The sequence below is a fragment of the Heloderma suspectum genome, chromosome 2, assembly GCF_057233095.1.
Source record: "Heloderma suspectum isolate Gila_16-S chromosome 2, 16-S_ref, whole genome shotgun sequence".
Lineage (NCBI taxonomy): Eukaryota > Metazoa > Chordata > Lepidosauria > Squamata > Helodermatidae > Heloderma > Heloderma suspectum.
In genome coordinates, this window is record NC_139459.1 from 74,920,204 (window position 1) to 75,056,380 (window position 136,177).

At 43.2% G+C, this 136,177-nt stretch overlaps 3 protein-coding genes across 6 annotated transcripts; 1 reads left to right on the forward strand and 2 right to left on the reverse strand.

Annotated features, from left to right (window-relative positions):
- Positions 1-28,770: 28,770 nt before the first annotated feature.
- CDO1 (cysteine dioxygenase type 1) lies at positions 28,771-52,538 on the reverse strand. The gene is made up of 5 exons (XM_084833908.1): positions 52,262-52,538; positions 44,423-44,500; positions 39,338-39,495; positions 34,134-34,303; positions 28,771-30,400 (listed from the first exon to the last, which is right to left on the reverse strand). The coding sequence occupies exons 1-5, from the start codon at positions 52,438-52,440 to the stop codon at positions 30,371-30,373; spliced, it is 615 nt and encodes a 204-aa protein (XP_084690034.1). The 5' UTR covers positions 52,441-52,538; the 3' UTR covers positions 28,771-30,370.
- A 636-nt stretch (positions 52,539-53,174) lies between these two features.
- Positions 53,175-64,327, reverse strand: ATG12 (autophagy related 12). 2 transcript variants are annotated; one of them, XM_084833914.1, is made up of 4 exons: positions 64,118-64,327; positions 59,763-59,899; positions 57,828-57,890; positions 53,175-56,218 (listed from the first exon to the last, which is right to left on the reverse strand). In XM_084833914.1, exons 1-4 carry the CDS (start codon positions 64,308-64,310, stop codon positions 56,168-56,170), a joined length of 444 nt encoding a protein of 147 aa, XP_084690040.1. In that variant the 5' UTR covers positions 64,311-64,327; the 3' UTR covers positions 53,175-56,167. The 2 variants fall into 2 exon arrangements, with proteins under 2 accessions (XP_084690040.1, XP_084690039.1); XM_084833913.1 differs by having other exon boundaries at positions 54,382-57,509.
- Positions 64,328-64,465: 138 nt separating this feature from the next.
- On the forward strand, positions 64,466-103,009 carry AP3S1 (adaptor related protein complex 3 subunit sigma 1). Of its 3 annotated transcripts, none has more exons than XM_084833909.1 (6): positions 64,466-64,704; positions 69,670-69,761; positions 71,485-71,596; positions 85,425-85,496; positions 87,462-87,569; positions 102,445-103,009. In XM_084833909.1, the coding sequence occupies exons 1-6, from the start codon at positions 64,636-64,638 to the stop codon at positions 102,571-102,573; spliced, it is 582 nt and encodes a 193-aa protein (XP_084690035.1). In that variant the 5' UTR covers positions 64,466-64,635; the 3' UTR covers positions 102,574-103,009. The 3 variants fall into 3 exon arrangements, with proteins under 3 accessions (XP_084690035.1, XP_084690038.1, XP_084690037.1); XM_084833912.1 differs by lacking the exon at positions 102,445-103,009 and adding an exon at positions 90,135-90,268; XM_084833911.1 differs by lacking the exon at positions 85,425-85,496.
- The last annotated feature ends 33,168 nt before the right edge of the window (positions 103,010-136,177 follow it).

A 136,177-nucleotide genomic window follows, 5' to 3' on the forward strand; every position in this document is an offset into this window, starting at 1 on the left:
CAAACTGGTTTAGCCAATATTCTCTCCCCTTCAAGAGTTGCGATAAATTAGGTCAGTTAACACCATGTTTGATATTTTGTTTCATTCATTGCTTGTTGTCATTAATACCAAACTGCAATTACCTGCAATTAGTAAGTCAAGGGATAGGCGACTCATAAGCTTCCAGTAATAAGCTGCCGTAGCCTATGCTCCTTTGTGTTCTACCCCAGCTCTTGCCTTCTCTTCTCTTGTCCTGTCTTGTCTGACAACTAGTTCTGCAGATAACGGACCAAACACAGCTCTTGAAGATCTACTTGGTTTCTTGATCTTCTAGTCTTTTGAATTTGCCTATGTGTTCAGAGCCATTTTCATGAGGACAAATTAAACATAAACTACCCACACTTTGGGGGGGAAATGTTAATTTTTCGAGCACTTTTGGGCTTGAGATAACCCAGATCCCAGAACCTGTACCTTAAGCACAATTAGAAGCTGCATTTCATCAGAAAGAATTTGTATGTCAATTATTTAAGCTAGGAATGGTTATTCAAGAATTTCGGCTTTGTTTTCCCTCTCTCTGTCAAAAGATGTTTTGTTTCTGCTCTGTACGCTTTCAAAGGCACACACAAGGGAAGCATTCACAAAAGCTTCATTCATGCCAGTGTTTATTTAGCAATGTCCCCAGTTTCCATGTAGCTGATGAAGCTTGCAGCAATAGAACACTGACCTTGAGAAACTGAAGCCACATTTCTTCTATCTGTCACAGCATCTCTCACTTCCAAATAGTAGGACACACGTCTGATCAAATGTTATCTGGCTTGCTAGCTGCTGCTGAAACAGAAATCTGCTTGTTCTTTCCTCTTACTACTAGAGGGCTCAACACAGTCCAAATTTGACAGATCTCAGTTGGTTTACTAATCCACCAATTGTGATGAAAAGGGTGTGTGGGGGGAATAAACAAGGATCAGTATTTGCCCCATATGCTTTTTAGGATTATAGTATCCTTATGGGCAATGGGGGATAAATCTGTAAGTCCCTAAACAGTTTACTCCACTTATATTGCTAATGCTGGTGTTGGTTTATGGGAGCTGTAAACACCAGCTTATTTTATGACAACTATGGTGAAGGAATACACTTTATAGCCAATGAGAGTTGTTATTGTTTTTGATATTAGAGATTACTGTAAGCTTTGCCACAGCTTGTTGTTGTTTATTCGGTCAGTCACTTCCGACTCTTCGTGACTTCATGGACCAGCTCACGCCAGAGCTTCCTGTCAGCCGTCACCACCCCCAGCTCCCCCAAGGTTGAGTCCATCACCTCCAGAATATCATCCATCCACCTTGCCCTTGGTTGGCCCCTCTTCCTTTTGCCTTCCACTTTCCCTAGCATCAGCATCTTCTCCAGGGTATCCTGTCTTCTCATTATGTGGCCAAAGTACTTCAGTTTTGCCTTTAATATCCTTCCCTCAAGTGAGCAGTGTGGCTTTATTTCCTGGAGTATGGACTGGTTTGATCTTCTTGCAGTCCAAGGCACTCTCAGAATTTTCCTCCAGCACCACAGTTCAAAATCTTTCTTCACTCAGCCTTCCTTATGGTCCAGCTCTTGCAGCCATAGGTTACTACGGGGAATACCATTGCTTTAACTATGCGGACCTTTGTTGTCAGTGTGATGTCTCTGCTCTTCACTATTTTATCAAGATTTGTCATTGCTGTCCTCCCAAGAAGTAAATGTCTTCTGATTTCCTGGCTGCAGTCAGCATCTGCAGTAATCTTTGCGCCTAGAAAGACAAAGTCTGTCACTGCCTCCATGTTTTCTCCCTCTATTTGCCAATTCTCAATCAAGCTGGTTGCCATAATCTTGGTTTTTTTGAGGTTTAACTGCAACCCAGCTTTGCACTTTCTTCTTGCACCTTCGTCATGAGGTTCCTCAGCTCCTCCTCACTTTCAGCCATCAAAGTGGTATCATCTGCATATCTGAGATTGTTAATGTTTCTTCCAGTGATTTTAACTCCAGCCTTGGCTTCATCAAGCTCAGCACGTCGCATGATGTGTTCTGCATACAGGTTGAATAGGTAGGGTGAGAGTATACAACCCTGCCGTACTCCTTTCCCAATCTTAAACCAGTCCGTTGTTCCATGGTCTGTTCTTACCATTGCTACTTGGTCGTTATACAGATTCCTCAGGAGGCAGACAAGATGACTTGGTATCCCCATACCACCAAGAACTTGCCACAATTTGTGATGATCTACACAGTCAAAGGCTTTAGAATAGTTAATAAAACAGAAATAGATGTTTTTCTGAAACTCCCTGGCTTTCTCCATTATCTAGCGGATATTGGCAATTTGGTCTCTAGTTCCTCTGCCTTTTCGAAACCCAGCTTGTACATCTGGCAATTCTCGTTCCATGAATTGTTGGAGTCTACCTTGCAAGATCTTGAGCATTATCTTACTGGCATGTGAAATAAGTACCACTGTTGGATAGTTTGAACATTCTTTGGTGCTTCCCTTTTTTGGTATGGGGATAGAAGTTGATTTTTTCCAATTTGTTGGCCATTCTTGTGTTTTCCAAATTTGCTGGCATATGGCATGCATCACCTTGACAGCATCATCTTGCAAGATTTTAAACAGTTCAGCTGGGATACCGTCATCTCCTGCTGCCTTGTTATTAGCAATGCTTCTTAAGGCCCATTCCACCTCACTCTTCAGGATGTCTGGCTCTAGCTCACTGACCACACCATCAAATCTATCCCCAATATTATTATCCTTCCTATACAGATCTTCCGTATATTCTTGCCACCTTTTCTTGATCTCTTCTGCTTCTGTTAGGTCCTTGCCATCTTTGTTTTTGATCGTACCCATTTTTGCCTGGAATTTACCTCCGATGTTTCTAATTTTCTGGAAGAGGTCTCTTGTCCTTCCTATTCTATTATCTTCTTCCACTTCCGCGCATTGCTTGTTTAAAAATAATTCCTTATCTCTTCTGGCTAACCTCTGGAATTTTGCATTTAATTGGGCATATCTCCCCCGATCACTGTTGCCTTTTGCTTTCCTTCTTTCTTGGGCTGCTTCCAGTGTCTCAGCAGACAGCCATCTTGCCTTCTTGGTTTTCTTTTTCTTTGGGATATTTTTTGTTGCCACCTCCTGAACGATGTTGCGAACTTCTGTCCATAGTTCTTCCGGGACCCTATCTACTAAATCTAGTCCCTTAAATCTATTATTCACCTCCACTGCATATTCATGAGGAATATTCGTGAGCTCATATCTAACTGATCTGTGGGTCTTCCCTATTCTCTTTAGACTTATTCTAAATTGTGCAACAAGAAGTTCATGATCTGAACTACAATCAGCTCCAGGTCTTGTTTTTACCAACTGCATAGATGTCCACCACCTTTGGCTACAAAGGATGTAGTCAATCTGATTTCGGTGTCGACCGTCTGGTGAAGTCCATGTATAAAGTCGTCTCTTAGGTTGTTGGAAGAGAGTGTTTGTTATGCAGAGTGAGTTGTCTTGGCAAAATTCTATCAGCCTATGTCCTGCTTCATTTTGTTCTCCCAGACCATGCTTACCTGTAATTCCAGGTGTTGTTTGACTACCCACCTTAGCATTCCAGTCTCCTGTAATGAAAATAACATCTTTTTTTGTCGTACTATCCAGTAGGTGCTGCAGATCCTCATAGAACTGATCTACTTCTTCTTCAGCATCTGTGGTTGGGGCGTATATTTGGATCACTGTGATGTTAAATGGCTTACCCTGAATTCGAATTGAGATCATTCTGTCATTTTTTGGATTGTATCCAAGCACTGCTTTAGCCACTTTATTATTAATTATGAAGGCTACTCCATTTCTTCTGTGGTCCTCTTGTCCACAGTAGTAGATCTGGTGGTCTTCTGATGTGAAGTGGCCCATTCCAGTCCATTTCAGTTCACTGACACCTAAAATGTCTATATTTAATCTTGACATCTCCCCAATAACCACATCCAATTTGCCCTGGCTCGTAGAGCTTACATTCCAGGTTCCTATGGTGTGTTGATCTTTAGAACATCGGATTCGTCATTCACCACCAGCACCATCGGCTGCTAGTCGTCCTTTCGGCTTTGAGCTAGCTGTGTCATCACATCTGGGGCTAGTTGAACTTATCCTCTGTTCCTCCCCAGTAGCATTTTGACCATCTTCCGACCTGGGAGTCCCATCTTCCAATGGTATACCGACATATCTCTGTGTTAGGCCAATGCTGAAAATTTGGAGTTCATGCAGTACAGTTGCAAGGGAACTAGGGGAGGCAAACGCACTATCAGGCCTATTCATGAGTTGAGAAGGCAAGTAGGAAGAATGTGATATGGAAAAAATCTGAAGGCTGCACATTTTAATGTCTAAATTAGTCATTTATTGCTTTAGAGCTTTTCTACATGAGGCTGTTAATCTGCTGTATCTACTTTCAGTTTCGTCATGGAATTGAGATCCAAGCGCTACGTGGGGAGTGTTTCCTTTCCTGCTTTTCTGCTATGTAACCTGTAGGTGGCACTGTGGTATAGCAGAATAGCACACACACACAAGAGGAAATCACACTTCCTTTCGTTCTCACAATCAAATGCTGCATTTCCCCTGCACTAAAAAAAAAAAAAAATAGCTGAAAGTGCTGGTTAGACACAGAAGTGAAACTGCAGGGTCACATCATCATCTAAAGAACATGTAAACAACTATGAGTAGGGAATGACAAGTGCAAGATAAACTTTTTTTGTGTAGAAAAGCCCTTAGACTCTGAGGACGCAATCCTAACTAGATAGACAGCCGCCTCTGAACTCGGAGGTGACCACCTATCCAAAGCAAGGCAGGAGAGGCACAGGGGGGATCATTCATTCCGTGCCTCTCCTGCCCTGCTATTTTCTGCTAGACAGCCATTTTTGGCTGTCTAGCCACACAGGGCTGACCAGGAGAGGAGGCTGTGTGTACGACACACACTCCCCACCCTGGAATGCCCCCAGCCCTGCCCCTTTTCAGTTGCTCCCCGCTCCTCTTGTAGAACGGAGGATGTGAGGGGAGGTTGGTTTTCCAGGAACCGACCTCAGAGTGAAGGCTCCGACGTCAGTTCCCGGAAAAGAGCATATCCTATGGTCCTCTAGACAGTGTCTAGTGGCCATAGGATTGCTCCCTGAGAGTTTTAAATGATAGAACTGAAGCTGGGGTATACACAACTTTGTTCTTTAACAGCTTTGGTGTGTTGCTGTTACAGTGAAGACAACAGCAAATATATTATTTTAACAATGAGTGGAAGCTTTTGTTAAATTATAAACGATCAAATGTCTGTCAGCATTATTGAAGACACCTATATGGAGGCTTTGGGAATAGGCAGATTTATTCATGTAAATGTAATCAACAAAAAGCCAGATTGATCAACAAAAACCCCTTTGCAAATATGCATTTTCCATCCACCCAGGGAAAAGCAAACCAAAAATAGATTAGGGCCACAATTCAACAGAGTTAAATTTAGTTAAAACTGTTGATTTCAGTGGGTTTAAGCATTAAGGCTATAATCCTATAGATCAGTCTTCTCCAATGTAGTGTCCTTTAGATATTTTGAACTACAGCTCTCAGCATACCTGACCATTGGCCATGCTGACAGGAGTTGATGGGAGTTGAAGTCCATCACATCTGGAGGGCACCAGGTTGGGGAAGGCTGCTATAGATACTTGCCCAGGACTAAGCCTCATTGAACTCAGTGGGATTACTTCTGAGTAGACATGAATGGAATTGCATTGTAAATGTGGTTAACCTTGTATTGGACTGTGGGCTAGGTAAGGAACCGGTTTGGTTTAGTCCCAAAAAGTGTTTCATAGACAAATATGTAAAAACCAGTCCAGATTTAAAGTACAGCATAATAAAAGCTAGATATCTTTTCCACACGTTGCCTCATTTAAAGAAACTCAGAGTGAAAAATGACACAGAGCTTGTAGTTGTGTAACTGACAGACAGAGCCACAATTCCCCATAGCGCAATCATCCTGTGTCAACTGTGGGTTATGATCTGCCTGATTCTTGTGGCACAAAAGCAGTTAGGGTGTTGACTGTTGTGCTGCTGGGAAAGCTGTTGCTTAGCATTGTGTGTGATTGTTCAACTTTCTACAATGCGAGTATTATGCATATGTTACATTTTGGGGACATTAACCCCAGGAGATTTGTCTAACTGCTGGCCTGACGCAAAGCTTACATTTGTATAATAGGCAAACAGGAGATGACTCCCCAAAGCCAAATCCTGTGCCAGTCAGGGTAGATATTTCTCTTAAAAGTAACTTAAAAAAAAAAAGTCATTAAACAAAAAAAACGCAGTTCTATTAACTGCCCCCAGGATAACCTGGTTTAAAATTATAGCTGATGTAAAACAAAGTCTGCCCTCTTAATGAGCACACTGAGTTAAAGCCAGCTTTTCTCTGTAAAAGAAATAATACTCTATCCAACATCTAGAGAGACATACCTGGATGTACCCCTGGTTTCTCCTCCATAGCAGCAGCAGCATCTGGGTTGAGGACAGAGAGCATCTCTACACCAGCCTACAATCCCGCATTTAAAACGGGGCTGTCTGCTTCCATTTTAAATGCAGGATCACAACGGACTCCCTTTACACGTGCTTCCTTCCTCCCACCCCACCTTTCCCCTTCCTTCTCCGCCTTATCTGAGACTTCCATATGTTTCATTGATCTAGCTCCTCTTCTGGCAGCTTTTCCTTTTCCTTGAGGGAACGCAAGAGGAACACAAGCGGGGTAATTTGAGACTTCATTATCTCCAATCTATTTTTAAACGGAATAAAGGTCATTTCGTGCAGGAGGCACCCTGGAGGTTCATGACATCATCTAAAGGGCCCGCAAACTTCTGTGTGTGAGCAATCTCAATAGCAAGATAAAAGCTCAGTGTGAAGAAGCCCAGAGACCCAGGAGAAACAACTCAAAGGACTGTACTTGAGAAACATGAGCAGGAAACAACAGAGCAGGAGCAACAGCAAGTCCCTGGGCCTGTCTACATGGGAGATTTCCTCTGATGCTGCTGTTACTTAAAGTCGTTAGAGACACATGACATCATGGCCACTCTGCAGCCACCTCTTAATCCTCACCCAGATGTCTGAAGAGACTCCTTACCATCAGAAAAGTTTGAACTAATAAGATTTGGGTACCCCAGTGACCTAACTGGTAAACCTGTTTGTGCCCAACCTTTTCAGCCCTGAGGACCACACTGGGTGACTACCAAGGGCCAGTGTGGTGTAGTGGCTAGTGTGTTGGACTGGGAGTTGGGAGATCCAGGTTCTAGTCCCCACTCAGCCATGGAAGCTCACTGGGTGACTTTGGGCCAGTCACAGACTGTCAGCCCAACCCACCTCACAGGGTTGTTGTTGTGAGGATAAAATGGAGAGAAGGAGGAGGATTATGTACACCGCCTTGGGTTCCTTACAGAGGAAAAAAGGTGGGATATAAATGTAATAAATAATAAATAAGGGGCCAGGGGCTGCACATGTACACACACACACACACACATTCACACTCTCAAACATGCACATATATGCACAATCATTCACCTCTGCCCACACACACACTCATTCACATTCCCATGCACACACATACGCACACACATACATACACACACACACACACACACACACACTCTTCCCTCTCCCCAGACACACACTCCCTCACCCTCAGCAAGGCTTTCCCTCGCTGGCACTAGCTGAGGAAACAGTTTCCTTAAGATCTCTCAGGAGAGACTGGAGATCAGGGATTTCCCTTGCTAGCCCTAGCTTTCCCTTGCTAGTGCTAACTAGGAAAACCCTGTGCAGAGTTCCCACGGGTCCACAGGCCGCACTAGAAGCAGCCAAGGGCCCCTTGTGACCCACAAGTTGCGCACCCCTGGCCTATTGCTTTCTGGTCCCTATGGAGGAAGGTGGATTTGGCATCTCTCTAATCAATAACAAATAGTCTTGTGGCACGTTAAAGGCTAACAAATTGATGAGGACATAGGCGTTTGTGGACTAAAGTCTGTTTCATCAGATCTTGCATCCGATGAAACGGATTCTAATCAATGAGAGTTTATGTCATCATACATTTATTTAGTTTTTAAGATGCTGCAAGACCCTTAGTTGTTTTTACTGCAGCAGACTCACACAGCTATCCATCTGGAAGTTGTAACTGTATATCATGGATGGGCAACTTGTGGTCCTCCAGATGTCTGGGCCTACAGTTCCCATCAGTCCTGGCCAACATAGCCGATGGTGAGGGATGATGGGAGCTGCAGGCCAAAAATCTGGAGAGCCACTAGTTGTCAGCTCTGTTGTATATGGTCATACAACTTGATCTGAAACAGTCTCATTATAGTCAGTGACCTGGTTCGCATGACACAGCAGCCTACCATGGCTTAATTTACTGGCAGAGGCTGTTGTGTTGTGGCAGGCACCCATGGGTGCCATTTTTGCATGTCACCTGCAGGAAACTGGCTAGCCATGGCTTGTTGTGCGAACCCAGGTGGCAGGGGTTGTTTGAGGGTTACACAAAGCTCAAATAACCCATGGCTTGTTTTAGGGTTATTTGAGGGTTGCTTAACCTTCAAACAGCTGCTGCCCTGCCACCTCGGTTCAGATGACACAAATCATGGCAAGCCCCCACCAGGTGATGAATATTCAAAATGGCCACCTGCATGTGGCTTAAATGAGCCATGGTAAGCTGCAGTGATCATGTGACCTGGCCCAGTGTAAGATCACAGTATAATATTAGGAAAACATTTTAAATATGCATTAATTAAGCAGAAGGAAAAGCAGCAAGATCTAACGTTTCATCAATGATTGAGCCTTGCTTGGCTCTTGTAATCAGAGGAAACTACACATCAGTATAGCCAAGAGCAATATTTGAAAGAAATTGCCAGATTTGACCTCAGCTGCACCTGTGCACTCAGTTAAATCAATAATAGCTAAGTTGTCAAAGGCAGCATTTTAACCTGAAGTGACCTATGAAGTTCAGTCAATTTTGACTGAAATTCAAAGGCAAATCCTAGTTATAGATTTGAAAAATATCTTTAGCACTATTTCATTTCTGAGTGGTTTGTTGTTGTTGTTTTTAAAAAGGTAAAGCTGGAGTGGGCAACTTGTGGCCCTCCAGATGTTGTTGAACTGCAGCTCCCATTATCCTTCACCATTGGCTGTGCTGGTGACAGCTGATGGGAGGTGCAGTCCAATTACTTCAGGAGGGCCATAAATTGCCCACCCCTGATGTAGAGAAACCCCTGAAAAATTATGTAACTTTTAAAATGTGTTTAGGTGGGTAATCTCCCTTAGGTTCCACGGTCGTGGGTCCAAAAAGCCATAGCTGTACTTGGGAATGTTACCAATAGTTCATCAAACAAGAGCTTTTTGACATGGGGTGTGCAAGCATACATGCTCAGGCAAGCACACAGCATCTACTTTAGAACCTATTTGACCACAAACTGACAGTGCTATCCTGTGCATACCTACTAGGAAGTTAGTCCCATGGAGTTCAATGGGACTTATGCCTAGGTAAGTGTGTATAGGATTGCAGCCTAAAGAACTAGAAAAGCAACTTAGAAGGGGTGTATGCTAAGTGGCAGCTGCTTAGAACACTTCTGCCTCAAGAGCAGCCTTCCCCAACCTGGTGGTCCCCAAGTGCTTTGGACTACAACTCTCACCAGCCCCAGCCAGCATGGCCAATGGTTGGGGATGATGGGAGTTGTAGTTCAAAACATCTGGAGACCACCAGCTTGGGGAAGGCTGCTCAAGAGTAGATAGCCCTGGTGCTTCAGCCTCTGCACTGGCTTCCTATTTTTTTTCCAGACAGAATTCAAAGAGTTTGACTTCTAAAGCCCTAAATGGCCAGGGTCAAACATATCCAAGAGGTTGCTTCCTCTTTCTTTACATCCCATTGTGACCCTCATGATCAATTGAGGGCCTGTAGTAAACCCATGCCTGGACTGTACCATCTTAATTTCTTAATACAGGAGGGAAATTATGACTTGATAGGTATAACTGAGACTTGGTGGGATGACTCTCATGACTGGAATACAGCAATTGAAGGATATAACTTGTTCAAAAAGAACAGGAGGAACAGAAAGGGAGGTGGGGTTGCACTGTATGTGAAAAATACATATCTCTGCACAGAAGCACAGGAGGATGAGCTTGGTAGCCCCATCGAGAGCATCTGGATCAAAATAAATGGAGCAAAGAATAAAAGGAACCTGGTGGTCGGAGTCTACTACCGGCCACCCAACCAAGGAGAAGACGAGGATGAAACTTTTGAAAAGCAAATAGCCAATGTTTTAAGGAAGCATGATGTAGTAGTAATGGGGGACTTCAATTTCCCCGATATTTGTTGGGAGACAAATTCTGCAAAACATGGCCCCTCCAGGAAATGCCTGACTTATGTGGCGGATAACTTCCTTCTACAGAAAGTAGAGGAAGGAACTAGAGGACCGGCTATCCTTGACTTGATCCTAACCAACAGAGATGACTTAGTGGATAAAGTAGCAGTTACAGGAACTCTGGGGGAAAGCGACCATGTTGCACTTGAGTTCTTGGTTCTAAGGGAAGCAAAAGCCGAGTGTAGTCAAACACGTACCCCGGATTTTAGGAAAGCTGATTTTAATGAACTCAGAACAATGATCAGTAAGGTCCCATGGCAATTGACGCTAACGAGAAAAGGAGTCCAAGATGGGTGGGAGCTTTTAAAAAAGGAAATTCTCAAGGCACAATCACAAACAATTCCAACCGGAAGAAAAGGTGGAAGACAACAGAAGAAGCCAATGTGGCTTCACAAAAAGCTTAGGGATGACCTGAAAACAAAAAAGGACACATATAGGAAGTGGAAAGAAGTCCAAGTAACAAAGGAAGAGACAGGCAGGTAGCACAGAATTTCAGGGATGGCGTCAGGAAGGCTAAAGCTGAGAACGAGCTGAGGTTAGCGAGGGATGTTAAAAACAACAAGAAGGCTTTCTTCAGCTACGTGCATAGTAAAATGCAGAGGAAAGAAATGGTTGTTCAGCTATTAAAAAAGGATGGCAAGATGATAACAGATGACAAAGAAAAGGCAGAGGTGCTCAATTCCTACTTTGGCTCAGTCTTCTCCCGAAAGAGGGTCTATGACCCCCTTGGCAAAGGTGAAGTACAGGCTGAAGGGGCAGGATTGCAGCTTGAGATCGATAGGCATATGGTCAAGGAACACCCAATTACTTTGAATGAGTTCAAATCTCCAGGGCCAGATGAACTGCATTCTAGAGTAATAAAGGAACTGGCAGAAGAATTCTCAGAACCGCTGTCTATTCTCTTTGAGAAATCATGGAGGACGGGTGAAGTGCCAGATGACTGGAGGAGGGCTAATGTTGTCCTTATCTTCAAAAAGGGTAAAAAGGAGGAACCTGGGAACTACAGACCAGTCAGTCTGACATCAATCCCTGGGAAAATTCTGGAGCAGATGATAAAGCAATCCATCTGGAAGCACCTTGAAAACAATGCAGTGATTGCTCGAAGCCAACATGGATTTGTCAAAAACAAGTCCTGCCAGACAAATCTAATCTCATTTTTTGATCAAGTAACCTCCCTTGTAGACCGTGGAAATGCTGTAGACATCATATACCTCAACTTCAGCAAAGCTTTCGACAAAGTGCCCCATGATATCCTGATGAGCAAACTAGCTCAAAGTGGGCTAAATGAAACAACAATCCGGTGGATCCACAGTTGGCTACAGAATTGGACTCAAAGAGTGCTTATCAATGGGAACTTCTCAAACTGGGGAGAGGTAACGAGTGGGGTACCGCAGGGCTCAGTCCTGGGCCCAGTGCTCTTCAACATTTTTATTAACGACTTGGAGGAGGAGGTGCAGGGTATGCTGATCAGATTTGCAGATGACACAAAATTGGGCGGGATAGCTAATACTTTGGAAGACAGAAACAAAATTCAAAGTGATCTGGATAGACTGGAGCGCTGGGCAGAAAACAACAGAATGACATTTAATAGGGATAAATGCCAAGTTCTGCACCTAGGAAAAAGAAACCAAATGCACAGTTACAAGATGGGGGATACATGGGTCATCTACACTACAAGCGAGAAGGATCTTGGAATTGTTGTCGATCACAAGCTGAATATGAGCCAACAATGTGATGTGGCTGCAAAAAAGGCAAATGCTCTTTTGGGCTGCATTCATAGAAGCATAGCTTCCAAATTCTGGGAAGTACTAGTTCCCCTCTACTCAGCACTGGTTAGGCCTCATCTGGGGTACTGTGTCCAGTTCTGGGCACCACACTTTAAGAAGGATGCAGACAAACTGGAGAGGGTTCAGAGGAGGGCAACAAAGATGATCAGGGGACTGGAAACAAAGCCCTATGAAGAGAGACTGAAAGAACTGGGCATGTTTAGCCTTGAGAAGAGAAGACTGAGGGGAGATATGGTAGCACTCTTCAAGTACTTGAAAGGTTTTCACAGAGAAGAAGGCCAGGATCTCTTCTTGATCATCCCAGAGTGCAGGACATGGAATAATGGGCTCAAGTTACAGGAAGCCAGATTCCGGCTGAACATCAGGAAAAACTTCCTGACTGTTAGAGCAATATGACAATGGAACCAATTACCTCGGGAGGTGGTGGGCTCTCCCACACTGGAGGCATTCAAGACGAGGCTGGACAGCCATCTGTCAGGGATGCTCTGACTTGGATTCCTGCATTGAGCAGGGGGTTGGACTCGATGGCCTTGTAGGCCCCTTCCAACCCAACTGTTCTATGATTCTATGATCTCTGATTACAGGTAGGGGTTCACATACAAAACCACTCCCATACAAAACCATTCCCTGCATATAGGAAATTAGCATATCAGGAAGAAGGGAACTAACCTACCCTTTTCCCTAACATGCTGGTTTTCTAGGTGTAGGATTGTTTCCCCCATTCACCCTCATGGGAGAGTATTCCATCATGTGTGCCCACATTTGCAATCTGAAGTGGTACAGTCCAAACCCAGATTTGCACTTCTGTCTGAGAGAGGTGGGCATTACTAGTATTTACAACATCACATACAGAAAGACACTCTCAGTGGCTGCCTTACAGTTGTGGAATTTCATTTCTTTGGACATGCACCAAAGCTCAACCCTGGATGTGCTCCAGATGTACAACACACACTTTTGTTTCCAACATCTGGTGATCAGAACACAATTACCTCTGAAATGAAGGTTCTAGTAGTCATGTTTATAATTGCTATCAAGAGACTTCTTCTCCATACATTTGGCTAAACCAGCCTTCCTCAATCTGGTATGCTCCAGATATGCTGGACTACAACTCCCATAATGCTGGGAGTCCACGGTATCGGGAGGGCACCAGGCTGGGGAAGGCCGGTCTAAACCCATGCAAAAACGGCTGACTGCTAAACTTGCTTTTCTCAAGAGATCATAGCTGGGATCCAAAAAAGAAAAAGATGTCATGGGAGAAATCCTGCTTGCAGCTAAAGCTTTTCTTGTAGTTTTCTTCAAGACCATTCAAAAGCCATTTGCAGTGCCAGAAAAACAAGCTGCTTTTAAAATGGTTATGTAGCTTTCTTCTTGCAGAGCGGGAACTGGAGTGAAGAAACAGATATCAAAGCCCCAGATGCACACATGGTTCTCTGGCAAATACAGACGTCCATTTGGATCTGGGCCCATAAATTAAAAAAATTCTGGGTTGTTGAAATAGATTCTGAATGAGTGAATAAAAGGGTTCCACTTTCTGTGCCTTAAAGCCCACAGAAAGCATTTTCTTCAATAGTATTTGGCTACTAGCTTAATCTCTTAATCTTATAATTAAAGAGAATTAGGCATAACATTCCTTTGCTGTGTAATAGAAAATGAAGGCTGCAATTCAATAATGATGCCTTGAAAAAGAGTGACATGATCTTCTGCACCTTTAAGAAGACACCCATGGAAAGGCTGCTCCCACAGGTGCTGCTGTAACATGTAAAGGTCACCTTCCTTGGAAGCCAAACACTCTGAACAATGGCGTTTTCTTCTGAGCAAACACAATTTAGGCAGCGATTGAGGTCTTCCTGCGTGTAGGTGGTATTAAGCACAATTTGTACAACAGCCACAGACTTGCCGCAGAACTGACTGTTAGCTTTCTTGTTTGTTTAATAAAGCACTTCGGTGACCTTTCCCCAGTGAAGAGGCATCTCACCGTCATGTGAACTTGGACCTTGTGGAAAGAAAGACACAATCACCAGCATTCTTAACACAGAAAGGCCTATCCACTTGACAGCAGCAAAACTGCTAATCTCTGATGCTCCTGCATGAAAAAAAAATATATATTGTGAATTGGATCTAAGCTTGCTTCATGCCCTTCCAGAGGCAGAAAAATCAAGTGGAGACAGCTGGTCAGGATTTTAACAGGTGTGTCTCCTAATTAGCACACAGTATGCTAGAAAGAAACACAGGCCTGGAAGATAAAGGGAAAACTGGCTTTTGCTGGATACAGTGCAGCATTCTGCAGTAGCAATATTATTTGCATGCATGCAAGTCATATCTCCAACTTATTATTGCTGGTATATTTAATGACATACAGATTAAAATTGGCTTGGCTCAAGATATGTCAGGTCTGTGAGTGGAAGATTACTCTTGAGAGAGCTATAATTAATAACAGAAGCTGTCAAATTAACATTCCTTGAAGATAAGAGGCTAGTTACATAATGTAAATTATGACCATAAATTACATCCCTTTAAACTCTTATTTTTGACTTCTGTTTGGAGCCAATGTTGCTCTGGCAGCATTCTATGGAGTCTCTGTGGGACGCTATCTCAAACAGGTTTTTAAAAGGTTGAAAAACTTTTTCATCTCTCCCTGGGAATTTAAAGGGGAGGCAAGGCAGCATCTGGATGAAGCCTTGGAAGAATAGTCCTCTCGGCCAAGCAGCAGGGGGCCTGGATTCCAAGACCACCCTCCCAGAGCTTAATCATCGCCAAAAGTTGTTTTGAAACTCCTATCTAATTAGGAGAAATCAGGGCTGACGTGCTCCGTTGTAATTTATGGATTAAGAAATACTAACAATATCTGAGGAATGGTTTAAGAAATATTAACAATATTTGAGGCTATTTGAGGACCTGCAAGATCTGTTTGAAGAGAAACATGGCTACAGCAAGGAAAAAAAAAGGAAATGCATCTCCGTCTACCTCCCCCCCCCCCGTACCTCCTTTAGCAAAGGTGCTGAGAACTGAAGATATAGGGGAGTTATTTACTCTGATAAAAACTTTATCTTTGCAATTTGCTGAACAGGCTAAGAGGTTGGATACAATTCAGAATTCCATCACTGGCCTGCAAGGGGCTGTGAATTTAATTAACACTTCTTGGCAAAAAAGGGAGGTGAAGGTTAACGAGCTGCAAGATAGGGTGGCAGCGAATGAAACTGCGTCACAAGTTTTCTTCAACAATTTTTCTGTCAGAATTTCCCAACTGGAGGCTTTCACGCACAGGGCAAATGTACATATTAAGGATCTTCCTAGTGATGTAAATTTGTCTACTTTTGTAGATAAGCTTTTGCATGAGATACTCCCTGTGCCATCTGATTATTTATTTGATATCGAGCAGGCATTCCGTGTGCCAAATGCCAAAGGAACTGGTTATACGATTATAGTCCAATTTGCAAGAATCTCCACAAAAAATTATATCCTGCGTTTGGCAAGAGGGGGTGGAAATCTTTTTTGGAAACAAAATAACATAAGTTATGTTATTTCCTGATTACACCAAAGAAGTTGCTGATAAAAGAAGGCAATTCATCAAGGCGAAAAATCTGGCAAAACAAATTAACTTAGAATATCACTTAAAATATCCTGCTATATTTTGCATTGTTTCTGAAGGTCAGTTGAAGAAGTTCCTAAATCACGAAATGGCGGAGGTGTGGCTAAACGCAAAAACACGTGAAATTTCTGTTCCAGCCCCATGAACTGGAATCTACAAACATGTTTTGTTAACTGGCTATGTTTAGTCTGAATGATTCAAGCTAGGCCAGAGATAATTGCTTATATATATATCTGTCTGCTTTCTTTAATTTCTCTCTCTCTTTTTTAAAATCCTTTATCTTTAAAATGGATATGATATATTTTACTTAAATATACTGTTTAAGGGTGTATAGAAATGTGCACACTTATTTATATATCTAGTACAAAATATATTACTGATTGTTGTAAGGTTGTTTTTAAGCTTTATTATTATATAACATAAAATTTATTAGTGATTTGTTATATTATTTATCCTTTTTAATCTCCCTTTTTATTATTATCATCATTATTATGAGACTGGTTAGTAAGATTTTTGGCTGGTTAAACTGTGAAGCTTTACTATTATTTGTTAACTGAAGGGCAATATATGGTTACTGGAAATGAATTCTATGCCTGCTTCCTTGCAATAAGACTGATGACATAATATGATTATCTATGCTGTATTGAATTGTAATATTGCCAATGTTATAGGCATAATTTTTAAGTAGAATAGGATTTGAAGCCTGTGTGAATTGGAGTTTAAATGTAACCCTTTTAAATATTTTTTTTTTCTTTTCTTCTCCTTTTTGCTATTGCTGTGTCCTCCTAAGAATGCTGTATTGTCGGGAAACTGTAGCTACCAGTTAGGTTGCTGGTACTGTTTATTTCATTTATAAAGACAAAAATAAAATAAAGTATTTTCCACACAAAAAAACCCTCTTATTTTCATAATGCCACACAGAACGTCATAGAGGATTTTGACAGAATAACCTCTGAGGGCTCAGAAGAAACCAGTCAGACCACCTATACTGGTTCTATTCAGTGCTGACCTTCAGGGCACTACTATTTCTGGGGTTTTTACTGCCCTAGATAAGAGAGGAAAGCTATGGTCCTTCCAGTTCAATAACATTTTGCCTCTGTGGAAAATTATGGGATTCCTTGGTAGAACAGTCACTATAGCATCCTTTCCCAACCTGGTGCCTTGCTGTCTGGGGATTATGGGATTTGTAATCCAACACATTTGGAGGGCACCAGGTTGGGGAAGGCTGCTCTATAGCATCTCACAAGCACCATGGATTTTAGCGCCCCTTGCAGTTAGCAACCACCAACAGCCCTAGACAGTGCGGGTGAGAGCATGACATCTTAAGATGCTCTCCCCAGTCATTTTCATCAAGAAATAACACCAGCATTCTGCTCAGTCCCTAACAGCTACCAGTTCTCTCCCAAAGGAGGGCAACTGTGCTGCCCAATTTGTTTTGTTGGGCTGCACTTCTGGAATGGAAGCCCTTATAATTTGGCAGGAACATCATAGAGTCCAGCCTGGTGGCAGAAGCAGCCAGGGTGACAGTGAGCAAAGTGGTGTACTAACATCTAAAATATTATTAGTTCTACTACTACTGTAAGCATTGCTTCCCACCACAAAAAGCAGTCTTGACGTGATTTACACACAAACACAGAAATTCATAATTAATACAACAGAGAAAACAAAATCAATATAAATCATAATCCCTGGAACGTCGAGGGGAGGGGCTATAGCTAAGTGGCAGAGCACCTACTTGGCATGCTGAAGTCCCAGGTTCAATCCCCAGCATCTCCAGATAAGGCAAGGAAATAATCTGCCTGAAACTTGCCTAAAACGTGCCTAAAAGATGGCATTGGGGGGGAATCCTCAATCTCTTTGTACTCCGCAACACTGAAAGGTAAGAGACCTCTGGAAGTAATATAGAGTGACCCCAAACACATAACACCATGTCCCTATTCCTAATAACTGAACAGATGTGATTTAGTGTTCCACCAGCCCCTCCCAGGCACTTTCCTCAATCTAGCACCCTCCAGATGTTTTTAGAGTTCAACTCCCATCAGCACCAGCCAGCATGGTGACTGCTAGGGAATGCTGAGGGTTGTAGTTCAAAACATCTGGAGGGCACCAAATTGGGGAAGGCTGCTGTAGTGTTTGGTGAAACTTCTTTCAACATAGGATGAAGGTGGGGGCAGGAAGGTGGGGCTCTCCATCTTTCTGCAGTCATTAGAATTCTGATTGTTATCTCATGAAGGCTCTACAATTGGGTTTTACTTTAAAATATACAGAAGAAACAAACCAGCCGAGCAGGTTATGGCAAACACAACACAAATGCAAGAACACATAACATGAGGATAGAATTGTGAGCTACAGCCATCCTGCCACTGTGCCTCTCCTTGCCATGCACCCTTCCCATGTATCCCTAGCTGTGACACGGTTAAAAGCCAGCACAACGCCACTGTAGGAGCCAATCCTCTTGGCTGAATAGGGGGTGTACAAATAGAAAAACTACCTTACTCTCACTGCAAGTAACCTATCTGACTAGGGATTAATTTAGAATGATACAGAACATGCTTGCCATATTTGGCCACAGAGAACCAGTGTTCAATTCAAATGACAAAGCAGCCTCTTTTTCCAAGCCAACTGGTCTTAGGGCACAATCCTATGCCTGTTCAGACAGAAAAAGCCCTACAACTCCCAGCATTCCCCAGCCAGCCTTTTCTGTGTAAACATGCATAGGATTTGGCCCCTAGTAAAATAAAATGAAGGCTTTCATATTTTCCAAGGATTTTGCTGGATCCGTTTTGGACAGCATCTTAGGTAGCTCCTTTAGAGTTCTGACTGGTTCTGACTGAAACCTAGAGCAGATTCACAGCCCCACTGATATCAGAGCCACCCACCTCCACTGGGTCCCCATTGTCACAGATGTATGTGTCATAAAATTAGTTAGGTTTCCTGTAGTCCAGCGGTGCAGAATCTCCAGCCTGAGGGCCTGCGGAGGCACCGCATCCAGCTTATGGAAGCTTGTGCCCCCTCCTGATGTCATACAATCTGTGGCAGGCTGGGTGGGGCATCCTCTGGCCTCCCACTGGATTTCGATTCTGCACCCTTGCTGTGGTCCCTTTTCCACCACGTGTGTTGTAGCAGCAGCGCTTCATCAGCCTTGGCCCAGGTAGGTCTTCAGCTGACACTCACATCGCACTTCTGTCGCCGTAAAATGGTACTTCAAAATTCATACCTCACAATGTAACCCCACAATGCACACCATGCCTCTCAGACTCAAAGAGGCCACCAGCCAATGTGAGATATCATAATCTAACATTAGCATAAATCCAGTTTTATCATGCTAGAAGATGTATTGGTATCAGGCGAGGGTCCTTTCTGAGCTTCCACTCCCAATTGTGTATCATGTGATTACCACATTATACGCAGCCTTCCCCAATGTGGTGCCCTCCAGATGTTTTGGACTACAACTCCCAGGATTCCTGACCATTGGCCATGCTGGCTGGGGCTGATAGGAGTTGAAGTCCACAACATCTGGATGGCACCAATTTGGGGGAGGCTGTACTATAGGAACTAGGAGTTCTAGCTCACTGATTCGACAGAGGTCATGTTACTCCTACTTTGGCAGCCATGGAGTCCAGGGTCCAAGGCAAGTTGTCAACTCACCTCCCAAGGCTTCAGTGGCACCTCACACCGTCGCTACTTATTTGCTGTTCCCTTTTGCCATACCTATTGCAACATGGTTTGTATCGTGTAGCAAACAGAGTCAAACCAACTAAACACACAGAGGTAATTACCGTCTGAAACATAGTCAGGAAGTTATATAAACAGAGGGGGTTTAAACATTATTCCCCAGCCTTGGCTGCAGCTCAGATGAATTAGCTAACCAGTGATGCGTTCATTTGTTCATCTGCTATTTGATATTTAAATATAGTGTATTAAATATTCTTATGACCTATCCTTGAGAGGCTTTTTAATAAAGGATGAGATACAAATTTTGAACTTGAGTAGTATTTTACATTTATTCAGAAATATGAAATCATAACAGAGTAAACAACATGTAGGATTATTATCCTGATATTTTGCATAGCAATGCATAAAAAGACAGGCATTAACTTATTTAACTCTGTGGCTGTCTCCATGACAACCGAAGGAGAAGCATAGGGAGGTTTACCCAGATTTGTTCAAGGCATCGGCTTTGGTGTGCTGTGGTCTGTGCAGGGCTTTATGAGCAAGTGCACCACTCCAGTATAAGCCACTTCACAGAAGATACTTCCAGGTGAGGTGGGGGGATTGGAGTAAATGTAATCAGACTGGCAGGAGCTGCTCAACCAATAAGAAAGCCTCCCCCCACCATCCAGCCTCTCCGTTTTCCCTTCTGTAAAGCGATGGATGGAAGCTTAGCCTCATTGACCACAGTGGGAGTTACTTCTGAGGATACCCCTTCCCCATGCTATGCCCAATTCCAGCAATTGATTTTTATTTCTTCCCCCTCTAAAACCACTATCTCAATTTGTCACTAATATGCAATAGTGACATACTGAGAAATATGGGACATGGCTATTGCTGGACAAATGTGTGATAGTGACTTAGCGACATTGAAAACCCCTTTGTAGTGTGCTTTTTTTTAACTTCTTCCTTTCTGGATGAGAGATTTCTTTCATGCCACTATACCTCTATCACACATTTGCTCTATCCATTTGCGCAATTGTGAAATAGCGCAAATGTGTGATAGAGCAAATGTGTGATAGAGACGTGAAAGAAATCTCCCAAAGGTGCCATGGTGCCCACGGGGTGCCCAGTTCTTAAATATATATATATATATATATATATATATATATATATATATATATTAATAAAAAGACTTGAAAAAGGTTAGGGCACCAGGTTCTCCATACTGTTCCTGAACCTGCCACTGATCAGCTGTTCAGCAGGCAGGAAGAGAAGGAAAGAGTTGCTTCCTGGTCCCACCCAATCTTCTTTCATAACCTTTCCCCTTTGATCTCTCTCTGTCTCTCCACACCCAGCCTCTAGCTTTGCTATTTCTCTCCACCCAACCCCTTTCCTCACTATTTCTCTCCCTTCCCTGCCCCCAGCCTTCTTCTTTCTCTCCCTTCCTACCCTTGCTCTTTCCCTCCCACTCATTGATGTTTCTCTGCACTCCCAGGAGCTATCCTAGCAATTTCTCTCCCCCACCTGGCTGTTTCTTCCTGCTCCTAGCCTCTAGCCCTCCACCCCTTTGCCTTGCTATTTCCCCCTCTCTCCCAGCCTCTACCCTCACTATTTCTCCCCACCACCACCACCTCTTTTGACTAGCCAGGCCTCCACAGCTGCCACTATGTGACTAGCCACATCCTCCATGGGACCATTTTGTGGTGGCACTCAGAGCAGTTTCTCAAATTCCCAAATGTGCCCACAGGTCCAAAAAGGTTGGGGATCCTTGTCCTAAGCTAAGTCAATGTAGTGGACAGAATACTGTGTTCTTCTTTTACTATGTGCTTGAATGTGTGTTGTTTTCCTAAATAAATCTTACTGCTGCTGCATAGCTCTTTGTCTTGCCCTGGATGATCAGAAGTTCTTGCTTAATTATACAAAAGGTCTTAGCCACTTCAAAACATTTTAGTTTTGATATAATATAGAGGGAAGAAAAACTGCATGACTGAAGAGCTACTTAGTGAAGTAAGACAGACGTGACCTGATTTATATTGATTTTATGCCTGATCATTGGACCCGAGAATCTCCATTCTTCCTAGACGCCAGCATAAAATGTTGCTTGTCTACTCTTACTAGTGGTAAAGATCAACCCCAAGTAATTCTGAAAGCGGCAAGTATGAGAGTCACAAAAAGCAATTTCTTGAACACTGACAATACCATGTCTACTGCACCTCTAGCTCTGTCTCAAGGGAGAAGTGTGCAAAAATTTACTGGGGCTGACAGTGATAAGAATAAGGTGTTTTCAAGGTAAGCAGAGAATTTCCTCTGCCACTAAAAACAAGTCAAATCTTGCTGCATTGTCACTGCTCAGGCTTCAGATTCATCACATTGCTGTTCAGATTTTTCTCTCAAATGCCAAAGCGGTGTGTAATAGGAGGAAACATGCCAACAAGTGAGATCTGGTGTTCTCTCTTAGGCAGTGAGCAAACCTAGCATACGGATACAAAACACATATTTGCTGTTGAATACTGCACTCAAATAAATGTTCCTGCAGCTAAGCACATTGCTTTGCCATTAGCCAAGTTACAAAACTCTTTTGTAAATACTTATGATCAATACATAGACCCTGAAAGCATAGAAAACCAATGAAAAATGCTGGCCCTATTCCTATCAAACTAAGCATGAGAACATTTTTTGTTTCTTTGGATTTTTCACCTATCCACTCTCAAAAGCCATATGCAAAAATAAATATAAGCAAGCTGGTTAAATTAGGTAAGACCACAGGTGGGCAACTTGTGGCCTTCCAGATGTTTTGGCTTACAACTTGCATCAGCCCTAGCCAGTATAGGCAATGGTCAAGGCTGATCAGAGTTATAGGACAAAACATCTGGAGGGCCACATGTTGTCCACCCATGAGGTAAACAAGCATTAAAATTCCATCAATCTCCTACTAGATTGCTCCTAATTACAACATACTAATTTTTGCAGATTCGCATAATGAATCTGCAAAAAATTAAAAATCCATTTAGCCACCTCCTGAATAGTGCAATTACATTTTTCTTGTTTTCTGATCAATTTGAGATGCAGAATTGTTGATCAAATTATTATTTGGTCACATGGCCACATGCCACACCCACTAAACTCACTGTGCACTCAAGATCTGTTTTGTGTCATATGACTTGCCTAAAGCCAATAGGAGATATATCCTGTTCTGGTGCCACAATGGGCCAAAATGAGTGCAAGTGCTCACTCTGTAAACAGGTCTTCTCCGGATGTGTTGCATGGCCATAGGCTGGGAATGATGGGAGTTGCAGTCCAACACATCTGGAGGGTACCAGGTTGGGGGAGGCTGCTATAAACTAATTGACATTGATGTAAGTCAGTTCAGTCTCATAGATTTCCACAGGACTATTCCATCTTAAGTCCAAGAGCTGTATCTTAACTGGTTTAAAAGCCAGTATAATTATCTTAATACTTATCTATATGCATATGCACTCAGTGTAGGTTGTTTCAAATTCCAAACCAACTGCTTAAAATAAAATATCCCTGATAGGTGTTTTACAGTACGTTATTTTCCAAAATATTTCCTTGTTAATCTGTTCATGCTTTTGTTCTTTACTTAAAACCTGTGCCTTCACTAAGTGTGGAAAGATGGTCCTTTTAAAACTATAACTCATGGACCAGTATAAATTTAGGGCATTCAAGAACGACTTTATATTCAGAACCATGTGTTTCACAGTAAATAGTGGAAGGATCCCCCCCCCCATAACATTTTTGCACTATTTTCTAAAACGTCCAGTCCATTTAAATGGTATGCACACTACTGTACTGTGTGGAATGAGGGTGTACTGGCTGAAGAGATAGGTTCAGAGGGTGGTAACAGGGAAGAGAGCCTTCTTGGTGGTGGCCCCACAATTGTGGAATGCTCTCCTCAGAGGTCTGCCTGGCACCAACATTGTCATCCTTTCAGCACCAGGTTAAGACTTTCCTCTACTTCCAGGCATTTGACAACATATGATAAGGTTTTTAACTGGTCCTGGAATTTTTATTGCTGAGTGTTTTACATTGTTTTGTATGTAAGTATTTTTATATTATGTTTTATATTGTGCTTTAAAGGTCTTAATCTTTTGTAAAATGCCCAGAGTGTTTTGGCTATTGGGAGGTATAGAAATGTTACTACTACTGCTGCTACTAATACTACTACTCCGTAAGGTATCACCTTTATGAAGCCACTAAGCCACTGGCTGCAATCCAAGGCTTCAAGAATCCCCGGGAGGTGACAACAGTGCTTGTGAGATCTGGGGTGAAAAAAACATTACACAATCACAGTGAAAATTATCTTTGAAGACACTCAAAAGTAAGTTGTATGGAACTTTTAGGAAACACAAATATTGGCAAGGAGGGTATCATTCCTCTTATTTGCAAAGTTCAGAGGTAGGTATGGATCGTTATGTAGTCAAACTGCACATCCATGCGCAAGAGGGAGGTATGAAGAGGCTTGAGGGAACGCCAAGGTTTCCAGAAGTACAAAAAAAGTTAGGAAAAAATCCTAAAGTTGGATGAGGGAGCCCTCAAAACAGCCTAATGAATGCTGGGCTCATTGGGCATGGAATACTGACTGACTGTGGGGGAAAAAAAAAAGGAACAGGGTGGAAGGGGGAACAGAATGGAACAGGAGTATCCTGGAGGAGGGTTTGGCTGACCGACTTGAACGCCGAACAATAGCACTCTATACTGTGGGTGGGTGGTGTGAGAGAGATTGAGTGTGTGTGTGTGTGTGTGTGTGTGTGTAAATGTGAGGGGTGCATGTCAGCAGTGGCTCTATCCACATTGGGTGGCAGCCCTAATCACTGCTTGCATGTAGCCACTGACATCATAGCCCAGGACCAATTTGGGCCTCAGGCCAAAAATGGTTCCCTAGCACTGCTGTACTCATTTGTACTTTATATATCTGGGGTTTCCAACATGGTGTCTGTGGGAACCAATGTGTCCACGGATACTTCACTTGGTGCCTGCCAGGCTCCCTGCCCCTCCTGATTTTTGTCTTATTTCTTTAGACGTTTAATTAATTTTTTTTAACTGAGAGGCTGGCATGCTACAAAGCAAAGGGCTGCCCTCCAGCATCAATTTTATTTGGATGGTTTTATGTTTTAAAGTTCAGAACCCACCTCTACGTTGTACTTCAGTTCTTGGGCAAATTACTTTTAGTTTAGTCTCACCATTCGCCTTCTGTGAAATTAGTGGTTTGTGACCAGCCATACTCACCATGGCAGCCATTTCATGCAGGGGAAAGCCTGCATCATGGCAACTATTTTATGAGAGCATCCACCACATCCTTTCAAAATTCCAAGTGTGCCCCCTGACCCAAGAAGTTTGGGGACCCCTGTTATACATGGTCTGGTTTTCCATGTGAAGTTTCCCATGTGAACATTTGAGAAAATGTTAGCATGTTTAGAAACTGACTACAAATTATCTGCTTTGAGGTGTTTCAGACAGCTTATATCTGCACAGGAAAAGTAGTTCAACTGCATTCTCTTGTAATTCACTGATGTACTTCCAGGTCAACAAGATGTTTATAGTTTTTGCACAGATTGATGGTGTAGACTCCTTACACACTGACAGGTTTACCCCACATTTCCCCTCATCTCTTTAGGAAAAAACCTATTTGTTGGAGGCAACCTTTTTCTAGGCCATCTCCATACATACAAAGGGTTACACCCTACCCGAATCTTTTCAGAATGCCTTTTGATACCAGGGATGTACACACACAAACACACAAAATTCCAGAGAGTAATCACAAGCAGATTGCACATTTTAACCTTGGAAAGGTTACACCCTGGCAGAACAAACAACTTTCTCCCAGGCTTGGGAGAGGCACAAAAACAAGTTAAAAGAATGAGCAAGTGAACAGTGCGTACATCATGTATCCTTGCTCTTTTGGATGAGGCTTTTAGTTTAAGGGGGAGAAAAATACACATTATTAGGCTCTAGGCAACGCAGTCCTGTTTCCCTGACCCAACACTAAGGATGAAAGAGATAAGCAGAGGTGAGGAATTAGTGGTTGCTGTTAAGTGTGCCTTCTCATGCATTTGGTTATCTGCTGACTAAGGGCATGCATTCATCTCCACCTGCATACATGCCATTTATTTAGGAAATGGAAACAGGTTAGAGAAAATCAAACAAGCACCAGTCAAACAGCTCACAGGTTAGTGAAATCTCTGTTTGTCCAAACTCCACTGGCTGGCCCTGGTAGAAAGTGAGTGTTAAATGTAAGTAGGCGATATTTTTTTCCATGCAAAAATTGACAGCTGTATTGGCAGCATTGATCCATCAAAAGTAATGACAGTTTTTTTCCCCTAGTCCTGGGAATGTCACTGCTATGAAAAAATGTGATACAGCATGGCTAGGACGAATACATATACAGTGTTTGACAGCTGGGAAGATCAGTCAAGAAGCCAGACGTCTCATTCCTAGCCCTTCAGCATGTTCCTGAGAGAAGTGTCACAGCATTTCTAGGATTTGTTGTTCAGCAATACTCAATCACCATTGGCAAAGGACTACTTTCCACAGGGCATGCGCTCCATGCTCCTTCTGCAGCAGTCCCCCTTTCACAGAAATTGCATGTTTCTTGAAGCAGATCTAGCTCCTGTTTCTCACAGCCTACTCAATCTGCTTTGTATTGTAATCATGGAGCTTTGATTGCATCTGATGCATATGGAAACTTCCCTTTTTTAGATACAAAGACACATCCAGTTCAAGAAGTTAGAAGGGATGTTGCTCCAGAGGGTGCTCCATTAGCGCACACATACATGGAAAAAAATAGGAGAGAAAATAGGAATATATCATCAATCCCAAGAATGATGTCACACATTTTTTTCATTGGAGCGATGCATCTACAACTAGCAGAAAGCAGAATACAGCAGATGACAGCTCTGACTTCTGTTGCTTGCACTTTTTGCTGAAGTGACCAAAAAATGCTCTTTGTTACTTCACATATCTACCAAAATCCCTGCCCTTTTCAGAGAATATGGCAAACTGGAGAGTTTGAGGGTGGAGAGCTTTTTCACCTGTAGGGAAGAAAAATGGGGTAATAATAATAAAAATGAGATCATAAGCAGGTATAGAGAGAAGGAAATAGAGGCTGCTAACTCAAGTCCCCTCACTTACATCCAATGCTTGGAGGGGGCTGCAGAACTGTGCCTTCTGGCCCAGTCCCTAACACTGCATACCCAACAAGTGACTGGTCATTCAACCATAGTGTGAAGGGGGCCTAAACCAGGGGGGCAGAACCTCAGGCCTGGGGGCCAAATTCATCCGGGGTTCCCCAGATGGCCACATACCCTTTCCCTGACTACCAAATGTTTGGTGGTTTCCCGGCTTTTATGCTGTTTCTTTCCCATTCTAAAAGGTCAACATGCCTCTTCTAAGGCTTTCTTACAGATAGTAAGAACTTTAAGGTAAGATATACTGGTATTCCCCCCCTCCACACACACACACACACACACACACACACACACACACACACACACTTTTGCCTTCAGCCCCACTCTCCACTTGAATGTTGCCCAGTGGAATTTGGCCCTCGGGCTGAAAGAGGTTCAACATCTGGCCTAAATGCAGCTTCTGGGGACATAAAGGGGTTTGTTTCAAACCCTCCTCCCCCCTCCCCACCCCAGGAGACCAACCATCAGCCATAAATATGAACTTAACTATTCATAACTGAATTCACTGTTTTTTTATAGGACATAAAATTTAATCGCCTGGTAGTTATTCCGCATTTACATGTCTATGTCTGAGAGAGGCATGTCACACTTCCAGACTGGTCAATAAAGATTACAAATGTAATATTGACGAGTCACTAATTTGTAGATTGCTCGACCACTTAAAAAAAATAGGAGTGATATGCCTGGGGCAGAGTGGATGTGTCTTAACCTTTTGAACAATCAGTACTGATGTCACAGTTGTCAAAAGTTTTGTATGGAAACAAAGGTATAGATGACTTACTAGTGTGGCACTCAGGGCTACATCCAGCACTGTGCAAATAGATTTCCACTCACGCAACAAGACTTTCCCTTCCCTTCCTGCCCCCTGCAGCCCCCACCCCAAGTTCTGCTCCGGATGGACCCCCCAACCCTCGAAAGCAGATTTGAAGAGAGGTGTGTGGGGGGGACTGCAGCTGTAGGGAGGGGGAAGTGGATGACATTCTGCTGATGGACAGACACAGTTTGATACAACTTTTAAATGTCTCATAATTGGCCAAATATTTTAAAACTGTGTCAATGCAAATAATTACCTCTTCTTGCCCAAGATCAACTGCCTTTTCTTCTGAAATATGTGAAAAGGTGAATATACAAAATGAAGCGCAAAGTTTCCACTACTGTGTAGGGTTCAAAGGCATTTAAGTTCAACGTGCTGCATTTGAGTCAATTAACTAACAGCGCAAACAGAGATGAAGCATGTCACGTAATCCTCTGCAAAGGTGCTACAAAGGTCTGAGTTGCAAAAATACTATCAAGGTCTAAGGTTCCTGTAACAGTTGATTCACTAAGGTAACAGATAATTAATCTATTTGCGGTAATAACAGATAAATTATGACCTATAAATAGCGAACTATGCTATGCTTTCCATTGTCAAGAGAAAACACATCCACAGAGTAAAATCAGAACCATCTGACCTGCAGTGTGCCTCCAAATACCAGCCGTTGGGAAGCAGCTATTGGCCTCATGTCCTGTTTGTAGGCTCCCTTGATGCAACCGATTGACCACAAGGAATCACAATCTAGGACTAGACGGACATTTTGTGTGATCCCGCAGGGCTTGTATATTCTTACATTCCAAAGAAATATGGCATGTCCCTTCTCCTAACTAAGCATTTAGAATCTATAATGCTGTGAAAATCAGTATTTTTAACACACACTCCTACTCATATCTAACTGTATCCAGCAAAATCCATTTTGTATCACAGATAGGAAGAGTCAATTAAACTACACAGCTATAGCTACAGGTGTGTTACTGTAGCACCACCTTTCATGAAGATGTTAAATACAATACTTGGCTAAGAACACATCCACATCCTCCTCACACTATTACCAAAAATCTTCTACCTAGGGCATCACAGTAGTGATGGGGTTATTGTTTAGTAGCATCCGATATGGATAGCCTTCAGGCCAACTGAGATAACAACATCACACAACTCAAATAATGAATTCCCACTTAACAGGGCAGTGAGGGGGTCTTGGTTTCAGGTATCAAAGATACCTTTCTGGAAGGAGAAGATTTAATGACAGATGTCTTATTGCTTGAAAGCAATGTCTGAAAATAAATGAAGGCCTATTGTACTTCCTGAAGAAAGAACACCAGTAAACATCAGAGGCACTCAGTTCACCAAGGAGGTGCCACCTTGTTTTAATTTCATCAGTAAGTTTCCTTGCACTTCTAAGGCTACTTCCATGACAGTCAACACAGTTACGATAATGAGATGGTGAAACAGGACTCCTTCCAAGATCTGGTGGGACTGTCCTTTGACCTTATCAGGGAAAGAAAAAGATGGCAATGATGAAATGAAAATAGCCTTGGGAGAAAACATGCTCCTCTGTGACCTTTAGGGAATGTCAGTGCAACCCTATACATGTTTACTTTTGAGTAAACATGCATAAACCCCAAGTAAATAGATCTAGAAATGCAGCCAATACACTGACCTTTGTTCTGTAAAAATGGATACCCAGTGTTAACCAGCAGGTCCATATTAAAAAAAAAAAAAAACAACAACCACAGAAACAGCCAGAGCAAAACCAAATGGATGTCAACTATCGCTGTTTAAGAAACCTTTGATACTAGGATCTCCTGCCATTTTTTCCCAACTTATTCAGTACTCAGTTTAGTAACTGTTCATGAGACTGAATATGTGGTTTAAAGATCTATAGATATAATACTAAATACATATACTAGAATAAACAGGCTTCTAAATAAACCAGCTGTAAATGATTTTTTGAAAAGAAAGAAAGAGTCTATGCTAGATCTTGACTTATTAGGTGATGCCCACTGGAATTTGGGTAGAAATGTTGCTAGTTTTATTTAAAGTCAAAATCCACTGTTCTTATTTCTCTGCCCCTTGTATTGGCCTAGTCATAGAATCATAGAATAGTAGCCTACAAGACCACTGAGTCCAATCCCCTGCTCAATGCAGGTATCCAAGTCAAGTCCTAGTAGAAGAATTAACAAGACACTTACTATTGACAGAATTCATCAGCTATACTGGTGGCAGTATAGGCAGTCAGAAAAAGAATAGCAAATGTTGAAAATTGTCTCCCAAATTCAGTTTTATTTAGGTTGTTATGCAGGTCCTAACAATACAACCCACTGTAAAAGCTAGAAGCTGATCCCATTCAACATCATAAACAACTTTTACAGACTTTTTCTCCAGAACAGAAACAATGTACAAGACATTCATTATTGCTACTATGTTTAAAAACAAACAGACACATGAGATTTTAAAATGTACAAACAATTTAAAAGTTCCAGCAGATCATTAAATGCTGGATAAAATGAGGCTATTAACAGTATACAGTACATACTGTGGATTACTCCAAGTTAATGTTGACCAGAGGCTAACAAGTTACATTACTAGTTAAACTGGCATACATTCATACAGGTAGGGCTGCTAAGAGTCAAGTCATACTTCAAAACCCAAATGCTGAACTCATGTGTACACAAGTCTCCAAAGCGGAATTAATAAGAGGCAAACATCCAACGAAAGGATTCCGGTTTTATGGCAGAATACAAGAGTCATCTGAATTCTGAAGCAGTCCATGGCACTATTCCCTTTATCATTAAAAAAGAAAAGAGGGATCACTCATAAGTGCATAACCAAGAAACTGTCCTACTGTAGTCCAAACGAAAAGATTATTGAGAAACAGCTTGGTACTGGCATCAGCCACAGAATCCTTCTCCAGCTAAATAAAAATCAGCAGGCCTTGTGCTTCTCAGTTGTTCTCTTGTGAAACTGATGCTGCCTAGAGAGAAGAGAGAAATTATAATTTTATTGTCAAAACTTCAATTATTTCAAAGACCACTGAAGTCTCTGCAGTACAAAAGCTAGGACTGTATGGGTGAGAAAAAATAAGCAAATACTGCCCTCATGGCTCTCACATAACAATTCTCTGGTGGTTGGCCATGTGCTCAAGCCCTTTTAATTCCTGGAGGGGTGCAAGTAAAAATTTTTTATACCATTTAAATATCTCACTTCTTGGTCCAAACACTTCCAAGAAGCTTACAAAAGCTGTAAAATAAGGAATATCAATAAAACTATTTAAAGGAAGCAGAACAGCAAGGGATCTCAACAGAGCAGAGTAAAAGGATATAAATCCAAAGGGCCTAAAAGGGCTGGGCAAATTAAAGCCCCTATCCCAATTCACCCCCCACTCACTTCAAAAGGCTGGGAGAGATGGAGCAGGCTTGTTCTCTGTTGCTCCAGAGGGCAGGACTAGAACCAATGGGTGGAAATTGCAGGGAAGTAGATTTCAACTAAACACTAGGAGAAACTTCCTAATGGCAAGAGCTGAGACAGTGGAACCAGACTGCCTCAGGAAATGATGGGGTTCTCTCCTTCACTGGAGATAATTAAGCACAGGCTGGATGGCCGCCTCAGGGATGCAGTAGCTGGATTCTATGCCGCAGATCCTGGACTGAGCAGGGGGTTGGATTCAATGACCTCCAAGGTCCCTGTCATTCTATGATGATCTTAACATCTAAGCAGGCTCATGAAGGCGCTGATATAGAATCCACCACTACTATGAGTGTCTTCATTACAAGCTGTTCTAAAATGCCCCAAATTGATCTTTTGTTCTCATTTTATTGCACCGTTTAATACACTAGATATACTACGTCAGCCTTCCCCAGCCTGGTGCCCTTCAGATGTGTCATCTGCAACTATCATCATTTCCAGCCAGCATGCTAGTCACCAGGTTTTGGGAGGCTGCACTGCAAGTTCATAAAATAAAGGGCAGTGCAGGCCTTTCAAAACTGAAGGCCGAAAATGGCACATATTCCATTTTTTCCTGCCCATGGAGAGCTACAATATCAAGGACATGGATTCTAGCATAGGGCGGTATCCAATACTGCTGCTGCACCTCCGCTCATTCTGTTGCCCCCACAGGATCACCTGCTGATGCAACAGGAAACTAGTGCTTCCTAAAGCAACCCCAGCAACCCTCCGCGAGCTCCGCTGACTTGCCCTGTTCTGGAAACAAGTGTTTCAGCTAGCTTCCGGTTGCTTTAGGAACCACTAGATTCCTGTTGTTAGTGGTAGTTCCTGTGGGCAGTGTTGGATACTGCCCCTAGACTTTTTAATGACATGCTAGTTTGTCGTGTTCATACATTTTGTATTCGTCTTTCTTTTTAAATAATGACCTTTAGTCATTTTGATCCCTTAAGCAAATATAAAAAAATACCCTATTCCTAATATCCTAGAGCTCCTAGCCCTGCAACTTTTCCTTCCTTGTTTGCCCGGCTCTGTGGTTTATCAAGATCCAAATTGGGGTTGTTGGTGTGTGTGTGTTTGGGGGGGGGGGTTGCTGCTTCTCTTTCCCTTCCAAACAGCATGCCAGTCCACCGGCCCCTGCCATGGTCCCTGCTCATGAGAAGATTGACAACAAAAAAGGACACATATAGGAAGTGGAAAGAAGTCCAAGTAAGAAAGGAAGAGTACAGGCAGGTAGCACAGAATTGCAGGGATGGCGTCAGAAAGGCTAAAGCTGAGAACGAGCTGAGGTTAGCGAGGGATGCTAAAAACAACAAAAAGGCTTTCTTCAGCTACATGCATAGTAAAAGACTGAGGAAAGAAATGGTGGTTCAACTATTAAATAAGGATGGCAAAATGATAACAGATGACAAAGGAAAGGCAAGTGCTCAATTCCTACTTTGGCTCAGTCTTCTCCCGAAAGAGGGTCTATGACCCCACCCACTGGCAAAATCAAAGTACAGGCTGAAGGGGCAGGATTGCAGCTTGAGATTGAGAGGCATGTGGTCAAGGAACACCCAATTACTTTGAATGAGTTCAAATCTCCAGGGCCAGATGAACTGCATCCTACAGTAATAAAGGAACTGGCAGAAGAACTCTCAGAACCACTGTCTATTCTCTTTGAGAAATCATGGAGGACCGGGGAAGTGCCAGATGACTGGAGGAGGGCTAATGTTGTCCCTATCTTCAAAAAGGGTAAAAAGGAGGAATCTGGGAACTACAGACCAGTCAGTCTGACATCAATCCCTGGGAAAATTCTGGAGCAGATGATAAAGCAATCCATCTGTAAGCACCTTGAAAACAATGCAGTGATTGCTCGAAGCCAACATGGATTTGTCAAGAACAAATCCTGCCAGACAAATCCGATCTCGTTTTTTGATCAAATAACCTCCCTTGTGGATCGTGGGAATGCTGTAGACATCATATACCTCGACTTCAGCAAAGCTTTCGACAAATGCCCCATGATATCCTGATGAGCAAACTAACTCAAAGTGGGCTAGATGAAACAACGATCCGGTGGATCCACAGTTGGCTACAGAATCAGACTCAAAGATTCTCGGTGGGACTTTCTCAACCTGGGGAGAGGTAACGAGAGGGGTACCGCAGGGCTCAGTCCTGGGTCCAGTGCTTTTCAACATTTTTATGACTGACTTGGAGGAGGAGGTGCAGGGTATGCTGATCAAATTTGCAGATGACACAAAATTGGGCGGGATAGCTAATACTTTGGAAGACAGAAACAAAATTCAGAGTGATCTGGATAGACTGGAGCGCTGGGCAGAAAACAACAGAATGACATTTAATAGGGATAAATGCCAAGTTCTGCACCTAGGAAAAAGAAACCAAATGCACAGTTACAAGATGGGGGATACGTGGCTCAACAACACTACAAGCGAGAAGGATCTTGGAATTGTTGTCGATCACAAGCTGAATATGAGCCAACAATGTGATGGGGCTGCAAAAAAGGCAAATGCTATTTTGGGCTGCATTCATAGAAGCATCGCTTCCAAATCCCGGGAAGTACTAGTTCCCCTCTACTCAGCACTGGTTAGGCCTCATCTGGAGTACTGTGTCCAGTTCTGGGCACCACACTTTAAGAAGGATGCAGACAAACTGGAGAGGGTTCAGAGGAGGGCAACAAAGATGATCAGGGGACTGGAAACAAAGCCCTATGAAGAGAGACTGAAAGAACTGGGCATGTTTAGTCTTGAGAAGAGAAGACTGAGGGGAGATATGATAGCACTGTTCAAGTACTTGAAAGGTTGTCACAGAGAGGAAGGCTAGGATCTCTTCTCAATCATCCCAGAGTGCAGGACATGGAATAATGGGCTCAAGTTACAGGAAGCCAGATTCCGGCTGAACATCAGGAGAAACTTCCTGACTGTTAGAGCAATATGACAATGGAACCAGTTACTTAGGGAGGTCAGTGGGCTCTCCCACACTGCAGGCCTTCAAGACGAGGCTGGACAGCCATCTGTCAGGGATGCTCTGACTTGGATTCCTGCATTGAGCAGGGGGTTGGACTCGATGGCCTTGTAGGCCCCTTCCAATCCTACTATTCTATGATTCTATGAACGCTTCAGAAACCTAAACAATGTAGGGGACCTCTCTCACATGGTTCACTTGTTATAGTGATGTATGAGTGTGAGCCAAGAGCCAAATTCTTGCCTTAGAAAGGTTGCATAGTTAGAGCTAAAGGTTAGAGGCACAGTACAAATCTTTATACTTACATATGGAGTCCTTTCTCCAAACTGACTATAGAACGTCATTTTAACCCTTTGCTTGTGTCCAGTTCTTTGGTCAAAGGTATGGCAGGCTTCAAAAGGCGGACTGTACAAATGGAGACTAACAGCCGTTTCTGTATGACTTGGGTTCTCCACACGATGCAAACCAATGGAGTCTGCACATCGCAAGATACAAGAGCACAGGTTATGTACAAAACTTGCATAAACGAGCTATGTTCTGACACAATTCTACCCAAGATTTAGGATGTATTTTAACGTTTAAATTCCATTAAAAATCCAGGTGGACTATTTCATATTTATCTCCGTTCTTTCCAGCCATGCCAACCAACTACCGTCAATAGAATCTCCAGCTTATATCCTCTCTTTCTGTGTGGCAGCTTCCTGTATTATCGTGCGAAGAAGTTGATTTATTTAACTTTATTTGTACAGCTGCCCAACAACATAGGTTCTCTGAGTGACTTAAAGAATAAACGACAATACTGAAATATAATACCAAAACAGTAAAAAGCAGCGTAAGAACTGTTCCTTCCAGAAGCAAAACAATAACATAGATAACAATAAAAATACAAATCACAAATTAAGAAGCCCTGATTGTAAAAAAACAACAAAAAAAGTTATTTTTTAAAGTTTGGGTGAATAAAGAGGTCTTCACTTGGCACCGAAAAGACCATAAAGACGGCGCCAGGGGAACTTCTCTGGGAAGCTGTTCTACAGCTAGGGTGCCACTCTCAAGAGAGCTCTCTTGCTAGCAGCCACTTGCCTTACTTCATTTGGTGGGGGCACTCAGAGCAGGGTCTCCGAAGGATTGGGTAGGCATATGCAGGATAAGGCAATCTTTCAGGTAATCTGGTTCCAAGGTGTGAAGAGCTTTGAAGGTTAAAGCCAGCATTTAAATCGGGCCTGGAAGTAGAGTGGGAGCCAGCCAGTGCAGTCATAAAGCACTGGCATAATATGGTTGAAATGCCCGGTCCCAGTTAATAATCTTGCAGCTCTATCGTGGGCCAACTGCAGTTTCCAGACTGTTTTTAAAGGCAGCCCCATGTGCAACGCATCACAGTAGTCCAAATGGGAGATTACCAGAGCAGAGATAACTGCGGCCAAGATGTTCTGATAAAGAGATAAATGTCTTTGGGCAATAACATTTCAATTCATTTATGTGCATGTGTTTATTTTCGATTCCTCTCCAAACTGAGATGCCTGAGCCTGAAAACATGGCAGAGGTTCTAGTTCCTGGTGAGAGCTATATGCCAAGTATCAAACTCTCAATTCTTTCCCCAGGGAAATACAGAGATGATATTTTTCTCACCTGGCACACAACTCAAAATAACCAAGCAAGTTCAACTAAGGACAATTTTGCATGTGCAATTTTGACTTATTATACAGGCAGAGCAAGACTGTGAAGTTAAGGTGGAGGAAAAATAGTGCTCTTCCATTAGAAAGCTTGAACATCAGCTTTCCCTAACCTGATGCCTTCTAGATGTTTTGGGACTACAACTCCCAGGATTCTTGACTACTGACCATGCTGGCTAGGGCTGATGAGAGTAAAAGCCCAAAACATCTGGAGGGCACCAGGTTGCGTGAAGGTACCAGCCACCAGAAATTTAGTATGGAAAATCTAGGTATTGCTGCTATAAGTTGGACAATTTAAAATCAAATTTGATCAGAATTGGCTGAGCTATAGCAGTTTAAAGATTTTGCCTTGGAGTGTACTCTTCTCTTGTTTTTGTGACCACATAACTTATCTTCACTTTCTTATTTTGCCTGTTTGGATAATGCCAAACAATTCCAGGATATTATAAGGGTATCCCTCTCCACAGCCTGGTGAAAACCCATCATATATTTTTGTAAGTTACGAGGTGTTGAGGTCCCCATTTTAATCCATGGTGAGTGAAATACAGTCAAGTAGTGCACAGTCATCTGATTGTTCAGAAGCAGGTATGGATCCCAGCAACTGTTGCTGGAAGGTACACCAGTGGCAACCCTATACCAGCCTGAAATCCTGCATTTAAAACTGGGCCTTCTGCTTCTGTTTTAAATGCAGGATCACGACGACTCCCTTTTTCACCCACTTCCTTCTCCTCCTCCCCTTTCCCCCTCCTTCTCCCTGTATCTGAGTCTTCCATTAACTTTCATTGATCTCGCTCCTCTACTTGCCACTTTTCAAGGAGGGAACTCAAGCGGAACACAACAGGGTAATTTAATAGCTCATTATCTGCAATCTATTTAAAAGTGGAATAAAGGGCATTTAGTGCAGGAGAGGCCTTGGAGGTTCACGGTGTCATGTTAAGAGCCCGTGAACTTCCATGAAGGAGCAAACTCAGTCGCAAGATAAAAGTTCCGTGTGACGAAAGCCCAGGAAATGGTTCCTGCATTTAAAAAATGGCTGCAGTACAGCTAGAAAGATGTGGGGAGGAAAATGAGGGTGCTTCCAGATGAGCCTTTTATCCTCCAATCGACCTGACTCATTCATGGAATTTTATGGGTGGCCCTGATGTTGTCATCTTCCATCATTACCCTCCCACCATTTCTTCCATCTTTTTCCCTTTTTTTTTGCCTTGGAGTGTACTCTTCTCTTGTTTTTGTGACCACATAACTTATCTTCACTTTCTTATTTTGCCTGTTTGGATAATGCCAAACAATTCCAGGATATTATAAGGGTATCCCTCTCCACAGCCTGGTGAAAACCCATCATATATTTTTGTAAGTTACGAGGTGTTGAGGTCCCCATTTTAATCCATGGTGAGTGAAATACAGTCAAGTAGTGCACAGTCATCTGATTGTTCAGAAGCAGGTATGGATCCCAGCAACTGTTGCTGGAAGGTACACCAGTGGCAACCCTATACCAGCCTGAAATCCTGCATTTAAAACTGGGCCTTCTGCTTCTGTTTTAAATGCAGGATCACGACGACTCCCTTTTTCACCCACTTCCTTCTCCTCCTCCCCTTTCCCCCTCCTTCTCCCTGTATCTGAGTCTTCCATTAACTTTCATTGATCTCGCTCCTCTACTTGCCACTTTTCAAGGAGGGAACTCAAGCGGAACACAACAGGGTAATTTAATAGCTCATTATCTGCAATCTATTTAAAAGTGGAATAAAGGGCATTTAGTGCAGGAGAGGCCTTGGAGGTTCACGGTGTCATGTTAAGAGCCCGTGAACTTCCATGAAGGAGCAAACTCAGTCGCAAGATAAAAGTTCCGTGTGACGAAAGCCCAGGAAATGGTTCCTGCATTTAAAAAATGGCTGCAGTACAGCTAGAAAGATGTGGGGAGGAAAATGAGGGTGCTTCCAGATGAGCCTTTTATCCTCCAATCGACCTGACTCATTCATGGAATTTTATGGGTGGCCCTGATGTTGTCATCTTCCATCATTACCCTCCCACCATTTCTTCCATCTTTTTCCCTCCACAAAAAGTCCATTAAGGTGGAAACAACAGAATATCTGCACAATGTCTTTTGACTGGCAGCACCAGAATCCCTTTGTGAGTACTTTAAAGAAAGTAAGGCTGCAGTCAGGAAATCTCTTTATTTCAGGGGCGGGGCAGGAATGCACAAAGAGTGGGTTGTCCCAAGAATCCTTATTGGGGATTTGGTGTCCCCTGCACCCTGCAATCAGCAGCTCCTTTTGGCTCCCATTCAGTCCAATGGAGAAAAATTGCTCCCCATTAGTTTCAATATAGGGGACTAGTGAGGCTGTTGGTTTTCTGCCCAAATAATTACTTGTAGGTGGAATTCTGGGAAAGCTCCCCAGCCCTGTCTGGATAGATCAGGCAAAAATTAATTAGCTGGGTCTTACAAGTGTTTCAAAAAGCTGCACCTCTCGAATTTCTGTCTGGATGTACCCCCTGAACCCAGCATCAAGATGAAAAGGCAAAGTGTGGTTGCATGGAGCTTATTTCTAAACAAGCTTTTGTGAAACTGTACAGTTGTTATTGTTTATACAGAATAGGAAAGGTCTGAGTGGATTTATATTTTTAGTGGTAGGCTGAACTCTGTCTCCTACTTTCAAGAAATTATTTCCTTCCTGCAAAAGACGCTTCATTTTTTCTGCGTTTTTCACACAGAAAAGAAGAATTTTGACAAAATTAATCATTGGGGAGGGTGGAGAGGGCTCATTTACCTTTGAAATGTAGGAGGCGGCAGAGGGGTCTTCTGTCTGGGTTTTCCTTATGCTGTTTATGTTTAAAAAGGTCCACGTGCTGTTGCAGCACCATGGGGCTCCGAGCAGAGAAGCTTTTAGCTGGCAACCCTTCCTGGAGTGCCCAGAAGACCACGTGATGTCACAGTCTTTGGAGCATTCAAGAACTGCTGCTGGGCTGAAAGCTTCTAGGCAAAGAGCCCTGCGCTGCTTTAAGTGAGAACAAGGCTTTTATGATGTTACGGGAAATGGACTGGAGTAGCATCATCAGGGCCGGTGCCAGACTTTAATGGGCCCTCAGCATGGTGATGCTCCTGCCCAGCAGCAACCTGGTCCCTGGTGGTGGTGGTGATGCTGCTGCTGCTTCGCCCATCGGAGCCCCTGCTTGCTGATGTGGCACCAGTCACTCATCTCACCCCTTTCTCCCTGCCAATGTCTTTTAGCCAGTGGTGGCCGGCAGCAGTGCTGATTACAGGAGCCAAGCGACTGCATGGTCCTATTTTGTGGCAGGCAGCCGTCATGTTAGATCTGAAGACACAATGCCCAATGTCCGGCACTGCACCTTGGGTAATCTAATATGGTGGCCACCCACTGCGGAGTGGAGCCATGTACCATCTTGGCTCCCACAACCTCCAGGGAGGAGGGGTGATGTGAATGACTGGGGGCGGGGGCAGCAAAAAGCAGCAGGTTTGGTGACAGCTGCATGGTCACCCCCTGGGTGGGGGGTCTTTCTGGCAACAAGGGCTGCAACAGGCCACTTTGAACCCCAGGGCCTTTGGCAGATGCCTGACCATGCCAACCTCTTGCACTGGCCCGGCTTGCAGTTAATACTCCTAATCATAAGGAGGAAGCGACATGGGCTATTAGGGAAACAGGAAAGGTACATAGGACTAAATCTACAACTTACAGAAACATCCCCCTGTGCCCTGGTTGCTGTTTTTTTTTCAACTAACACACCTCAAGAACTTTCACTGTTTAATTGCAATGGGGCTAAAAATGTTAAACGCGCCAGGTAAAGACGGTTTATCTATGAGGTACAAAATGAAAATGGTTTACCATTAATATAGGCACACTGATTTTCCTTCAAAACCCTTTCCGATTTCTTCAGCATCTCACCAGCCCCCTTTTTGCCAGGCCATTCAAAGAGCGTTTCCTTTAGATTTCCTTGAAGGATCTTCATTAAGCAGTGTGAATCTGTGTGATCATGGATGCTGCTATATATACACACACAAAACACATAAAGTCAGCAGGATAGATGCCTCTATAGTACATGTAGTACAAACATAACGTGCCATAACATGACTATTACAATCTATTATAAGAGAAATATTACTACATGCACCATTCTATAGTGCCCTAAGCAAGTGGGATAAAGCTTAACTCAAACTGAAAATGTTTTCTGGTTTAAAGGAAAAGGGAAGGGTAGTGGCAGAAGAGTTTAGCAAATACGCTACAATGCCACCGATGAATAATGCTATCTATTATTTGGCATGGCAAGTTGTGCCTTAGGTAGTTCAATTAACCCAGGGGTAGGTAACCCAGTTGCCTCCACATGTTTTGGAAAGCAACTCCCATAATCCCCGACCAGTGGCCATGCTGGCTAGGGTTGATGGAGGTTGTACTCCAATATATCTGCAAGCCACCAGGTTGCCTATCCTTGAATTAAACATTAGCACAATGTCCCAAAGGCATTTACCTAGAAGGCAGACTTGGTCTGTATCAAAAGAGCCATTTTGACCAGCAAATGTACTACTGCATTAGAAGCTGCAAACAGGAAAAATAGCAAAACAGTGCTGCAAATAAAAGGTACCAATAAGTATTGGGTGGGTGGGGTGGGGGGCTTGAACAAAGATGCTGCTGGCTAGTACTGTGCCACTAGTCCACAGCAATCACCAGGAGAATTGACACTGTCCCTGGGTTGCTTGTGAGTCTCAGGATTGTTGAGTCAGCCTGCCTGATACTTATAAACCACCTCTCAGCCTGGAAGCTCCCTTACAGACTGAATCTGAACTTAATTCTGTTCAAGGTCATAACTGATGAGATCTATCTAGCTATCTATCTGAAAATGTGTTTGGCTTTGGGATCCAAGTCTATAACAAAAAAAAACACGCTCCTTCCAGACACAAGTTTCTTATTTAATTTTTAAAAAAACAGTGATCAGAGAATGTGTGCAGACGATAGTTAGCCCTTGAAAATACATGTCACGGTGTTCTGTTTGTCTGCCTGTTACCAGCTAAGTTTTGGAGTAGGAAAGAAATGCCACGTTGCCACTCCCATTTCAGATGGAGCGTAATCCTTGGCTATCCTGTCCTGCTTGTGAGACAAATGAAAACAAGCTGTGGTCTTTTATTTTTAAAGCAGCTATTTGTCACAAACCACCATACACTAGGGAGAAGCTACAAGAGCCAATGGCCAGGTTTTGACTCGATGGCGCTATGGGAATGAGAACTGGGCCAACCTTGCACCGTCAATTCTCCTCCTCTGGCATAGCCACAAGGAGGAGATTGGAAGCATCCATCTCCTGGTTTAAACTAATCAGAGGTTCTCCTTATGATCAGACCAGGGGCTTCATCACACGGAGCTTTTATCGTGTGATGGAGATTGCTCCTTCGCGGAAGTTTGCGGGCTCTTTACATGACGCCGCGAACCTCCAAGGCATCTCCTGCACTGAACGCCCTTTGTTCCGTTTTTAAAGAGATCGCAGATAATGAGCTATCAGATTACCCCGTCGTGTGCCGCTTGAGTTCCCTCCGTGAAAAGAGTTAAAGCGGCAAGAAGAGGAGCGAGATAAACAAAAGATAATGGAAGACTCAGATACGGGGAGAAGGGAAGGGGGGAAGGGGGTGCGTGTAAAGGGAGTCTGTGGTGATCCTGCATTTAAAACCGAAGCAGAAAGCCCCGTTTTAAATGCAGGATTTCAGGCTGGTGCAGAAATGCCCTGGGAACCCTGGTTATCTTAAAACAGGGATGGGCAAATTTGGAGGGGTGGGAGGCAATACTGGAGCCTTGGAGTCCTCCAGAGGCTGCACCCCTACCCTGCTGCAGCCACAACCAGAAGTGGCAGTGGTGCATGGGGAGCACATACTTTGTTTCCCAGGAGATACGTGGCCCCCAAACAGAGTCACAAGGAATCTGGTGACACAGCAGCAGTGGGAGCCATGCCGCAGTGGCAGCCATGCCGCAGTGGCAGAGGACCCAGTGGGGACAGCAAAACTCCTGCAGGGGGGCGTATGTGGCTTGTAGGACACATATTGCCCACCTCCGATTTAAACCATGGTTTGCTGCAACAAGCCAGAATCATAAGCCATGGGTTGATGCTGGCTTGTTTCAATAAATCATAATTTAATGGTAATTTATCATTGTCAGACATAACAAACTCTCTAAACAAAATGGAGGGGGTGCTGCCAGTCTCCTTGCTGCTGTGCCAGAAGAGGAGGGCGGATTCAGTGGTGTAGGTAGAGCTGAAACTTGCAACCAAAGTCCAGGGGCCCCTTAGCCCAGGGCCCCCAAAATGACCACCCAGAGAGTGAAAAGTGCAGAAGCAAACGCCGTTTTATTTCTGAAGTCATGAAGTTGCTATGATTTAAGTGAATTTAAAGTGCAAAACTGCACAGGCGTGGAGGTGTGGTGTTTTTTTTTAATTTGAGTTGGCAAAACTTCTAATATACAAGGAATGTAGAAGTAGTTGTAAAGCATGGAATGGTGGCAGGGGTAGAGGTGGGAAAGAGAAAAGTTAGTTGTGCAGTTCCCAACTAAAGTAATACACATGGGCTGAATCTACACATAGCAGTTATACCGTTATCATACTATTTTCAAAACTATTGGTGCCCACTGGTGTCATGTGTACCAGTAGTTATGATAATGGTATGATAACGGTATAACTGCTATGTGTAGATTCACCCATGGCTATCTAAAGGGGGTGGGTGGGATAAGATAATTAAGTCCAGGGTCTAAAATGACCTCGCTGCACCACTGGGGGAACACATGAACCTGAGCCTCATATAGGCTTATTCCTGTAGTGCTAAACTATGGCCCAGCACTATGTTCAAACTGAGTCACTGTCTTGCTGTGTTGGAATAAGTGGTGATCTTATGCCAGGCCCACCAAGTCAAATGCAATCCCACAGTCCCATACTGTGGCCTGCAACAGATCCCTCCTTTTGTTTTTGTTTTGCAGTTCCAAACAGGCAAATAATCTCCCTAAAATTAAAAGGCTAACATACATTAGAAACATTCTATCCCAGCCAAGTTCCTGTTGTGCTAATTTTCTACATGCAAGGAGTTGTTTTTATGAGGGGAAGCATTCACAACTGTGCTTCCTCTGCTTGTCTGACGTCGCAGAGTCTGCTCTACTACCTCATTCTGCTGTATCTGTAGACCAAGCCATAATTGTAGCTCTTTGGACACATGTTTATGAATCTCACACTGTAAACAGGGGTCGCAGGCAATTATGCCAGTCTTAAAAGTGACTTAGGAGTTCAAGGCTGGTAACAGAACTGTTATTAGAAGACACTGTTTTTGTTTTCCTGAGGGCCCAAAGCTTAAATCAGACATTAGCTACACTTCAGAGAGCTAGCACATGTCTGGGAACCACAGCTGGAGGAAAAAGCAGCTGGGGGGACGGAAGGGTTAAGAAAGCCCCCACCTACAACTTTTCTCTCACAAATCAATTCTCCCCTACAGCTTTGCAGAATGCAGCAGAGAAGCAATGGCCTCAGTTTCCCAGACCCCTGTCTGCCACTGAACATGTAGTAAGCGCTTATCCCAAATGAAGGGGCAGTTTTATTCACTCCTCATCCGCTGGGCGCTGAAAAAAGAAAAGGAACTTTTCTCTCTCTTACAATCCTCAGAGCCGCTGAGCATCACATCACAAGATATGACAGCAACATGTGTACTTGCATTGGCTGAGCTGTTGCTAGAGGCAGTTCAGGGCACCTTTTTGCCTAAAGGGCAACAGTTGTTTCAGGATTCAACCCCACCTCTGTAGGTGCAGAGAGGCTACTAAACACAAAATAATTGCTATATTAGACCAGTTCATTTGATCACCGTGGCTTGTTTAAGTTGTGGCACATGCCAGGTGCCCTTTGCCTAATTACCCAGCGAGTTGGAGCTTGTTCTGTTGTCCAAACCCAGGCAGCATGGCTTGCTGGAGGGGGAAACAGCTCACAAATAACCCATTGGCTGTTGTTGGGTTATTTAAGGGTTGTTCCCCCTCAAACAAACCATCCCACCTGGGTTCAGACAGGATGACAAGCCATGGCTGGGTGAGTAATTAGGCTAATGGTAATCGATATGTGCCACAGCTCAAACAAGCCACTGTGGCTTGTTTAAGCCAAGGTGATCGTGTGACCCAGGTCATGATGTTCTCCAGAGTTGCCAAGGGTATTTGGGACAATTATTGATGGTCTCAGGTCACTAGATTTCATAAAAATGGGGTGAAGAGGAACTCTCTATCACTTCATAGGCAGACCTAGCACAATGCTCCTTCAGTCAAACACTGAGACTATCATACATAGAGCGCCTGGAGCAACAAAAAACCTACCACCATTGTAAGAAAGCACAAAGAAGGACATCACCAAGTGGCTCTACAGCAGCTTGTTCTGACAAAGAGGATTTACATTCCTCAAACTCTGCAGTGTCTCTTTTGCAGAGGCCAGAAATAAAACGACATATAGATTTTATACCCCTGACCATTGGCCATGCTGGCTAGGGCTTATGGGAGTTGTAGTCCAAAACATCCAGGGAGCACCAGGTTGCCTACCCTTCTAGCATATAACAAGAAATAGCCCCCCAAAGCTATCTAACTCCATAAATGTAGTGGGGGGGGGAACCACACGCGTGCGCGCGCATGTTTTGATTTGGTAGCTGGCAGGAGAAATGCATCAGTGACCACAGTCATAGGCTGTATGTCTATGAATGGGTCTGTTTTTACTTCAGCAACTGTGCTGTGCCCCCTCCCGCCACCTCCCATGCTGTCTAGGGCTGATGGGAGTTGCAGGCCAAAACATCTAGAGGGCCACAGGTTTCCCACCCCTGCCATAGGGCATTCAGTCAAATTGGTACAGATGCAACGTATTGTACAGTTTTATTCATATCCTTCAAAGAAGTAAATCTATATGTCTATCTATCTTAAACCACTAACCTGCCATGACCTTCTCCCCAGCATAAGATCATCAGGTTGAACTTTCCATTTCCTTTATCCACAAGATTTCTTGTGTATCTGAAACAATAAGAAGCAAGGTTCTCTTTTTAGGATCTATAATTAAAAAGCAGAAACAGATGTCAACAGCACAACTCTCGAGCAGTATATTCTACAAAAAAAAAAAAAGTAACAGCAACAACCATTTTTAGTCTTCTATCCTCCTCCCCACCATTCCCTAGTGAGCCTTATCACGGCACTACTCAATGGACTTGCATTCTTTTGAACCATGAACACCTATTGTCTACATGTATCTTGATATCAATGCATCTGAGTATTATTAATGTATGTGAAGTGCTCTGAACACTCTGGGTTGCATCCAGAGAGAAACATGCATAACCGGGCTAGTGGAAGCCAACTTCCCCATCCCCTCATCCCTCGGCAACCCTCTGAACAGGCTTCCCCAAGGGGGGACACTGCTGAATGGAGTGCACCTGCTCCTGGAAAGTGCCTCCACCTGATTTTTGGGGATCCCCCCTCTCCCCCCAGCCCCCATGCCACAGTCAATCTCATTCAGGAGGGCCCCCCACCCCTGAGGCTCTGGGAAGTTTGGGGGGGCTGCTAGGGAGGAAGAGGAGTCAGGATTCCGTCCTCTATATTTTATCTTTTAATAGATACTTTGATCTTTTCCAGGAACTCTTTCATATATAAGGAGGGATCCAACAGGATCAAACCAAAGGTCAATAGGAACTGACTTTTATATAGAGCTGTATAGCACTATACAAGGCTGCAATGTAGCTGACAGTTCAATCCCATTGCTTGCAGACTTTGCTTTAGGTTATACAACACGCCCAAACATTATACATACATATTGACTGAACTGCAAAGAGCCATGCAACACGTTGTGTGTGCCCAAGGCATGTATTTCTCAAAGAGCAGCCCTTAGAGCCTCATGGAAAATCATTTGTCCCCATAAGTTTAAAATTCCAAAGCTGATTGTGATATAGCATAGTGGTCTACCATTCAGAGGGAAAGGGTCAAAATCCCACCAGCCATTATTCTGAAGTATCTATTTCTATTGCTATAGTTTCAAGAATTGTGAAATAGTTCAAATGGATAGAACTGACTTTGGGGATAGGATGGATGATGTTTAAAATTTGCAGAGATGGAAAGCAAAGAGAATATTTGAAAAATTTCCAGCTACTCTGCAAATGAAATTCAGCAGCAAGGCCTAGATATATAGACTATAAATGGAAAGGCACAATGCAACCCAAATACTTGTTGGATGAGGTAATTTCTGCAATGAAACCACAACTGCAGAATCTCACTAACAAGGAAGTTAGCGAATATATTCTTATACGATTTTCTGATTATCTTAAAAACCACTGTTCTGCGTGAGATAAATATAGGCTGAGGGATAGAATGTGTGTTTGTGTGCGAGAAAGACAGAGATGGAAGTAACTCCCTGATAAAAAGCCAACTTCATAGGGAATTCTGCCAAACAAGATAAGAACAAACTAGAGTACCAAGGGCAAGTGTTGCACAAGAATCCAAGAATAGGAATTCTTTGGATAAAAAAATGACAGATAAAAGGATTACTGCACACAGAAATTTTATAAAAAACCCAACCTGAACAGAAACACCTGTAGTACATTTAAACCAAAGCCTGCCTCTTAAATTGGTATGGGTAAACACACCCTGCTAAAATATTTTCAACAGACAGTGGTATGTCTCTTTTAAATATTAGCAGGTGTATGCATACAGATTTGGACCAGTGCACAATGCAAACATGACGGCAATTTTGCAAACTAGAATTGTTATCAGAGGATTACAAGGAGATCTTTCCAAATAACAAACAGAAGACTGAAACTCCAGAAAGCCACTGACGTGCAACAATGCCTTTCCCAAGACATTGCAACTGAGTCTATGTTTGTTAGAGAACACCATAGCTTGAAACACCTAGAAAAATAAAGACTGGCTTTTATTTCTTGGCCATTTGTTTGTGTTATCTAACATTATGCAGCACAAGCTCACACTTGGGGGAATGCGTATGGGGGCCTTTAAAGTCGATTCCCTCTTCTAGCTGATGGAGGCAGCCTGCCCCTTGCGCGTCACAGTGGTGGGTTTCGAGCCTGTCATTCGCCCAGCCAGCGACTGGGGGCTTTAAAGGGCTCCTCCGGTTTCAGCAAGGCTCTCTGCGGGGCAGTCTATGAACCAGAGGGGTGGGCAGGCGTTAGGTTTGCACGGTCTACTTTGCAGAACCCCAAGATCCACCAACCGGAGCCAGGCGCAAAAGAGCGGCTCAGCAGGAAGGGGGCACACAGAAATGAGGAACAAGGAAACTGCGAGCCACCAGCCTCCGCTGCTCCGAGCACGTACTCGCCCTCGGAATTTATTTCCAGTACCAGACCTGGAGCTCACACACAAACCCTGTTGCACTCTCGTCCACTCCTGTTTCCTCCCCTACCCCAGCTTTCTTGTTTTCAGCAGCCTAGTGTCGGGGTAGAGGGAAAGGGGCTTTTCACTGTTGCTTTTGCTCAGCCTTTGAGAGTTGAAGCCCTTGCTGATCTCCTGCAAATCACCTGGAGCTCTACCCGCAGAACCTGAACCACCTTTCGCCTGTCCTTGAGCTAGACATCGCCCTGCCAACGCCCCTCTATCAACGATTATAGAAACACAGAAACAAGTTCCAGCCCGCGGCTCGGGCAATGGTTTATCTCGATCCAGCTCTCATTGGCTCGAGACTTCGGGGGTGTTGCTAAAAGGCAGCCGTGATTGGCTGTCAGGTCCCTGCCCTCTTACTACGTCTAAACCTCCTTCATTGCGTGGCATTTCAGAGAAGCCCGGAGATATGGGGGAGGGGGGGGAGGGACACTGGGCAAGGAAAGTGCCCGTAGGATGTGCTGCTCTTGGGATCTGGCAGGGCTACTATCTATTTCCAAGAGAATGGAAGCACACGGGGAGGCGCGGGGAGGAAACATCTGACCGCTTTATTTGCTACAGCCAACACCGTGTAAACCAGGGCTAGGCAACAGAGTGCTCTGCAGATGTTTTGGACTAGAACTCCCACAAACTATTTTGCTGGTTTGGTTATCAGCCTCTTAATGAATTGCCTATTTGCATGCCTTTGTGTTGCTGTATGCCCTCTCCTCCAAAGTAATGCTACTAATATACTAGTAGTGTATTTGTTACTAGTACAAAGTAACACACTAATAATTTAGAGGCCACAAAAAAGGTATGCCAAAGCAGCAGGGGAAAGGGACGAGCCCTGACATGGGATGGGAAAATAGCTACTTTAGCTTCCACTAAAAAGAAATTCGAAGACACTAGCAATGGATTATTAAACAGGAACATATCGTGGGATAAGGTACAAGTTGTGCCACCAACAATTATCAGATCGTACAACGCAAATGTTGATCTGGATGAAACTTTAGAACCCACTCTTTTACCTTTCTTTAACCGCTATGAATAAAAGGATGCTTTAAATGTTAAGGGATAATGGACAGCTGATTAACTCAGACAAGCAGCTGAGTGTGCAGCCATTTCAGTAAGGCAGCTCTCCAGGCTGCTTTGGTGATTTTCACCACATCATTACAGACTGGGGGAGACAGATCTGCATGAAATGTCCATACCCATATACTGCAGGGGCATATACACCCAAGATTGTTTGATGAGGGTTATTTATCCCCTAACTAACACTGTTCAGCTACTCAGAATGAATACAAGGTTCCTGTAGCCACAGTTGCATGCAAGCAATGTCTTGCCAAGTTAAGGTAAGATAATATGTGGAGTGCCCTGAGACAGGGGTGGACAGAAGGTTGGTCTCCAGATGCTTTCAATTTCAACTCCCAGAATCCTCTGCCAGCATGGCCAATAGTCAGGAATGTTGTGAGTTGAAGTCCAAAACATCTGGAGATCTACTTTCTCCCCACCTCTACCCCAAGATAATACATGGAGTGCTTTCAGTACTCTAAGGGCGCAATCCTATCCAGATTGGCGGCTGCCTCCAAACTTGGAGGCAACTGCCTATCCAAAGCAGGGCAGGAGAAGCATGGAGGGGATCCTTCCCTCTGTGCTTCTCCTGCCCTGCAGTTTTGGCTAGACAGCTGATTGCGGCTGTCTAGCTGCGGGAGGACGGAGTGGGGGAGGAAGCTGCTGACACATTGGATGTGTCGTACAGGCATTTCTGCCCTCCCCACCCCAGAACACCCCCAGCCACACTCCTTTTCACCCGCTCCGCACTCCTCTTGCGAGCACAGAGGACAGGGCTATTCCGCACTGCCTCCAAGGCAGCGTGGAATTGGGCGGAGGTTGGTTCCTGGATAACACATTATCCTATGGCGATCTAGCCGCTGTCTAGAGGCCATAGGATTGCTCCCTAAATCTCTATATAAATGCAACATAATATTTCTTTCCACTTACCAGGTTGTTACAGATCAACAAGTACGTAGAGCCATGAAATTATACATTTCCACTTGGTCAGGATGATAAAAGAGCAGTTTAATGAGCCTGTGCAGTGTATTTATTATTTATCTGAGCTCATCCTTCCTCATATTCATTGAGGATGATAAAAGAGCAGTTTAATGAGCCTGTGCAGTGTATTTATTATTTATCTGAGCTCATCCTTCCTCATATTCATTGAGGATGATGAAAGAGCATCCAGTGATAGATTAATTTATTTATAACCTGCCTTCCTTTTTTAAAGAGAAAAACTTAGAAAAAACAAAGGGAATTTTTATCCACATTTCCAAAAGCATGCTCCTGAGTAAGAACCAGTTAAAATGCCTGATCAGCTCAATGGGTGCTGATGAAAAAAAAAAAAAGTAATTGCTGCATGGTTTGGGACTCATGCTGCCGAACTAGGGTTGGATCCAAGATCTGTCTTCTGCAAGAGAAAGGGCTCTGCTAATGGAAAGTCCCTCCACTCCCCTCTACACCACAGACCCTGTTCAGCAGGGTCTCCTGACTCTGTGTAGCATTTTCAGGGGGCTGGAGGCAGTACTGTAGTGGCAAATTCAGAAGTGCAGGGTCCCTTCATGACAGTCACAGTCACACCCCCTCGCAGCCATTCCCCCTTCTAAAATTATACAACCTTGTAAAATTAAACAATACAAATGAGCTTTCAGACACTTTGTTTGGAGTATCTGGTCACCCTAATTCAGAATTATTGTCCATTTGAAAAGAAAACACACACACACAAAAGTCATGTCCAGCAACTTGCTAGAAAATATTATTTGGTTGATCACAGAATCATAGAATAGTAGGTCTGGAAGGAGCCTATAAGACTATCGAGTCCAACCCCCTGCTCAATGCAGGAATCCAAGTCAAAGCATCCCTGAGAGATGGCTGTCCAGCTTCAACTTGAATGCCTCCAGCATGGACTAAAAAGGTTAGTCCTTTTGAATTCAAGAAACATGTAGTAATAATAATAATATAGTATATGTATTATTATTAAGAGCCATTGCAACCAGGTGTGAAGCAATGCCCCATTAAAATAAAAAGAACTTAGTCCGCAGTGACGCACAACTCCTTTAAGGCTGCAACCCTATACACACTTATTTGGGAGTAAATTCCATTGAACCTAATGGTACTTAATTCTAAATAGACACGTAGGATTGCCCTACAAGGCTACAAGCATAGAAGTCCGAATCAGCCCCTTGTCAGTAGCCACGGATGTAGGCAAAATACACTTGAGTGGTGGGCTAGGAACAGAGTTTTACTGCAGATATAAGAAACTTACATCTCAAGGTAAGCTGGCTGAGGTCAGCATCACTTGCAGGAGGAGGAAGATAGGAAAGTAGAGGGAGGAGACAAGGAAAAGGCAGAAGGACCTCTCAGAGATCCCCTCCCACCTTACTCATATTAACCCTTCAAGTTCAGGTTAAGTGACTCATGGCCCTAATCCCTCCAACGTGTACTCCACTGAACACATTGGGACTTACTTCTGAGTAAACAAGCCAAGGATCCTACTGTCAACCAGAGGGGTGGGATCCAACCCCAGGCCCCCTCCTGCACCTTGAAGGACTAACTTGATGTGCAAACAGACAGCAGGTGAAAACTTTTCACTGCGTGGTACTAAAACATGATCCCCTGCTAACGTTTGCACATCAAGCCCCCTAGGATCCTCTCCCACACACAGCGAGCCCCTCGCACAAGCAGGAGCAGCCGGCAATGGCGGCAGCAGCGCCCCCCTCCCCCCCGCTCCTGCCGTGGCCCGCAGCAGCGGCCCGGAATGGGTGGCCGGTGCTGCAGGATGACGAGGGCAGCGCCAGGCGCGTAGGCAAGGAGCGGGGTCGGGCAGCAGGGTGGGGGAAAGGTCAGGAAGCCGAGCGGCTGGCTGGGGACGGTCGAGTTGCGAGGCATGGTGGCTGCTCAGGCGGGGAAGGCGGGGAAGCCGAGGGCCGAGGAGGAGAATAGGGGGGGCCGAGAGGGGGCTGCAGAGCTCCCTCTCTCACCCCCTTTGTCTGGCTGGCTCTGCGTGGTGGGCGACAGCCGCCAGCCGTCCGCGCTCCCTTCCCCTGCTCCTTCCTCCTCCCGCGGCGTCTGCCCCTGGGGCAGCAGCAGGGCTGGGAGCCAGCTGGGAGCCAGAGCCAAGAAAAGTGCAGCAGCAAAGCCCCAATGCCCCCCCCCCCGCACTACACCGCCTGCTGGAGGGGTTGCAGCGGGAAGGAGGTGGCCAGGGAAGTACACGTCCATCACCACCGTCGATCCAGCATAAGTCTGGATCCAACCCGTCATGTAGATTGGTCTGCTGGATTGTGTGGAGCGCCCACTGCCAGGTCTGAGAGGGGTGCGCGCCGATTCCTTCCCATGCAGTCCAGCAGACCCCCATGGAAAGGGAAATCAGACCTTCTTGCATTGATGTAGATCCTCAACTACATAGCAGGTCCCACTGACTGAACATTTGAACCGGGCTCTGTTCAACAGCATGGATTATTAATCAGGCCTCTGTTATTCTTCATTGTTCTTCAGTTATTTGGTGATTAACGGAAAATGCAAGGTGGTAGTCCTGTGTTATGTGGCGTAAGATTTAGAACTGCACTCAGCAGCCACATTAATTCCTCCCCCACTCCCAAATGGGGAAATTCATGCTTTAACATACTGTTTTAGGCTGTCTCCAGATTTCTCCAATAGGCATTTTGGTTCCATCTCAAACCACGGGCTATTTTTGTGTGTGTGCGTGCGGACAAACTCTTGGCAAAACACCCGAGTTGCAAGATAAACGAGGCGATCAACGTTTAACAGATTTAACACCTAGTAAACTGGATGCAGAAACAGGGCGAGGAGGTTAGAGCACGAGCAATGGGAATCCACAGTATGCCAGCGACAAAAGCGGGACAAAACTAGCAAGAGCTGCTAGGGCACAAAAGCCAGACATTCGAGCTCCGAGTTCGAGCCTCGGCACGGGCGCCTTGAACTCGACTTGCGGGCATCCCTGGTGGTATAGCGAAAGGGCTGCCAATGCTGCGCGCGGAAGTCGCTGCTGCTGCTGCTTCCAGACGCGGCTTTTATCCTGCACTCGCCCTACCTCATTCAAGGAATTCTTACGGGGCTCCTCAGCCCATAGCCCTCCCGTAGCTACTTCCGTCTTTTTTCTTCTTGCAAGAAAAAAACAACCTCTGTTAAAGAAGATGGAGCAGCTGCACGATGCCTTTTGATCGCTGAAGCCAGGAGTCCCCCTCCGTCTGGAATCGGCATTAACACACACACAGAGGACGCGCTTACTTCCCTGGAGACTAGGCTACGTATGCTACAGTAATAAACTAACTAGCGCCATACCCTATGCTCGTCGAGGCGTTTATTCGGGTGAACTGGTCCCCGTAGATTTCCCACTGAATTTACCTGAACTGCTCGAACTGAGCATATTTGGTCCACTCCTCCGGGTTGCTCTCGTAGGATTCCATTAAGGTTTGCACTTCTGCCACATTGACTTTGTCTCCAGAAAACAACTGATGCAGGATCTGGATCAGCTCCTCCAGTGTCTGCGCTTTCCACATTTCTGTCTGCACGGGATGATCCATAGCGGACTTCTGCCACACCACTTACCGAGCAGAACCGCTCCGACTCGGACAATGAAAGCTTCCTCCCGCGCACCGCGGAGAAAAAAGGCGTTTGCTTCGACGCCGGCGGCTTCTCTTGGCTCTATTTATCCCCTAGGGTTAGAATGGGAATGTACCAAGTGTCCAAGGAGGGAAGAGGGAGGTACCACTAAGCCGCTTTAGCTAGCGATAGGCTCCTGCGGCACGCTGGAGGCACGGACACCCCCCGCGTCAACGCGGCATACTTCACGAGCTGCTTTTTCCAAAGCCCCTCGCGCTTCCAAAATGAGGCATCTGTGCCTGCCCCCCGCTCGTTGCCTCCCCGCCTCGTTTCTGAAGGGGCCTTGAGTGATTCGCCACTATAGCTGTACAGCTCAAAGGCTCTACTTTATATACTCAACGGGGGGTGAAAGTTAGGAATCCTGAACGAGCCCAATTTAATCTGCAACCCACCAGCACGACGTATCCAAGTTGTGCAACCATTCCCTCACTTTGCCTTGCCACCACAGTAGCTTCACAAGCAAGGCAGTGGGGGCAGTTTTTAAAATCAGTTTCTACATGCCATGGTTAAATGGTCAAGGGGTGGGTGGGAGGAGAACCTATGACAGCTTTCCAAGTTTGAATACACATACACTCAAAATTACATATTACAGATGTTATCCTTCAAAACAGCTTCACCACTTCGTATGAAAATACTACCAATGAAAGCAAACGTATCAGCAAAATAAGAATTTTAATCCCCCTTTCTTATTGAATCAGAAGCAGTTCTCCATTTTTAGCAAGGATTTGAATGTGCATTGACATGTGAATAAGAGGAAGGAAAATGGGTTTGTGATATAGCCAGAACAAGTTGCAGACGAGCCTGTACTGAGGCAGGAGAAAGAAGTGGCAGATGTGTGAGATCCAAATGCAGGAACGTTCCTTATTTGAGAATACATGATCTGTAGCCAGACACAATGGAGTCAGAGTCCAACCCACACAGAGGACAAGATCCTATTTCAATTACACATACATGTGCTGAGAAACTAGCCAGTTCTAACTAATTGGTCATTGATCCATTAAAAAATACATTTATTGCATGTTTGTTATGTGTTTCTATTACGTACATATTATATGTAGTTACTCCTATGCCCCAGTCCATCTATAGTAGAGGAATTATACCAGCTAACCATAGAAGGCCATTGTGAGGATTACTGAGAATGCATGTAAAATGCTCTGAATATTTAGGAACATTGCTGTATACTTTAATTACTGGCTGCAAAAGGTGGCAGCAGCCCCCCAATAATAAAGTATTAATTTAGTTCATTTAATATGGTCCAAATGGCCCAAGTATTTATTCTAATGAAATCTAAGACATGGGCCAAGTTGCCTTCTTATAGATTTTTATCTTACCAAAATTAAAATGCTGGGCTCGGTATACAGATATTTTCACTAGTGGAAAACAAGGGATCAAAGGTGCAGCCTCCTTACTCCCATATTTACAAAGCTGTCAATAGTGCCATCACCCCTCTGCCAATGCAGCCAATATGAGATATGAAGCTCCTCTTGCTGTATGTTGTGTTACAAAGGGTAGACTGTTTCACAAAGGCTCTGAAAAGGAAGCTGAATTCCAGAACCCGATTCCCTAGCTATCTTTAAAGTCCCATTCAAATATGAAGTTTCTGAAGTGGGCATTGTTACCTTTTAGTTACATACTCTACAAATTAAGCATTTAATATATCTCTAAAATTAACCTGAAAGGTAACATGTTGAACAATCCTCACACACAGCTTTCATATTTTACATTTTGTACCATTGTGCACAATATTCAACTAAGAATACATCGTAAATCTAGTTCTATGCGTACAGAGATTTGCATGCTAGATAGGTTACATTTTGGGAAATACAAATGTTCTTTTCAAAAAATATCATTCAGAACTAACTCAAGGATTATAGTATTTTTATTATTTCCAGGAGAGAATGTCTGTAATAAGCTTCAAATAAAACTAATTTAGTCTCATACAGTAACTTAGGGAGCAATCCTATGGCCACTAGACACTGTCTAGAAGACCACAGGTTATGCTCATTTCCGGGAACCGACCTCGGAGCCCTTGCTCCGAGGTCAGTTCCTGGAAAACTGACCTCCCCCGTCTGTGCTGCCTTGGAGGCAGCGCGAAGCTCCATCCTCCGCATTGTAAGAGGAGCGCAGAGAGACTGAAAAGGAGCGGGGCTGTGGGGTGTTCCGGGGTGGGGAGAGCAGAGCTGCACGTACGACACATCCAACGTGTCATATGGCAGCTTCTTCACCTGGTCGGGCGCCGCGCAGAAAACGGCTGTCTAGAGAAAAACAGCAAGGCAGGAGAGGCGCGGAGGGAACGACACCGCTCCCCGGTGCCTCTCTTGCCTTGCTTTGGATAGGTGGTTGTCTCCCGAGTCTGGAGGCGGCCGCCTATCTAGTTAGGATTGCGCCCCAAATTCCGAAAGCACAGCATTTGAAAGAACACTGCAGAACTTTGCTGTTCTGTTGCTTACATCAGCTTCGGAAGTGCTACCTTTATTTCCATGTGTGAAAACCAATGCTTCTGCCCATGTAAGTTTCTACTTGCTTATATTATTCTAAGGTAACAGTTGAATACTTTTATTAGGACCTATTAAAATGCCACAAAGTAGAAAACAAAGCTTTTGAGTTCACCAGAACTCTTTCCTCAGGTTAGATGTTCAGCAAAAAAGAGGGCTTGAGAGCAAGACATTGCTGTTCTTTTCTCTCCTGTGCTTAACATCCAGCTTGAAGAAAAATTCTGGTGAACCTGAAAGCTTGCTCGCTATTTATGACATTTTAGTTGGCCCTATCATACTGATACAGCTATTGGTAATTTTTGTCTGGATTATTCAGGCATTCATATCTCCCTACATTTGACTTGTGCTCCTCACTCGAACCATTTAGATTTCTTCTGGTGGCACTGTTATATGAAGCAAATTGTGGCATATGGAGTTCCTGGCTGTATCTGTACACTTGGGCTGATGTATAAATTGTCCTACCTTATCACCCAGAATTGACCAATGATATATTTACCTCTATTAATGTTATGGATGTGCTAGATTGGTGCCTGGCTGTGACAATGTATTGGAGGAGAGCTTATATACTGAAGCTTAATCCAGACAAGACTGAGATGCTGTTAGTGGGTGATTCTTCTGACCAGATGGAAGATGTGCAATCTGTTCTGGATGGGGCTGCACTCCCCCTGAAGAAACAGATTCATAGCTTGGGGGTTCCTGGAGCCATCTTGGTCACTTGAGGCTCAAGCAGCCTCAGTGGCACTTGGCCTTCTACCAACTTTGGACAGGGGTAACCTGGCTTCTGTCGTCTATGCTCTGGTAACCTCCAAGCTAGATTACTGCAATGTGCTCTACATGGGGCTGCCTCTGAAGATGGTTCAGAAGCTGCAGTTTGTGCAAAATGTGGCAGCCTGATTGATAAGTGGGACTAGAAAGATTTAGCATATAACACACATTCTGGCCTGGTTGCACTGGCTGCCTGTATGTTTCCAAGCCCAATTCAATGTGCTGGTTTTGACCTATATAGTCTTAAACAGCTCAGGACTGCAAAGGAACCCAAGGCAGCTTACATGGTCTACTTTCAGTTGTTATTTTACTTCCCAAAGCTAAGATGAGCAAAGCTAATGTGTGATCTCTCCCTTTCTACAAGGTCACTTTGGGTGTCGATAGTTATTCATTCACCTAAACAGTATAACAGGATCTGGTAGGTTCCACATGAAGCAACCTGTTAAAAAAGATAAAAGTTTAAAATTAATATAAAGGTCAAGAGAGCTTAACAGGGAAACAGACTGGCTGAACATATACACTGTGAGATGAACATATATGATTGAAAGAAGCAAGCAACGGCAAAGATAAGGCTCCAGACGGAAGCCTGCCTGCACTTTAAGATCAGCAAGAGAGGCCCTTCTCATTTGCCCTCCTGTGACAGCACTTAGGTGGGTAACTACATGAGGGGGCCTTTTCCATAGCGGACCCGCACCTCTGGAATAAGCTGCCATCAGGGGTCTGCCAGGCCCCATCATTGCGGTCTTTTAGGAAGGCCCTGAAAACTTACTACTTTACTCTGGCCACCTCCTGATTATGTTTTATTGGACTGGGTTGTAGCTGCAGTTGTAGGTTCTGTTTTGTGCTGGTGTTTGTGGTTTTTTAGAATGTTTGCTGCTGTAGCTGTTTTTATTGTTTTTATTACCACTTTGGTTTTTTTATTATTTTGAGTTTTACTGTTGTATGCCACCTTGAGAGGGCTCATGCCCTGAAAGGTAGCCAATAAATATTTCAAATAAATAAATAAATCATGCCAGGCACAAGGATGAGTGCAGAATTTGTTAAATGAAAAACCTTATTTTCATAGCATCCTGATACCTTCACCTTTACATTTCTGCAATTCATTGTATATATTTGGCCATACGGTGAGGTAGGAACGGGGAGAAGGGTATATTGAGAAATCCCGAAGTCCCTTTGGATTCACAGAATGCAAAGTTGAATCCCAACTACTGTGTTTAGTAAGGAGTCATAGACAAAAGTAAATAGAAAATGTAATCATTTATCTCAGATGCAGATACTTCAGCTGCCCATGTACAGTAAACATCCTTCTAAGAGTGAAGCTGTAACTTCCACACAGCCCGGTGAAATGATGATCTATATACTTTCCAGGTCTGGTGACAGTATCCTTTCTTAGAAACAGAAACTCTCCAAAATCCTGGACCAACAAAAGGCAGGCTCAGCTGTATAGATGGCACATGCACAATTATTTCCACAAGCAAACTATCAAATGAATTAAACAGGCTGAGAAGCCTTGGTAGTTTTTGTACATATGCATAGAAAACACAAGAAAGAATGACATGAATTCCATGGGAAAGAATGCACATTTCTTCAGTTTCTCCATGGGGAATGTCTCTGAAGTTTCTTATAGCCCTTTGGTTTTCTAACAATCCTAGGCAATGGCAGCTCTTAATTCACCCCCAGGCTTGAGATTTACAATAATGCAGCACAAGTTTGCCATCACTTCCAAAACACTGTAAGGGAACAAGAAGAGGAAAAGAAAAAAGTTAAACTAGCAATGTTAATGTTCAGTTAAACCTTATATCAGCAAACTGCTGGATCACGGCATTCCCTTGTGTCCCTTATTATACAGGGGAGGATACAGTGAGTTAATATGGACTTTTACTTTTGAAATACTGCCATCTATTGACAAATTAGTTTAAGAACATTTTGCATACTACACTTGTTCCAATCATATATATCCCAGACAGGTAGTGATATGGTAACCAAACCAGCCTCTTAGTTTCTAACACGAAAAGCAGAAAAGAAAACATTTAAAAGCTGGCAGTCACCTCATATAGTGTCCCAACCTCCTGGTCTGGTGAAGGAGCAAAGGACTGATTCACATAAATAAACTGCGTGAGAAAAGAGACACACATTGAGAAATTTGTTTTAATAAGCATTAGAGGCAAGTTATTTACTCTAAACATAAAACATTCTGTTGAACATTATGGTATTGGTTACATTTTGTACCTTCAAAATGTCAACCAGAACTTTTAACATCCATTCTGAAGTAGCAATGGAAGGCTCTTTCTGTAGGGCCTCAGAATGCCATTGAACTGTGACTACATGACTGAAGGGAAGAACAGCCTATTTCCAACTACAACCTAGAGGACCAAGTGCTGCTGGGCTGTCCCCCCAACCCTTAAGGTCTGGCAGCTACCAAAGAAAATGAGAGAGACCGCCTACCCCCAGTTTCTGGTCTGAGAAACTAGAGCTGCTGGGAGCTCCCCCCGCCCCTTTACACTCTGCTCCAACTCATAACTATTTGGGGCAGAATCCAATGGGGTGCTTACACCCCCACCAATTCTCTGACACCCCGCCAATTCCGTTGCACAAGCGGCCCCCACTGCTTGTGCAATGGCGATTTGGCACTTCTGGGGCAACCTGAAATGAGCAGAAACACTTGTTTCTGGAAGGAGGAAAGTCAGCATAGCTCACATAAAGGAGTTCCACTGACCTGTCTCCTTCCAGTAATGAGCGTTTCCGCTTGTTTCAGGGCTTCCCCTAAGAAGTGCTAAATCTTCCTTGTGTAAGCAGTGGGTCCTGCTTGAACAATGGAATTGGCAGGATCCACTGCTTGCAGAAGGGAATCAGTAGGGCAGAAGGGAATTGGCAGGGGCATAAGCACCCTGTTGGATTCTGCCCTTAGTGTTCTTAGGCAACAGGAATTAAATGAAGGGCACGTTGGCCCCAGGACAACAGCAGCAGGTCTACATTTCTCCCGCCCACAAGAACTGCATCACAACCTCAGATCCTTTCTGGGCAATTGCCAAGGGGCTGTTTATAAAAGCTTTTGGAGAAAGCTACAGTGGATATAAATCTAAGCTTCCAGATGGACAGGGTTACAAATAGAAGATGATGGGTGCTTCCAGATGAGGCTTTTATTGGGCAATCGCCCTGCCTCATTCACAGAATTTTATGTGGGGGTTCAGACAATGTCATCTTCCATTCATAACCCACTTCTGTGCTTTCCTACCACTTCGCCCATCTTTTTTCTTATCACAAAAAAGTCTGTTAAGGAGGGAAAGAGAATAGTTGCACAATGTCTTTTCACTGGTAAGCACTAGGAGCTGTCCATCCAGAAACACCCAACATTGCCTGGAACCCCTGTAAAATGTTGTGAATGAGACAGGGTGACTGCACAATAAAAGCCTTGGGAAATATCCAGTGCTTCTGCTCCGCTTACACCATCAATGTAACACTAGCATAAGTGAGCTCTAGTGCAACACCAATAGCACATTGTGTAGCAATGGGTTCCCCTGGAAAATCCATCACTTCAGCATACACTATTGGGATCACTTATGCTAATGCTACATCAATGGCACAAGCAGAGTAGCAGCATTGGATACTGCCCCTTATCTGGAAGCACCCTATGCTCTGGGTTGGATCGTAATCCTTGATTGAACATTATGTGCAGAACTATGAGCAAGCTGATCTTTCTGGGGTTTCATTACTCAGCGGCCAACACTTCTCTATTAAAACACTTAGTTTCAACACAACAATCATTTCAGAATGACTGGGTTACCGTTTGTGAACTAAAAAAATAGTGGGAGCAAACAAGTCTGGTGCCTTCATGCCCAGCATGTGAGTTTCCCGGCAGCATCTGGTTGGCCACTGTCAGAAACAGGATTGCAGACTAGATGTGCCTCTGCTCCAATTCAGCAGGACTCCTCTTCCATGGTTCCCTTAGCTTTCTATTTGGGAATGAAAAACGCATCACATACCAGCTGTTCTGAGGCCACTAGTTTGAGAAACTTTTTGATAAAGTCAATGAGGCCTTGGATTGTGCGGGTTTTCTCTACCGTCCATTTCTTGGTCTTCATTATAGGGGTATCTCCAACTGCCTTGAGTAAAACATCAACTAGAAAGGACAGCACATTGTAAATAAGAACAAATGGAAATAGAACAGAACATGGTTATTAAAGTATACTGAAAGATGACTAGTAAAATACAGAATGGAACTGGTATAGAAGAAAAAAGGGAACAGGGCAGAAGAAAACATCCCTAATCTATAAGAATCCTACAGGAGGTCAGGAAAAGCCATTCATGCCTATTTTCATTATGTATTTTGGATATTTTTAGGCCACCTTTAAGTGAAAAAAAAACCCCTCTCAAGGCAGCTTACACAATAAAATGTAATAAAACAATAACCTGAGAAGATTAATAAAGTAAGTAATAATCATAAATCAAACATATAGCCCAGAAAACAGTAAAGTCCAATACGTAACTGCAGCTAAGCATTGTCTGTCTGATGGTAAAATTGAACAGATGGGTCAATAGGGCTTTCCTAAAGCCTACACTGATGGTGCCTGAGGGACCCCAGATGATAAGTGTGGATCCACTGCAGAAAAAAGCTCTCCCCCTTGTACCCATTAACCTAACTACCCTCAAAAGAAGGGCCTCCACTGCTGATCTTAAAGTCTGGCCAAGCTCATATGGGTGAACGCAGTCCATCAAGTAACTCAGACCGAAAAAGCTTTAAAGGTTAAAACCACCACTTTAAATTGGGCTCGGAAACATGTTGCTAACTAGTGCAACTGGTGCTTTATACGTGTCATATGAGCTTACTCCCCACTAGGATGTTGATGGCTACATTCTGCATCAGCTGGAGTTTATGAACCATCTTTGAAGGCAGCCCCATCACAGTGCATTACAGTAGTCCACCTTGGATATCACTAGCATGTGGATTACTGAGGCAAGGTTAGACGTCTCCAGATAGAGCTGTAGCTGGCATACTAGCCTGACCTGGGGAAAAGCACTCCTGGCCACCACCACCTGAGCTCCCCCTGGAGAACACCCAAACCATGCACTTCATCCTTTGGGGAAGCACAATCTGATCCAAGACCAGTTGTAAACACTTATCCAAAGTAGTCAATTTCCCTACCTGCAGTACCTTCATCTTGTCTGGATTATGTTTCACCCCAAAACCATCTCTGGGCAATGGTTCAAGTATTCTACAACCTCCCTGGGATTAATAGATGGAAACGAAGAGTTTATCCATATACTGATGTCACTACAGTTTCATGCAGATGTTACAAAGCATGGGGGACATGACAGTAACAGATCAAAGCCCATGGGGTGGAACAGAAGTCCCCCAGCATCACCATGTGAGACTGCTCACCCAGGAAGGACAGGAACCACCACACCTCTATGCCTCCTACGTCCAACCCAGATAAGTACTCTAGAAAGGATGCCATGGTTGATGCTACTGAAAGCCATTGAAATGTCTAGGAGTTCCAACACATTTGCACTCCCCCTCTCCATTCCCTGGCATAAGTCATTCACCAGCACATTCCAGGATGTTTCTGTGCCATAACCAGATCTGAAACCAGATAGGAATGGATCTAAATCATCATCATCATCCAGCCCTGCCTAGAGTTGAGAGGCTACCATGTCCTCCAACACCTTGCCCAAGAATGGCAAATTTGATATTAGGTGACAGTTATCCGAAATAATTGGATCTCAACTTGTTTTTTTCCATGAAGGGTGCAGCTCTGCTTCCTTTATTTAAAATTATTTTTAGGCTGCTTTTAAGGGTAGAACCCTCTTAAGATAAAAACATTAAAAACCATACAAAACAGATACAACAAAAATCAATTAATATATATTCAATAAAACGTAGATAGAAACAGAAGTTACCAATAAAATCTGCAGCCCAAGAACTACAGAAAGGCTAGTGAAAACAGAGAAGTAGCTTCCTTCAAAGCTGTGGAGACCTCATCATCCCTCAGGGAGGTATTAACCACCTCTGATATCCAAATACTCTACCCATTTCTGGCTGATTTTACAGCCAGGACAGGCAAGAGTCTAAAGAGGAAGTGGTAGGTTTTAATGCTCCAAGCAGTTTGTCAATGTCCTCAGGTTGCACAACCTGAAAGGTATTCACAACATAATTAGATAGCATACTAGCCCTGTCCATTTCCGCCTCTGTCAAAATAATGACTTCCAAGTCAGCAAGGATACAACTAACTTAAACAACAAAATGTCCAGCAAACTGGTCAGATCGGGATATTCCAGAGACTACATTCAAGAGCCCTTTAACCACCCAAAGAAGCTTCAATGGACACCACTGAGCAGATGAAATAGTGGTGGAGAAATAAGATTTCTTCACCACGATCACCACCACGGAATAAGATCAAATATGGATTCTTATCTGTGTTCAATTGTATTCAATAAGAATCTTCTGCTATTTGCATTCTAAGCATCAACCCCAACTCTGAGGAGAATGATGAGAGCACCAAGGAGATGACATGACTCTACCACTGGGCTGAGGATATTTAGAAGCAATCATATTGATAGCCCAGGTCATCTCCACATTCCTAGTGGAGACCAAGACATCAGCAGGACCACCAACCAAGCCTGCAGGAAAATCCCCAAGAGACCTCAGATGTCCATCCGGATTCATCAGCCTCCAGAGGCAGACCATCAAACTCCATCCCCCACCCCTGTAGAGGATAGAGGTAACCTGAAGGTCAAACCTGATTAGGTAATGATCTGGCCATGCCAACAGTCACTAGTGGCTCCCCCACCCACAGATTATTTCCCCCCAATCCAGAACAGCAACCACATTAAAAGTGTGTCCTGCCACAGGTGTTGGGCAGATATTATCTGAGACAGGACTATGGTTGACCTGGCCATGAAATCCTGAGTTGTCCCTGACAATGTAGCCTTGATGGGAATATTAAAGTGTCCCAAGACCACCATCCTTGGGGTTCTCAATACCACACATGATAGCACCTCTGTCAGGTAAGTCAGGGAGACAGTTAGGCAAAAGGGTGAGGGAACAACAGAATTCTGATCCCGTCCTGGGTTCCCAACACCAGGTAGAAATATTCCAAACTAGCTGGCTATTGGACAAGATACCTGATCAGGAAGATGGAGTCCCTGTAAACCAGGCTTCCCCACACTGGTGTCTGTGGATTACAAATCCCATCATCCTGGACTATTAGCTACACTGGCTGATGAGTGTTATAGTCAAAAACATCCAGCAGGTACCAGGTTGGGGAAGGCTGCTATAAATCAAAGCTACTACCCTTCCCAGCCCTCTAGTTGAACTTGGTGGCCCTCCCCCTTTGTCCAACCAGGTTTTGGTGACTCGGGGTCAGCATATTCTTCAACGATTAGGTTGAGATAACACATCCTTTCCCACTGGCTGACCTGGCATTCATCTACGGCACCTGCATAACAGAAGGGACTGCAGGCAAGCCATCAAAGTTATGGGGGCAGCTGCTTATCCTTCTAAGAAACTGCTCAGTTACTATGATCAGTAGAACAGGGCCTTTTGACAATACCCTTGCTTACAGAGACCTGCTTCTCAGGTACATGGGAAAGGTTTTTTTCTGTCCCGAACTCGGGAACATACTCCTGCTGGAGCTTTGACTGATCTCCGCTCTTTTTGCATTCGAGAAGCGGGTCAAGACAAACATTTTTAATTTAGCTTTTTAAATTGTTGTGGTTTTAAAGGTTTTACTATAAGTTTGTTGGTTGAATTATTTTGTAAACTGCCTTGTTTTGTTTTCAGAAAGGTGACATAGAAATATTTAAAATAAAGAAATAAACAAGGTGCTATCAGTATACTTGGGGTAGGGCAAAATATACACTCATAATAAAGCAAGAACAGATTTCTTAATTACTGGCAGAACCCTACAGTAAGTCAAAAGAAGTAATATGACTTATGGAGGCCTGGAGCGGAGGGAAGAATCAGTGCTACGGAGCTCCGTGGAAGCCCAACTAACATCTGATAATAGTTTTTTAAAATGTATTACATTTATGTCCCGCCTTTTTCCCTCCTAAGGAACCCAAGGCCATGTACGCAATCCTCCTCTCCATTTTATCCTCACAACAACCCTGTGAGGTGGGCTGGGCTGAGAGTCTGACTGGCCCAAGGTCACCCAGTGAGCTTCCATGGCCAAGTGGGGACTAGAACCTGGACCTCCCGACTCCCAGTCCAACACTCTAGCCACTACACCACCCTGGCTGGGGTTGGGTCTGCCTGGAAACTGCGGTATCTTCGGTGGCTGACTCGACTTCCCCCGCCCTCCTATCCCAACAGCGGCCCCAAGTCGGCCCGCCAGTTTACTTTTCTTCCTCGCGTCTCCAGCAGGTTCCTCGGTCACTGGGGAAACGGCTGAGGGGGGAGCCGTCTCGAGCACCCCCACCGCAGCTCCTGCGCCTCCACTTTCCGGGGTCTGTTCCCCGCCTTCACCTCGGCCCCCGTCCTGAGGCGAGAGAGGAGCAGCCACCGACGGCTCTTCTGCCCCTACTTCCGACATAATAGCCCCAAAGCGGAAAGCGCGTCCGCGCAGGGGCTCCCTTTTATAAACTCGTGTCCGGACCACATGACCACGGCAGCGACCGTTTACATTTTGTCCCTCGTGAGCTGCCGTCTCCGTAGTTAGTGTTAGTCAGGTGACGGTGTGCGTGGGACGGGGGGGGGTCTTTCTCTCGTCGTCACGTGAGTGCGCAGCGGTTCCGTCGCCAGTCGCGCGTGCGGGCTGCGCTTTGGGGGGCTTCTTCAGAGTCGCGAGCCCCGAGAGCGTGGGGAGGGGCAGACCCCGCCGCCCTCCGGAGGCCCCTGGCCAACTGCCCGCCCTCGCCATGATTAAAGCGATCCTCATCTTCAACAACCATGGCAAGCCGCGGCTCTCCAAATTCTACCAGCGCTACGTGAGTGCCCGGTGGGGCGCGGGGGATGAGTGGCGGCTGAGGGAAGGAGCGGGATGTGGGGGAGCGAGCTGGGCTTGGCGCAGGACCGGTAGTTGCCTTGAGAATCGTGTGGGGTCGCGGGGCGCCGCTGGCTGGTTCCGTTCGCGCCACGGCGCCTGGGCCCTTGTCCTTGCGGAGCCCGAGCCCTTCGCAGGAGCGCCCCCAGGGGCAAGTAAATCGTTCCGCCCCCTCCCACGCTGGGCCCCATCTATTTATTTATTTATCTGCCATTCTCATGCCCCGCCTTTCCTCTCGAGAGATCCCAGGGCGGCTAACAATATTAGTTAAAACAAACAGAACACCTTACCCCAACTGGGTTACCTGCTCGCTCGGAAATGCGCCCCCTGCCCTCTTCTGTGGTCCTCTCACCCTATTTTCCGTGGTGAGGCCTTGGGCCCTTGGGAGCTCAGATAAAGCCCCCGCAGCAACGGCCTCCCGTTCTGGGCTCCGGACCGCTGTGTGGGAGGAGAGGGCCGAAGAGGCAGGGTTCGCCCCACCGCCTTTGCTCGAGATTTACGGGAATAGCGGTCCTTCTTCCGCAGTTCCGGTTCATTTACGTGGGTTAGTGACCTCTTCTTACCGCGCAGCGCACTGTGCGAGAGGGTGGAGGCGACAGAGGAGAAGATGTCCCCTCAGAATCGCTCATATGAACGTATGAGGCGGCCTTGCATTGAGTTAGATCATTGGGCCGTCGAACTCAGGGCTGTCTATCTCCAGTTAAGAAGGCCTTGGCTAAGTGCCACCTCCTTAACTGTAGATATCGGGGATTAAATCTGCGAGTTTACCCATGCAAAAACTGTTCCCCACCACTGAGATGCTGCTCCCTCTTCAGGACCCCACCCCCTTCAGGGCCACCTCGAGTTGGGAGTGAGGAAGAAAGGCCCCCCGAAGTCCGTGGTTAAGAGATTGCTTTGCTGCACCTGAAGCAGCTTGGGTGGGAGACAGTGGCAGCTGTAAAGCTTTCTTAGTGGGTAAGATGAGAAATAGGAGACTGTAGCTGGATGTGGTTGAGTTCTCATGTTGCCTGGCAGCTGAGTATCTTCTCTAGGTAGTGACATGGGATACTTAGCCAGCCTTTGGGATAAGAATTAGGATTGATCTTGATGGTTTGTTACAAAGTCTGTTATATTTGGCAGTATTAAGTATACAAAGAAACAACATAATAGCAAATGAATGTTTGTCCGTAGGAGAGAATTGCAAAGTGTTCTCTTTTTTTAAAAGGGTTGCTTCCTGTATGACTGAAAGCAAAACAAAGACTTGGTTTGCATGATCAAAACAAGTAGCTTAAACCCTAAACAGTCCATGGTTATTTGAGGGTTCTTTAGCCCTCCAACAATCCATGTGTACTGGGTTCAGATGACATGATAAACTGTGACCTGGCAGTGATTATGCAAATCATGCCCAGCATGTGCTGCAGCTCACAATAATCCACTGTGGCTTGTTTTAATCATACAAACCAGCTCAATGCCATGCCTAAGTAGAAAAATTGGAGTGTCATCCTATATGATCCTGCAAAGCAGGTCAGTGAAACATAAATGTACATTTGCCAGTACCCTTATAGGAAAGCTGGTACATGTGAAAGCTGTTGGAAAGTCAGGTGGGACTTATAGCAAGAGTTGTTTTATATAGAGAAAGCATGGCAATACAGCATTTAATACTAGAGGAAATAAACACAGGCTACAGCCAGTTTAAAAGAAATTCAAATCAACTTAGGGGGCAATTCTGTGGCTCCTAGACAGTATCTTGGGGGCCATAGGATACTTCAGATCAAGGAATTGGTGCTCTGCCCCCCTCCCCACCACTGCGGAAAGAACTGCACCAGCTCCTTCTCTGAGATGGGGAACTCAGCTTCAGTAAAGGGGGCTTTCTGGTGGGCGGGGAGGGGAGGGGACAGGAGAGGCTGAGATACAGCTATCCCAAGACCTTTCCAGCCTCCTTACCTACCCCTCTGACATGCCCCAGCTAGACAGGCAAAAAAGCCCATCTAGTGAAATGGCAGAGCAGGAGGAATGGGGAGGCAATGATCACTGCCACTGTGCCTCCCACTCTGTACTGGATGCTCATAAGCCTCAGAGTTTGGAGGCTTGCCAGCATTGAGGAGGTGTCATAGCATTGTGCCCTTACTTTATTAGTGCTTTTATGCACATCATCAGAGAAGGTTATCTAACACTGTTTAACTACAAGCACCCCCTAAAGCAGGATGTGTGAGTGTTAGGGATGGCGGAGAATTTCTCCACGAATCTCGGGGAGGCCGAATGCCAACGCATTCGGCCCCCTGAAATTGGCGGTGAAATTCTCCGCCCCCCCCCCCCCCCGGGCTGGGACTTACCTCCCTTGAATATCCCTCTTGGCGGCCGGTCCTGGCAGCGGTTCGGCGGGGGCAGCGGCCAGTCTTCCGACCGGTTGCTGCCGCCGCCATTACAAAATAAAGGAAAAAACAACAACACGTGATAGGCTACGTAATGATTTACGTAGCCTATCACGGCTAGATTCCCAAAGTCAGCCGTGATAGGCTACGTAAATCGTTACGGAGCCTATCACGGGTGACTTTGGGGAAAGAAAAAAAACGCGTACGCAAATGGCGGCGCCCATGGGCGCCACCATTTGCGTTCCTTATTTGGGCCCGGGTAGTCTATGTAAAGATTTATGTAGACTACGGCGAAAATAAGGGCAACACAAATAGTGTTGCCTTTATTTTCTCCGTAGTCTACGTAAATCTTTACATAGACTACCCGGGCCCAAATAAGGAACGCAAATGGCGGCGCCCATGGGCGCCGCCATTTGCGTACGCGCTTTTTTTTTTTTGTCAAAGTCACCCGTGATAGGCTATGTAACGATTTACGTAGCCTATCACGGCTGACTTTGGAAATCTAGCTGTGATAGGCTATGTAAATCGTTACGTAGCCTGTCACAGGTGTGTGTGGGTTTTTTTTACATTTTCTTTTTTATTTTGCGGCCGGGCGAGGCAGGGCGCCCCCCCCGGCCTGAATTTCGGCCGGGCGAGGCGGGGCGCCTCCCCCCCGGCCTGAACTTCAGGGGGAGAACCGAAGCGCCTCTCCCCCACCGCGAAGCAAGCTGCGGGACCAGGTAAGGGACTTTCGTCCATCCCTAGTGAGTGTAAGTGAGCGAAGACATGAAATGTGGTTACTTGATTCCTCTCTGGAGCGATCCCACATGGCACTTGTTGCTGAGGCAGAAAAAGAAGGGAAGAAGAAGGGGAGGGAGCAGAAAAAGGAACTGATCAAGCTACAGGAATTCTCTATCTCCCCCTAGTGTCTGGAAGCATGCAGAGTTGTTCCTATTATTGAACAAAATCAAGATAGTTCTTAAGGATAATATTGCTGCTGGGCTTCCCCTATTTGGTTGTTGGCAGTGGGAAGGGGGATAGAAGTTGTTGTTACAACTCTCCTTTCATTCACTCAGTCCTGCAGAAGCGTACCATGGCAAATGTAGACCTACTGAATTTTCATTTTTTGTTTCCATCTAATAATAGTACCTTGGATTTCAAATAAAATTGCTCTAGTATCCTGATCCTATGTAAAGTTAGGCTTGCCTAAGCCCATTGATTCTATTAATGGGATATACATGTGTAACCCTGCATTGGATTGGGCTGATTAGCTATTGGTTAATTCACTCTTCTCTTCTTTGGGAATATTTTGGATGTATTTTTTGCGTATCTGTTCTCCTGCTTTCCATATTACATTGAATGGTAGCAACTCTTCTGTGAATTAAGGGCATGGCTTGTGATTAATCATATTTTTCTTACATGGATGAAATTCAGCTGAAAAACTAAAGGCTGTCACTTGGTTAAGGCTGTGACTATTACATCTTTCTTAGTGAGACTTAATTGAGAATTAAACTGTGGATGCTCTTTAAATTTTTCAGAACCATGACTGCAGAAACATGTTTTAATGACTGCAAAAATAAACGATTTTGGCCCACTTGTTTTCATAGAAGGAAAGTAATTTCCTATGCTGTGATAAACCTACATTTTTATACTGTGATAAACTTGCAGAACTGTTTAGATACACGAAGTGCAAAAAGTTGTCAACGATATTCATAAAATCCTCTTTGTGTAAGGGGCTGGATACAAATCTGATTTTGTGTGTGTATACTGAATCAAGATGAGTCTGACAGTGCTTCAAAGCATGGTTTGCTATATGGGCATTCACTCAGTTTTATCTTTTGAAAGTCATAATAAACTAGGAAAGGAAAAGCGTTGTACAATTTTCTAATGTAGTGATTAGTGACTGGAATTATGATCAGTTTGCATGTAATAAATTTAGAGAGCAATCCTAAGGCCCCTAGACAGCATCTGGTGTGCCATAGGATGCTGCGGATATCCTCTGGGCCCATGCACAGAGCTAAGCGTACAGAGGAGGAGATGCAATGATGGGTCTTCCCTCTCCCTCCCAGCTGTGGTGGAAAGCTTCTCTTATGAGGTTGCAACCTTTAACTCGTAAGAGAAGTCTGAAAGGGAGAAAAGGGGACATGCTGGTGGGCGGGGAGTGAGAAGGCCAGGATACACAGTATGCTATGGTCTCTCCAGTCCCATCTGCTTTTGTACTTTAAATGGAAGAACAGAGGTGAATTGCCTCTGTCCTCCTCTCACTTGCCTGGCTCATGCCAACAGGGCATAGGATAGACGGAGAGCTCTGAACTAATAGACAAAGGGGTCTGAGGAATACAACCCATGGGCCTGTGCCCTGAGTTCAAATGCTGCTCTTACCCCAAACCAGAGCCTGAGATATTGGTATCTATCTATTCTAGATATTATCCTAAAATGTGGGGCTGAATGGCGTTATTACTTGGATAATGTAGCAGTGTGTGGTGATGGAGCAGTACTTCGCTATACAAGTATATTTAGAAGCATTGGTTACACATTGCTGCATTACTGCCCTAATCCCTTTTCTTTCTTTTTTTCAGAGTGAAGATACACAGCAACAAATTATCAGAGAAACATTTCATTTAGTGTCGAAACGTGATGAAAATGTTTGTAACTTTCTAGAAGGAGGCTTGTAAGTATGACCAAATAAGCTGTTTTGTGTAGCATTGAGGTTCATTATAGATGCTGAAGTTCTTAAATCAAAACATAAAACTCTGTAAATGCCGCATACACTGCTGTGATACCTATTTGATGGTGGCAAAAGGCGTCATGTCATTCCATTCTCACTCCTTAGTTGAGGAGCATCTGAATTGTTGTTAAACATAGTAAAAAAAAAACCAGTCTACCTTAAGAACCTTGCCATGCTAGCAAGTACATAATGACCTGGTTCGCACATAACACTAACTCAGGGGTAGGCAACCTTTTTGGGTCCAGGGGCACGTTTGCCATTGTTTCCAAGACCTATGGGCACACTTCTCCCATTGCCTGCTCACCCCGCTGCTTGTTCCACCCTAACTCCCCCCCCACACTGTTTGTCCTGCTCACCTGATCTCTCAGTCTATCTTCTGAGTGTGATGGGGGAAGAAAACACAGCAGCAGTGGCAGGAAGAAAGGAAAGGCAGCAGTGTTGTGCAAAGAGAAGAAAAGGCAAGGTGGCAGAATGTGTGAGTGAGGCGGTGGAAAGAAATAAAAGGCATCAAGGGATAACAGTATGGTGAAAACAACAGTGGGAAAATGGAGGAAAAGCAGGAAGGTGAGCAGTGTGCAAGCGGGAGTGGGGAAGGAAGGGGTCTGCCTGGGGGAAGGTGGTGTGGTCCTGGTAGGCTCGTTCAGGGATGCTGGTGAGTGCCATGTTGGCTGCAGGCACCATGTTACCTCCATCTGCACTAACCCATGGCTTGTCTGACCCATGGTTTGTCGAATTCTGAGTTGTTTAAACCATGGGTCGTTGTTATGCCTGAACTTGGAACCGTGGGTTTTTATGGGTTGTTTTGCCAGGCTATGGAACTGGTGGGCAAGAGCGGTCAAAAACTCCAGCTGCTCTACATAACAACACTACAGCTCTCCAAAGGCATTTGGGATACAGTGGAGAGCAAGTACAGAAGGAGGGAAATGAACAACCCAGTGTTTGAGAAAACAAAGTACAGCTTGTTTGATCATCTGCCAGACAAACCATGGACAGTGCAACAAACCATGGGTTGAATAATCCATGGGTTAGTGTTATGTGCGAAACAGGTCACTGTGACAGTTCCTTTCACTTACTCATTGCAAACTTTATCAAAGAACCCTTTTTAAAATTGTTCAATTTTTTCACTGCTGGACAAGATAGTGATTTTTTGGGAGGAGGAAATGTGATCCTGTACATTTGGAAAACTTTTACCCTGTCCTATTTTATGTAACTGTAGCTTTTATTCTGAGTTACTTCACGTGTATTTAATGTCAACAACTCTGATAGTACAAAGGGAGTGTGTTCAGATTATATGTCACTTATGCAGTCAATACCTGAGCAGCCTTTATGAGCTGAATAATTTTGATGCATTTTTATATAATACTGTTCATTTGAGTAGTTACCTTCAGTATATTTCAGATCATTAACTATCCCTCTCAATAGCACTGTGGATAGACCTCTGCACAATATATGCAGCTGTGGTATTCAGCCTGCTTTAGGTGGAGTCGCTGACTACTGATGCAAGTGCAGTAATTTTAATTTAATGTCTTCCTTTGGCACCTGTGTACTTAACTACTGTCTGCCATTTCATGTGTTTTTTTCTAATTAAAAAATGCTGTAGCCACTAACAAAGTCAACCTGGAATGTTGCTGTTAATTGCTCTGATGCTTAACTTGTTCTGTTTTAGATTAATAGGTGGATCTGACAACAAATTGATATACCGCCATTATGCCACATTGTACTTTGTGTTCTGTGTTGATTCTTCAGAAAGTGAACTTGGCATTTTAGATCTAATACAAGTAAGTCATTGATAGGGGAGTCAGTATGTTTTTGAACTGTTCCTTTTTGATTTTTAAAAATTTGATAATGAAAATTATTCTATTTTATTAAATTTAAGCCAATGAGACCTTGAATTAAATATATATTTTGGTAAATTAATGTTTTGAAGGGCTCAGTTCTGTACCTCGTGCTTTGGAGAGCCCCTAATTGGGCAAAATCTTTTTGGCAGTGCCTATACAGCAACATTTTAAAAAGCAAAACTATAGGATTCACACTGGAAAAGAGGCCATAGTAAACCACTGTTAGCCTTCAGGTTGTAGTGGTATGCAAAAGTAGCGAGACTTCTCAGAGAATGTTTCTGTTGTTTTTTGTACTCATAGGCAGTCTGTAGGATAAACTGGTGTGAGTTAGTGGCCTGTATGGTGAAATGGCATTTAGCAGCTGCTTATGCTGTAAACAAGGCTGGATTCTTATGCACACTAGGGAGTAAGCTCTGTGGGACTTACTTCTATGTAAAAATGCATAGGATTGCACTGCCTGTTTATTTTTCTAAAATGTGTATACATATGCAATCAGAAGATCAGGGTGTGAATATTTAACATGGCTGCTTGGCTGTTGGCAGATTGCTGGGCATTTTAGTCCAAGATATCTGGAGGGCACCAGGGTGGGGAAGGCTGCTTTAGGAACATAACGCTGCCTTTATGTTCCTAAGGTTATATTATGTATAAAGTGGTTTGTTCATAAAATTAGCATTATGTTTATAAATATTTAAAGGTAAACACAATTAGTAAATTTGTAATTATAGTGTGAATAAACTATACTTTTAAATTTAATATGTCAAACATGATAATATTATGAGCACACCAAGGTATACATAAGATATTTTAGTTCCTAGTTTATGTCTGACCGGTGGGAACTTCAGCAAGTAATCCCTGAAACATCTGAATCATCCTAGAAGCTAGAAAAAGCAGTAAGAACTGGTGGCAGATGAAGACTGGTGTACAATATCTGTTCCTGTTAGTAAGGAAGTTTAGGGAAATTCCTAAACCTGTTCCTGTGTGTGGGGTGGAGTTTAGGGAAATCTGGTCTGAAGGGAAAACTACTGAGTTTTTGTTTAGCTGGGAAAGACGCAGCTTAGGAATGATAAGCAACCATATTTAATTTAAGAACCTTTAAGCAATCTCAACCTATTATTTGAAGAGTAACATTTTATTTACTTTTGTAAATAATTTCCATTAATTTTTAAAAGATTTTATTAGTTTTCCAAAATAAAATCAACCAAAGCAACAGGAAGAAAAAGAAAGAAAAAAGGAAGTAGATTTAAACTTAATGTATTTCTTTTTATCTAATTATTGACAGAGGGTAGTATATTTAACGTCTATTTGTATTCTTCTGTTTTACTTTACATAATTTGCGTTAATGAACATCTTATTTTTTAGTCATTTTGACAGGCTGTTTCTAGTGATAGTGTCAGCCCCATTCTTACACCATAGGAACCAGGTTACTGAGTTTCTTTTAGCTAGAGTGGCTTTATTCTAGTGACAGCAGTTAAAAGGTTCTATAGGCAGCATTCTCTAGTGATGAGGTTCTCTAATTGAGAACTTGATTAAAAACTGCAGCAGTGAGGTCTGTAGACCCAAGCCTCAAATTTAATTTAAAAAGAAAAGAAACAGCTGTGATAATCCATATGCTGTTCTGTTGCATCTGGCGACAGTGGCAGGGATAACCTACAGTGTTTTTCTCATGTGTGGGTTTCAGATTAGAACCATGTTAACTGACTGCTATAGCATCTAACCAGAACAAACTCAGAAACACAGGACTCTGTAGAACAAAACTCAAACTGTCAAGAATGCACATTTTCTTCCATATTATGATATGGTGACTTTACTCACATGTTGGGAAACTGAGCATGACTTGGAGCATCCCTAAATATCTAATAAATCAGATCAGTAATTTTAATAAAGAACGGAAGAAATAGCTATGCTGGGAGTCTTACAGAGAGAATGTAAAAAACATTTCCCCCCATGGCTTCATTATTTCCAGGTATTTTACATCTCTAGTATTTTTATAAAAGTATTCTTGTTTTTTAGCAATCAGTTTTTGGGGAGTAAAGGCTGGGTAATAATACATAAACTCTTTGTGTTAAATTCTAAAAGAAAATATTTAATAATCCAAAGCTGTTCAGTTTTTCCTTTTGGGTGGGGGACCAAGCATAGTCCTTGGGGAAAAGATGGGGAAAATGTTTTTTTACCTGGGCCTTCACATCTCTAATCAAAGCCTCAAGGCTGTTCTTTTTTTATTGCAGCAGACTAACAGAATTACCGTTCTGGAAATTATAAAATATGAGGAAGTGAAATTGCTAGGATAGAAAAAGACATCGGGGACATTATCTGGTATGTTCCTTTTTGTTTTGGCCAATTTCCCTAAATAACTTATCGGGTGTTCTCAGATATGTAGAGTGCAGTAGTGGTCAGTGGCCAATCTTACTGGGTGAAAAGTGGTGGGAAGCAGCTTAGCACGTTGCATACAAAGCAACCCCCCAACCCCTTTTTCATAAAATTCATTTTTCCTGTCCCACAGCAACCATGGCCACATCAGTTAGGTTTTTTGGTATTCAGCCAGGAATTTTCATCTACCCCAGCCAGCCATGATCTAGGTACTGAGGGCACCCACACATGGAATTCTTTTTGAAAACAGCAACAACTCCCCACTCTTACATAGCATAGCACAGCAGCCACACCTAACCCACCTTTCTCTTGAATTCTCTCTCTTCCCCCACCCCATTAAAAATGCACGTTCTGAATTGCGTGCATGGCTGGCTCCTTGGCTTCATTTAAAAGAAAGACAAAGAAAGCTCTCGAGCTCTCCACTGTCTTCCCCTCTTCAAAAATAAAATCTGTGCTCATCTTTGAGTCTCAGTCTGAGGCAGTTGCTGACTGGTTTCTGTTCCTCTCCTTCTCGGAGGCAAATTGTAAGTTGCTGCTGCTGTGATCTCTGCTGGCTGAGTCTCCCATGTTTTTTTTTAACCTTCCTTCCCCCTTTGAAGCTAGTTGGTGAATTTGGTCATGCAGGATCTAGTGACCATGCCCTGGACACTCTTGGAAATGAACACTGCAAAGCCTTGTTGGAGGTGGCCCCTCCTGCTTGGAAGAGAACATGCTAGAGCGACACTGCTGCCAGTGCCTTTGATCTTGTAGAGGATCATTTCGCCATGGCACCCTCTGGGAAATCAGCCATTTTAGGTTGCTTTTATCTGTGCACTCCCTTGGGTGTGGGTGCACAATTTACAAAATGAAGTCAGTCCCCAGACCTGCCAGAAAGCTCAGCAGCAGCCATCCAGCATAATCGTGCCATGCTAGCAAGACAGTAATTAATGTGAGTAATGTAATATGGAAGCTGTAGGAGGTGGCGGTTGGTGGGGAGGCGCTCCACTCAGAACAATCTTTTTCTAGCATCACCTCTGGTAGAGTGCTTAGGGGTATGAATGCCTGGGAAGAAAAGCTTTTCCCCCACTTTTTTTGCATTTGTTGTAATTTTTCAAGAAATACAAGTTAGAAAAACAAGTTCCTGTCTAACTTAATATGGCCGCAGTGCTGATTCCAATCTAAAATAAAACATGTTCATTTGTACAAATAGTGGCCTGGTTCATACATAATGCTAAACCATGATTTGGTTTGTTGAAATCTGGTTTGATATGTCTGAACCCATCCCTGCAAACAAACCATGGTTGGTTAACCAGCTATAAACCACAAATAGAATCCTTGGTTCGTTGTTGTTTTGCAAAGTTTGGCTTGTTCAAACTATGGCTTGTCATGATGTCTAAACCCAGAACTGTGGCTTATCTGTGGCTTGTTGGCACTACTGTCCGCCCTGAAACAGCTGCCCAGCAACAGCAGTCTGAAAATGAAATTGTTCTGAAGGTTGGCAAAATGGTCAGGAGAGAAGCAGGAAAAACAAGCCCCAGTTTGGTTGTTTGCAAGACAATTCACAGGTGAAGCAACAAACCATGATTAACATAAACCACGGTGTAGTGTTATGTGCGAACACAGCCACTATCTAGCTATGGCATAATGGATCTTTAATATTAGTTTTATTTGTAATGGTTGAATAGAATTAATTGAATTAAAAACACCAAACCGGTTTTATGTGTGGTACCATATGTAATGCAGTTACCATCTTAAAATAGTACAGTAAGTTTAAATCTGATAAGAATATTCCATACATTTCAATTGCCCCCCAAATTTCCATTTTTGAAAAAAATAACTTCCCATTTGTAGAAATGCTATAATCCTCCTCCTCTGCTGTTGCAAAATGAAATAGTTATGCTTCATATGTTCTATTATGTTTTGAACTTCTAAGTAGTATTTTCATGTTAATTTAATGCCCATATGTATTAGGGCCTAATTTTGATTTAGGTTATGCTTTATATCAAGCATGTGGATAACATTCATTTCAAACTCATTTTTAAGTTAAGTACATTGTAATCTATTACTACTGAGTATTCAGCCTTGCAGATATGTACAACAAAATGTGTCAGTTTCCGTGCTCTATTATAAAGTAGAGCAGTCGCTCTCTGAAGAACATGGTCAGGGAGGTAAGTCATTGTAAAGCTGAGATAATCTGAAGTGCTACTTGTGGCCCACATTTTGGAACATTAATGTATTTAAAATGCTTTCGAGATTAATTGTAGAAAGTAAAAATGAATATTATAGGGATTGGCTCAAACAATGAAAATGGGCTCCATAGAAGCATCCTGATTATTTCAATAACACATTTCACATGGAATATGGAATGCGTTACCAGGCCCATTGATTGATACAGCTGTGACTTGGCAGTGATTTTTGCCGTTATGATAGGTGAGAAATGTTCCCCAATAAAGTATGAAGTCACTTTTGGGTTACTGTGTATATACTTGTAGATAGGCCAGTTCCCTCATTGTATTGTCCATGTGATTGTGGGAGCACATGCAGCCATGGATAGAGTCTAGGTGCATTCTGTCAAGCCAGCTCTTACTGTGTAAACTAGTGCTACGATTGGGTTAAGATGGAAATAATTTATTTAGAATTAACACCATTGTCATAGAGACTGGAATTTTATTTGGCTTCCTGACTAATGTCAGTTATAAAATGAGAAACCATGCAAATATGAGCTTTTGGGCACTGGCTAAATTGCCAGACTGGTTAGCCACTGCTTGTGTGTTTTTTTAATTGATCTTGCTGTAAAGGATTTCCTGTTGACTACTTTAACTGGACTAGCTACTCTTGTACTTATGTTATTACATATCAAATGAATGCACAGGGGTTGGGAAATAGCCATGGAATCTCTCTCAAATTGTAATATTCCATATCCAAATTTTCATCTTTCATTTAAAACAGCAAGCGCATATTATTTGTGTTTATAATTTTATTACCGTTAGTTAAAGTAAATGGATCCAGACAAAGTTTGTTGAACTTAGTTCCCATTGAAATCAAAGGGACAAGTTTGTCATGACTTCAGTTCAATTCTCTTAGTCTGGATCCAACTCAATATCATTAACTGATCTATCGGTAAAGTAAAAAAAAAAAGGGGGGGCGCAGTATTCTGTCTGGCACGATTGCGAATGTAAATTACATTGTGCTGGCGTAAGCTACCTCTAGAGTGATGCCAGTACTGTTTGCTGGTGCCGCGGGTTTTGGGGGAAGCCCTCTGTACCAACAAAAGCTACTGATGTTGTGCTAGAGGTAGCTTATTGTTAGCAGACTGCTTGGCTTCAGAGTAGTCATGGCCTTCCACCCAGTACTGGCATGGTGGCTTTAAGAAAAGTTTTGTCCGAGCTTAGGTGGGAAGTTCTAACATTTGCAGAGGAGCTCACCTAGTAGTTCCTGGTGTGGTAGAAAAGTTGAGGCTTGGCCTCCAAACACGCAGAATATTAAATTAATCTCATACAAGTACCCAGGTGTAAAATGATTTCCCCCTCCTAATAGACAGGAAAGACCTTCAGGGTATAGAGCAAAGGGAGTAAGTGGCTGAACTAACAAACCCATGGTTTGTTAACCGTGAACAAACCAAAAAGAGAACCCATAGGTGGTTGTTGGGTTGTGAACTCTAGGTTGTTTAAATCATGGATAGTTATGTACAAACCCAGAACGAAGGGTTGTTCATGGGTTGTTTTGGCAGGCTATAGAGATGAAGGGCAAGAGTAATAAAAAAAAAACCCAGCTGCTCTAAATGCCAGTACTACAGCAATGCAAAGGCATTTGTGATACAGGGAGGGAGTGGGTGAAGGTGGAGGGAAACAACCCAAGGATTGAGAAAACAAAATGCATCCCTTCATATTTTCTCATTCTTGTTTCTTCTAGTTGGCAACCTCCTCTGGAAGAGGTGGTCCACTATGAAGTTCCACAGTTAATTTGGTTGTGCAGACCCATTCCCAGAGAAAACAGGAGGCAAGCATATAAAATGCTAGGAAAAGTGAATGAGTGTGTGTGTTTAACTTGAATAGACCCATTTATACCTTCCTTCTTGATACGGTGACTGTGCATCAGGAATTGGCCTGATCATACCACCTTGCCTTAGAATAAATCATCCTCTCACCCTTTGTTTCCACCCTGCTCACTAGGCTCACCCCAACCCTTTCTTTTTCTTTCCCAAGAGTTTTAAGGACCCATATCTCCCTATCCCCACCTCCTCAATCTCTAACCCTGACAAACACTTGCTACTGCAAGCTGAACAGCTAGCACTGAAGCCGGCCTCTGCGAGAGCCCAGCTAATTTCCCCACAATTCACATTCTCATTGTAGTCTTAAATCGTTTATTAATCTGTATATGTAAACTGCAATTAACTTACCACATTTGCTTTCCCCAAAGTAATAACTGTACATTTTTATTGATGCTAAGAAGTATTTTCCATTGGTTGAAAAAGCTTGTGTGGGGTTTTTTATATATATTTATTTATTACATTTATATCCCGCCTTTTTTCCTCAAGGAATCCAAGGCGGTGTACATAATCCTCCTCCTCTCCAATTTATCCTCACAACAACAACCCTGTGAGGTAGGGTGGGCAGAGAGTCTGTGACTGGCCCAAAGTCACCCAGTGAGCTTCCATGACCGAGTGGGGACTAGAACCCGGATCTTCTGACTCCCAGTCCAACACTCTAGCCACCACACCACACGGGCTCTTGTGGATTGTTTTGGGTTTCCCTCTTTGCCACAGACAGTATTGTCAAAGATCCTTAACAGGTGCACGTCGTGAGAACATGCATAAGTTTGCATATGTGTCTAGAAGAGCACATTCAGTAACATTATTTGGTAACCCATTTCAATATGGCTTTCGGACGGGATTTGGGACTGAGACTGCTTTGGTTGTCTTGGATGAGTTACACCAGGAACTGGATGGGAGTTCTCTTGGACTTCTCGATGGCTTTTGATACTACTGACCATGGTATCCTTCTAGACCATTTGTTGGGGCTGGTCCTTGAGAGCACTGTTTTACAGTGATTCCATTCTATCAGGCCGTGGTGCTGAGGGATTACGGTTTGACTTCACAGCAATTGGCCTGTGGTGTCCCACTGGATTTTGTCTTGTCCCCCATGTTGTTTAATATCTACATGAACCTGCTGGGAGCTAACCCTATTGCTCTTTGTTAGCTAACACCAAGGGAGCACTTGAGACCCTTGAACATCATCTGGGTTCAATAATGGGCTGGATGAGGGTTAACAGGCTGAAGATAAATCCTGACGAGATGGAGGTGGTGTTGGTCAGTAGAAAGCACTGGAATTCATTCTGCCCTGGAAGGGATTGTGCTCCTCCTAAAAGGTCAGGTCCGTAGTTTGGGAGTGCTCCTTGATCCTATGCTGTCTCTGGATCTTCAGGTGGTGGCAGAGGCAAGGAATGCGTTTGCACAATTATGCTTTGTGTGCTAGCTGCAACCTTTCCTGAATCAGTCAGACTTGGCAACTGATTCAGCCATGCCTTGGTTACATCGTTTTAGACTATTGCAATGTGCTCTATGTGGGGCTACTCCTGAAGAATGTCCAGAAGCTCCTATCTTAAGGAGCGCCTCCAGCAACACCAGACAGGCCGCTTAACAAGATCAGCCTCGGATGGCCTTCTCTCTGTCCCATCAGCCAGGATAGCTAGACTGGTGGGGACGAGGGAGAGGGCCTTCTCTGTGGTGGCCCCCAGTCTGTGGAACTCCCTCCCTAGGGAACTCCGTCATGCCCCCTCTTTAATGAGCTTCCGTCGTGCATTAAAAACGTGGTTGTTCAGGCAGGCATTTGGGGTGGGTTAGGGTATTTTTTTTAAAAAAAATTTATGGTAAAATTTTATTGTTTTAAATTGTTTATGGTGGGTTGTACATCGCCCAGAGTGGCTGGGTGACCAGTCAGATGGGCGATTAATAAAATAAATAAATAAATAAATAAATAAAAGCTTCAATTAGTACAAAATACTAGTATCAGGATCGTATTACACCTGTCCTGAAAGACCTGCACTAGTTGCCAGTTGCTTTCCAGGCTCAACTAGAGGGGTTGGTCTTAACTTTTAAAGCCCACGGCTTTGGACCTGGCTATCTAAGCGACTGCCTGTCTCGTGTGAAAGGACTTTCTTCTGTTTTGCCCCAAACCATGGAATGTACTCTCCCAAGAATTATGATTTGCCCCTGCTCTCTTGGCCTTTAGAAATGGTGTAAAGACACATCTTTTCAAGTTATCCTTTTTAAATGGGTAGTTTTTCATATTTTATTGTTTGTAATGTTATTTCTTTTTATTCTTGCAGGATTTTATTTTAAACTGTTGTACACTTTTTAGCCGATAAGGTGGTATATGGATGGTAATAATACCGCTATAGCAATGTAATTTACGTTAGTACTAGTGCCAAATCGAATACTGCCCTAGAACTGCAATATTACCTGGTCATAAATCATACTGAACTCAGTGGGACTTCTGAGTGAACATGCACAAGATTGTGGTGTAAAAAAACCTACGTATGTATAACTAGTGTTAGGCATGTGTTTTCATGAAACTCTTGTTTTGAGAAAAAAAGATTTCTGGATAAAATGTTATTGGTTAGCTCCGTGTAAATATCAAAATAAAGCACTAGGGGGAGCTAGAAATTAACTTACATTTTGAATATATTTTATTTTAACCTTCAGATTTCACTAAAGTAGAAATGACTTTCTTAATTCCTGATACCCTGCAAGAGGTAGCATCCCTTTTTGTAAAGATTCTTGATATAAAGGTTTTGTCTGTAATGGCTGCCATCCACCTTTACAACTGAAGTGATAAGATTAACGTGCATAGTGTTAACTTCTCCAATCACCATAATTTAACTTTCCATCAGTAATTCCCCTCAATTGGCGGGTTTTAAAAGCTTGTGCTAACAGCTGCCTACATAACAAATTGTGATTAGCCTGTAGGCTAGGGAAACTCTAAGTGTCATTAGACCAGAGAATGTTTCATTCACCATGCACTTGAAAATTCTAATCTAATCTTTACTGTTTCAATAATACCTCCACTTTGCTTTCTGCCATAACCCTTCTCTACAACTTGAATCGTAACATTTTTGTGTTCTGGCTAGAAAGATTGGATGTGGGAAACCGAAGTTAGAAACCCCAGTTATAAAGCTCACAAGGTAGTCTTCTGGAAGCTTCTTTCTAGCCTGCAGAACTGTTATGAGGCTAAAATATAATTTCTGAGTTCGATGGAAGATGGGTCAGATGCAAACATAATAAATTAGATTATGTGCTCTTGCTAGTTAATTTTAATAAGTAATGAGAGATATATTCCATCTTGTTCCACAAGATGGGGTCCTACCACAGCAAAATCAGAAGTTTGACTGTAGTGTGGCACTTCTTCTTGAAATGGCTGTTGACATAACCAGTGTAAAGTGGAATTAAGCCTGCACAGTGCTGTACTTGCATGTAATTTGATAGGGTATCTTTTTCTAAATTGCTTTTAAAGGATGAGTTTGGGGCAGTGAACACTTTAAGCATGGTGGTTCTGGTGGCATTACATATTAGACTGGTCTAGGCATAATGCTAAAGCACATTAGTGTTACGAGAATGAGCCTAGTTCATACTTGGGCTCATATGTTCCGGCGTCCTCCTCCAGCATGGCTGTGAGGAAGAGTTCATAAGCATTTACTTCCATTTTAGATTAATCACAGCTTGCCTTATCATCCAGACTCCTCAAACTGTGGTTAACAATAAATGATAAGTAACATTTTAACAGTGATTTCTTGAAGCAAGCTCAGCCATAGTTTAAGAAGCTGGTTTGTTTCAACAAGCCATAGTTAAGATTAACCACTGTGTAGGGTTCAGACGTAATGCTTGCTGCAGCTCATGCTTGTGACCGTAAACCATGGGTTAGCATTACATGTGAACCAGGCCATTTTGTTTTAATCTGATTCTAATATTGCTATTTGCTAAAACACTTTTTCACTTTTGGAGTTGGAAATAAATGTGGTTAAACTAAAAGGAATAGATACGACCTACTATCACCATGTAGTAATGTAAAATACTGTTAAGTGTAGGGATTTTTTGGGATGTGTGTTGCAAGGTAAAGTGGTTAGTAAAAAGGTAAAAATTTATCCCATGATTACTAATGAGGAGTCTTAAAGGTGCCATAAAAATAATACTTTATTAATCCTATGGATCATGTTTCTAATACGAGGGCTTTCTGTTGCTAGTAGAAGGCTGGGTACTACCAAGTATATGTTGTCATGGGGTTGGATCTGAAGAAAATTTCACAGAAGGAAGCTGGCAGAAGCTGACTTCCCTGTCCTCTCGTCTTCCAGCAGCCCCCAAGCCCTGCAAAATGCTTCTCTCATGGGTTGGTGGAATTTCCTAAATCGCGTGGGCTGTGGTGCTGAGGAGAAGCAGAGGGGAATCCACAAAAACCAGGTGGAGACAACTTCCATCAGCAGGAGCTCTGTTCATGGCAGTTTCCTCCAACTAGTTTTCAGGGATCCCACCCTTCCTCCTCAGCCCTCAGCACCCCATCCCATCCTGTTCAGCAGCGTCCCCCAGCGCTTCAGAGAAGCATTTGGGGGAGCTGCTGGGGAAAGGGGGCAGGGAAGTCAGTTTTTACTAGCCCTCTTTCACATGCTTTTCTTTCAATCCATCCTGTGGTAGGGAACAGATCTTTGAAAGATTCAGCTTGTGTTTAGCAAAATAGTATTGTCCTAGATCAGAGGTCTGGATTCACTCAGGTGATACATCTTGAAGGCAAGAACAGGGGGAGCAGCCTGGTACACTCTTCTTTAGACCTGAAGGAATACGTACAACTCTGAGACATACCTCTTGTGGATCAGAAATTGAAGAAATGCAAGGTGAAATGCAGATTTGAGTCTGACTCATCATACAGTTTGAAGATGTGTATTGGGTGTATTTCTTTCCCCTAATGAAAACTTACATCAGAAGCAACCCCAAGTCAAAGTAATAACTGGCTCCACAGATGTGACAAAGTTTCAAGAACAGGAAAACTTAAAAGTATGGTTTGCGCAGGGATCAACAAATTGTATCAGAGCTAAGAAGCCAACTATTATTTTCTACTAGCCAGCTGTAAAGTCCAAGCGCACCACAATACTAATGTAATAATATGATAATTTCTCAAATAATCAAACCTTATTCACAAAACCGAATTAATAAAAGGAAAGCAATTTTTAAATCTTAATTTTATTTGTGTGTTTTGTAAAAAAAAAAAAAAGAAGAAGAAGTTTTGAGCTAAAAATGTGAAATTTATTTTGGAGTAAATATTCATAGAATCCGAATACTTTCACTGAAACTCCCTGGCCATTAGGTATGGAAAGCCTTTTTAGTAGTAAATCAATTTTAAAAAACAGATTTCAGTTTTTAAAAAGAACTAGTCTCTGTTCTTACCTGCTAGATAGCACAAAGGTGTAGGAAAAATGTGGCATTCTTATAGTAGTGCTGGATGGAAGCACTGGCAACCTGGCATTATTGGGGGCAGTTTCGGATCCAAGGAAATAGGTTTAGGCTGGTTCTCTAGGTCATTTACCTTTGCCTAGGATTGGTTAAGAGCACCTGCTGGCTGCAGCACTATGCATAATAAATAGACAAAAAGAACAAGAACCCAATTACAGATACCCTGCAAATTATCCACTGCCACAAATTATCCACTGGCACAAAATATCCCTATACATAGAAGACTTCAGCTGCAGTTCTGTGCAAACTTAGTTGGGAGTAAGTCCCATTAAATTCAACAGAATTTGCTTCTGAATAAACTTGCATAGGAAGGATTAAGTATTGTTGCAGGGAGAGTGAGAAATGGAACCTAAGCTGCTGTTGCTCAGGTTTCCCTCATGCTGCAGTGTTCTTACTAGGAGGCAGGGGGTGCAGCCTCCCAGTGGCCCTTGGTCCCTTGGCTGATGGCAGAGGTCAGAGTGTGCCTTCCTTCAGATCTGCAGTCCCAGGATACATAACTGATACACAATAAATCTCTTAGTTGGAAGTACGGGTTATTGGTTACATTCCTGTAAGGTAAACTGGATTAAAATAGGTTAAGTTACCAAATGTTGAGGGGAAAACATTTTCTGCCTAAAATATTTCCCTAAAGTTTGGGAATTCAACGTAGGGCAAATGTCTAGCGTCAGTGAACTCTGTTGCTATTTCCCAGAACGTTTTTATATGTTTTGCTAGCTTATATTCATTATACATACTGCTTTTAGAAATGGTCTTATTTAGCTAAGAATTAAATAAAGCAGGCTTCTGTCTCCTTTCTAAAGGAATAATCCACATGCATTGGTGCATGTTTGTAGCAGTGGGTCGTTGCTCCTAAATAACAGCAGTATAAGGATGGTGCTTGTCTATCACCAAACATCCCTACCTTGGGGGCTAATTAATTCTGTATGGTCTATCCAGGTTAATGTGATGTTCAAGTAATGTCTGCATCTTGTGGGGAGAGCTGTCTAAATGTTAAATTGTTTAGCCTACCCTTCATTTGTTTTTTTAGTTAAGAATTTCAGCATGTTTCTTTAAACTAAGCCTCAAAAATATGATAGTAACTCTTTTTAGACCATAAGGGCACAGTCCTATGCAAGTTTAGACAGAAAGAAGTCCTAGAACTCCCAGTGTTATCCCCTAGCCATGCTAGCTGGGGCATTCTGGGAATTGTAGGACCTTTTTCTGTCTAAACCTCCACAGGATTGCACCCTAAGGGCGCAATCCCATCAAGATATGTGGCTGCCTATCCAAAGCAGGGCATCATTCCCTCCGCGCTTCTCCTGCCCTGCTTTTTCTGCTAGACAGCCAATTGCTGCTGTTTAGCTGCAGTAAAACAGAGTGGGGAGAGAGGCTGCTGTATGACACATTGGATGTATCGTACAGGCAGCTATGCTCTCCCCACTCCAGAATGCCCCCAGCCATGCCCCTTTCAGGCCGCTCCATGCTCCTCTTATGAGCATGGAGGACGGGAGGCAGCGCGGAAGTGGAGGAGGTCAGTTGTCAAGGAACTGTCCTCCAAGTATGGACTCCAAGGTCGGTTCCCGGAAAACAGCATATCCTATGGCTATCTAGCCACTGTCTAGCAGCAATAAGATTGCTCCCTTATTGTATAAAATATTTAAGCTGATAAAAGTGTTTTCGAAGTGCGAATTTTGATTGAAGTGTGCTATGTTTGACTAAGAAGCAGGAATGCTAAACTGTTAAGTTAGCAAAGTTTGATCTTCAGTAATGCACCTGGGATCTGCAAAGAGAATCCACTGCATTAACCACACATGTTGTGCAGTTACATTAGACTTCCAGAATTCTCTATGGTCGTCTGTGTTCTGTTTGCCACGTTTGCAGTTTGTCCATAATGGAATGATTGAGTTACTATTAAACTTTGACCCCTTGCATTTTTTCCCCCCACAGGTATTCGTAGAAACTTTAGACAAGTGTTTTGAGAATGTCTGTGAATTGGATTTAATTTTCCATGTAGACAAGGTACTGTGGTGAGCTATTATAACATGAATTCAAAATATTCTGCTGACAAGAAACATTTGTTCTTGTATCTTTCAGATGGTGAACAGTCCTACCCTTGTTTAAATGTCATCACTTTAGATCAGCTAGTCTTTTTTTTTTTCATTGAATAAATATGACCCGCAGCTTGAAGAGTAAAATTCACATCAGTTTTTAAAGATTTACCTGTGGTATTACTTTGTGAATAACTCAAAAGTCAAAACTCATTAAGGCTGCAACCCTATGCATTCTTTCCTTGGAGTAAGCCTTGGACATGGTGGGACTTCTGAGTAAACATGCAGATATTTGTGCTGAAAAGGAGCTGGTAGATATCTGGAAAACTTCCTGATTACTCTTGCATATATCCTGCTATGTGGAATTGTAGGTTACTTCAGCGTCTTCATATTTGGTAGCTGCATAAAAGCGTAGTTCATACTAGTGAACAGGCCACAGGTGAGGTAATTAAAAAAAAATCCAACTCAAATTAAGCAGTGTTTCTAAAAATTCAGTTTCTGAGGTGTTTGAAGGGTCCTCGCTACTTGCCACCAGTCCAAACTATGCAGGTGAGTGCAAAGAAGAAAGGTTAGGCAGTAGAAACAGGATATTTAGGAAAATGATGTGGAAAGAAAACATAAAAGTACTTGCCCCTGAGGTTGTAGAACAGTTTGATGGATGTTCAGAAAATTAGTCATTAGAGGGAATAAGATGCTTAATTCTTCTATTAAAGAATCACACAACAGGCCAGAATTTTTTGTTGTCTTTAATGGCTGTCAAAGTTTCTTCCACATGAGTATTCCTTTGTTAAGCATCAGTCCTGTGAGTTTATAATAATTTGTGGTGGATTGGTAATCTGTTAAAATAAACTAGAAGACAACTTTTTGGAAGGCCTTCCCTACTGTTTAAAATCTCTGATAGTTCCTCTGAAACTACTGTAATTTCTTCCAAGAATGCAGACTTTGACTGGAACAGTGAATGTTTATGAAGGCCAGCAAGCTTTCCCCTCACTTTTCCTAAGGGAAGTCTTGTTCCTTTTAACAATTACTAATATGCTTGCACATCTGGATTTGGAGAGGAGGAGGATGAAAAAACCAAGATACTTTTTTACCCTTGCAATTTTTAAGAGAATTTATTGAAATATGAACTGTATTCTGCCCTGAATCTGAAATGCTTTGTCAAGTGATTTCTGTGCCTCCTAGGCCAAGCTTCCTTTCTCCCATGGCTCATGTCTTCACTCTTCTGTTGGCTTCTACAAATCTGTGCCTTGCCAAAGTATTTTGAAATATGAAACACACTTACCCTGATTTGCATAATGTCTGAGCGTAGAGCCCTACTCAGAAATCATGGCACAAGAATGCTCTGAGTAACTGCAGTTGAAATGCCATTCACTTACATATGTTGTATAGTAATGCTCATATAAGATATGATAGCTCAAACATTGGTAAGAATGTAACAATTTTGAGCTGTATACAAACTATAACAGCGCAGGGACAAGACATCTCAAAGCTCTTGAATCAAGAGTTTTGAGTATAATGTAATTTCCAATATTTTCTTACTATACAAACAATGACTAGAATGAATATTGATTTTTAAAGTATTTATAAAGTGGGCATGCAGCTTTATTTAGATCTGGCAGTCAGAAGTTCAGATTTCTATAAATCTAGAACACTAACTGGATTATATTTCAGGTTCTTATTATGAGTAACCAATGCTAGAACCCTGTAACTCAGATATTTGATGTGTTGCTAGTTTTACATTCAAAAACCTAATTTACTGTAAGTAAACTTATTTTTATTTATTTAAAATATTTCTTGGCTGCCTTTCAGTGCGGAAGCCTTCCCAAAGCAGCTTACAGCAATAAAAACTTGTGGAAATTTGGTAACAAATACTTAAATATTAGTGATGCATTGGCTTAATCCATATGCCTTTAGTTTATTTTGTGTGTGTTTTTAGGTCCATAATATCCTAGCTGAAATGGTGATGGGCGGAATGGTTTTGGAGACCAATATGAATGAAATTGTCACCCAAATTGATGCTCAAAATAAATTGGAAAAATCTGAGGTAAGACTGAAAAGCATTAAAGTCAATTGGAGCATGATCTTTCAACTTGCATGATCTGAAACTGCCATGTATTTTTTAGTATTTCCTTATATCCAGCTGTTTGTATTGCAATAGATAAGCATTTAGTATGTGGCATGTTAAAACCTTTGACTGCTTAAATAGCTGAACATTCCCTTTTCCTTCTGTCAAGCTCACATCTGCCATTAGCATCTCTGTATAGAAACATTTCTGAGCTTCCTTTAGTCAAGGCTTCAGACTCCTATAGGCTGATTTTTCCCCCTTGGAGAATCTCACCTTGGTGTTAACTTTTTAGGAAACCTAATTGAAGGATGCACATGTGTTAAACAGAAATTATAGATGTTAATATAATGAATATCTGCTATGCATTAGCCAAAAACAGTTGAGAAGAAGTGAAGGAAGGACTTTGGCTAATCCTAAATTTAACAAGTTAACTATCTAGCTTAGCATTATAAAACTGGATAAATGGCATCTAGTGACATTATGTTGTAGAATTACTTTTTCCTTAATAGTGTAGGTCAGTTTTTCTGGAGCTATGTTAAATGCCTTTTAAAACAGTGGGCATCTAGAAATTGATGTCACCCTTTCTTTCCTACAAATAAGAATGAACAGAATATCAAAGACCCTATACATTGACAAAATCATAGACTCTTAGGGTCAAACTAAGTGAGATGTTAGATGTGTGATCTCATATGTCTCAATTTTTAAAAAAAAGCCATGGGGAGGGGAGTTCTAACCCTTTCCTCCATGTTGCTCCCCCTCCCCTGCCACATTTGCCTTAGAAAAGCGGCAATGAGTGCAAATAATGCTTCACCATGGCAAACAGCTTTGATCATGCTTTTAATGTCTTGTCTAGTTTGACTCTTAGTCTTTTTATATAGGCAGGTATGATGTACATTATCTTCCTGCTACCTACAAAAGAAAATGAATTTCCAGTTAGTATGCACACAAACTTGAGAGGTGAATTTCCTAGCAGTTTTCCTTGACCCTTCACAGTATTGCTTCTAATTCACAATTTGGTTGGACATTCACCTTCCTTTTGGTTATCTAACGTACTTTTTAATTAAAGAGTTGTACAGCATTGGCTGAGAAGCACAGAAATTGGGTAAGACATGGTATGGTGCATGCTAATATGCTAGTGCAAGAATATTAATAGATATATAATCAGATAAAATTGGAATTAGACTTCAATTGTGTAAAATCTAGTTTCCATCAGTGGTTCAGAAGAACTCACCTAAATAAGTGCTTTATCCATTTTTGAAGCACAGTTTTTTTAAAAAAAGAATCTATAAGCTTATTCTCTCAAAAACCTGAGGTTTAAATGATTGACCTGTAACTTGAGTTTTAAAAGAATTCTCTAGAAGGAGACCACTTCAATGAAATGGGCCAGATTAACCAATTTCCATTGCCTCATCTATTACATTTTTTGAGCGTGTAATACAAAATTTGACAGATGAATAACAGAAAAGTTATTGGATCATAGTGATGCTAGCTGTACATACTACGATTGCCTGTTACAGGTACGAAAGAAAACAGTGAATTAAAGAAGGCAAAGTAATCTCTGAATATGCTAACTGATCTTTTTAAGATACTTGGTATATCCTTTTGAAGATTTATTTGTTTACATGTCAACACCTAATCCCAACCATTGGCTTTGATACAAAGCATCCCTTCGGCTTGCATACAGGGTTGCGTTTTGCTGATCCCCTCCCTCACCCCCAGCCACAGCCCTCCAGGCCTGTTCATGTTGCACACCATTTTAGAGTGTCGTGTCCTCTGACCCTCAGGAATGGCTTTTCAGGGGACATGAGGGCTGCAGTGGGAATGGGAGCACAGTGAGAAAGCCCTGCTGCACACACAGAGCACTGCATGTGGTTCTTTGGCTCTAAGCCGTTATTCCACCTAATTGTTTTAAATTGGTGTACAAAGATCACTTTCCAAAACATGAATGGAAAAGTATTAGAATTGGATATCTGAACTATGTGGTTATTTTTCAGCACAAAACTTTAAGAAATTTGAAAGCAGCATCAGTTTTGCTCAGCTTTTAGGCAGTTGGGCTCCACTTCATAGTCTATTTACCCCTTGATGGTTTTGTTAAAAATGAAAGAGCCTGCTCCTCAGTAAGTGGGTAGATCGTTGTCTTAGTAAGAAATCAAAGTTTTTGTTTTTAAAATAGTAGGTAGTGTTTACCAACTGAATTTGTAGGACATGGATATGGGGAAGTGGTACCTTCTGCTTCTCTCTTTGCAAGTCATGAGCAACTTTGGTTTTCCATTTCTAATATGTGTTGTACAGAAGCAGAAATTTGGCAATCACTCCGAAATCAAACTAATAAGGCTTCAGGCATTTGGTAAGAGGAACTTAAGAGGGAGAATTTGGGTTGCGGGTTTGTCAGGCACTATCAGTGACATGGAAGGTGTCCTCTGGAAAAACTGGGATACTTTTGTTGTAGTGTTCAGCTGGGTGTGAATTTGGTCGTGTTAAGTCAGTCCTCATTTTTCCAAACCACCTGATCTTTTCTAGTTCTTTCCATTCTTCTCTTTACAGACCTTTATCTTTCAGTCTCCCAGACAGGACAGGTAGATACAGGTATTGCCAATTTTCAGAAAAAAATGTGCTTATATAAAATAAAGGGAAAGCAAAATGATGTCAAAGGCAATAAATCAATTAGGCCAGACTCAAAAATTATGTGTTGATAAACCCATATTAGTCTTTGTAGCCTACTTTTTGTGCTAGTTTCCCTCATCTTTTATTGCCTGTAGTGTATTTACTAGATTGTCATTAACTTATTTTTATTTTTACTTTCTCCTTTCATTAGTGTTCAGCTTTAGAATTTATATATATTTAAAATAGTAATTGTGCTCTTTGTATGCTCGCATTATGAACAAACCTGATTCAGCTGGTGCAGATTGCAGTTAAACAGCCAGAAGCAGAATACAGGGTTTTGCGGTCCCTTTCCCCCCATCCCCTTTTGTTCCTTTCTAGAGCATGAATTCTCACCACCTGGCTTAACCATAGTTAAAGCTTATGTCAGCAGTTATGTTAACAGGAGGTTAGGCTGTCTAGGGTTTTTGCTTTGCCTGGAAAATAAGTTTCCAGGCTAATTTTAGATCCCAGATAAGTGGGAACCCTTGCTATTCTTAACTGCAGTTAATATCACTGTTGCAACATTTAAAATTGGCAGTCCATAGGGAATTCATGTTCCCAAAGGGATAGAGAGTGGTGGTACATCATCCCAGAACCCACTTACAATTGTTTAAAGTTTTCACAGGGCTGAGCAAGAATACAGGAACACAAACTACAGATACGTTAAGTTTTACAGAATAAGATGTATAGGCTTAGACCTGAATCTAATAGAGCTCTTGTGCAACTGAAGGGCACTTCTGTTCACGCAAGGAGAGGGGATCTTGGATTTCTGCCAGCTCTGTCAGCTCCACCCTGCAGCAAAGCTTCTCTCACTGCATTGAACACTGTTTCAGAGGGTCCCTGACCTTCAGGAATAGCTTTCAGAGATTTGGATTGAGTTGCAGGCGGCAGGAAAACCCCATTCCATGAGCAAAAGGTTAGGTATGGGGCAAAAAATGCAGGGCGCAAGGACAGGGAGGCAAAGATCACCTCCGCCACCCTCCCGCTCTGCATAGGATGACCATAAGCCTCTGATGTCGGGGGCTTACAATCATCAAGGGTGTAACCCATAGTATTGCATCCTAAATTACTTCTGGATGCACATTTTGAGAATTAACATTTTAGAAGGTATTGCAAGCAAGCAAAATCTGCAGAAATTGAAAACAAACAAGAGTAATAATATACAACCGATGATGAACCTTTTAGGGCTCCGTGAACTGGAATATCTTGAGTTTAAAGGGAAATTGGCACACAGTAAGCTTAAAGTGAGAGATATAGTGGCCCACCTAGGGTTCGCTATAGTTGGTCGATAATACCTGGGAAGGCGTCGTAACAATTGCTAGTGAACCTGGATTGCCATGTACAGAAGAGCCTGGAAAATAAGAGAACTAGCATTTCTAGTTCAGTATACACTAAATGTCAGGGGAATCCTTGACTCTGTTGATAACAATACATTACTTGTACCTTTATCTTTGGAAGAAATTTTAAAATTTAAATAATTTGTTCAAATTGTACTGCATTCTAATAGATGAAATTCTCTAGAACTGATTCTTCAGTAATTTTTAAATGTCCTATGTAGTTAAATGTGTCCTCATCCAATTAAATGGGTCATGGGGAGAGCTTAAAGCAATTATATTTGACAGTATTCAGGATCAGCCTAAAAGTGACAAAACCAGAGTACAATTCTAGATCCTTACTGTAAGTATAACTTATATCGTGAGCTATCCAACCAATATATTTCTTACTCTTTGCCTATTTCCCCAAACTACTTTTTCCCTCTATGATGTAAGAAAGAGGGCTTTAATTTATGTTTTTCCTTTTTTATGTAGCTTTGCTCTATTTTACTTTTTGCTTCTACATGTTCTGTTTTTATTTTTGGGTCTGGCAACTTGAAGGAGATGACAAACAAACAAAATTAAAAATCATGCCCATCCATTATTATCGCTGTGATCCAAGTGCTTGAAATTTCCAAGAGTATGTCTAAGTCTTCTATCTGTTTGGCATTTTGATATACTTGCAGACTTCATTTTGTTTTTTCTCTAATTCTGTTCATTTATTTAACTCCATGAGAAAAGAACATAACCATTCTTTTATATTCTGTACTGCATCCCTCCATCCTATTCATAACCCTGCTGCTTTGAATCATACTTGTTCTGGGAAGAAGGGTTGATAAAAAAAAAAAACAGCAGCTGTGATAATCCAAGTATCAAACATATTGGAGGAATCATTTCCAAGAAAGGTGCATATAAAAGGAACTACCTTTTATAATGAGCACAAGCTCTTGGGAGGCTAACCCCTGTCTATATGCCTTTTTTTAAAAGGCTTGGAAAGTAGCTGATACAATTCTGTCTTTTTGGAATTAAGATTTAATGAGACATTATAGTCAATGCACTTTTTCTGTCAATGAAGTTCATGCAGTGTGCTATGTAATAGGTGGAAAACAATGTACAACTTCCATATTACTCAATAGTGACCTGAAAGCATACCTAAAATATGGCTTGTATTGCTAAATGTCCATATTTATTACTAGAAGGAAAATGGTTTTCCCGTTTGTGTTAACTGGGTGAATGTGCTAACTTTATCACCTCAGCCTTTTTAGTGTGTGTTAGTGCTCAGTTTGTAGACACAAGCCAGTATCACTGAAGACATTAATAATATGGGCTGGAGAAATGCCCACAGAAGGGAGTAGGTGGGAGGTGACTTTCCCAGCCCCTCCTCTTCCAGGCAGTTGCCTGAGAGCCTCTTCTGAGTGTTGAGGGGCCCTGTTGAATAGGGTGGGCTGGGGTATGGGGTCTGAGTGGGGAGAGGTTGTTTTTTTTCTTGTTGCCAGAATTCAGTCAGAGGCACCCACTCACAAAAGTCAGGGAGAGGAGGGTGTAGAAAAGTAACTTTCTGCCCATTGCCTTCTGCAGGCATTTCTAGGAATCCAGCCTTATATCTTTGAGTGACTTTTGGATAAAAGACTGAAATGTCCAACTGCTATGTGCTCATTTAAATTGAGATTACAAAGCAGCCGGGGAAATGTGTTGTCTGGTTAATGGTAATTCTAGCTGTATGTAAGTTCATATTGTACTTCTAAAACCTTGTGGACATGCTTAAAACATTTTTATTCAGTAGGAATAATCATGACTGACATTCATGATTCAGGTTTCTACTTACTGGGGTACAAAGAATCACAGTAACATGCCTTTCAGTTGCTTGCTGGTAATTTGAGAAACATCATGGGGTATGTTTAATTCCTTTTCTAAAATATAAAAGAAAAGCAATGGTTTACTGCTTTAGCGATAATATTCAAGAATTTTAAAACATATGATTTAACTGAGAGCCAGATGAGATGGGCTATCTTTCTTGTGCCCACATCATTCACATATAAAGCTGTAGGTAGGGTGAGATGTCCTTAACAGTAAATGGAGCACATGGGAGAGGGGTGCTGAACTCTCCCCCATGCCTCACCTACCTGCAGTCTTGCTCCAGGCACTTTTCTCCCTTCCCAGCTTTGATACCAGAATTGAGCTGGGAATGGAGAGAAGTGACTGGAGCAATGAAATGAGAGAGAAGTTCAGTGCTTCTCCCCCTGGATGTGTTTTACTATTAGACAGACCCCATCCCATCTACCACTTTATATGTGATCTGGGTAGATGAATGAAAAGAAATGCATGCCTGCCACCATAACATGTAATTGGTTCTCAGTATAGATGCTTGGTACCTTTTAGTTAATATATCCAGGCATTTATAAGTGTCATTCCAAAACTGTTCACTATGTCTTAGAAGTACTGTGTGACTTTTATTCTGTGCTTAAAGTTGTGGTGTTTGTTCACTCAGGCATCCTGATTTAAAATGGCAGATATCAATTCACCAAACTAAAAATAAGGTCTTTGTACTCTTCTCTTACAATGCTGTATAGATAAATATTTTGTCTGTTCTGGCAGCTTTCCAGATGGGAACAGCCCAAAACGTCAACAGCTTTCTACTAAGGGCTTGCCATGGAAATCTTAAAACAGGGCCCCTAATAACTGGTACATAAAGTACTGTAATTCCCCAAAATCTTCACATTTGTTGGTGTAGAAGGGTGTTTTTCCAAGATTAAAAGTTATAGTTAAACATTGGCTGAAAAGTTTCAATTTCTTTTAAAAGTAAGGTAGGGTGAAGGGGACCAGAGTGCTTGAAAGTCCACTAGATGGAGCAAAGAAGTGGAGCTGCCCTGTTAATCAACATAGAGTTCGAAGCAGTGTATGCCCCTATAGTATACTGATTTTTGGAGTCTATCACGTCAGCTCATTTCAACTAACATGTTGAAAACTGGATGGATATTGGGGCAAAGAACTGAGTTTACACCTCAGGGAAGTTCTCATAACTTTGACCTTGGCAGGCTTCCAGTCAAACCTCAACAGTTGCACTTCTATGGTGGCCTGCACTTCCTTGCTATTGAATGCCATTGTCAAGGTATCAGATGTTATTCTTGAAACAACTAATGAGAAAAAGGTCTCTCTCCATCACTCTAGCACTAATATATGTCTTGAAGCCATCTTCCCCAGGTCACCAGGGTGCCTAATGAAGCCATATTTACAGCCATAGGTATTTTGCCAGGCATCTGGTGATCTCATTACTTCATCAGCTGCACTATTTGGCCCCACACTTCCTCTGTGTCTGTAATCTGACTCTGTTCCCCCCCACCCCACCCCAGATAAATCGGTCTGTTTGGTGCCTCATGCAGCTGTCTACATGATTTTTCCTCTGACTTTCATGTGATAAATTCTTTTTTCCCTAATCACTTTGAGAGCCAGAATGGCTCTGTAGAAGTCTCCTTAACCTTTCAGTCCTAAGGCTATCTCTGCAGTTTCAGAACTGCAGAGGTGTGGTATGTTCCTGCCTTCTGGCAAGTTCCAACTGTGATTCCATGAAATCCCGAGAATGGGTGCATTTGTTGGATGCATGTTATAGAAGCTTTCTAATCTTGACCTTCTACAGGCAGAAAATATTTACAGTGCAGAAAGGTACTTGCAGAGTAAAAGGCTCCACAGGATTTCAGCAAGACACAGATGTGTGTAGGATTGTCAGCCATTAGATGAGACAAATGGACGTAAGGATTCATTTCTAAATAAAAGTTCAGAGGCAAGCTGTTAGAATTTGGAAGGCTCAGTACTATACCTAGTATAAATAATACACTTTATGGAATGTTAGTGAACTAGGTACAGAGCAGTCTCATGACCATGCTGTCCAATTGCATTTTGGTATTTTAAATTAGTAAATTCAGGAGCAAGCCAGAATTATGCAGGACTTTTGGCTAGTTAAAAAATTTGTTAGGCTTGCCAAGTAAATGTAGGCAGAGCCCTCCAAAGGGGTGTGGCGGTGACAAACACATAGTGGTTGAACCACCACTTCTTACACCCTGTCAGTCTTGTGCCAGCAGGGCAGAAAGAGGGGGTTGGGGAGGTATTTTGGCCATTTATGTTTTTGTAATGTCCCTCCACAATTGCTCCCAATAAGAGGAACATTAAATATGCCAACTCCAAAGCTAGTGTAGTTCTCTCCCTGTCCCCTGCTCCCATTCTTCAGGCATGCCAGGTGAACTGGAGAGCTTTGGATCTTATGAATCAAAAGCCTCCCTGATCTACCCCCAGTGTGCCTCCTTTTTGCCCTCTGCACTTGAGTATTGCCAGTGAAGTGGCAATGGACCTTTCTACCACTGCATAGAGGAGACTTCCAAGGGCAGACCTTCTCTGCCTGTGGACATCTGCAATAACCTTTGGCCTCAGGATGCCCCCCTCAATGACTGTAGGGGGGTTGCGCCCTCACCTACTCTTAGAATATTCAAGTTACACTTAAATGTATTGAAGTTGCAGTGCCATACTTCTTTGAAGTTAACCATTTGCCCAAACTGGGTAACAATTCCTTTGGGCAGATGCACTGTTTAAACTGCTCTGTGACATGTGCATACAGTTAGGCCAGTACACTTCTTATACTTGCCTGAAAGCTTGTTTTAACATTTTGCTTCACATAATAGTCCAGTGCACTGTTCCTTTAGACATACAGAAGCACGTTGTTGTAGCATGAATAGCACTTTTAGGGCTATCTATAGCAAAGGGCTACTGGATTTTGTCTAATATAAAAACGTAACACTGCAAGGTTTACTATTATGTGGGGGGGCAAATTTGGCACTGAGATAAGTGTCAGAATCCATATCCTTGTTGTTCAGTCGTTAAGTCGTGTCCGACTCTTCGTGACCCCATGGACCACAGCACGCCAGGCCCTCCTGTCCTCCGCTCTCTCCCGGAGTGTGCTCAAGTTCATATTCATTGCATCGGTGATGCTATCTAGCCATCTCATCCTCTGCTGTCCCCTTCTCCTTTTGCCTTCAGTCTTTCCCAGCATCAGGGTCTTTTCCAGTGAGTTTTCTCTTCACATTAGGTGGCCAAAATATTTGAGCCTCAGCTTCAGTATCTGTCCTTCCAATGAGCACTCAGGGTTGATTTCCTTTAGGATGGACTGATTTGACCTCCTTGCAGTCCAGGGGACTCGTAAGAGTCTTCTCCAGCACCACAGTTCGAAAGCATCAATTCTTCGGCGCTCAGCCTTCCTTATAGTCCAGCTCTCACAGCCATATGTTACTACTGGGAAAACCATAGCTTTGATTAGACGGACCTTTGTCGGCAAGGTGATGTCTCTGCTTCTCACTATGCTGTCTAGGTTTGCCATAGCTTTCCTCCCAAGGAGCAAGCGTCTTTTAATTTCATGGCTACAGTCACTGTCTGCGGTGATCTTGGAGCCCAAGAAAATAACATCTGTCACTGCTTCCATTTCTTCCCCTTCTATATGCCAGGAAGTGATGGAGCCAGATGCCATGATCTTAGTTTTTTTTAATGGTGAGTTTCAAACCAGCTTTTGCCCTGAAACTCTCTACTTTCCCCCCTCAACAAGAGGCTCTTTAGATCCTCTTCGCTTTCTGCCATTAGGGTGGTATCATCTGCATATCTGAGGTTGTTGATAATTCTCCCGGCAATCTTAATTCCGATCTGTGATTCATCCAACCCGGCGTTTCTCATGATGTACTCTGCATATAAGTTAAATAAGCAGGGTGACAATATGCAGCCTTGTCGTACTCCTTTCCCAATTTTGAACCAATCGGTTCTTCCATGTCTGGTTCTTACTGCTGCTTCTTGGCCCTCGTACAGGTTTCTCAGGAGACAGAAAGGTGGTCTGGTACTCCCATCTCTTTAAGAATTTGCCAGAGTTTGTTGTGATCCACACAATCAAAGGCTTTAGCGTAGTCAATGAAGCAGAAATAGACGTTTTTCTGGAATTCTCTTGCTTTCTCCATGATGCAGCGAATGTTGGCGATTTGATCTCTAGTTCCTCTGCCTCTTCGAAACCCAGCTTGTACTTCTGGTAGTTCTCGGTTCACATACTGCTGAAGCCTAGCTTGTAGGATTTTGAGCATCACCTTGCTGGCATGTGAAATGAGTGCAATTGTAAAGTAGTTCGAACACTCTTTGGCCTTGCCCTTGTTTGGAATTGGAATGTAAACTGACCTTTTCCAGTCTTATGGCCACTGTTGAGTGTTCCAAATTTGTTGGCATATTGAGTGCAGCACTTTAACAGCATCATCTTTTAGGATTTTAAATAGCTCTGCTGGAATACTGTCATCTCCGCTAGCTTTGTTGTTAGTAATGCTTCCTAAGGCCCACTTGACTTCACTCTCTAGGATGTCCGGCTCAAGTTCAGTGACTGCACTGTCATGGCTATCGGGGACATTAAGGTCTTTCCTGTATCGTTCTTCTGTGTATTCTTAACACCACTTCTTAATCTCATCTGCTTCTGTTAGGTCCCTGCCTTTTTTGTCCTTTATCATGCCCGTCTTTGCACAAAACGTTCCCTTGATAGCTCCGATTTTCTTGGAGAGATCTCTAGTCTTTCCCATTCTATTGTTTTCCTCGATTTCTTTGCATTGTTCATTTAAGAAGGCCTTCTTGACTCTCCTTGCTATTCTCTGGAACTCTGCATTCAGTTGGGTATATCTTCCCCTTTCTCCCTTGCTTTTCGCTTCCCTTCTTTCCTCAGCTACTTGTAAAGCCTCATCAGACCGCCACTTTGCTTTCTTGCATTTCTTTTTCTTTGGGATGGATTGAGTTGCTGCCTCCTGAACAGTGTTACGGACCTCCGTCCATAGTTCCTCAGGCACTCTGTCTATCAGGTCTAATCCCTGAAATCTATTCCTCACCTCCACTGTATATTCATAAGGGATATGATTGAGGTCATACCTGAATGGTTTAGTGGTTTTCCCTACGTTCTTCAATTTAAGCTGAACTTTTGCAATAAGAAGCTCATGATCTGAGCCACAGTCTGCTCCAGGTCTTGTTTTTACTGACTGTATAGAGCTTCTCCATCTTTGGCTGCAAAGGACATAATCAATCTGATTTTTATATTGACCATCTAGTGATGTCCATGTGTAGAGTCGCCTCTTGTGCTGTTGGAAAAGTGTGTTTGCTATGATCAGCGTGTTCTCTTGGCAAAAGTATTAGCCTTTGTCCTGCTTCATTTTTTACATCAAGGCCATGCTTGCCTGTTATCCCAGTTATTTCTTGACTTCCTACTTTAGTATTCCAATCCCCTATGATGAAAATGTCATCTTGTTTTGGTGTTAGTTCTAGAAGGTGTTGTAGGTCTTCATAGAACCGATCAACCTCAGCTTCTTCAGCTTCAGTGGTTGGGGCATAGACTTGAATTACTGTGATGTTGAATGGTTTGCCTTGGATTCATACCGAGATCATTCTATCGTTTTTGAGATTGTACCCCAGTACTGCTTTTCCCACCCTTTTGTTGACTATGAGTTCTACTCCATTTCTTCTAAGGGATTCTTGCCCACAGTAGTAGATATGATGGTCACCTGAATTAAATTCGCCCATGCCTGTCCATTTTAGTTCGCTGATTCCCAAGATGTCGATGTTCAATCTTGCCATCTCATGTTTGACCACCTCCAGCTTACCTTGATTCATTGATCTGACATTCCAGGTTCCTAAACAATATTGTTCTTTACAGCATCGGACTTTCTTTTCACCACCAGACACATCCACAGCTGGGTGTCCTTTCGGCTTTGGCCCAACTGCTTCACTCTTTCTGGCGCTACTTGGAAATACCCTCTGCTCCTCCCCAATATTGGACACCTTCTGACCTGAGGGTCTCATCTTCTGGCGTCATATCTTTTAGCCTTGTGATATGTTCCATGGGGTTTTCTTGGCAAGAATACTGGAGTGGGTTGCTATTTCCTTCTCCAGTGGACCACATTTTGTCAGAACTCTCCGCCATGACCTGTCCATCTTGGGTGGCCCTGCACGGCATAGCTTACGGCTTCACTGAGTTACGCAAGCCCTTCACCACAACAAGGCAGTGATCCATGAAGGGGAATCCATATCCTCTTAATTAGCAATATTTCTATATATCCAGTGATGCTTTTATTTTTATTAGTATTTTTATCTGATGTAAGAAAACAGAAGCTATTTTAAAAATAGTAGTCTTTCTGCTAGGAAAGTTAATTGAAATAATGATAGATTTACCCCCTTATCCTAACCACATCTGCCTGAACACAAACCCTATTAAGTTCAGTGAGTCTTCTGAGTAAACACGTTTAGGATTGGGTTGTTACTCAATAACCAAGTTAAGAAAATTTTAAGAATTTCTGCCCATTTCATCTCCTGCCGTTAAATTGTTTCTCCAGTGTAACCTTATAATCTTTATACACCCTCCACTAAAAAATACTTACTTTTGGCAAGAATATTTAGTCATTATAAGTACAGCTTGCAAAAATGCATGAAAGCCACATTGCACTGTCCAGATTGAAATGGAAATGACAAACAGGAGGAGGGTGCTCCTATCTAGTTAACCTTAACAGGCTCTTTCCAAACACAATCCAGTCAGTGCTCTTTCAACTGGAACTTCAGGTCCTTGCCTCACATTTTTGCTGGAGTCTATTTTGTACAGAAGACAGAAAGACCCTCACTTCCATAAAGTTGTACCTACAATTACGAAGAATTTTGCTTTATATATGGTTTTATTATGAAGCAGTAAAAGAGACAGAATAATTGTTCTAATTTTTATTTTCTATTTACAACTGATTTTAAAAGCTCATATAGCATTTGTAATATATATACTTATTCAGATAATTCCAAATAACTATATCCATACTGGCTGAGAGATGCTTTGTATAGCAGGTCTGCAATGGTAATTAACATGCAGCCCAACCCTATGCATATTTTCTCTGGAGTTAAACCCTGCTAAGTTCAGTGTGACTTACTCCCAAATATGTATGCACAGGATTGCAGCCTTAGAGCAGAAGAAAATTTAGCATAAATTTAGCATAAATTGCTCCTGCAATTTTTCAAAAGTTTCTTCTATTCCAGTTAAGCAGAATGGAAGGCAGGTAGGAGGGTACTGTAGCTGTTGAGGCGAAGCTTATACATATGTGTTCACCTATTGGACCAGAATGTTGAAGAAAGGTTGGCTTGATGATCTACAATCTTGGAATAGCTGGGACATACCTTTGTAATTGACCAGAGCCCTAGGATAAGGTACAACAAATGAAAATACCTATGACTTATGAGTCGTCATAACACTTCTGTATCCAAAGCAGGAGAAATGCAAATCAGCATCTCTTGGGCAGGATGGATAATTTGGTACTAAGTAGATAATATGCTTGTAGGTCTGTAGCTGAGTTTGGTCTTCTAGAAGCATGTAATTGAACTTAATTTGCATGTTTTCGAGTGCCAGAAAGCAAGCTTCATGTAGTGGGCAGGTACTTCTATTTCAGTATTTCTTTTTGGAAATCATTAACATTTTTTCTGCTTTTGCTTGTATACCTTTTCAGTTGTTTTTTCTGCAAATATAAGGCTAGCCATTTATTTTGATGTACATTGAAATTATCAGGATTTCTAATTAGAAGCTGTTAACCATACAAAGGAATTTTGCAAGTTTTGGCCCTACAGTCTTTTTATGTTTCATCCTTCCACCCCTAAACAATGTCTTAGTTTTAATCCTTAAATAACTGGATGAAAACAATATTCTTTGAAATTAATTGTATTGGGCAGTATCTAATATTACCACAGCACTAATGGGAATTACCACTAACACAATGGGAAAGTAGTGTTTTCTAGCAAAACCCAAGAAACTACCCCAAAGAATTGGCTCCAGAATGGGACAAGTCAGCTGAGCACCTTTCTACTTCCCATTCCAGAAGTGTTAGTTTTGGGTGGTTTCTTGGGTTGTGCTAGCAAGCATTGCTTTCCTGTTTCCGCCAGCACAACGTGTTTAGAGCTGGCAGATTGCTAGCATTAGGTGCTGCCCATTGTGTGTGGAGACCTTTTTTGAAAACAGGGTCCTTTTCCTTCAGAGAAAAATAGTATGTTCTATTTTTGGCTCAGGAGCATTTTTCTCTTTAAATCCAAAAGAGAGAAAGAAGAGAGCCAGCAGGTTTGAGAAAGAAGAAACTACATTATGTTTTTGTTTAGCTCCCAAGTTGCCAAAATAAATGTTTAGTGTATGTCTTTTGTTCTTTTTCAGACTCAGATGCAGTCAAAACAGCTAATTAGTATACATGTTTGGTGGTTGTTTTTTTTAGAGTTTTAGGTTTCATTGTTGGAATATCCCCTGTACCTTTGAAGTAGGTTTGTATGGGATAAAGAACATTCACTATTAGTAAACGCTTAACACAATAGATTTTTTTAAAGATAGAGTTAGTTTCTTCATCTCTTATTGTATACAGAACCCTTTAGCATTTGGTTAAATTCTAAGGCCATAAGAAAAATAAGTATTTTATATTTGAGATGGTACAAATCCATTAAAACTGGCTGATTGTCAGGTGTTTACTGATTGCAGGTTTCAGACAATGCAGGTTATGTACTATATGTGCTGCAGTACCTAGAAACAGTAAAAATCAAAGACAGCATGAGCCTTAACTTTAATTAATCTCAATCTGGTTGTTTTACAGACTACATGTTAATTTTTTCATCAAGTTGCCATTGCACGTGTTAACCATATTTTTAGAATTTGTGTGAACTGCTTTTTTCTCTTTCTAGTTAAATATTTCAGAATAATCCATTTCATTCCAATCCAAAATATCATCTGGTTTTTCTAATCTTTATTGTTGGTGTCTTATGCTTTATTGTAATAAATGTCATCTGAGTAGCATATGATTAATTATAATGGGCGTCATCTTAGTGGTATCTTTTTCTTCTGTATACAGGCTGGTTTAGCAGGAGCCCCAGCCCGGGCTGTGTCAGCTGTAAAGAATATGAATCTTCCAGAGATCCCAAGAAATATTAATATTGGTGACATCAGTATAAAAGTGCCAAACCTGCCCTCTTTTAAATAAATTGTGCACTCCAGGTAAAAATGAAGAATAACTAGAAGGTGATCACATAAATGTTTACCAAACCAATGTTTTACTGTTTGAATAGGAGGTCAAGGTACTCTATGGAAATCCTTTATAAAACTACATGGAATTGATTGTGTTTTGCTTAGTGAATTTAAAATGAGTGGGTAATTTGTGATTTCTAAGTGACATTCCTGTGTCCTTCTAAAGCATATCATGTCTAAAGCTAGCATGCAGTTTTCTGGAAAAGTAATTCAAAATATTTCTTTACTTTGTATAATACATTATCTGTATAGACTAAGCTCTGTAATTAGTGCAGCATCCTAATCATATTTCTTCAGGTTATTTAAGAACCGGATAGATACATGTATATATTGCATGACAGCATTGAACTGTACTTTCTCTTGCATTTTAAATAAAGTTGTAATGAACTGGACTTGAGAAGCATTTATTTGATACCTCTGTTAGCAATAAACCACCTTCCCATTAACAGATGTGCCCTTGTCTTAACCAGGATGGCGTGTATGTGCTTAAAATGAAATCAAAGCCCTGTACCAGGTTAACCCACATTCTGAATCAGGAACAGCTGAATTATGCACATCTGTCAATGTAGGTTTATATTGTTTGCACAATTTGTTCTGTTTCAGATATTCATGAGGATGGACAAAGAACTGTGTATGAGAATGAAACCCTGACTACTGGGAATCCCACTGTACATATTTCATCACTGCCATTTCCTTTTCCACAGCATTTTCTAATTTTCTAATTCTCAAATCTTCTGTTGTAGTAGTTGTGTAGTAGTGCTCTAGAATTACTCTAGGTAAAAATTGCAGTGTAATAGCGCTGCTTAAGTGCAAAAGACTGAATAGCCTTTCTAGCTGTTTTAGCCTAAACATGTACTTAACTGGAAATAAGCTTAAGGGTGCAATCCTATGGGGATAGTCAGCCACCTCCGAACTTGGAGGCAGCCTACTATCCAATGCGGGGTGGGTAGAGCACGGAGGGGATCCTCCTTACTCCAGCCACCCTGCATTTGCGGTTAGACGGCCGATTTCTGCTGTCTAGCTGGGGTGCACCTGAGGGGGGCAGGGTAGACCGGACAGCACATAAGCGTCGTAATGACGGTTCCACAGTCCCCTCACCCCTGGGAACGCCCCCTTTCCGCCTGCTCCACACTGCTCTTACAAGTGCGGAGACAGGGGCAAACCGCGCTGCCTATGCAGCAGTAGGGGAGGGGGAGGGCAGTGAGGTTTCTGGGACCCGAGCTCAGAGCCCTGGCTCCAAGCTCAGTTCCTAGAAACCAAAAACACCTGTGGCCATCTAGACGCTGTCTAGTGGCCATAGGATTGCGCCCTAACCTGCTTAGTCTCTGAACCTGTTTCAAGTAAAGCTTCCTGGCTGGATTTTTACTGCACATAAAGGTCTAAGGAAAGCTCTGCTTTTCCTTACCCACAATCTTGTAAACAAATGCACTCTCTTCAGTACCAGAAGCTGGCTTAATTCATTGGTATTGAGCAGTATGTTTCATGAGATAGTGTTGGTGTTTGGGATACAAAAGGCATTGCTTTCAGTTGGGCTTTCCATCACTAATTATTTCTGGTAACAAGCTATTCACCATTATAGAAGCCTCTTGGGATGGGTACAGTATGCTTGGTTGAAGCTGTTTTTTTGTTGCATGGATTTGCATCAGTTATTTTATGGACATTATTTCAATTGAAGAAGCTCAAACAAACATTGCCTACTCATGTTCAGTTAGGAGGAGGTTAACATATGGTATGAATAACAAATGAATATTTTAAAACTTTGTTTTCCTTAGGAAAAAAGGGTCTTCAGCTGGACCAGTTTTCTCACATGACATAGCTCACAAGGACATTGTGTGAGCTTTCCCCTGATGTAAGACAATATACTAGTAAATTTGCTGCTCTTATTCAGGTATCAGGCTGGAGCATGTGAAGTATTACTTCTATAAGGATCCCTATGGAAGGGAGCCCTGTTGATACTTAGAACTGGGACTCCCTCTGAGTAAGAGCCAGGGGGGAGAAGTGTTTGTAGCATTCCAGATGAGAGATGGAGTGAGCAGGGGCTAGTGGAAGTGGGTTTGAATGGCTAAGATATGTATGCTTTGTTGTTTCTCTGTGTTGTTTGGTGGGTTGGCAAGCCTGATACCACATATATGACCAGTTGCTGGTTATAACCGCAGGGGACAATTTGTGTGTGGTTGGTTGGCTGGGTGAATGGAGAGTGTGTGAGTGTTCGAGTGACTTTTGTGAGTGAAGGATGTGCCTGGATAATTCTGATCTTGGGGACCCATGAAGGTAGTGGCTCTATTCCAGTGATTTGGGGCAGAAGGAAGTATGCCAGGAGAAGGGGGGTGGGTCATCAGAGTAGAATGGATTACCGATGTTTATGTACTGTTCCCCTTCTAACCCCTTCTCCTAGCTGTCATATACCTGATAGCTCTTCCACTGAGCCTTCTTGTCTTGTTGTGCTATTAAATGCCAGGTAGGTTGCAATAAGACTGCACTCATTTACAATTTTATCATGGATGAGAAGGCTGATCTGGTGTATTTTACTGAGATTTGGGTGGGTGAGCGGGGTGGGGTTCCTTGGACTGAGGTCTGCTTACCTAAGTACCTGATGGAGCACCAAAATAGGCTGGCTGGGGGCTGGAGTCACCGTGGACTATAGAACTTCAATCTCTCAACAAGAAACCACTCCACTTTGGAGCTGGTCTTGAGGGGTTGCACATGGTGTTGGAACACAGAGGCAGATTGGGAATGTTGCTAGTATACTGCCCACCCTACTGTGCAGCAGCCTCCCTGACTGAACTGATGGAGGTGGTCTCAAGTGTTGTGTTGGAGGAACCCAAGACAGGGATTCTGGGTGACTTTAACTTCCATGCTGAGGCTGTCTCTGGAGTTCTGAGTTGGAACTTCATGGCCTCTATGACAACCATAGGGCTCTCAGTTTGCCATCTGCACAATGCAAGAAGTAGGGCATACCTTTCATTTGGTCTGAGCTGTGAGATGAGTAGTGTGAAAATGCGGGGGGAGGGGAGTAACCCTGTTGTCATGGTCAGACCCATTTACCTGTGGAGTTGAACTCAGGGATGTTACTTCCCTCCTGTGTGGATGGGGGAGCCATTCGAATGGCCTGCCCCAGGAGACTGATGGAACCCAATGGATTTCTGAATGCTCTTGGGGATTTTCCAGTGGAGAGAACTCATGATCCTGTTGAGACCCTGGTCTTGCTGTGGAACTGTGAGATGTGGCAGGCATCAACTTAATCATACCTGGGTGCTCTCTCAGACTCTGTACAGCCCACTCTGCTCCTTAGTATATGAGGAAGCTGTGAACAATGAAAAGATTGGATGTTAGCTAGAGTGCAAATGGCAGAAGACTCGAAGACAATTGAGTACACTCCAGAGCACACAGTTGTGCCTATTCTGTGGCAGAGTGGGCAGCACAGAAGGCTTATTTTGCTGGCTCCATAGCATCCTCGAGTAGCTGTCCAGCAGAGCTCCTTTGGGTGATTCAGGGGTTGTTAACAATCCCCAACCCATAATCCTGGAACCCTCAGGGACCTGCTGTGATAATTTTGCCTCATGCTTTGAGGACAAAATCTCTCATCACCATGAACTTGATGCTGTTATCACAGCTCTAATCGAGGTGTCTGACGCCACCATTCGCCTGACTTCGTGGGATCAATTTCAGTTATTGCAGCCTGATGGCATGGACAGGGTGCTTGCAGCAATGTGACCAACCACGTGCCCCCTCAATCCTTGGCCTTTCTGGGTAATAAGGGTGGGTCTAGAGTGGTAAAAGTGTCTCTGAAGGTTACTGTTGCCCTTAAGGAGGCAGTAGGACAGCCACTCCTGAAGAAACCTACTCTGGAACCAATGGCAAGTGCCATCAGTATGCTGATGACACACAGCTCTTATCTCCCTATAACATCGGAATCGGGTGAGGCTGTGCAAGTACTTGATCAGCCTAGACTCCGTGATGGCATGAATGGGGCCCAGTAAACTGAAGCTGAATCCTGGGTGAGTGGCACCCAAGTCTGGGAGATAGGGTTATTCCTATTCTGGATGAGGTTGCACTCACTTTGTAAGATCAGGTCTGTAGTCTGGGAATACTGTTGGATCCATCTCTGTCACTGGAGGCCCAAGCAGCCACGGCTGCTTGGAGTGCCTTTTATCAGCTTCAACTGGTACGCCAACTACGGCCCCTCCTGGACAGGGAAAGCTTAGCCACAGTGGTACAGGCACTATTTACTTCAGGACTGGATTGCTGTAACATGCTCTGTGGGGCTGCCCTTGAGGTTGATCTGGAGCACAGAATGCAGCAGCCTGAGTGTCGTTAGAAGTTGCCCTTTCTCAGCATGTAAGTCCTTTGCTGAGGGAACTGCAGTGGTTGCCTATTTGCTACCAGGCCAAGTTTAAGGTTCTGTTATTGGTATATAAAGCTCTAAACAATGTGGGATCGGGTTATTTGAGAGCAGCAGTGGCCATGCTGGCTGGGGATGATAGGATTTTAGGCCAACACATTTGGGCAGTAGCCAGTTAGGGAAGGCTGTCATAGTTGATGGTATGATTAAAGCTGATAACATCCCAAGCAGAATCAACAGGATCATACTTCTCTATCTCCTGCTTCAAGCTGTCTGTGAGGGTTATCAGGGCAGTTTCTACCCCAAAACCTGACTTGAAACCAACAGGGATGTAAAACTAATTACATTACACTAGGAGAGAAATGGAGTGTATTCTAAATCAGTTAAGATATCCAGCTCCTCATTGATATCTGTTTGCGTGTCCATTTCTGCAATGTCCAGTATCAGGCACTCTTTTAAGGAAAGGTGGCGAAGGTTTTTCCACCGCCAGTCTCCAGCAGTCTTAGCAGCCAGTAATAAATCTGTTTTAAGTGGTATTGATGTATGTGGGATGTTATCCTCACTTATATGGAACAATACAATTATAGGATCTAAATTTAGATTAAAGTTAATTCAGGCTTTTAAAAAAATTTCAGTGAGCTGATTCTGAAGAACAAATATATAGAGACTCTGCAAATACAATTTTAGGCTTAAATGTAGGAACTCTGGTGATATAATATACAATTTTTTTGGTGAATGTTTAAAGTCTTAGTCATATTTGTTCATTAAAAGTACTCAGAAGATTTGGAAAGCTTCCCAACTGAATTGTACAATACCATATAGTAATTCAACAAAGATGTGTCTCCTCACTATTTCATGAAACCATATAAAAGTAGGATGTATGTAGCCACAGCCACAGTTGAAGTGGGAGAAAAGACATGAAAAGTAGTGTCACGTTCCTTCATCGTTCCTTCATCCTCCCCTTCGCAATCAGCACACTCCAAGATACCAGGCTTCAGGCTCACTACTTTATTAGTTAACGACCAGGTTCTTTACAGATGCAAATTCTAGGAAACTCTCAGGCTACAAAGGAAACAGCTACTCCACACAATTACAAATACCAGTAGAGGAGCCGAAGTGGAAGTGAGAGAAGTTGCCCGCAGTTTGAACAAGAACTTCTCAGTCAGACTAGCTTAGGGGGGATGCCCCTCCCTTACAGTCGCTCCCTCCTACATAGGCTGTTACGCATAGCCAACCTGGTGAGCATCTGACCTCCGCCTCTAACTTTTCCCGCTTCGCTCTGCAAAGGACTCTAGCATCCCTCAAGTCACACTCCTCACTCTCTTCCCCGAGACCTGGGTTCTGATGGAGGAGGAAGGGGGGGGGGCCTTCAGGCGAAGCTATCTGTATGCTAAGGTCTTGAGAAGGCCTTGCCATATCTGAGCTCACTAGGGAGGGAGCCTCCCCCTGTTCTGGCTGTTCCCATTCTGAATCTGAGCTGCTAACTATCTCCACACGCTCAGATTCATTCCTGACAAGTAGGTTCTATAAGTGGGACCTGCACAAAAATGTTCCAGCATATTTTCCCACCTCCTAAGAAGACTGGTCTTGTTCAGGACTTCACCCAGTCTGGAACAGGAGCTGTTCAGACATAGAGGGTTCAGTTTTAGGGCTCATGCCCAATGCTGAACCTAAGCATTTTATTTCAATATATGGTGGAGTGGTGGAGGTTCTGGGGAATGGGAAAGGAAAAAATGTATGCCTTTTCCTTCCTTCTGAAACATTCCTTTATAGTGCAGGAAGGGGAGGGTTTTTTAAACCTCACAGTATACAACCCTACAACCCTAAATCATCCCTTTTGTAATGCTTACCATAAGCTGTTATAATCTTAAGGACAATACCCACTTTATTCTGTCCTCCCCCCCTTTTACCTTCTTCTCTTTCAAGTGGCAGCCTAACATCCTGTGTCTCAACTGTTCTCTCAACCATAGACTTGACAGTCTGCTTGACTTCTGGTTCCTTTAAACCAGGGGTGCACAACCCAAAGGCTGCAGGCAAGCCCCCCAGGGCCAGGTATGCAGCTTCCTATGACCCCCAGGCACTGCTGAGAAAACTGGTGCCACTGAGAGCACCATGGTATTGCTGAGTAATCCACAGTGCTGCCAACACAGTTGAGCAATCCCTAATGTTACAACCCCCACCACTGCTGTCAGTTTCTGCCATTTTCACTTCCCCCTCCATTGATTACCCCTCTTTTCAGTACAGCTCACCTCACACTCCCAGGAGGATGCTCTAAGAGGCACACTCAAAGGGCAAGAATCATAGAACCCTTTGTTTGCTGGTGCCAGATTGACTTCTAGAACATGGTCTAGCAGCTGCTGTCAGAGGGCTCTATGACCCTTTGCCCTCTGAGTCTGGCTCTGAGTGCTTCGGCTGCCACTGCCAAATTTCTTTCTCTGTTGGAGGAATCATGATGGAGTGAAGGGAGGGCAAGAAAAGTACATGAGTAGGAACTGGGGAAAGGACTGGCTCACTCCATGCCTCCACATACACTGTAATTATCTCTGTTTTTGCAAGGTACACACTCCACATCTTTAGAGTCTACATGTGCGGGGGGGGGGAGTGCATGTACACACCTGGTCCCCAAATGACACCAGATGTGGCCCTTAGGGCTGTAACGGTTGTGCACCACTGCTTTAATGCCCCTTTTTCTCCCCCAGTGCAGAAATTAGCCATAGAAAACAGTGGAGAAATCCAGGATTTTAGCATAGATGTGATTGGTCTATGCTTAATTAGGTCAGATAGGATTGTATTCTCTTTGTCCCGCTCTTGGAAATCCATTAGGATGATCAAGGCAGTTTCCTTTCCATAATTAGACCTGAAACCAGATTGAAATGGGTCCAGATAATCAGTCTCATTCAAGAGTGCCTAGAGTTGCACAGCCACCATAACCCTTGAGCACCTTGCTGAAGAAGGGGATGTTTGTAATAAGCTGATGGTGGTTATAATTACCAAAGTCTATGGAGGCTTTCTTAAGGTAGTCTTACAGCTACCTTTTTCAAGGCAGCCAGGACCACTTGGTCTCATAAATAGGCATTACCTCCAGATCCAGCTATTGAGTCCCCTTCTGCTGGACATAACTGACCATGAAGGGCAGGAGTTGAGCAGTAATAAAGTAGGCTGTACCCCTCTAAGCATCTGGTCTACATTCTCACACTGTAATAACTGAAACTCATCTTGTAAAACCAAATCAGATGGTGCCCTGAGCACACCTCCAGATTGAACTAGTACGCTAATGGTGCCCAGGTCTTTTGCCATCCAGTGTTTGGTACTCCCTTCCCTTCAGCTGTATTAAATAGGCATCCATATTGACCTGGTTCACATGACATGATAGGCCACAGTGGGTTGTTTCAGGGTTGCTTGTCATGATATTCAAACCCAGAGCAGATTTCCATCATTGGTTGCTCTCCACAAATAAGCCACCCCTAGAACTCATGGCTTGTTGTTGGCTTTTTCAGGGTGGATTGTTTTGGGGGTGGCTTGTCATGATATTTGAACCTGGAAGGGCATCTTCATTGTGGGTTGTCAGGAACGGCTAGAGAGCCAGCCAGCAAGAGCAGCGAAAACCCCAGCCACTCCACATGATCTTGCTAGTGTCTCCACCATCCTCCCTCATCCCTTGTCAGCGCCCTCTGACTTGTGCTCCTAAAAATTTGTGTATGTTTACCGATCCACCTCACTACTCATCCATATGTATATGTGGCAGCTAACAACAGAGTCAGCTAACAATGGAGGGAAGTCACAAGCGTGAAGAGGGGGAGGGAGATGAAAGCGCCCTGCAGTTGCAAGAGAAGGAGCTTTTAGGACAGGTGTAAATTACTTTGGGAGGAGGTGAAGCAGCCTTTAAAAATAACAGGCGTTCACTGGCAAGGGAAGTGCCGAAGTGGAGAATTAAATTTAAAGGGACAGTGAAAGGGGGGAGGGGTATTGGTATGCTGGGCTAAATAGCGGACAGGTGGCCTTTCACACTTGTGCAAGAGCCTGAAATATTTATTTATTTATTTACGTTTGTGAATGCATTGCATGTTCATAAAGGCTCAGAAAATTATTTCCTTTCTATGATCTGATATGGGGAGGGGAGGAGTTTCACTCCAGAAGGGTGGAAGAGGAGGATGAAATTGACAACGACATTGACAAGAAGGGGATATCAGTATGCTTGGCTAAATAGCGGATAGGTGCTCTTGTGCACTTGCACAAGACCTTGCATTTTTTTAAAAAAATTGTGAACATGTTAGGATGTTCATAAGGGCCTTTTGGCGATGGGGGGGGGGGTGTCCCTTGGAAGCCAGCAACCTTGGTGGACCAACTGCAGAAAGGGTGCTGATGTAGGGAATGAGGAAACAAAGAGTTCTGCCACAAAGGTGCCTGGGATACGTGCTAAGAGCAAGCAGGAGGATTAAGGGGGAAACAACCCACAGCAAGCCACAGTGCACCTAATTGTCTGTTGGGAGTAACATGAGTTATCAAGTGAAAAAACAAGCCACCATGGCTTATCTTCAGGGTCACTTAGCATGATGTGCAAACTCGCCCTTTATTATGTTCTTGACACTCCTACAAGTTTATGTTCTACCTGGTCTTTGGCACCTGCTTCTTAAGAAGAAATGTGTCATTTTGCTATGTTCTTCAGGCATCAGCAGCATTCTTAGTTGGAGGTTTTGCTTTAAATTTGAATTGCTCAGTTTTATTGTATAAACTAAAGGTGGGGTATGGGTATTTTTAACCAGTACATATTTTAGGAAAGGCATGCTATCCTATAGGAAACTATTTCGCATGTTCATCTTGCTCTTTTTAACAAGATGTGAAGACCTTGTTTTTCAAATTCGTGGAATTGTGGAATGAGCCCAAGGCATAACAACCACCCAAGAGTGTGAATGTTTACAACTCTTCTGGATGTCTACTTTGGTATTTGGTGGAGCAGTTTGACTACAATATGTAAGAAGTTCTCTCATCTCTTGTATTTGGCCAGCTTGCCTGCTGAGTCTCCGTTTTAAGACTGTTGCCAGAACCTTTCCTTGATCTCTTCCTATTTCAGTGCATTAAGCACTTCCTTTCTGTCTTGTCCCTGGCAATTTCTTTTATGATTTTCATAAATTCTATCGCTAAGTGGGTGGTCATAATCAACAAACCTGGTGTAATCAGCCTAGCTAGGAAAAAAGAAACAATACCCTCATTCTTTGTTTGGCTTCCTTTTCTTATTTACATTGTGGATATAATTGCTTTTCTTGTTTGTATAACTCCTAAGGGCTTTGCTTTGCTGCCCATCCCTAGCAGAAGGGAATGCAGAATTATTAAGCCATTCAGATTTAGAGTATCCGGCCCATGGGGTTATGGTCCCCTTCCCCAACTAAAAAAGCTATATTTTTTCCTTATGCAGGCTAGAAAGATGGGCCATGTTCTTTTATTGGACTATAGCCAACTGCAGGACCTGGAATGAAGGAGATTCTTGGATTGTAGATGCTATGGGAATTGTAATCTTAGTTGGTATTCTAGCTCATCCCTGCTTATATGAAATGAGCAATTTAACATTGCATACATTTAAATATTTCAACAAGTCTAGATCAAAAATGGCCTTCTACTTTTACTTGGAGAGAAGTGGTGGCATACAATTCAAAGTAGTTGCAATAGTGTACTTCTGGGAACCAACTTTATGCAGTAGGATTTGAAAAGTAGCATTTCCTCTGAGCTGGTGCTCCACTCCAGCTCTGCGTTCACTGGGAGTCCTAAGCTCAAGTGCATCTGAAGTGTGGAGGAAAATGGATGCATTTGCATTAGTATCTCTTGCTAAAGGAGGGCAGTCTTGTAACTTCAGCTACCACCTCTTTCCAAAGACTGCTAAATATCAATAAGGATATTTGTTATTCAGTCCTGGGTTCAGTGTGTTAAAATGCCATAAAATTCAAAGTAAGACCAAAAATAAGTTTTTAAAAATCCCAGCCTACTGCCAACAATTCAGAATGCCCTGCTAATCAGAACCAATCCACTACTGGACTAATGAGACATTTGCCTTGGCATTAGGCTGGCCTGCATAGTGTGCATCCAGATCCTAGGGAACTGTGAGGGGCGTAATACAGCATGGTTTTTGGAGCAGAAAGCAAGAGAGCAAGGGAAGAAGGCAACATAGGTTCCTGGGGAATGGGACTTGGGGGATATTTACAGAAATCTATAACAGAGTTTACACAATAGGTTGGTGGTTCCTAGGGGCAGATAGCACATCCCCTCTTCAGTTTTGTGTAGTCAGGTCAGTCATGGCTAGAAGACTTTAGTCCTAAATTTAAGCTGAAGTTTGCCAGCGTCAAGACCTAGAAACCAAAGTTAGCATCTGGCTCTGCAACCTTTCTCCCATATTTATTTTATTTATTAAATTTATTAATCGCCCATCTGGCTGGTCACCCAGCCACTCTGGGCGATGTACAACAATAGAACAGTTTAAAACAATAAAATTCTACATTAAAAACATCATATTTCTAAAATACCCTAACCCACCCCAAATGCCTGCCTGAACAATGACGTTTTAAATGCATGGTGGAAGCTCATTACAGAGGGGGCATGGTGGAGTTCCCTAGAGAGAGAGTTCCACAGAGTTGGGGCCACCACAGAGAAGGTCCTCTCCCTTGTCCTCACCAGTCTAGCTGTCCTGGCTGATGGGATGGAGAAAAGGCCATCCAAGCCTGATTTTGTTAAGCAGCCTGTCTGGTGTTGCTGGAGGCGCTCCTCGAGATAGGCTGGGCCGGAACCATATAAGGTTTTAAAGGTCAAAACCAACACCTTGAATTTGGCCCAGAAAACAACTGATAACCAGTGCAACTCCTTCAGCACTGGAGTGATGTGATCTCACCAGCGGCTGCCTTTAATCAGGCGAGCCGCCGCGTTCTGTACCAGCTGCAGCTTCCGAACCGTCTTCAAGGGTAACCCCACGTAGAGCGAATTACAGTAGTCTAAACGAGAGGAGACCAGGGCATGTACTACCAATGGGAGCAGATGGTTGGGAAGGTAGGGGCACAGCTGCCATATCAGATGGAGTTGGTATAGTGCTGTCCGGCTCACAGATGACACCTGAGCTTCCATGGACAGCTGGGAGTCCAAAATGACCCCCAGGCTGCGGACCTGGTCTTTCAAGGGTAGCCTTACCCCATTCAACATCAGGTCAACATCCCCCAACCTGTTGTCTCCCACCAAAAGTACCTCAGTCTTGTCAGGGTTCAGCTTCAGCTTATTCCTCCCCATCCAGCCACTCACCGTCTCCAGACATTTGGACAGGGATTCTACGGCCAACCTTGGTGAAGATTTGAACGAGAGGTAGAGCTGTGTGTCATCTGCATATTGATGACACCGCACCCCAAACCTCCTGATGATAGCCCCCAGCGGCTTCACATAGATGTTGAATAGCATCGGGGAGAGGATGGACTCACCCCACAAGTGAGTGGCTACAGGTCCAAAACCTCCTCTCCCAGTGCTGCCCTCTGGTACCTGCCGGAGAGGAAGGACCGGAACCACCGCAATACGGTGTCTCCAATGCCCAACCCCTCCAGGCGGTCCAGGAGGATACCGTGGTCAATGGTATCAAAAGCCGCTGAGAGGTCGAGGAGCACAAGGAAGGAGCATTCGCCCCTATCCAGAATGCTATCTTTAGGTCAAGGGAGCTAACAACTCCCATGACCCTTCATCATTGGCTACACCAGCTAGGGCTGATGGGAGATTAAGCCAAAACACCTGGAGTGCCACAAGTTGCCTTCTGTTTTAGGTGCTTCTGTTTCTCTGGCCAAATATAAGGCAGATATTTAGTGTGTATAGAATGCCCTTTCCTTCACCACTGAGTCTGCAAAGTGCACTCCTGGACTTGGGGAAGAGAGCTTCTAAATTAGTGGGCAAAATATACAAGCAACCGTGAGATTCTAAAATGCATCTTTGCCGCTAAATTAGCATTGACCTAGTGCACATACAGGAAACCTAGGGCACCGTGTGGCCCAGGGTGCCTGGTCCAGTGTACCCCGCTGCCCAGCTGATCAGCCACTTTCCCCCACCACCCAAGTCATCAGCTATTAGCAATGGGGGAACAGTGATCTTCGTCAGGGTTGCTGGGGAGGTCTTCATCTGAATCACCGTGTGAATAGGTGTATGTGCATCTGTCCAGCCCTTCCCCCCACTAGTCCCCCTACCAGTCCCACCCATTCATGCAGCTCCTAAAGGGCCAATGTGGCCCCTGTCTCTAAAAAAAAAAAAAAAAGTGCCCACCCCTGATCTTGTGTGCGCCTAGTGCATGTTGAAGGATCAGCATCAGCATGTGGAAGCATCAACATTGTAGGACCCAAGTGTGGCCTATCTCAGTGGGTCGCTCAACAGAAGAATGTTTATTCTGCCATATGAAGGCATGATGGATGCAGATTATTTTCAAGAGCGTCGAAAAGGAAATTCAGTTTGAAACAAGCCAAATAGTTTCCTTATGGACTACAGCAGCAGCTAATCCAATTTCTTATTAAAGTTGCAGTTCCCATTCAAACAGTCTTAAATTATCTCAGCAGTATAAGCTCTTAGCTTGATATGACATTACTTACACCCATTTCATATGACTCCATTTTCTCCTGTGCCATGACAAATTGGGTTACAATGGGTACAGTGCCAGCTATCTCAGCTCAGGAAGCTGCTATCCTGTTTGGCTTTGGTTTATGTTTATTTTTTTCTAATGGTTTTACCTTGAATCCATGGAGCATTATGACTGAAATAAGATGGTCTGTGAATCTGGCTTGATGTGAAATCAGTCTGGAGTAATCAATCTGGAGTAACACAATAATGCTTTCGTAGAGCCAGATAGTAAGAACAGAACTCACAGGTATGATGCTGCTACTTAAGACTTGATGGTCACTTACTTGAGAGAACAAGAATCTCTCCCTATGTCAGGTCCTTGTTGGGATGCACCAAAATGTTTACAACTTGCATAGAGAAACTTGCTCCTTTTCTATTTTTATAGCAAGGTTAGAAAAGGACAAATAAGATACTTATATATTTCAAAGTACTTTGAAGGGTGTTTCTGTATTTGTTTGGATCCAGATATAATGCATACAGCTGCATGACACCCTGGGCTTTCCCATGAAATCAGGGTTGGGAACCTTAGGCCTGGGATCCCCATCTAGCCCTCCATGCTTCCCCAGTTGTCCACTTTCCCTGGCCCCACCCACTTTATCCCAACCATCAATTGTTTGGTGGTTTCCTGGCTTTTGCAGTCCCCCCCCCCATTCTAAAAAGTTGAAATGCCTCTTCTAAGGTCTAGTTATTGGCAGTAAGTGCCTGACGCTAAAATATGCAGCTATGTTTTGTATTCTGGCTCCTCCCCCTTTGCCTGTCCCATTTACTTCAGCCCCACCCACCACTGGAATGTGGCCACAAATGCTTCTCCAAATATGAATTTGGTCCTTGAGCAGAAAGAGGTTTTCCACCCCTGCTGTTCGCAGATACTCACATTCTTATCCTAACCTTGTCAACTTGGGACATTTTTATGAATATAGCCATCTCATCTGTCTTTCACAGTTAAGGAAAACCCAGGAGGGGGTCTCCACAAGTGATTTACTGTGAGGTTGCTGTGTTTGGAGGTCATTGGGGCACACAACGTTATGGCCATCTCGCAGCCACCCCAGAGTTTCACGCCAAAAATCCAGTTCTTCTGAGACTACTTCTAGTCTGATTGTTTTCCTTAATTCGGCTTGTCTGTGCTTCTGTTGTGGTGTGCACCACCCTCTGCATTTACTCTGGCATGATTTCCCTGCCCAGGGGTGCGTCTTTCACCTGGCTGATCTCACTGACCCTGGTCAAGGGGTTTTCCCCCAGTGTTTTCCCTGCCTGTGTTTCCCTGATGTTTCTGCCATTTCATGGCTGGCTGTCAGAGTTCTGAGGTACCTCATTGCATTTACTTCACCCTGCCTACCACTAAACTCTGGTGACCATCCCCGCAAAGTATAGGTGTGCACGAACAGCCTCTAACTTTTTTTTTAATGTAAAGGATTAAAGCAAAATAGCGATTTTCTCAGCAGTACCTACACCTATCTCACTATGGCGCATTTGCCAGCAATTTCTCTACCCCCTAACTCCCTATCTCAGTATCACTATTGCACAATAGTGCAATAGTGAGATAGGAGGTAGCGCTTGCTAATGTGGTTTTAAAGGGAAAGAAATTTAAAAAAGCGGAATCGGGCATAGGTTGGGGAAGCAGGTGTCCCCTCAGAAGTAACTCCCATTGTGTCAATAAGGCTTGTTCCCTGAATATCAATGCTGCTTTTCTTTACTGCTTGCTTTGTTGCTGTAAGGAAGTAATTAATGTGAAGCTTCCCTCCATCGCATTACGGGAGCTTCAGGGGAAGGTGACGGGGGGCACAGCCTGGGGGGGGGGAGAAGCCTCTCTTATTGGTTGAGTGGCCCCTGCCAGTCTGATTATGTTCACTCCAAACCCTCTGCCCCCGGAACTATGTTCTTCTGAAGCAACTTAGAAGGTTGGTGCACTCATTCGTGGAACCCTGCATGGACCAAAGCTGGTTCCCTAAAAAATCTGGGTAAGGCACCATTAGCTTCTCTTTCCATTGTCATGGAGGCACCCCACCCCCCCGTACAAGCTGCTATTCAGAATGGATAGAACCACCAATTGGCATTCAGTTAGTGTTTTGCTTGGTTATCATGATTAGAAAAATGTGCTCTAAGATCTTGTTGTGCAATAGAATTCTCTACCAAGGATGAACAGACACTTGGGAGTCTTATTAGGATAAGTACCTGATAGCAGATCCCAAGAGAGTAAGCATAACATCTGATGGAAGCAACCAAAAGCAAGCTTTTGAAGGCTGTACACAGTCTGTACACAGGGTGCCAGGCTGAATGTTTTAGAGTGACAGCACACAATATACTGGGATGAAGTGTTTCCCAGGCTCGTAGGCCAGTTCCCAACAGGTGAAGATTTTGGAGCCATTATTGAGTAAAAATATGGGTTATTAACTGGATTAATAGAGAAATTAACTGGATCTTTGTTATGCTTTTGAATTACTGTTTTGTCTCAATAACGCCTTCATAAGTTTTGGATAGATGTGGCATTACATCACCCTTAAACACAATGGGGTGGATCCAGATTACTCATGCCAGCAGGACTCTCCCACGGTCAGAATGGGGAGAGGCAATTTTCACCAATTCTCCATTCCCCCCACAGCCCCCTGAAAAGCTGCCTTCATGGATTTGTCTAGTTAGTTAGTTAGTTTGTTTATATTACATTTATATCCCACCTTTCTTCCATCGTGAAACTCAAGGTAGCTACATGTGGTTTCCAGGTGGTCTCCCCTCCAAGCTCTGAGCAGACCTAGAACTGCTTAGCTTCAGCAAGGTGGCTGCCTCATATGCCTTCAGACCATTCCCTTTAAAGCTATCTAGGCTACTGGCTACCACCACATGTTATGGAAGTGAGTTCTCTAGGTGAACTATGCAGCGTGTGAAGAAGTGCTTCCTTTAACCTGTTTTGAATCTCCTACTAATCAACTTCATTTGAATACCCTGAAAAACTTCTCTCTATCCACTTTCTCCACATCATGCATAATATTATAAACCTTAATTTTGTCCCTGTGTACATCTCTTTTTTCTAAACCAAAAGGCCCCAAATGTTGTAACCTTTCCTCATAGGAGAGTTGCTCTGGACCCCAGATCATCTTGCTTGCTCTGTTCTGCACTTTCTCCATCTCTACAATATCTTTTTTGTGATGTGACAGCCGGAACTATGTACATAGTCCTGCAAGTCTGGTCACCTGGTCACTCCATACATTTGTATAAAGTGATTACAATGGTGGAAATTTATATTTGCTCCCTTGCCTAATGATCCCTAGCATGGAACTGAAACATCCTGTGACCACAGGCACAGTACACTCGAAGAATGAGCTCTTCAGAAACTGGTGATAGCAACCAAAGAGAACAGAAACTGAATCAAGGGGCAACTGGCATAATCATATTAATCCCCCTCTCTCTCCTTTAAAAAAAAAAAGCCCAGTACAAATCTATTCATGTGCATTGGTTTACCTCACAGAAGTGTAAAACTGGGAGTGGGAGTGCATATTAAAGAGCCAAAGGTTTGGCTGGTTTGGTCAGATGCTTTACCCTGAATAGGGAAGATCCTCATTTAAGTAAGCAGGCATAGTGCTGCTTCATGTACTTCTCTCCATTTAGTCTGTTTTACAGTTACTGATGCTTAAATTCACTTTCCATTCCCACACCACACAGCAATCATACTTGAATTGTCTGGGTCTGGGAGCTTCATGTGGTTCACAAGCTAGAGCTGTCCGCCAGGTCTAGGCAGTTTGCCAGCCGTTCCATATGTTAAAGTTTAGCCTGGCTGACATTTCATTTCCCTACTGGAGTATATTTGTGGTCATAATTTGTTGGTCTTCTATGTATATAAGGTATTCATAAGTAATCTTATGTGTAAGACATATGGAAATTCAGGGTAGTATTCAATGGATATCCACTAATTTCCATTGGCCGAAGGGACATTGCTGATGGATTGAATTTCCCCTCCCCACTGCGGCCCTCCACATGTACCCAAAATCTACTCCACAGGGTAGGACTTTCCAGAACAGGATAGGATTCTCCACAGGGCACACTCCAGAGCAGGTTTGGGGAGCATGTGTGGGAACTGCAAGAGGGAGGAGGGAAAGGGAAACTCCCATTGCACGAGCAGAAGTCCACTCATGTAACATTGGATTTAGTGCATTGTTTTTATCATATCCCAGTAAGAAGATTTTAAACTCTGCGATGGTTCATTTCAAAATGAATATGAAAGCCATGATTTTTTGTGGGCAGCTGAAAATAGATTGTGTACTGAAATGAGATTATCCTTTATAAAAGTCTGTTTTTAACTGGGAAATATAAAAACAAAACTTCCTGTTGTCCTAAATATTATGACCCCCTGTATATTTTTTAAAACTCAAGATTGCAGAACTATTTTTACAGTTTATAGTTAAGAATTTTTTAAACCACCAACGATGTGTATGAAAGGAATGAGATATTAATCCAATCTCTTCATTACTCCATCTGGAATTTTATTAGAATATTTGGTGTTTACAATAACATTGAAATTACGCTCCACCAAATGAGGTAAATTACAGGGTGTACTTCCTCAGCTGACTTCTCATCCTGATGCTTGCTCTCAGAATTGAAAACATGTGGTTTGTGTAACCAGTCACTAAAATAAAAAAGATGGATTTGCTGTTCTCCATTTCAATCACAAATCTGCCTTAGCGTTGAGTATATGAAGTGTTGCAAGACTTGGTAGAATTTCAGTTGGTACAAAGAGTTACAAGACTTGGTACATTTTGCCATGGCAAAGAACTCTGTTTTTTATATTTAGCAGGGCAATGCACACAATGCAGATCTTACATCAAATAGTGGAATGCTACCTTATATACTGTAACTGAAGATCTGTTAAACACTGCTGGCCTGTTGTTCAAAGAGACATGTATGCACAGCCCTTCCTCAACTCCTGGGAACACAACCTATGATGGTAGATGTTATTCTACAACAGCGATTTCCAAATAGCAAGTTGCAAACTAGTTTTGTGGGTGATGGGAATGTTGCATGTGGATTTCTTGCGAAGACTGTTGGGGTAATTTAAGCCATAATGTTAAACCATTTATGTATAGTGTTTAAGTGTGGTACCATAATGTGAACCTCATAGCAAATGCAGTGCAATGGCTAGAGTGTTGGACTCGCACCAGGGAGATCTGGGTTCATTCCCCACTTGGCCACAAAGCTTATTGGGTGAATTTAGGCCAGTCACTCTCTTTCTCTCAGAGCTGTTGTGAGAAGAAAAGGGGAAACCATGGATGGTGTCTGAGCCCCTTTGAGGAAGGGCAGGACAAAATGTCCTAAATGTATGTCTAACTCCATACTGAAGTTATGGGCCATGCTGAAGTACCATGTAGTGTTGCAACCACCCGTGTGACTGTTATCTCAAGAGGCCTTCAAGGCCAGAGCAAGATTCAGTTAAGTGGACGGAATGATCTGTGCTGTGTTCCTGTGGGAACTGTTGCCCTCCTTACAGGGTGTGGGAATGCTGCTTTGGTCGGCCTGTGATTGGTTAATTGAGATTTCCCTTGAGTTATTGGGGGCAGGGCATAAAAGGAGGAGCTTGAGCCACCCATTTATCTTCATCTTCATACTGCAACTTGCCTTTGGGCTTGTGAGTCCTTGGTTTCCAGATTGGGCCCTGTCCTATTGAGAGACCCATCCTTAGGAAACGTAAAGGGCAGATATTTCTTGTGTTCTTTGGTGTGAAGTATTGTTTCTAAAGGTTACTCTGATTCTTCTATATCTTTGTATCCCTGTTTCCCCTTATCCTGTGTAAATAAACTTGTTGTTGTTCAGTCGTTCAGTCGTGTCCGACTCTTCATGACCCCATGGACCATAGCACGCCAGGCCTTCCTGTCCTGCGATCACTGCCTTGTTGTGGCAAAGGGGCTTGCGTAACTCAGTGAAGCCATAAGCTATGCCGTGCAGGGCCACCCAAGACGGACAGGTCATGGCAGAGAGTTCTGACAAAATGTGGTCCACTGGAGAAGGAAATGGCAACCCACTCCAGTATTCTTGCCAAGAAAACCCCATGGAACGTAAATAAACTTAGTCTCTACCTTAAGAGATGTGTGTGCTTCCTTCCAAGTAACCCCTAGAACTAAATCCAGAATCTTCTACTTGGTTACTTGCCACTCTTTAAAATTTCAGGCATGGGAAGAGGGTAGGATGAAGCTGAACTCCTATTTCCTAAGCCTCAAGAGTGTCCTATAAGGTCTGAGAATCACCTGGTTGCAGTCTCCCATAGTAATTGGTTAAGTTCCTGCCTACATTGCAGGGAGTTTGGGTAATCCCCTTTCTCCCTCACAATAAGGCTGTCAATGGCTACTAGCTGTGGTGGCTAGATGCTACCTCCAGTACCAGAGGCTATATCCCTATGTCAACCAATTGTTGGAAACACAAGTGGGAGGGTGCTATTGTATTCATGTTCTACTTGAACATGCTTTGGAGAAAACCACGGGACCAATAGACTGGAGGTCATGGAAAGTGCAAGAGACAGAACGTGAGAAGGGTTAGGGCCATGAGAAATGCATTCCCCAGAACATGTTGAGATAGAAGCCTGATCATGTAGGGTTCTAAATTATGTTCATGAGTGCAGGAGGCTTCCTCCCCTCCTCTTTCCGTGTCGGATATTATGCTGTCAGTGGGGATGAGAGAAGAAGTGTGACTTTGGGGGGAGAGTTAAATGTGTGGACCTGCGGATTCTTTCTCATGGACAGCATAGTCACATGAGTAACACATTAATAGGCCTAAAGGGAATTCCAGAGGAGAGAAATCAAATGCAGCAGTTCTGGTGAGGAAGAGATAAAGAGAATGCCCAAGGAAGTGTGTGTGGGAGTCAGTTCAAAGCTGGAGATGGAAGGAAGAGGTTAGGAGAAGCAGCTGAGTTAGAGGGGATTACCAACAGGATATTTTACTGCCTGAGGCAAAGCAGCAAATGGCACCCCCACCCAGGTTGCATAGTATGCAAGTTATTTTGGCAACTGTGGCAGAAACTCCCTAAAGTGCCTCTGCCCGGGATAAATAAATAACAATTTGTTCCCTTTTCATGACAGTCCAAACCAGCTGCTCCTGGCAACCACCTCACCCTGCCTAATGGTAGGGCTGGCCCTGATTAACATGAATATTTTATTTAAAAGTATAACTAGTTGTGGAGCTTGAGGCTGCTTCCATTTTATAATATTAAAAGAGAAGATTAAATCACCAAGGAGCAAAGTGAGGATGTTGTCAGAGTGGAAGAAGTTGAGCCAGGCATTAAGGTGTGAAAAGAAATCTGACAAGGAGCAATATAGAACAACAACACAAAGATGCAAAGAAGAGCTGAGACCGAGTGAATTTCAAAAGAAGAGAAGCAATGGGGTTGGGGATGGTCAGGGGCTGGAAATTGGCAGAATTTGCAAAGAAGAAGGTTAATATCACCACAAACTTCAGGGTTCAGTCATGTAGGGAAATGAGAGACCTCTGAAGGAGAGGGTACCCGCAGTGGCAGTGGCAGTGGCAGAGAGGTAAAACCAGTTTTCAGTGAGATCAAGAATGAGTAAAGGCACATTTGTCCTTGAAACAGTTAAACCAAAATATGGGAAACAGTGAATAACTTTGACTTTCCAATAAGAGGAGATCAAAGATGGAAAGGCAACCTTAGGTACAGATGATGAGAAAACCTAATCTGTGGTTTCTGTTTTGCTGTTATTTGACATTTTACAAAAGCCAAACCTCAAGAATTATTACTGCACTGTAAAACTATATCGCAATCTGTTTTTAATAGAAGTTCCATTATGTATTTCTAGTGGCAAGCACTGATGAACAGTGTCTAACCATGGTCAGAGTAATGATAGAATAGTATGAGATAGTTGTCTTTGTGATATGTATATGTGTTTAAGAAGCCAGCAAGTTTTAGTTTCTCTTTCCTTTGTTGTTCAGTTATCTTCATGCTGTCTCTGTCTCTCTTTCCTTCCCCACACTGCTCTTACTAAGACCACACATACAGACCCCACTTTGCCAATTGCTCTATGCTGGTGTGTTTTATCGATAGACTTACTGCTTGGACATTGGAGTATTTTGGTGGGATCAACAGAACTTCCAGTTGAGTTTAGCTCATGAAATGGGGTTTCCTGCTTCCTTCCCACTGTGTTATGAGATGAGCCAGCTGTTAGGGTCCATCTTGACCCTCATCATCCATAGCTTTGGTTTGGCTAGCTAGGCTCCTGCTTGAACTCAATAATATGTTATGCAGGGTCTGCCCTAGGGTAAATAGTGCCTGGACAAGGAGGTGTGCCTCATAGTCAGTTTTGTAGGGCTATCCAGAGGATTTATGGGGCCTAGTATAAGTGTGATGTCCATCAGGAATGACATTGCTCAAGATCTTGCTCTCTTGGTCATTGTGCTACAGTTTGCACTAGCCAAAGTTCAAAAAGCCACATTCTGAGCAGTGGCAGTGCACTATGCAACGGAGCTATCACCAGTTTTACTTATATTTTTTTGTTTTGTAGCAGTTCCTATCTTTTGGTAAGCATGCTTTGTTTTAGAATATCCATTATTTTTATCTTTAAACATAATAAAGGAAAGTAATAAATGATAAGGTATCCAGCTGACCTACTACAGCTTACGGCTTTATTTTATTATTATTTAAATCATGCTTATAGTGTTTACAGTGTTTGAAGACCTAAGTGCTCAGTGCCATTGCCTCAAAATAAAGTTGTGTTCTGCTGATTTCTTCCTAGCACAAATGGCATCAAAGTGGAACTTGAAATAGAAAAGATTTTTGTTGTTCAGGTTAGTACCCAAACAACCTGTAGAACATTGAAAGAAAGGTTACAGACACTCGCTTTTTGTCACCCCAGCTCACTGCAGACAGTACATTCATAAAACACCGCCACTGAGCTCAGCTTGGAACCCTCCTCAGCTTGGGGCTTGACACAACTGCCCAGTTCGCCCACCCCTAAGGCCAGTCCTGATCTTATGCTTGCTAAAAGCTGGGAAACAACCCGATGTCTTGGTGGAATGTGATAAGAGACTGCACACCCAACTACAAGCAATACCTAATACTTAGGAGATGGGTATGGACAAGATATATTACAATATATCTTGTCCATACAAGATATATCATGCATTCCTCATATATTATATATTCCTCATATATATACATATTCCTCATATATTATACGAGGAATGCACCATATCAACACCGATATCCACCGATATTCTTTCCAAATCTACTCTGGAGGGTCTCTCCGGAGCAGAGGACAGGGAAGTCCTGTTCTACTAGCAGTATTCATTCTGTGGGTGGAACAAAGAAGTTGGATCCAACCTTATGTATTTCTGAACTTTCTTCTCCAAATGATCACAGAGTTGGAACAACAGGTTTCCAGCTGGAAAAATAACCCTAGAAAGATCACAAACATCTGCCCATTTCTTTTCATTGTATGCTTTTAGTTTAAACCAAACAAAGGAACACTGTTGATTCATACTGAAGAATTAGTTAAGTTCTAACTCTGCTCCTTATGGACTACATAGTTCATGCACACTTTACTTGGCTGTCATTGAATCCATTAAATTGTTCCCTTCCAAATCAGCTTGTAAAATAAAAGAGGAAAATACAGTTAACAGTGTAGGTATTTGCACTATCATTACACTTGCAAGTAAACATTTGTGACAGACACAAACAAACCCCATATTCTGATGTAGCTCAACAGTGCCCTCTACAGCATCTGGTAAGTTGGTACTATACTGGGGCACCTGAATTTGGCTTATTTTATCTCTTCCAATATGCATCCAGAAAATGAAATTCTTTCTTAGAATAAGCTAACTGGTTCAAACTGGCTCAGTCTTTTGAGATGCATGTTTACTGATTAGGAAGTTGGATCCAGCCTCTAAGTAATTTTCTGATTTGCTGGCTAGATCACTGATACCAGAAATGGAATCTATCGCATTACTGGACAAAACAACAACCAGTCTCCATTAAGGGGTCCGTTTTGAACTTTTGACTGAACTCAGATACTGATAAGAGTTTACTCATTCCTGGAGAGCCTTCCATATACCATGTAACTGGAGGCCAAGATGCTCTTTCATATACCATCCTCTCTGTAATGAACTCTGGCATATGCTCAGAATCCAAAACTCTACTCAGATAGGTCCCCTGTAACTAGCTGTTAGTTTGACTTTATGGTTTTATTTGGAATTGTGTGTATGTGTAAGAGAGAGAGAGAGAGAGAGAGAGATTGTTGCCTTCCCTTATTTCCCTCCCCCCGCCTGCGCGCGCGCACACACACACACACACACACACTTTTTATATTTGAACATTTGGCTGCATTGTTTTAAAAGGGAATTCTCACTACACTCTTCCCCATGTAAAGGAGCGGATTGTTACAAAACAAACATTTGTGTTCTTAGGATTTTCACACGGCTTTTGTTGAGCACTGGGAAAGAAAATCCAAAGCATCTTTTCTTGTTATTTTTTCCTAGGGCTTGGCCAAAGGGAGGGGTTGCTGGCAATAGGGCTCAGAAACTTTCCAAGCATCTAGACAGACCAGGGTGTGTTAAGAGCTTCATCCTGATTGGTGGCAGCCTATGAGTAATTCCTTTTTTGGAACCCTTGTAAAGAAGGGGTCTACCAATACAAAAAGTTATTCCTACTCCTACCCCATAACAATATAACTTTTCATTATGCCCCAAAATCAAGATTAACTGAATTTGCTGATGGCAAATCTGCTGAGTTGGAATGGGACTTTTCTTGTGAAATGGAGTCTAAAAAGAAAGACAGGGGCTCTCTTCACACCCGGCATTTTATCTCACTACTGGTCCTGTTGATTCCGGATCCTTTCTGGGATTTAGACTGGCCCTCTCATAGCACTTCCCTCCGCTTTATACCTTTTCAAGGCTGGGCGGAACTGCATGGAAAAATCAGGACAGAAGGTGGCTGCTGGCCTCTTGCCCCCTCCCCTCCCCTGATCCTATAACATGATTGATGGCTCTGCCCGTCCCTCCACTCCTCCACAGCAGGAGGGAAGTCGGAATTCCTTCTAGTGACTGGGATAGTGGGCTATGGGAGCTGGTCCCCTGCCCCCCTCCCTCCTCCCACTTTGTGGTGAAGGAGAGAGAGTCTTCTCGGTGGCTTACCCCGAGGCTGCTGGCACTGCTAGTCCTTCTCTGCTAAATATGTCAGTGTGTGATGGAATTAAATGCAGTACATTGCTTGCACTACTGAGTTTGAAGGGTATACCGATTTCTGGGTTCCCAGCTGCAGAAGTAAGAAATCCACAAACTGACTTGTATAAGTCAATGCACCAAGCCATCCCTAGCAGCTCCCCACCCAGCCCAGGCGACTGCTTCATGGGGACACCTTCATTAGACCCGGCTTGCTCCCCCCCCCCGCTGTTGTTGCTCTCCCCCCTTATTCTGGCTTCCCAACAACCCTGTAAGGTGGGCTAGGAGAAGAGATAGTGGCTAGCTTTCTCCCACCCCCAGCGCTGTTGTTGCTCTTCCCCCTTATTCTGGCTTCCCAACGACCAGAAGGTGGGCCAGAAGAAGGCTGGCTTGCTTCCCAATCATACAGATGTTTTCACAGGCATGAATGCAAGTCCATTCAATGGCTGTATGCATGTACATGCCACCCCTGTGCAGATGCCTGCCCCACCTTCTTCCATGCTGTCCTAGATGGTTGCCACTCAGAGAAGTCCTTGTGGCAGTGACTGCGGTGGTTTGCTGTAGGTGGGAGGGAGTACTATGGAAAACCACCTCAGCATTATTGCCTTATCTAAAACAACTCCACACACAAAAAAGAAACCATCAAAAATGACCATTGCAAGCTCTGCATGATGGATTTATTCAGGGGAGGAGAAAAGGACTTTTATTGCCCATTGAAATCCTAACTGTCAAGCCTTTCTCCAGCGTGTCTGAAAAGGGAGACTCCCCCATCCACCCTGGGAGGAAAAAAGCCCATCAAACGGGTGAGCAAAAGGAGAAGAAGCAGTCGGTGAAGTCAAGGGGAGGGGGAGGTTCCAAGTAAATGCATTGAGGGGGATGGGAGACTTTAAGACTGCTACTCTAAGTAGACTTACAATGCACTCCTATGCATGCCTACTCAGAAGCAAGCCACACAGATTTCAATGGCACTTACTCCCAGGAAAAGAAAGCCTTACAGCCAATGAGTTTACTCAGAAGTAAGCACTGCTGTGTTCAGGGGAATCTCGGAGAAGCATTTGGGATGGTTAAACACTTTTACAGTTAAAGAGCCCATAGTTGAAAGGGAGAAAGGCAGACATGGTCACTGAAAGCACGGTCAGTGACCTGTCCCCACCCTCCCACCAATTAGTTGTCATGACAATGTTATTCAACACTGCCCAGCAGCACTCCCTAGCAGATGCCCACACAAAGCGGGACGAAGTGCTAAAGGGGAAATACATAGGGGGAAATGGTGATTTCAATAGCAAGCACAGAAAATGCCGGGTTTTCCCCATTCTCAGATAACACAGGAAGAGGGAGGGGAAGTTGTGAGATAGCAGCAGGAGAGCAGAGTTGTCGTTTAAAGTTCCCGGGAAAACCAGTGATTAAAGAAGAACAATTGTGCAAAAAACCAAGTTGTGAAGGTCTCCAGGGAAGGAATGGGATGGGAGGTGCAGATAAGAAGCTCAGAGCAAAAATATCAGCCTTCTCTCAGATCTGAGTAGGTGAGCCTAACTGCAGTCTGAACTGGTAGCATACAGTTATGCCATCCCTACAGAGATGCTGAAACCAGCCTACCCGATGAATCACTTACTGTGGGACAGCACCACCCTATTAAAGAGATTGGCAACCTAATTCCCAGCAATACAGAGATGAGCTGGGGTTTATTTTTTGTCAGGGTGGTGGAATAGTAATAATAGTAATAACAGTAACAGCATTTGTACAGAGCTTTGAAGTATTTTCACGCTGTGTCACTCTGCCTAATGATAGGGCTGGCCCTATTGTTATCACCATTTTTGTAGATGGGTGCACTGAGGTGGAGTCAGTGGATTGCCTAAGGCCACTGAATGAGTATGTAGCAGAGGCAAGACCCGCCCCACTAGTGAACCGTACAGATAGTGATTAGACTTCAGATCTTTCAAGACCTCTCTGCTCAGATTGTTCTGGGTGTTACAGCGTTAGTGAAACCTATGATTGTTGGAACTTAATAAACATTAAATACAGACTGTATATGTAGCAATAGTTACATATAGGTCCAGCATAGTATGTTATGCTGGACCTCAGCTACAACAAAGTCATGTGTGTCCACCAATGACAGCCATACTCATCAGTAGTACCATAAGAACTCCTCCCCTCCCCTAGAGTCTTTGGATCAGACGCTAGTCTTAATTGTAAATTGCCTTGGGGACATATTTGGGCATCTCATAAATATAAATAAATAATGCATGTAACCACTCATATGAATTTTAATTCAGAGACTCCCTGTAAGGAACTTTCAAATCTGAAGGAGGGGAAATTATCTCAGTGACACGCCGCACATAAACAAGGTGGATGAGCCTTAGTATTGTGTGTGATGGATTGAGAAATAATTTCCTAGAATCCAGCCAAAGAATTATAATCTACATCAGTCTCACTGCTGGTCATATACAAAAGCTACAGAACCCTAAAGTGTGTTTCTGATTTTGAGACACAGTCCACTTTTTTGCTGCTTCTACAGAAACTCAGCATGAGTGAATTATTTATAGCCTTTTGTCACAATAAAATAAAATGTTCAACCAACACATGCCAACTGTTTGTGAGAAACAGAAGATGAGAAGAGAAACTATTTGTAAGAGTGCCTAATGGGATACATAGTCAGAAATTCTGCTTACTTCGTAGTTAACCACTACAAATTCTTTAAGCGAAAGCCTGGAGATATTCTGCCTTTAGAGAAATAAAAATATAAATATTTTCATATTTTGGGGAGCCCTTGAGGAGAAAGATCGACACCATGGGAAAATCTTGATCTTTGCTCACCATGGCAATACTAATGCTAGGACTAGCTGGCTGTGAAAGCTAGTAGCACTTTTGGGGCATTCTTTTTCTTCATATGTTACCAGATGTGCTCCTCTAGACAACGGTACACACTTGTGCACGTTCTCAAGATATACATTCTTTAAGGGACCTTTTAACTTTGGCAATAAGGCGTTTGGCAGGAGAGGACGCAATGACTCACACACACACTGGATTCTTCAATAACAGGAGAATTTATTAAGCTCAACAAATACTTTAAAATGTACACTAGTTAATTAGGGAAAACATGCAAAGCACCAAATATATGCAAAATGAATCACATTGTGGGGAAATTAGCTTCATACTCTCAGTGGATGAACCAAGGGCTCTGTTGTGTAAACTAGGATATGGACATGCACGATGATCTGGGCTGATCTGGACAGGGCTTCTGAGTCCAAGGACTTGGAATCCATAAATAGGGAGTCCATAACAGTATTGGATAAGAAAGGAGAAAGGTTTGGGGTGAGCTAATAAGAATGGGGAGGAATGAACAATTTCAGAGAATGTTGTCTTAACAAAGGGCAGTGCAAACAGGCTGATTCTGATTCACAGTCACAGTAGCAAAAGGGGCTGGAAGAAGGAAGTTACCAAGGGTGAAACATGCACTCTAATTTCCAGCATCTTTTGTGCAACTCCAACCTTGTTTGCATCTTTTGATAAGGGAACCACCTGCCACCATGCATCAAACCAGTCTCTTTGAAGAACCTGACTTGATCACAATTGGGCAAACAAAGGAAAAATAGGAGTCCCACTTAGAATCATAGAATAGTAGGGTTGGAAGGGGCCTACAAGGCCATTGAGTCCAACCCCCTGCTCAGTGCAGGAATCCAAGTCAGAGCATCCCTGACAGATGGCTGTCCAGCCTCGTCTTGAACGCCTCCAGTGTGGGAGAGCCCACCACCTCCCTAGGTAATTGGTTCCATTGTTGTATTGCTCTAACAGTCAGGACGTTTTTCCTGATGTTCAGCCGGAACTTGAGCCCACGTGTCCTGCACTCTAGGATGATCAAGAAGAGATCCTGGCCTTCCTCTCTGGGACAACCTTTCAAGTACTTGAAGAGCACTATCATATCTCCCCTCAGTCTTCTCAAGGCTAAACATGCCCAGTTCTTTCAGTCTCTCCTCATAGGGCTTTGTTTCCAGTCACCTGATCATCTTTGTTGCCCTTCTCTGAACTTTCTCCAGTTTGTCTGCATCCTTCTTAAAGTGTGGTGCCCAGAACTGGACACAGTACTCCAGATGGGCCTAACCAGTGCTGAGTAGAGGGGAACTAGTACTTCCCGGGATTTGGAAGCTATGCTTCTATTAATGCATCGCAAAAGAGCATTTGCCTTTTTTGCAGCCACATCACATTGTTGGCTCATATTCAGCTTGTGATCGACAACAATTCCTTCTCGCTTGTAGTGTAGATGACCCATGTATCCCATCTTGTAACTGTACATTTGGTTTCTTTTTCCTAGGTGCAGAACTTGGCATTTATCCCTGTTCAATGTAATTCTGTTGTTTTCTGCCCAGCACTCCAGTCTATCCAGATCACTTTGAATTTTGTTTCTGTCTTCCAAAGTATTCACTATCTGCAAATTTGATCAGCATTCCCTGCACCTCCTCCTCCAAGTCAGTCATAAAAATGTTGAAGAGCACTGGGCCCAGGACTGATCCCTGCGGTACCCCTCCCGTTACCTCTCCCCAGTTTGAGAAGGTCCCATTGATAAGCACTCTTTGAGTCCGATTCTGTGGCCAACTGTGGATCCACCGGATCGTTTCATCTAGCCCACTTTGAGCTAGTTTGCTCATCAGGATATCATGGGGCACTTTGTCGAAAGCTTTGCTGAAGTCGAGGTATATGATGTCTACAGCATTCCCACAGTCCACAAGGGAGGTTACTTGATCAAAAAACGAGATCAGATTTGTCTGGCAGGACTTGTTTTTGACAAATCCATGTTGGCTTCGAGTAATCACATTGTTTTCAAGGTGCTTACAGATGGATTGCTTTATCATCTGCTCCAGAATTTTCCCAGGGATTGATGTCAGACTGACTGGTCTATAGTTCCCAGGTTCCTCCTTTTTGCCCTTTTTGAAGATAAGGACAACATTAGCCCTCCTCCAGTCATCTGGCACTTCCCCCGTCCTCCATGATTTCTCAAAGAGTATAGACAGTGGTTCTGAGAGTTCTTCTGCCAGTTCCTTTATTACTCTAGGATGCAGTTCATCTGGCCCTGGAGATTTGAACTCATTCAAAGTCATTAGGTGTTCCTTGACCATATGCCTATTGATCTCAAGCTGCAATCTTGCCCCTTCAGCCTGTACTTCGCCTTTGCCAGGGGGCTCATAGACCCTCTTTTGGGAGAAGACTGAGCCAAAGTAGGAATTGAGCACCTCTGCCTTTTCTTTGTCATCTGTTATGCCATCCTTATTTAATAGCTGAACCACCATTTCTTTCCTCTGCCTTTTACTATGCACGTAGGTGAAGAAAGCCTTTTTGTTGTTTTTAGCATCCCTCGCTAACCTCAGCTCATTCTCAGCTTTAGCCTTCCTGACACCATCCCTGCAATTCTGCGCTACCTGCCTATACTCTTCCTTTGTTACTTGGCCTTCTTTCCACTTCCTATATGTGTCCTTTTTTGTTTTCAGGTCATCCCTAAGCTTTTTGTGAAGCCACATTGGCTTCTTCTGTTGTCTTCCACCTTTTCTTCTTGTTGGAATGGTTTGTAATTGTGCCTTGAGAATTTCCTTTTTTAAAAGCTCCCACCCATCTTGAACTCCTTTTCTCGTTAGCGTCAATTGCCATGGGACCTTACTGATCATTGTTCTGAGTTCATTAAAATCAGCTTTCCTAAAATCCAGGGTACGTGTTTGACTACACTCGGCTTTTGCTTCCCTTAGAACCAAGAACTCAAGTACAACATGGTTGCTTTCTCCCAGAGTTCCTGTAACTGCTATTTTATCCACTAAGTCATCTCTGTTGGTTAGGATCAAGTCAAGGATAGCCAATCCTCTAGTTCCTTCCTCTACTTTCTGTAGGAGGAAGTTATCTGCCACACAAGTCAGGCATTTCCTGGAGGGGCCATGTTTTGCAGAATTTGTCTCCCAACAAATATCGGGGAAATTAAAGTCCCCATTACAACTACAGCATGCTTCCTTAAAACATTGGCTATTTGCTTTTCAAAAGTTTCATCCTCGTCTTCTCCTTGATTGGGTGGCCGGTAGTAGACTCCGACCATTTATTTTGATCCAGATGCTCTCGATGGGGCTACCAAGCTCATCCTCCTGTATTTCTGTGCAGAGATATGTATTTTTCACATACAGTGCAACCCCACCTCCTTTTCTGTTCCTCCTGTTCTTTTTGAACAAGTTATATCCTTCAATTGCTGTATTCCAGTCATGAGAGTCATCCCACCAAGTCTCAGTTATACCTATCAAGTCATAATTTCCCTCTTGTATTAAGAGTTCAAGTTCGTTCTGTTTATTTCCCATACTCTGGGCATTAGTATATAGACATCGAAGACCATGTGCTTCATAGTCCGGCTTTCTTCCTACATGTGTCTGAAGACTATTATTGGGCGCTATTAGAGCTGTTCTCTCTGTTGCAGTGCATGTGCCTACGTTTATTGTTACCCCCAACTTTACATCTCCCTTCCCTGTAGGATTCAGTTTAAAGCCCTCCTGATGAAGTTCTTCATGCTGTGGCCAAACACATTCTTCCCATCCTTTGTGAGGTGCAACCCGTCCCTTGCCAACAGCCCATCTTCCAGGAAGTATAGCGCGTGGTCCCAGAATCCAAATCTCTCGCGTTGGCACCACCTTCGTAGCCAGTCATTCAACCGGAGTATTTTTCATTCCCTTTCTATCCCTCTTTTAACTACTGGAAGGATGGATGAGAAAACTATCTGGGCCCCAAAGTTCTTGAGTTTCCTTCCCAAAGCTTCAAAGTCTGACGTGATTTCTTCGTAGCTCCGCTTGGCGGTATCATTTGTTCCCACATGGATGAGAAGAAAGAGATACCTGTCAGTGGACTTTATGAGTGCAGGCAACCTTTCAGTCACATCTCTAATCCATCCTCCCGGGAGACAACATACCTGGCGAGTCCACGGGTCTTCATGACATACTTGGGTCTCGATCCCACGCATAAAGGAATCTCCCAGTACTATCACTCTTCTCTTCTTCTTGTTGTAGGCCCGGGTTTCATCGCCTCTGTAACCCTTGTAACCCTTCTTGTAACTTGTAACCCTTCCCTCTAGACCGCCAGGAAAAGGCTGCACAAAGAGGCCAGGGCCCTGATAAAATACTGTCCAAAATTAGACCAAATTATACACACACACCATAGAAAAGAGGATACACAGTAGGAGCCCACAATTTGTACAAGAACCTGCTGAAAATGGGATAACATTACAAAGATACCTCAGGGTTCAAATAACCTGTTCCTGAAGCTGAACTTTGTGGTTCTGAATCTCTGTGGTTGGAGGAAAAATACGTAGGCTTAAAAAGAGGTTGCAGTGGGTCTCCACCAGTGTTGAGGTAAGAACCTAAGCATCTAGGCCCTGCTGAGTCTGGGGAAAAAGTAGTGGAGTGACAAAACAGCAGTGTCCTGTACCCCTTCAGTGGTTCTCAGCTTGCCCACAAGACTCCAGAGTTTATCAGACTCCAAAAACTGGATGGAACTCCTGATAATAGTGGGTAGAACAGGAAACAAAGGTGATTTTATGAATCAGTAGTGATTTCAGCAAAAAGGCTCCTGCCTAGAGTAGCCAGGCTTTTAGTGATTTCAGCAGAATGGAACTTTGCTCCAGGGAACAAGGAGCATTGAGGCCTTGAACCCCTGGGTTTTTACATTATTCCAACAAAAGTTTCAAAGACTTTGAATGGATGCCCCATTGCAAAAACACAAAGAAGTGACTCTGAAATGGGGTAAAATAATGGGGTTGGACAACTCATTGCCAGAGTCATCACAAATTGAAGAGAGCAATTTGGCATATGCAGCAACATTGAGAAATTCCCAGTCTTACATCCGGGCATTATTTTGCAAATAATGGCAAATACATACATATTGCATTAGCATTTTCTCATCCCAAGGCTACTGAATACTTTGATTAGGTAGGTTTTGCTAGATCTGACTGTGCTTAAGTGACCCACAGGGCTATTAGGCAAGATAATTTTGCTGTCACTTTCCCCACCTTTGCTTTGCTGCACTTAGACAAAGTTTTGTTAAAGTAACCATCTCTAAGGTTGCAAACTAACTTGGGAAACTACAGTGCCTGCCCTACTGCTGAGCAGCCTGGCAAAAGATGAGGGAGAGTGGGAATGTACTAGCAAGCCTTGTCTCATCCAGTATTAGCCAGTGATGGCTGGTGCCTACTAGGACTGGTGGGGCAAAGGGTAGGATCATCAGAGAGGGAGCAAAGAAGTCACCAGAACAGAAATAGTCTTTCGAATCTCCACCAGTGCCTACCACAGAAAGTGAAAACTGAGGCCCATGAAATTTAAGAGCATGAGTGCAAAACAAGTGTATGTGAAAAAAATCTACACAGCCACACAAAAGCAGTCCTTTGGACCCACATTCTTCTATCCCATTGCACAGAAAATCAAGTGACTAAGATTATGAGTGCAAAACAGTGGTGATGGTGGTGGGGAAAAATCTATACAGCTACATAAAAGAATAATGATAACGATACATTGCAATCTGCTGCCAAAGGGGACACTGAGAGACCATGACTGCAAAGCTGAGTATGCAGGGGATGGGATAGTACTACTACTACTACTACTACTACTATCCTCAGGGCTACACAAAAAAGTAGTGTTTGAAACCCATCAGCAAGTTCTGTGATCATCCAAAATCCACCCCCTTGAAGTCAACCACAAACCATCCCCCAAATTATCCCTCTACATGTCAACTCAGAATTAACAGCGAAAAGCAGCATACGACAAAAAACAACCTTATGCATGCCTATTCAGAATTAAGAACTGGATTATTTATTAATTTGAAGTATATTTATGCCTCTCCTCAGCCAAAAAGGCTCCCAGAGTGGCTTTCATATAATCTGTTCAATAAACAGTCCCTGCCTGCAGGCTTGCTGTCTAAAAAGACATGACACACAAGAACAAAGGAATGAGGAAGGAAGAGGGGGAAATTAATTATTTTAGTGGGGCTGGTGGAATGGCCTTGTTCTCCCACAGCTCAATCCTGCTGGAAGGGCTGCTGGTTGTGATAGTTGAAGGAGGAGTAGCATTCATGAGGGAGGCCTTTCAGCAGGGCAGGTGGAATGGCCCTTCCCTGCTTTCCCTCTCATCTCATTCCTTACAGCCTGGTGGAATGGCTGTTGGAGGCAACAGATTACTCAGGAGTAAGCTTGGGCAGCAACTTCTGAACAAAATCCGCCTCTTTACATGTCCATGAAATCCATCCCTCCAGCCACTCCTAAGTTAGGAAAGAGCTCCAGGGAACAGCCCCCCACTCCAGCTTGTTGTTGTTCAGTCGTTAAGTCGTGTCCGACTCTTCGTGACCCCATGGACCATAGCACGCCAGGCCTTCCTGTCCTGCGCGGTCTCCCGGAGTGTGCTCAAGTTCAGCTACCCACCCAAAAATTAGAAGTAAAAACCCAGTATACCTGGTG

Excerpts from the sequence above, each read along its gene's own strand:
- CDO1 (XM_084833908.1), bottom strand. The coding sequence starts at position 52,440 with ATGGATCATCCCGTGCAGACAGAAATGTGGAAAGCGCAGACACTGGAG. Across the intron at positions 44,501-52,261 it reads GCTCAGTTCGAGCAGTTCAG|ATACACAAGAAATCTTGTGG; the intron begins GTAAATTCAGTG and ends TTATTGTTTCAG. Across the intron at positions 34,304-39,337 it reads TCAGTGTGCCTATATTAATG|ACTCCATTGGTTTGCATCGT; the intron begins GTAAACCATTTT and ends TGCGATGTGCAG.
- ATG12 (XM_084833913.1), bottom strand. The coding sequence starts at position 64,310 with ATGTCGGAAGTAGGGGCAGAAGAGCCGTCGGTGGCTGCTCCTCTCTCG. Across the intron at positions 59,900-64,117 it reads TGGAGACGCGAGGAAGAAAA|TTGATGTTTTACTCAAGGCA; the intron begins GTAAACTGGCGG and ends TGTCCTTTCTAG. Across the intron at positions 57,510-57,827 it reads AGGTTGGGACACTATATGAG|TGTTTTGGAAGTGATGGCAA; the intron begins GTGACTGCCAGC and ends GTTCCCTTACAG.
- AP3S1 (XM_084833909.1), top strand. The coding sequence starts at position 64,636 with ATGATTAAAGCGATCCTCATCTTCAACAACCATGGCAAGCCGCGGCTC. Across the intron at positions 64,705-69,669 it reads CCAAATTCTACCAGCGCTAC|AGTGAAGATACACAGCAACA; the intron begins GTGAGTGCCCGG and ends TCTTTTTTTCAG. Across the intron at positions 85,497-87,461 it reads TAATTTTCCATGTAGACAAG|GTCCATAATATCCTAGCTGA; the intron begins GTACTGTGGTGA and ends GTGTGTTTTTAG.